Source organism: Gracilinanus agilis, chromosome 3 (assembly GCF_016433145.1).
Source record: "Gracilinanus agilis isolate LMUSP501 chromosome 3, AgileGrace, whole genome shotgun sequence".
Lineage (NCBI taxonomy): Eukaryota > Metazoa > Chordata > Mammalia > Didelphimorphia > Didelphidae > Gracilinanus > Gracilinanus agilis.
Window position 1 is genome coordinate 107,810,573 of NC_058132.1, and position 144,179 is coordinate 107,954,751.

Consider the following 144,179-nt stretch of genomic DNA (forward strand, 5'->3'; position numbering starts at 1 on the left):
GAGATTTGGTCTTATTTTCAACTCTAAATTTATGCTCCTAAGATATGGTCTCTTCATAGGTACAGGGCTTCATATCTTGTAAAAACAAGGACTACAAAAAAAATACAACCAATGGATGGCATTTAGTTGTGGCCTTGTATGAGGTTTTCTTAGCAAAGATACTTGAATGTTTTGCTATTTCTTTATCCAGTGGATAAGGCATAAAAGTGGTTGTGATTTGTCCAGGGTCACATTGCTAAGTGAGTGAGGACATATTTGAACTCTGATCTTTCTGGTTTCAGGCCCAGCACTCTTATCTTCTGGGTCACATAGCTGCCTCAAGGTGTGGCATTATATTAAATAAGTAGCTGTGACCATGGACAAACCACAGCTCGAAATCCTATAATTTCTATCATTCATTGCCACCTTGATTGTGCCCAGATCTCTATAATTTATAAAGGGATTTTACCACTATTACCTCATCAGGTCTCCCCTTTAAGAGGGGGTAGGCAAGGCCGGTGAGGATATTATATTTTAGGTCACATGGACAGAATTGTTAGATTTGGAGCCAGAAAAACCTTGGCTTGAATCCTGACTCAAAACACTACTAACCTGTGTAACCCTGGTTAGGTCGTAACCTCTCTGTTAGTATTGGATCAAAAGAAATAAAACGCGTAAAAAGTTTTGCAAAATTTTGAAGTGCTCTATTAATGCTAGTTATTATTCTAAGATTTTAAGAACAAATGGACTATGGAGAACATCTAGCCCAATCAACACCTTAACTTTTCGGAAAAAGAAACTGAGGTTCAAAAAAGTGTGAGACTTTCCCTAAATCTATGAATTAGGGGCAGGATTGGGATTTCAAGGCAATTTTTCTGACTCCAACTTCCGCAATTAATCTTTCTTCCTCCCTTCCCCCCCTTCCGGTTTCTTCCTCTCCCTACCACCCTTCCTTCCTTCCACTGGGTGGTATTAACCACGTTTTACCAGGGAAGGAGGCCGAACCCTGAGGGGTGCAATGACTTCCCCGAGGTCACACAGCTACAAAGCGGGCCGGACAGGGCGAGGCCGAGCGCCCGCCCCGGCCTGCGTCCTCCCCGCTCTACCACAGCGAGCAGCCCCCCACGCCCCACCCTCGGCCGGGTCGGGCACCTACACGTAAGGCAATCCAGGCCGTCCCAACATCGGTGCTGTTCACACAACCAACGTCTCTGGACGAGACAGGAGCTGTAGATGGCCGCCCCCACCACGATTTTTTGGGCGGCTGAAGTGATAATCCTGAGGCCGGCCGAGGGGCGGCCCATCGGGATGAGCTCCTCCTCAGTAAACCTCCCAAAGGAAAGGACGCTCGGCCCCAGGAGACGAGGGTGGGGCGGGGCGGCGTGGGGTGTAGGGGGAAGGGGGAGGAAGAGTTGTCGGTCTTCCCGGAAGCGGAAGTGACGTATCCATCCCGGACGTTTACCTGTTCCCGTGGCAACTTAGATTTATAGCTAGGGGGATTTGGAGGCAGAAAGCTGGAAACCCTTTGCAAAGTGAGAGACTGCAGTGGCGCCCGGGGCGTCAAGGAGTCGTCGTGGTCTCAGGATTCCTCCTTGCCTGCGGCCTCCGATTCCTCCGCGCCCGTGACCGTCTCGAGTGAGTCTGCCTGGCTGGCCACTCTCGGGGGCACAGGCTCCTGCAGTCTTCCGGGAAGGAAAGAGTTAATGAGTCAAATCTCTCTCTCTCTGTCTCTCTCTTCCTCTCCCTCCCCCCCCTTCCTCTCCCCCCCTCTCCTCTCCCCCCTCTCCTCTCCCCTTTACCCCTTCTCCCTCTCTCCTCTTTTTCTCTGCTGGTGGGCTTATGTGCCCTTAGAGTCTAGAATAGTAATGGCGAACCTATGGCACAGTTGCCAAAGATGGCATGCAGAGTGTTCCCCTCCCCCTTCCCCCCAGTTCATTACTAGAAAGGCAGAGGGACTTGGTCAGAGTTGCTCCCTTCCCCCTCTCCACCATTCCAGAGGACTTTTTTCATATCACCTGCTCCTCTGCCCAGCAGCCCAATGGGGGTAAGGTGAGTGACTCACAGGTGGCAGAGCTGGTGGAGAGTGTAGTGCTTGGGCTGGGCAGGGCCTGGCACTCTGTCTTCAAAAAAGTTTCGCCATCACTGGGCTAGAAGTATCCTTCCTTCCTGCCTCAGAGAAGATGTATGTGAGATTTTTTTTAAATTGGGTTCTGTGAACCTTAGTTATGGCTGCTGTTATTATTATTATAATCCTTCCCTCTTTCACCTAATTTTTTCTGGCCAGCTTCACCTTCTGTCCTCCTTTCAGTTTTTATTGTTGGTCTCTGTACAATCTCATGCATGCTGCCCTAATTCTTGAAATTCAGTGAGCATTATTAACTGCTCTTCATATGTCAGGGACCATTCTAAGAAAGCACTTTCTTAGCACAAAGAAAAGCATAAGTGGCAGCTAAGTGGTTCAGTGGATATCGAAAGCCAGTCTTGGAGATAGGAGGCCCTGGGTTCAAATGTGGCCTCATACTTCCTAGCCATGTGATCCTGGGCAAGCCACTTAACCCCAATTGCCTAGCCCTTATTGTTCTTCTATCCTGGAATCCATTGATTCTAAGACAGAAGGGTTATTAAAACACATACACACACAGAAAGGCAAAAAATACCCCACACTTCACAGGACCTCAGTTTAGTGGAAGAGACAACATGCAGATATCTACAAAGATATATACAGAATAAACTGGAAATAATCAATAGAGAGATCAGGAAAGGCTCCTGGTAAAAGATGGGCTAAAGTTGGAACTTGAAAGAAACAAGGGAAGCCAGGAATTCAGACATGAGGACCAACAGTGGCAATGTCAGGCAGAAGTCAAGGGAGATGGAATGTCTGGTTTGAGGAATAACATGGAGATTAGTATCATACTAAATCAGCCAAATAAGAATTTTCTTGTTTGATATACAAATGGGAAAATCAGAAATTTATAAACTGCATATGCATATGATAAGAAAATCAGCCTTGAAGTCTAGTAGACTTGGATTTAAAATTCTTTAGCTTTGCCACTCACTAGCTGCATGGTCACAGGCAAATCACTTAATGCCTCAGTGCACTAGGTAACTCTAAGACTATAATTTATACCTTATCTAATTTCATTGATGGAGGGAATTTCTACCTCAGAGGTTCTCAAATGGATAAAATTACACTGTGGGGATCCAAAATGAATGTGTGTGTCCTTCCATAGAAGTCTTCCTCTTAAGCCTTTATTTGCCTTTTGTGTCTCTGTCAAGGTGTGGAAGTAACTGTGGGCATTCCAAGGCTAGGCTAGTTGCACACAAAAGCTTTTGTATATCTCACCAGGCTAGAAGGACTTCACATATGGCCTCATGGACTTGTATTGTCTATCATACTTGGGAAATGCTAGTCAGATTTTTAAAAGTTCATTACCAGGTTTGTCACCACCAGGTGATACTTTTTTTTTGGCCATGGTAATTCTTGATTATGAGCTTGAGATCTGTATTGATGAATATAATATCCATATCAGTGAAAGCTCAGATAATAATTTTAATCCAAAGGCCAACAAAAAGTATGGCTTATATTTGATTATATAACTAGAGTAGTAGCATAATACTAATACTAATACTAATATTAATAATAATAAAACTCTAGCCTGGAAATCAGGAAAATTAGATTTTTAATTTGGCTAGAGCAATGATTATCTTGGGCAAACTGCGTCACCTCTCTAGGTTTTGGTCCATGTGTACATTGACAGAGTTCTACCTGATGATCTCTTGAGATTTTTTCCTGGCTCCAAAAGTTCTATAATAATTATGATTTTATTAACTTTCTTTCAGCTGCTAGAATTTAATAACACTTAGTTGTCAATCAACAAGCATTTAATAAATACTTTCTGTGTCAGGCATTGTGCTAAGCACAAGGGATTCAAAGAAAGGCAAAAGATAGTTCCTGCTCTTATGGAATGTATAGTCTAAAAGGGAAACAGTATACAAATCACTATGACCAGATAAGTGATATACAGGATAAATTGGAGATAATTTACAGAGGGAAGACTTACAGAAGACTTCTTATATTCTGGAGATTTTAGATAGAATTTAAAGGAAGTCATAGAGGTGATATGGGAGGGAATTCTAGGTGTGGGAGACCATAGCCAGTGCAAATGCTCAGAATCAGGAGATGGGATGTCTTGTGTAAAGAATAGCAAGGAGGTCACTGGGTCACAGAGTGTGTGAGTGAATGGTTATAAGAATATTGGAAATGTAGGAGGGACCCAGTTATGAAGGGCTTTGAATGCCCAACACAGATTTTTATATTTGATCCTGGCAGTGATAGGGAGCTAAAAGAGTTTATTAAATAGTAGTTGAGGAAGGGAGTAGTATAGTTAGATTCATGCTTTAGGAAGATCATTTTGAAAAGATAGACTGGATTGGGGAGAGACTTGTGTCAGGGAGACCAACCTACCAGGCTATTGTAATAGTTTAGGTGTGGGGTGATGAGACCTTGGACCTGTATTGTGGCAGTGGGAAGAATGGGGCATATTCTCTGAGTAATTTTATAGGTAAAATTGACAAGACTTGGTGACACATTTGATATGTAGGGTAAAAGTGAGGATTTGGATGACATCTAGGTTTCAAGCCTAGGTGACTGGGAGGATGGTGGTGCCCTGGCAAGATGAAGGATAGTAATAGGGGAGTTTGGAAAAGGGGAAAACTTTGTAGGGAAAGATGATGAATTTAGATCAGGACATGCTGAATTGAATGTTTACAAGACATCCAGTTCAAGATGTCTAATGGCATTTGGAGTTAAATGCAGGCAGTTGGAGAGAGAGTTGAGAGATTAGTACTGAATAAGTACATCTGAGAATCAGTAGCATTGGGATAAATGAATCCATGGAAGCTGATGAGATAACCAAGTGAAATAATATAGAGAGACATGAGAAGAGGGCCCAGGAAAGAGCTATGGGGGACACTCATAGTTAGTAAGTGTGATCTGGATGGAGATCCAGTAAAAGGAACAGTCACATAGGAGAAACCAAAGAAGAGTAGTGTGATGGTAACTAGAGAGAAGAGAGTATAAATGAGACAAAGGTGATCAACTATTAAAGGCTGCAGAGAGATCAAGAAGGATGAAGAAAAGGACACTGATCTGGCAGTTAAGAGATGATTAGTAACTTGGAAGATATCTATGAGGTTGGAAACTAGACTGTTGGGAGGTAAGAAGAAAGTGAGAGGAAAGGAAGTGAAAATATTCAGCCTTTCAAGAAATTTAATCACAAAAGACAAGGAGATAGGAGGTGATAGTAGAGACTGATGGATTGAATAAGGGTTTCTTTGGAGACTTGGGTATGTTTGTAGGAGGGAGGCACCCTGTAGAAAGGGAGAAATTGAAGATAAGATAGAGGGTGGGGATGATTAATGGGACAATTTAGTGGAAGAGGCAGTGAAATGAGATCATTTGTGCCTGTAAAGGGGTTTGCCTTGGCTGGGATGAGGGTTATCTTCTCCTATGAGTAGGGATGTTAAATAAAGTGAGGAGAAGAGGGAATTCTTTGCAAATGGCCTCAGTTTTTTTTTTTTTTTCAGTGAATATGAGGTAAGTTTCTCAGCTTAGAGGGGAGCTAAGGGAGAGCCATAAGAGGTTTGAGGAATTCTGAAAAGGTTTGGAAAAATTGCTGGGTTGAGTGGGACAGTGAATTAATTAGGGAGGTACAGAAGGATTACCTTGCCACAATGAGGGCCCAGTTGAGATTATGTAACCTAAATTTGTAGTGGATTTAGCAAGATTTTGTGATTTTTCTCTACCTTCATGCAGCAGCAAGTGAGTAGGAGTCAAGGTAATGAATAGTGGGAGTAATCTAAGTTTGAGATTTGATAGGGCAAGATTGGTGATAGGTTAAGTGGTCAAGAGTCTTGAGAGATGAGGACAATATAGAGCTTAATGGGTTCACTTAGGGATCTGGATGGAGAAGAGATAAGAGTATGTAGCCAGTTTAGGAGTGACAGCCTGGGAAAGACCTGAGGGTTGGAGGGATTGGAGGCTGTGGAGGATGAAAAACAGGATTGGAGTTGTGAGGCAGTGTGAGAGGTGTAATAACAGCAGATTGTTGTCAGACAAGGTAATTTCATAGTTTGTGAACATGGAAGTGGTACATTTGTGGATGTTAGCAAGATCAAGGATATGATTATCTCTGTGTAGAGGGGAAGAAGGATGGAATGTAGAAGTGACATGAGCAAATTGTGGACCTGGGAGGAAAGGATATTTGAGGAAGTACAGTATGTATGTTGAAGTCTCCTAGTATTAGGACAAGTGTTGGTGGAGGGAGAAGATAGTGACCTAAACACTGAACATTCGTTAAAGAAACTAGGGAATCATTCTACCAAAATTTCAATTTGTTAATAGATAGGGATAGAACCTCAGTGCAAGAGAGGTTCCTGAATGATGACAGAGGAAGAACCTGCAAGAAGCAATGGAAACAAGGAGCATTCCACCAGTGACTGGGGGGACTAAAACAATACTGGAGAGGGTGGCCACTGAAGCTGTGTCTTCAGGAAGGGAGCCTGGTGTCATTGAGAGCCAGAAGATAGGAGGAAAGGAAAAGATTGATGATGAAGCATGGTTACATGTTACTACCCTTGGAGTAGGTACATTAATTCAGCAAACTACTGAAATCCAAGTATGTGTGAAATAATTTGCTATTAAAGTAAGGACCTTGTCTTCAAGGAGCTTATTCTATGTAGTATGACCTCTTGCTAACTTATTTAAATTATATTTATCCTTTAAAGCCTCAGGTCCCACCTTTTCCATGAAACTTCATAAACCTAAAAAATTGAGGCCCAGAGGCCAAGTAAGTCACTTGTTCAGTGCCTTCATCAAGTTAGGAGTGGAGCCAGGTCTGTAAGCCCTCATTTCTGTACTTTCCAGTTGAGTGGTCTTCCTTTATATGGGTTATGTCCAATTACCCTTGACAAGGCATCCCTAGAGATGAGATTGGTTTGAGCCACCAAATCTGTGATGTGTTGTTGCTACTCAGCTTCCTCATTGTATCTGTGTCCAGATGGAGCAGCACAACAGCATAATCATAGGCTCAAGCAAATACTCACACTACTTCTACTTGTACCTTTGATCTATGCACATGTTCAGAGCCTGAAGGGTTAGCTGCCTTGGAGCCTCAGACTACTGAAACTGTAAAGCTTCCATGAGTCCCACCTAATCCCTGCTCCTTGCCTTTCATCACTAGATCTCTACAGGTACCTGTTTCTGGCCCAGTGTTTTATTTATTTTTAAAATTTAAATATTTTATTTTTTTAGAAAAATTTTCCATGGTTACATGTTTTTACTTTCCTCTTCCCCCACTTCACCCCCCTCCCCCATAGCCTACACACATTTCCACTAGTTTTAACATGTGTCATCAATCAAGACCTATTTCCATATTATTGATAGTTGCATTGGTGTGGTCGTTTTGAGTCTACATCCCCAATCATGTCCGCGTCAATCCATGTGTTCAAGCAGTTGTTTTTCTTCTGTGTTTCCTCTCCTGTAGTTCTTCCTCTGAATGTGGGTAGCATTCTTTTCCATAAATCCCTCAGAATTGTCCTGGGTCATTACATTGCTGCTAGTACAGAAGTCCATTACATTCAATTTTACCACAGTGTGTCAGTCTCTGTGTACAATGTTCTTCTGGCTCTGTTTTCACTCTGCATCAATTCCTGGAGGTCTTTCCAGTTCACATGGAATTCCTCCAGTTTATTATTCCTTTGAGTACAATAGTATTCCATTACCAGCATATACCACAATTTGTTCAGCCATTCCCCAACTGAAGGGCTATCCTCATTTTCCAGTTTTTTGCCACCACAAAAAGAGCAGCTATAAATATTTTTGTACGAGTCTTTTTATCTATGATCTCTTTGGGGTACAAACCCAATAATTGTATGGCTGGATCAAAGGGCAGGCAGTCCTTTAGAGCTCTTTGGGCATAGTTCCAAATTGCCTTCCAGAATGGGTGGATCAGTTCACAACTCCACCAGCAATGCATTAATGTCCCAATTTTGCCACATCCCCTCCAACATTCCTTACTTTCCCCTGCTGTCATTTTAGCCAATCTGCTAGGTGTGAGGTGGTACCTCAGAGTTGTTTTGATTTACATTTCTCTGATTATTATAGATTTAGAACACTTTCTCATGTGCTTATTGATAGTTTTGATTTCTTTATCTGAAAATTGCCTATTTATAGAGAGCCAGCTCTATATATTTTGGGGGGGTCCTGAGTGGCATTTAGTGGTGTCGGATTGAAAAGACAGAAAACAGAAACTGAGAACAGCCAGACTAGTGGTTAGCCCATGCTGCTCCAACTTCATGGAGTTTTGAGTTTATTTTTATACTGGTTTCAAACAAAGAACACAGAGAAAGAATCACAGCTGTGAAGGGGTCACAAATCATACAAAAAACTCATTAAAGTCTAAAAAGTAGAGAGATAGGTCTAGGGTCAAAGGCCAAATTCCAACCACCAATTAGTAGGGGGTTAATTCTGGGAGCAGAAATATATTTCATAGAGATTTTTACTAATTGCGTTCTGTCCAGGACTACACCTGGGCAGATAAAGTCTTGTCTCTTGTCTGTCTCTGGCCTTATCTAAGTAATATATTTTTTAGAGTTCAGGCTTCTTAATTATCAAGGAGAAAAGTGGTTAACTCAGTAGCTGCTGGTCTGCTAAGGACTCAAAGCTTTCCAATAAGAATATTAAGAAAAGGTGGGGATCTGAAAATGAGTCAAAAGAGGAGTCTCAGATTTTTACCTTAGATGGCCCATTCTTTCTGCGTCCTGACATGCATTGCAGAAAAAATCATACACACAGTTTTACTTGCCAATGATTTTGCAATGGGATCCAGATAAAATATCTATTACAGACTCTATTTCTCTAAATGACTTCCAATAGTCTCCTGGAGGGGTCAAGTTGTTTTTGGATTAACCAACCTGCTGGTACCAGAGCTTTTCAGGGCTCAGGTGACCAGGACCAAACACCAAGACTGCCTCAGCCTGGATTGGTCATGTAGGGAATCCAGATAATAGGCCCTATTTTGACCCTATTTCTCCAATCGGTCTTCTACACCTATTCATATCCCTTGCCCATTTATCAATTGGGGAATGGCTTGATTTTTTATACAATTGATACAAGGAGCTAAATCAATTGTATAAAAAATCTGGCCCAGTGTTTTAAATAAACATTTTGTTCCCTAGAAATACCAGGTTCTCAGAGAACCTAGAATAAAGTGTGGTAGACAAGACATGGACATAAATGAAGTAAACTATGAAGTCAATCTACTCTGTCTAGTAGTAAATTAATGGTATAGCCTTTGTCTTTCCTGAAAGATATTAAGCTTCTTGAGGGCAATGACATATTTCATATTTTCTTGTCACCTGACAGTGTCTTGCATAGTGAAAGATGAATTAGTAGATATGTCATACCCATTATTTTTCTTACCTAGCTTGACCTTTTAAAAAAATTCAAAGATATTTTATTTTCCCAATAATAATTTTCAACATGCATTTTCCAAAATTTTAAGATCAAAACCATCTTCTACTTGGTGATGGTAAGCAATTTGATCTGGGCCATATGTGTATCATCATGCAAAACATACTCCATATTGGTCATTGTTGTACTAACATACTCATACAACCCCCAAATAAAACTGTAAATACACTGATTTGAAAGATAATATGCTTTGATCCACATCCATCTGACTAAAAGTTCTTCCTCTGGAGGTGGATAGCATTCCTCATCATAAATCCTTCAAAATTTTTCCAAATCATTGAACTGCTAAGAGTAGCCAAGTTTTCACAGTTGATCATCTTACAATATTGCTGTTATTGTGTACAATATTCTTGTTCTGCATATTTCGCTCTTTTGCTCTTTCTGAAATCATCCTGTTTATCCTTTCTTCTAGCACAGTAGTATTCCATCACAAACACATACCACAGTTTGTCTAGTCATTCTCCAATTGATGGACATCCCCTTGATTTCCAGTTCTTTGCCTCTACAGAAAGAGCTGCTATAAATATTTTTATACAAGTAGGTCCTTTCCCCTTTTTTATTATCTCTTCGGGACACAGACCCAGTGGGTATCTAGCTTGACCTTCTTAACCAATATTTTTTCTTCAGTGACTTTTCATCGTTTGGTTTCTACTTAGAAACCCTTAGTTTGTCTAGTTCACAAAGCAGTTTAAAATGATTTGCAAAATGATATATCAAATAGCTGGTGTTTAGTATATTGGATGACATAATATAAAAATATGAATGACTAATTTATGGGTATATTCCTGTAGTTTGATGTGATAACTCATACTCTGAAAGCTAGCTTTGAAAGTACTAAAATTGGAGTTAGAGATTCATTCATTCATTCATTTATTCAGTAAAATCTTGGTAAGTGCCTACTATGTGCCATGGACTATGCCAAGTGCTAGAGATACAAAAACAGGCAAAAGACAGTCTCTGCCCTCAAGGAGTTCACAATCTAATGGAGGAGATCACGTACAATCAAATATATACAAAGCAAGGTATATTTGGATAAATGGGAGATAACTGAGGGAAAGTCTGGACTTAAGAGGGATGGGAGAAGGCTTCCTGAAGAAGGTGGGATTTTAGTTTGGATTTAAAGGAAACCAGGGAGATCTATAGTTGGAGTGGAGCAGGGAGAACATTCAAGGCATGGGGAACAGGCAGAGAAAATGTCTAGGACTGAGTGCCTTGTTCATGGAAAAACCAGGAGGCCAGTGTCACTAGATCGAAGAATATATGTTAGAGGGTCAGGGTTCAAATCCATCCTCTGTTACTTAGAAGCTTGGGAGTCTGGACAAATCCTTTAACCTCAATAAATATTTGTTTCCTAATTGGTAAAGTGGGGGAAAATAATTCCTGTAGTTATGAGGGTCATATGAAAGGCAGCTATAGAGCCTATAAACCTTACAAAATCACATAAGCCCAAAGCTGGGAGCATCATCTAATCCAATCCTTACCCAAAATACGAATCCTTTGTGCAACATTCCTGACTTTATGTAGTCAGACTGCTTGTTTATGATAGCTACAGCAGCCTCTCCTTGAAACTCAAATAAAATTTATCCTAGGTATTTGTATCAGATTCTAGCTACTTGCAATTTTGGTCTCATTAGTGAAATAGGAGTTATCATAGCATGGTGAATTCAAGGACATCCTTGGAGTTAGGAAAACCAGCATCAAATCCTTCCAGCTCTGGGACCTCTGGCCCCTCTCTGTGCCCTGAGCAATTCTCTTAAGACAGATTAATTGCCTATTTGCATTAAAAGAGGGAATTTTCACAACACTGAGTTCCCTATGCTGGCGAAATCACACATCCAGACCAAAAAAATGAACCATATTTCAGTAACTTTCATTGTATAATAGATCAATTTTTTGCAGATAGTGATTTAGAAAACTAAAATAATTTTGTGCAATTTTCGTTGATGCATTCGTCAATTTTAATTGAGATAATATAGGTAAAAGGATTTTCTGGAAACCACAATAGCCTATAATCTTTCAAATTTCATGATATTTCAGATCTCAGGAAGAAAGTACACATTGTTAGTATACATGATGCAGTGAAAGCTGGAGATGTAAAACAGCTAGCAGAAATTGTAGAGAGTGGAATCAGCATTAATGAGGTTGATGTCCTCCATAAATTTACCCCTTTACATTGGGCAGCATATTCTGGAAGTTTGGAGGTAAGAAGCTTAAAAAATTCGTAAATTTACTAAAAGTAAATGATTTAATTATGGAATTTAGTAACATCATACATGAGGTTGAAATTTTTTTTTTATTTGCCTGGACCCAAGACATCACTGGAATAAGAAATTTCTTTTACCTGTAGATCTGCATCCTAGTTGAGATTTGTAATTTGGGATAGTTGCCTGTAGCACTGAAATATTAAGTGACTTAAATACTCGCCATTTACAAAGTTCAAAATAAGTATTTGTGTTTGAATTAGGTAAAAATAGTATAATTTGGCATGTTTTTGAATTTGATTCCTTCATCTTTCTGTTTATTTTTTCCTTTGTTACTCCAAAATGAGTGACCTCATTTTTCATATTTAATATTATTTAATATTAATATTTCTCCTATGGCTCTTTTGTACTAGCATATGTTCTAAAAGAGAAGACAGTTAAAAGTATTTAAATTTTGTAAAATATTGGGATCATTTCAATTTTTTTCCATATTTTTCATTTTGTAAGTGAATAATCTTATAAAACCAAAACTCCCAAATATATACCCAAATAAACTAGTGAAAAATCCTATGCTTTCATCTGCATTCCTATTTGTAATGGTTAGAATGGGTGGTCGCCAAAAATTAAAATTAACCCTTAAGTCACAAGACTGTTAATAGCTAGATTTATTAGTAAGAAAAAGAAAATAAGAGAAATATAGAAAGGAGATAAAGAATTTCCTAACCTAAAAATCCAGAGCCTAATAACTTAGTGTCTGTCTCCAAATCTCAGCCTCAGAAAATAATCTCCCCCCACCCCCCAGCTTCCTGCTGGGTCTCATCTTATAAATTCTTACTATACCCACTAGCTCTCTTATATCACTCCCCGGGAACCAATCACAATTTCTCAATTAGCCTGGTACCACCCAGGGGGGTAGTGCCTATGGGATCAATTCCCTGGTTGCTGATTGACTCAAATTAAAAAAAAAATGGAAGGGAAGTCTAAATCCCTGATTGATTAAATCAAAATACAAACCCCCTTCTCACATACTCCAACAGTTCTTTCTCTGGAGGTAGAGAGCATTCTTTGTCATAAGTCCCTCAGAATTGTCCTGGATCATTGTATTGCTGATAGTAGCTAAATCTATCACATTTGTTTATTCCACAATATTGCTGTTACAATGTTTTCCTTATTCTACTTATTTCATTCTGCATCAGTTCATGTAGGTCTTTCCAGCTTTTTCTGAAATCATCCTGTTCATCATTCCTTATAGCACAACAGTATTCCATCACCACCAAATATCACAATTTTTTCAGCCATTCCTCAATTGATGGACATCCCTTTAATTTCCAATTCTTTGCCACTACTGAAGTAGCAGCTATATATATTTTTGTACAAGCAGGTCCTTTCCCATTTTTTTTTTAGCTTTTTGGGATACAGACCCAGTAGTGGTATTTCTGGAACTTTTTTAGCCCTTTGGGCATAATTCCACATTGCCCTCCAGAATGGTTGGATTAATTCACAACTCCGCCAGCAGTGTATTAGTGTCCCAATTTTGCCACATTCCCTCCAACATTTATCATTTTCCTTTTCTGACATGTTGACCAATCTGATAGGAGTGAGGTGATAACTCAGAATTGTTTTAATTTGCATTTCTCTAATCAAGAGGAATAAGATTTTTTTTATCTGGTCATGTGATTTGACTGATTTAAAGGAATTTATGGAAAGGGAACCCTTTTTACCAGTTCAGGTCAGCAACTGCTTAGAAACTTAAAATAAAAAAGAATAGGTTGAGAGCTCTGAAAGCTTTTACTCAGTCATAAAGCCCCTGGGTGTCAGAAATATGAAGATCTTGAAGTCCCTTAGGTCCCTCTGACTCTAAGACTAGCCCTCTATCTGCTATGTTATACTGTCTCTTGCCTGAGGTTTATAAACTCACATAAAGTTATATTTTTTAATATGATGTAAAAAATGTTGACTGACAGTTTTTGATTTTGAGAATACATTTATAGTAATTATTTAAGTAATGATACCTTATATACCACCACTTATTCTTGGAACAGTGACATTGGCCTCCTGACTGTTCTTGGAACAAGACTCTTCTGGGCATTTTCATTGCTTGCCCTTATCCAAGGAATGCTCTCCCTCCTCATCTCCACCTCTTGGCTATCAGGAAACTTCTGTAAAGGCTACTTCAATCCTAGATCATTCAAATCCCCAGTTCAGTTTTGTGGTCTCCTAGGAATAAATAAACCTAACCCATGTTGGTGGTGGGAGGAGGTGAGAATGCTAGTACATATAAGTAGCAATTACAGATACCCATAGCAAGATCCTATGGATTCTGCCATTTAAATTGAACTTTTACTGGCAATCCTGGCACAGGTAGTATTATGAGAAAAGGAAAGAGAAAAAAAAAAGTAAGCTTTCTCCTTGAAGGAGTCACTATAAAGAAAAAGAAGAAAGAAAAAAATGCAAAAAAAAAAATATTAGAAAACGAAAGCCAGAAATCCTTAACTTTTCTTTCTCCATTAAATTTTTTTTAATGAAAAATTATTTTTCCATGTTTCCATGATTCATTTTCTTTCCCTTCCTTCTCCCCTCCCCGCTCCCAGAGCTGACAAGCAATTCCACTGGGTGGTACAAATGTTATTTCCATATTATTCATTTTTTCTATAGAGCAATTTTTTAAAGCCTAAACCCCAAATATTATCACATACCCATATGTATATGATAAGTGATGTCATATATTTTGCTTTTGCATTTCTACTCCCATAGTTCTTTCTCTCAATGTGGATAGCATTCTTTTACAGAAGTTCTTCAAGACTTGTTGCATTGATATTAGTAGCAAAGTCCTTTACATTGGATAGTTCCATAGTGTTTTACTTTCTGTTTACAATGTTCTTCTGGTTCTGCTCATTTTACTCTGCATCAGTTCATTAAGGTTCTCCTAGTTCATATGGAAAGCCTCCTCATCATTCCTTTCAGCACAAATAGTATTCCATCACCAGCATATACCACAATTTGTTCAGCCATTCCCCAATTGAGGTATATCCCCTCATTTTCCAATTTTTTGCCACCACAAAGGTTGCAGCTATGAATATTTTTGCACAAGTATTTTCCCATATTATCTCTTTGGGGTACAAATCTAGTAGTGGTATTTAGCTGGATCAAAGGGTAGGCATTCTTTTCAGGTCATTTGGGCATAGTTCCAGATTGCCTTCCAGAATGGCTGGATTAATTCACAACTTCACCAGCAATGCTTCAGTGTCCCAATTTTGCCTCATCTCCTGCAACATTTATTATTTTCCTTTACTGTCATATTGGCCAATATGCTAGGTGTGAGGTGGTACCTCAGCATCGCTTTGATTTTTGTTTCTCTAAATATGAGAGATTTAAAACACTTTTTCATGTGCTTATTGATAGTTTTGATTTCTTTATATGAAAACTGCATATTCATGGCCCTTGACCATTCGTCAGTTGGGGAATGATTTGATTTCATTTGACTTAGCTCCTTATAAATTTGAGAAATAAGACCTTTGTCAGAGGTTTTAATTATAAGTTTTTTTTCTCAATTTGTTGCTTCCCTTCTAATTTTGGTTGCATTTGTTTTGTTTGAACAGAAACTTTTCAATTTAATATAATAAAAAATATTTATTTTACATTTTCTAGTGTAAGAATTTAAATTTAGGTTTTTATGCTAAATATAAGAATTCTAAAGTAATATTGTAGTCACCGATTTAGAAATATTATAACTAAAGTTAAAATGACTGTAGCACAGTGATGGGCAAACTATGGCCAGAGGGCCAGATGGGGCCCCCTGAAATGTTCTATACAGCAGCAGACAATGAAACTTCGAAAGAGTTGCCTTAAAAACAGACTGACAGATGAGCATTTCCTTTCCTTTGGCCACCTCTTTAAAAAATTTGCCCATCACTGCTGTAGCAGCTTTATTTTACAATGAGATAGGAAACAGTGAAAGTGGGAAATGTAAGAAAGAGACAGAGAGTACTGCCTAGCTACAAATACCCTAAATTTAATCCTAATGTCTCCAGACCACAAATACAATTCAGAAAGCTAATCTTACCAGAATCCAAAGTCCTAATTAGGAAGCCGAAATCTGAAGAGCCAGGAGACACTGAAGATTTCACTGACAACCTTCAGTGCACCTGAGGCTAAGACCACCAAGAATATCACCAGAACTCATGCTGAAGGGAGTGTCCCACTGAAGCTCCAAGAAGTAGAGAGGTTCTCCTCAGTGAAGAACCAAGGAAGGAATCACTCCACTCACCACTGCAGGATCCAAGGAAAGAGTCTCCTCCTCCAATCTGGCTTACTGATGATGCAGAAAGAATGACTGAATCCTCAGGCTGGCCTTTTTAAAGCCATTTTCTCAACATCACTTCCTGTGGCTCCCCCACTTCACAGGAACCAATCACAGTCTTTCAATTTGCCTAGTACTGCCTGGGCAGTGACCTTTGGAGGTGTCAGCTTACTCTAGTAAGTGACTCTGAACTCTTTTACATAGTGTCAAGTAGGGGTACTTTAAGTTCTTGATTTGTTTAGATAAAAATAGAAAAGGGGGAAGTTAATCCTATCTTTACAGTAGTGTTCTCTATTTCCTGCTTAGTCTTAAATTTGTTCCTTTCCCATATATCTGGCAGGTATACTGTTCTATTATACTGTTCTATGTTTACCTAATTTATTTTTGATTTCCCTCTTTATATTTAAGTCATTTACCCACTCTGAGTTAATCTTGGTATAGGGTGTAAGATGTTGATCTAAGCCTAATTTTCCCAATACTGGTTTCCAATTTTTCCAGCAGTTGGTATCTTTAGGTTTATCAAACACTAGCTTGCTGAGGTAATTTACTCCAAGTCTATTCCATTGATCCACTCTTCTGTCTCTAAGCCTGCACCATATAGTTTTTTTGTTTTTTGTTTTTTTTTTTTGTTTTTAAACCCTTACCTTCCGTCTTGGAGTCAATACTGTGTATTGGCTCCAAGGCAGAAGAGTGATAAGGGCTAGGCAATGGGGGTTAAATGACTTGCCCAGGGTCACACAGCTAGGAAGTATCTGAGGTCAGATTTGAACCTAGGACCTTCCATCTCTAGGCCTGGCTCTCAATCCACTGAGCTACTGAGCTGCCCCCTCATATAGTTTTGATGATCACTGCTTTATATAGTATAGTTTGATATCTGGTAATGCTAGGTCTCCATCTTTCACATTTTTTTCATTAATTCCCTTGATATTCTTTATCTTTTGTTCTTCTAGATGAACTTTGCAATAATTTTTTCTAATTATAAAAAATATTTTGGTAGTTTGATAATTATAGCACTGAATAAGTAAATTAATTTATATAGAATAGTCATTTTTATTATGTTAGCTTGTTATATCCATGAGCAATTGATATTTTTCCAATTGTTTAGATCTGGTTTTATTTATGTGAACAGTGTTTTGTAGTTATGTTCATATAATTCCTGAATTTGTCTTGGCAAGTAGATTCCCAGGTATTTTATATTAACTAGAGTGATTTTATTTTATTTTATTTTATTTTGTTTATTTATTTTAAGCCCTTACCTTCCATCTTAGAAGCAATACTATGTATTGGTTCCAAGGTAGAAGAGTGGTAAGGGCTAGGCAATGGTGGGTTAAGTGACTTGCCCAGGGTCACACAGCTAGGAAGTGTCTGAGGCCAGATTTGAACCCAGGACCTTCTATCTCTGGGCCTGATTCTCAATCCACTGAGCCACCTGGCTGCCCCTCTAGAGTGATTTTAAATGGAGTTTCTCTTTCTAACTCTTGCTGCTAGATTTTGTTGTAAACATACAGGAATGCTGATGATTTATGTGGGTTTATTTTATACCCTGCAACTTTGTTAAAGTTATTGATTATTTCTACTAGCTTTTTATTTGCTTTTTTGGATTTTCTAGGTATACCATCGTTTCATTAGCAAAGAGTGATTAGTTTAGTTTCCTCATTGCCTACTTTGATCCCTTCAATTTCTTTTTCTTCTCTAATTGCTATTGCTTGCATTTCTAGTAAAATGTTAAATGGTAGCGGTGATAATGGGCATCCCTCTTTCACTCCTAATCTTATTGGGAAGGCATCTAACTTATCCCCATTGCAGATGACACTTTTGCTGATGGTTTTAAATAAATACTGTTTATTATTTTGAGGAAAGGCTGTTTTCAATAGTAATGGGTGCTGTATTTTGTCAAAGGCTTTTTCTGCATCTTTTGAGATAATCATGTGATTTCTATTAGTTTGGTTTTGATATGGTCAGTTATGCTTATGGTTTTCCTAATACTAAATCATTTTTGCATTCCTGGTATAAATCCCACCTGGTTATAGTAAATAATCCTTGTGCTAACTGCTGTACCTTTAAAGGCTATGTAGTATTTTATTTAATATTTTTGAATCTATGTTCATTAAGGATATTGGTCTATAATTTTCTTCTCTGTTTTTTGTCTTCCTGGCTTGGGAAGCAGTGCCATATTTGTATCATAAAAAGAATTTGGTAAGACTCAGGGATATAAATTGATACTACTTTTGCTGTATCCCCAAAATTTTGATGTGTTGTTTCCTCATTTTCATTCTCTTCAGTAAAATTAGTAAATGTTTCTATTATTTGTTCTTTAACTCACCAGTTTTGGAGAATCAGATTATTTAATTTCCAATTAATTTTTAATTTGCCTCTCCATGTGGCCTTGCTAATTATAATTTTTATCACATTATGATCTAAAAAAGTTGCCCCTTTACTAGTCCAGTTTTGATTTCTGTCCTTTTTAGATGCTCTGTAATAATCGCTTAGAAGGAGATTCAGAAGGCCCATGCTACTATGCTGCCATCTTGGCTCTGCCCCTCTTTCCCCATTTTAGAAGGACTAAATGTCAGATCTCAATAATTCAATACATGTGGTGGGTGATGGCAAAACCTTTCAGTTCCCAATTGGTCTCCTGATTCAGGATGGTAATGATAAGCCAGAGAAGCACCAAGAACATCAGGGCCATGCACAAAATGGGCACAGTCATAGATTCTTCATTATGAACCAAGTTTATCTGTAGTAAAATAAATAACGCATGATAAGTCTTCTGTATGTAACCAGCCCCAGGATCTAAGTTCATACTAAAGCTTTCCCTATACAACCACCCACTCAGTATTCCAACCCTTTGAACCCCATCAGAGGATGATACTGAATCTTTTCCCCTTTAGAGGCCTCTGCTTAAGTGTTTCTCTTTTCTTCTGCAGGGCTTGGATAAAGATTGTCCCTTACCTTCTTACAGACTCAGGACTACTTTTAAGTTGTTTGAGGAATATCCTTTCTCTCTATATTCATAGTCATATTTAGGCAGAGACAGTTTCACTTTCCTCATATTATTAGAAAGTAGGGCACTTTCTAAAAATTCCATCCCATCATGTCCCAGGTCTTCTTTGGGAAAACGTTGTTCAAACCATCTCTGGAAAAAGAGACATGCCAATTGGAGAGGAACTGAACTATTTCCTCAGGGTGTAAGGAAACCCCAAGGGAGCAGGATCACTGAGGTCCAAGTAACTCCATTCAGGAAGTGGAACAAGGAAGAACCTAACAAGGTTAGCTGGAACTACATCTGTATCACATAAATCTTTCTGGGGGCTATAACCAAGGAGTCACCGAACTGGAGAATTCTTCTTTCTTGGGTAGTGTCAATTTGTTGAGGACATGGCTTTTGGGAAGTAGGATAACTAATTATGATAGTCATAGGTCAAATGACAAAGCTGTCCCATTCAAAAGCCCATTCCGTAAAAGAGGTGGAAGGGGGGGGGGGTGCGAATCTTTTTAGGTGTGTAGTGCATGAGGCCCAAAAGGAACAGAGTTTGTGCCTTAGGGGCAGATTTGACCGGTATTAGCATGCTCCAACTTGAATTGGCATCATCTGCAGTAAGGACAAACCTCATGCTTGAGATTGGGAAAGGTATTAATGTAATAAAATGTATTAGCTGGAAGCAGGTCAGGGGTGCTTGTGATCAGGTCACACTGTTCTTTTAGAAGTGGGTATTCTAGCATGAGGAGAAGAGGTGAACCAAGTGGCTGCCTCATCCTTTGTTAGGAGGATCAGATGGTCCCGAACCCACCATGATGTGGCATTATGCTTTCTGGGTCCACCCTGGGTTGGGCCCACTCCCAACTTCTGCTGTTTTGGCAAGAACATCAACCTATTTCTACAGTTTTGCCAAGGGTGTATGATGTATCTGATGCCCCAACAATAACTATGATAGGCATCAGCAAAATTCTTCAGTTAGTCCTGACTTCAAAGGGAGAGAGCTTTTGGATCCCAGTTCTGTTCTTTTCAGTTTCCCAACTATGTGGCCACACCTGTAACTACTCCCCAGGAATTCTCATAGAGTAAAATCTGATCTTCTCCTTCCCTCAAGGGAAGCCAGCCTTCCTGGAGCAGCAGGATCTCTTGAGGGAGAGACAGGCAAGCCAAACCACCACCACATCTCCCCTCAGATCTAATGTCAGCTCAGCCTCTGAGCCCAAGATTCTTGGGAACTGCAGTTCTTCCAGCCCATTGTCTGCAGTCATTATGCAGTGGAGATGCATTGTGGCTACTGCTCCTGGAGATACTACAGCCACAGCTACTGAAGACCCAGACAAGAATGTTCTTGTCAGTGAGACCTTGGAACTTTCAAATGGTTCAAAATCAGAAACTAATATAGTTTTATTTGTGTAAATGTTACTAAAGTAGAGGCATTGCCATCTGCCTTGCTGCTGTACCCTAAGGACCATGGAACTTCTTCATCCGACTTGCTTCTGAAATCTTCCATACATGTTGTCTTCCCCATTAGAATGTGATATCTGTGAGGAAGGACCTTTTCTGTTTGTATCTCCAGGGCAGGGCTTTGCACAGAATAGTACTTAATAAATCATTCATTCAAGGTTCTCTCACATGCCAACTCTACAGCCTGCAGCTCAGTCCCCTCAGAAAAGCCCCTGTTACCAGATCACCGGGTACCAAAGGCCAGTTTTGTGTAACTCTCAGAATGGGTAGAGCTGAGAGCTCACCAGGTAGAATGGGGAAGAAAGGGGAGGGAAAGGGAGAAGAAAAGGGAACGAGCATTTATACAGCACCTATTGTGTACCAGAAACTGTGCTAAACACTTTATAAACTTATCTCATTTGATCCTTAGAACAACTCTAGGAGGTAGGTGCTATTATTATCCTCATTTTATAGTTGAGGAAACTGAGGCAAATCGATATTAAGTGATTTGCCCAGGATCATACGGCCACTAAGTATCAGAATCTGGATATGAACTCAAGTCTTGCTGACATCAGGCTTAGCACCCTGTCTGCTTTACCACCTAGCTGCATTGAAATGTCTTTCCTTAAGATATAGGCCTTCATAGAGAGCAGAGAAGCCAGAGTGCTTGGGGCTTGAACTATAGGCCTTAGCCTGGAAGAATTGTGATATATTTGGGGAGGGCATTAATATTCAAGGAGCCTAGACAGACTTGATCTTAAATGTACTATTTCCACTTGACCTTATTAGAGGGCTCATTTTGCTCACCATGCTCATGATGCACAACACTGGGTGAAGGTGATTATATAACCTTGTGTCATCTACTCAGTAGCATTTAGGGTCCAGGATCAAGAGAGCAAGTGTATTTCAAAAATAATATCATGACTAACTACTTTTGAAAGCTTGAGGTTCCTAGTAGTCATTTGGTCTGCTTGTCAAAGGCTCTATTCTTCCTCATGTTTGTGGAAGAGATCTCCAAAATTTATGCTTCACAGAACTGAATATAAATGATCAATGAAGTAGATTTCTAGGTAGCCTACTTAAATCTTCCAGGGCTTTAACCTGGTCAAGGCCGCATTGTAAAGAGGCAGACTTGTGGGTGACTTTTTAAACGGGGGCCATCAAACTATGTAGGTGGGGACAATGTGCATTGTTTAGAACTAGAAGAGCTTCAGGGCTTTCTTTTCATATTTTGGGGAAGCCATTTTCAGTAACTCATTCTGAGCACTATGTGGAATCATCTCGGTTCTTCCTATCCACTATATTTCTCCAAGACCTAACTGAACAGTTTTGGATTTGGATATTCTGGGATTAATTTCTTCCCCTCTGTCCCTCATATACACTTTCATCTAATCCAGGCCTAAGCTACTGTGGCCTCCTCTGGTCAGTCCAACATTATGTCATCAGGGTAATGGTGTACTTCAGGGACTTCAAGGAGTGAAGCCTCTTTTAGGTCTCTGCCCACAATTGACTGGCAATATGAGGTTCACTTCAGGTAGCTCTGGAGAAGTAAAGAGAAGGTTTACTGAACTCCTTTTGAGGTAAAAGTGAACTGGATCTGGCTAGTCTGTCACAGGAATAGAGAAAATAACCACTTGACAAGGTCCATACCACCCACCCTAGGCCTGGGATACCTACTCTACCATACTGATGGTCATGGATAGCTGGAGCAATGGGAATGATAAATTTGTTCAAGTCCCTGTAATCCACTGCCAGGTACCCTCTGCCTTCCTTGTCACCATATGGTGTTGTCATAAGGGTAGTTGGTATGGCAAAGTACTCTGGCCTTTTTCTTCTCCATCACTAAGAGGAAATATCTTTTCTTCTCTTCCCTCCAGCGACATATATTGTTTGAAACTGACTTCGTGAGCTAGATTAGACAACTTCAAGGGTTTACATTTGACCCTATCCAGAGTGACTGTGTAAAGTTTGCTGAAAGGACTCATACTGGTACTCCCCTTTAAGAACTAGCAGTGTGCTTTTCCACAGTACACTCTCTCTGACTAGCCACCACAGTTGTGACTACACCTGATGTCTCTCACTTTGCTTTCACCTGAGAGATCCAGCAGTATTTTTTTCTAAACCCTTTGGTCTTAGAATTGATATTATTGGTTCCAAGACAGAAGAGCAGTAAAGGCTAGGCAATTGGGGTTAAATGACTTACCTAGGGTTACACAGCTAGGAAAGGTTTGAGGCTAGATTTGAATCTAGGACCTCCCATCTCCAGGCCTTTCCAGCAGTACTTTTAAATGTATAAATTTTAGGTCAACCAATGAATCTAGAGATAGCAAGTATGGTGACTAGGGATGCATTTTATGTCAGCATAAAAAAAAGTGATAGTTATTTAGGCAACACAGCCTGAAGCCAAACAAGATTAAAATGTAATTGAGAAATATGAAAATGATAAAATGTAAGCAATGTTTTTCTGTGGCTTTCTAAGTCAATATGCAGCCTGCAGAGAACTGTAAGCATAGTTTAATGGCCTTTTTCTATTTTGAGTTTGACACCATCGATTTGGAGCAGTGATGGCAAAACTTAGAGAGAGAGAGAGAGAGAGAGAGAGAGAGAGTGAGTGAGTGCTGGGCCCTACCTCCACCTAGACCCCAGATTGAGTTCTGTGCCCCTCCCACACCAAGTGCCATGTCCCATCCCCTCACCCCTTGCCACTCCTTATTCCAGACAGGGGAGGGAGGAAGCACTCCCATTGGCTGTGGGAGAAGTGAGGAATGTCCTCAGGCACATGGAGAGGGGGAGGGGAACAGCTCTGCCCCAGTCCCTCTGGCTTCCAGTAATGAATTCTGGTGGGCAGGCATGCCCACAGAGAGGGCTCTGTGTGCCCTTTTTGGCATGTGTGCCATAGGTTTGCCATCACAGATTTAGAGCAACCAATTAACATCTGTGAAACTAAGTAAAATCCACAAATGACACATTTGATATATTTTAAGATTATTGAGTTGAAGTGCAGTCTCTCATTATGGCATGGAGGGTATTCTGGGTTCTAGAAGGTTATACCAGTGAAATGCATACTCTTGTAGGTTCTATGAGCTGGAAAGCCTTTACATACCAGCCTGGTAAGCTAACTGTATTTGTCACTTGTCAGGGTAACTAAGCTCTGAGACAGTTGGCTACAAAGGTTTTGGCCATGGTATCTCATGAAGATAATTGCAGTTTCTCTCATAGAGGAGTCCCATACAGATGACATTTCACATCTTTTAATGATTTGAAATAACATAAAAATCAAGGATTTATAGGCAGCATGAAAAATTTAGTGAATCCGTTAGTGAAGATATCTATGAAACTGTACCACGTGGTGAATCTTTGATAATTGTTACTAAGTTCTATTTGAATAATTTGTGTGACATAATTGCATTTTAACCTTTCATTCTCCTAATTTAGTGTCTTCATTGGTTGCTGTGGCATGGGGCTGATATAATGAGTGTAAGCCCAGGAGGTTGGACAGCAGCTCATATTGCTGCAATCAAGGGTCAAGATGCTTGTATGCAGGTAAAGAAAAATTCTTGTTAAATGGATTAAAAATATTAATGAACCTATTACTTGAGTGGAATCTAATTGTAATTTTTTTATTATTCTTATTTTATTCTAAAAGTAGTTCTTCTTGGGATTTCATTATTTAGGGTATAAAAATAAAAGGTAAATGAATGACTAAAAATAAATGTAAATGAAATAATTATTAGTTATAAACTGTTAGGTACTCTGCTTGCTGTGCTAACAAAGTATCTTCAGTTTATATCAGTGAAGTGAAGTTCATAAGTGAACTTCTCTTCAGGGCTAGGTGCAAGGATGCTAAGGAGATTCTTGTTATAAAAATAAAATATTTAGGGGCAGCTAGGTAGCTCAGTGGATTGAGAGCCAGGCCTAGAGACGGGAGGTCCTGGGTTCAAATCTGACCTCAGACACTTCCCAGCTGTGTGACCCTGGGCAAGTCACTTGACCCCCATTGCCTACCCTTACCAATCTTCCACCTACCTATAAGTCAATACACAGAAGTTAAGGGTTTAAAAAAAATAAAAATAAAATATTTATTGAAATTATAAGGATAAAAAAAGGATTTCTAACTTTAGGGGATTCTAATTCCACCCAAATAAATCTCCCTGGTTCTGCAAGGAACTGCTTCTCCTGTTTCACAGACTACACCAATCCTTCCTGACCTGACTAACCCAAATTTTTACTATTCTAAATAAACTAACACTATTATCCTTATAATTCTTAACTTCGCCTCCAAGTTATAAAAATAACAAAGGCTAGCTGGTTGAGTCTCAACAAGAACCAATAGGACTCTGAGCCTTAGCAGACTCAGAGTCCAACCCGAAGACCAGGTTTTTTGTTGGTCTTCTCAGAGTTAAAACAATCTATAAAAACAGCAATAGATAGCCATTAGTGTTTCCCAAGTTGGAAAAAGAAAATGCTTAGCTCAGGTCTTTCCCTCTTATCCTTCTACCTCTGACAGTGAGAAATAGAGAGACAAAGATGTTACCTCCTCCAAGCCCTCACAGAGACTTTCTGTGAGTGACTCTGCCAACTGCCAGAGATCAACCGTCACACCCAGAGAGAGTAACTGTCACAGAAAAAAACCCGTTAGACTTGAAACTGACACTGTCTCAGCTCTGTTTGAAACTTCAATTCTTTCTCAAGCCAACTTCTCTACTTCTTATCTCTAAACTAATATAACAAGACCTAATTTCTAATATCCTTATAACTTCCCCTCTTTGAGCATATGGAGAGATAAAAAATGTCTCCCATACGCTTGCTATTCTATGTAATTCTAAAGCTATGCCTAACCTTATTATTATATTTCCTAAAATATAGTTTTAATCTTACGTTTATCTTATCCTATTCTTACTGTTTGCTAACCTGTACTAGGGATATAAATCAAAGAAAAGAAAATTTCAATGAAAACAAATAATCAATAAAAACATACTTGCACAAATACAAGTGCAAAACATATAATTACAAAAATTCAAAATGCAAACTTTTGAAAAACTTTTGACACAATAAAATAGTTACAAAAACCAATTTAACTTAAGTTTTACAAAAAACTAAAGTCTACCTAAAATAATAACTATACAAAACTCATGCAAACTGAATCTTACAAATCCTATTTGAACAATACAAACGAAATTCTTTGCTATGCTAAGACCTTATCCTATCACTAATACAGAAAACCAAAACTAACTATGTTAAAACTCAAAATCAAAAGCACTGGTCACTGCCAGTGGCTAAGATCCAGTTTCATTTAGCCAATTAATATCCATTAACTTTTATAGAAGGATAGTCAGATATCTTTGCTGAGATAGAACAAGAACAGAAGTACAGATATTTCCCTCCAATATGTGGAAGCTCACCATCTCCTCTGACACCTCAGATCCAGGGGAGAGTGGGCTCAGATTTAATGCAGCTTCTATATCCCATTGGTACCCTACCCAGTTTACTTCCAGGTGTTGCACAGCCACTGGATGAGTCTCCTTTCAGCTTCTGCCTGACTTGGTTAGGTTTTTTAGTACTTTGCCCCTTCCATTCCTGGATCTCTGGTAGCTTACTGTGCTTACTTTTTGAAGCTTACAAGGCCATGGCCATTATCATTCTTCCTTCAACCGAAAGCAGGAAGGGACAGCGATATCAGGGGCACAAGTAACAGCAGGGATTTGCCTCCTTGACTTCCTGTTGACTGTGAGGGAGAGAGGGACCAGGCTGCTCCCAAGCCAGAAGGCCTCAGCAGTTCTTCTCCCTTCTTGAATACCAGTAGGACACAAAGAGCTACTACAAGGGATGAGGCTGGTGTGTGTACATTGGGAATACACGTCAGTTCTGGCTTTATTGCAAGTTTTTAGCAGACTGGAACCAGTTACAGAGGGGGCAGGGCACTTCCGTTATAGGTCATCAGGTTTTTCTGAAAGTGGAAAAGTTTTTTTCCTCAGTTTTTTCATTAGAAGATTGAATCAGTTAAGCATGCTCCCCCATTCTATCTCCTCCATCCCCAAAGAAAAAACAGTTAAGTAGCAGGGTGTTCACACAGGCTCAGATTTATTTCTGTTTGAATGGGTCTTAGGGCTGATTTCCTCATTGGTGGGGTAAAGTTCTAGCTAGGTGGCACAGTGGATCAAGAATTGGGCCTGAAGTCAGGAAGATGAGTTCAAATCTAGCCTCTGTGACCCTCAATTCCACATCCCTCAGTTTCCAGGGCTGTTGTTAGTGTGATCAAATGCAGTGATATTTGCAAAAAACTTAGCACAGAGGGGGCAGCTGGGTAGCTCAGTGGATTGAGAGTCAGGCCTAGAGACGGGAGGTCCTAGGTTCAAATCTGGCCTCAGACACTTCCCAGCTGTGTGACCCTGGGCAAGTCACTTGACCCCCATTGCCTACCCTTACCAATCTTCTGCCTTGGAGCCAATACACAATATTGACTCCAAGACGGAAGGTAAGGGTTTAAAAAAAAAAAAAAAAAAAAAAACTTAGCACAGTGCCTGGCACCTAGTAAGTGCTATATAAAAGTCTTTAGCTATTCCCTAAAATGTCTGGGAGAGGAGCGATTACAGAGTGCTCAGTTCTACCTATGTAAATTTAAATAAGTTAACCCCAACTACCTAGCCCTTACCATTTTTCCTTCCTTGGAAACAATATTTAGAACTGATTTTAAAACAAAAGGGAAGAGTTTAAAAAGAGGAAAAAAAGTGCCCAGCTAAATTTGCTCCACAGCAACAACTGCTGGTTAGTCTATTATTTTCGTTAAGGAATTTGTACCTCTTCAGCTAATATTTAGTGCTTATCTCCTATGTGAAAGGCATTGCACAGGCAGGTAGGTGGCTGGCACAGTGGATAGAATGCTAGACCTGGAATTGAGAGGACCCGAGTTCAAATCTGGCCTTAGACACTTCCTAGGAATGTAACTGTGGGCAAATTACTTAACCTGGTTTGCCCAGCCCTTGCCCTTTTGTCTCAGATAGAAGAGGTAAGGGTTGGAAAAGAAAGAAAGAAATGAAGAAAGAGAAAGAAAGAAAGAAAAAGGAAGAAAGACATTGTGCAAGGTTGTGGACAAGGTAATACAGTAATACTTTAGGAAGCTTATCATATTAACTAAGTGTGAAAATGTAGAGTATCCATTTATTCAACACATATCAGTTGATGCATGTATGACAAGTTAAGTAACTATACAAAGCAATACATTATTAAATGCAAATTGAACAAGTGGCATAGATACTCGATGCTGTTCACTTAAGTGATTCAGTTCAATAGGCTGTGTAAATGGAATTAGCTCATCCTCAGTCATCGTTTAAACTCTAGCCATCAGAAATAATGTCACCCCACCCAACTTTGAATTAAGTGGGGAGGGGAAGGTCTGTTACCCACACGTGATAGTAAGTAACAAATCAAAAACAAGGGGCTGCCCCCTGGGCAGTCCAAAACAGTGTTGAGGCTGCCATTTGTCCACTTGAAATTGAAGGTGGATGCAGGAAGTGACGAAAGATGCTGTCTCTTAAATATGATGGTAACTTCCTGTGGAGGAGTTGGTGCTTTGAACTTGGTGTTGAAGGATTCCTGGTGAGACCTCAGACTGCTTCCCTCTGAATTGTCACGGTGGGTAAGCTAGGCTGACTTCCTTTCTCCTCCTGTGGCGTTTCTGGAGGCTCCAGCCTTAGGGAGGCCTCTCTTGCCTCTCTTCTTAGAGGAGGCCTTGTGGCTAGAAGCCTTGTTAATTTAACCTCTGTGCTCCTTTGCTGGGGCCTCTAAATTCTTATCTGGTCCAGGCCAGAGTTTCTCTCTCTCAATTTCCCTACCTTTAACCTTCCTAATTATAAATAAACTTCCATAAAAGTCATCCTGACTTGGGTCTATTTTTAACTTGAAATTGAGTTAAATTTCTGGCAACCATACCTTAAATATCTAGTTTCCCCTTATACAAGGCTTGCCTATAATCCTAGAATTATTTTATTTAAATTTTTTAGGAAATGTTTAATTAATTAACTAATTAATTAAGAATAGTTTTCCATGGTTACAAGATTCATATTTTTTCTGCCCCTCCCCCTACTACCCTCCCATAGCAACACGCAGTTTTGTATTTAAAAACATGGTTTTTACATGTGTCATTGATCAAGATCTATTTCCATATTATTGATATTTGCACTAGGGTGCAAAGAGTCTACATCCCCAATCATATCCCCATCAACCCATGTGACCAAGCAGTTGTTTTTCTTCTGTATTTCTAGTCCCACTGTTCTTCAGAGTTTCAATTTTTTTTCCTATAAATTAGGAAAATGCTACTTGCCTTATCTATTTCTTTGGCTTGTTTGATGGGTCAGTGCTTTTTCAGTCTTACCGTAGTCTTGCAGAACTAAAGAAATGTGAGTTATTATTAATTACAATGAAAAATCACTTAAAATGTGAATGAGCAAGCATACCATAAACATACTATATTTCTATGTATCAGTTTTCTTGAGTTACTTTTCCCGAGTATAGTAATCAGTATTTTTTATATCTCTCTCATTTTATCCTAAAAATGAACATTATAAAATTCTATTTATTATTCTAACTTGTTGATACATTAATCTGTGATCACTGATGTGATATTCCTTCTAGTAGTATAGGTTGCAGCTCATTCTGTGTGACTCTTTTGCATTTCCTCTCATAAATGATTCATGGGGGAAGCAACCAGTATGAGTCAGTCTTTACTCCTTGGTATTAAAAGGATACAAAAATGCCTTTATTGTTACGCTACATGACTTTCCTTCCTTTTTTTAGTTACAAACTTTTTACAATCCTTTATATTGCTTGAGTATTTCTTGGTTGATAATGTGTGGTAACTTATTTGCACCAACCATTGCTCTTTGGGTGACCCAGAACTTAATCCAGAGGATTGTAGTGCTCCAAAACTCATAGTATTCTATGTATTCTAACAAGAATTTTAAATTATCTGATGAACCTCTGTTTTACCTTTCAAATACTCTTTACTATTGGGAATCTTTTAAGGTAATGAGTTCTTTATCATTGGAGGTGTTTGTTCAGGCAGAAGTTGGAGGATCACCCAATAAACGTTTCATAGAGAGTATTTCTCCTCAGATAGGTTAGAATAAATGCCATCTATGGGCCTTTCTAGCTCTAAGATTCTATGACTTTATGAGTTAGAAGTTAGAGTCTTTGTACAAGACAAGAAATGTTTAAGAAAAGTTCTCATTATATCGAGAATCAGAGTATCATAGAATGAGACTTGGAAGGAACTTTGGTGTCCATTTAATCCAACCCATATATGAAAACAATCCTAACTATAATAAATCTGACAAGTAGTTGTCTAGTCTTGAAGATTCCTGAGGAGATGGAACCCACCATGTTTCTAAGTAGTTTGGACATCTCTAATTGTTAGGAAATTCCCCCTGATTTTCTTCCTTTTTTTCCTTTTTCTTTCTTTCTTTCTTTCTTTCTTTCTTTCTTTCTTTCTTTCTTTCTTTCTTTCTTTCTTTTTTTTTTTTTAACCCTTAACTTCTGTGTATTGGCTCCTTGGTAGAAGAGTGGTAAGGGTGGGCAATGGGGGTCAAGTGACTTGCCCAGGGTCACACAGCTGGGAAGTGTCTGAGACCAGATTTGAACCTAGGACCTCCTGTCTCTAGGCCTGGCTCTCAATCCACTGAGCTACCCAGCTGCTCCCTTCCCCAATTTTGAGCTTGAATTTTCTTCTTTTTAACATCTATACGTTTCTCTATCTAGTTTTTCTCTCTGGGATCCAATGAAACAAGTCTAATTCCTTCTCCACTTGGCAGCCTTTCAAACACTTGAATACAGCTAAGATTTCTTCTTCTTGTCAGGCCTCTCCTCCTTTCCCTTGCCTGAACTTTCTTTTCTTGAGGATAATCAAATGTTCTTTATTGAAGTCCCCTATCACTATGATATCATGCCACTATGCCAGAGTTTTGATCTATTTCTGAAACTTCTCATTGATTTCCTCTTTCTGCCCAGATGATCTGTAGAATATTCTTTTTTTTAAAAACATTTATTAATATTTATTTTTTAGAAAAGTTAACATGGTTACATAATTCATGCTCTTACTTTCTTTCCCCTTCACCCCCTCCAACTTCCCCTTCCCCTCCATGGCAGATGTGTATTTCCACTGGTTTTAACATGTGTCATTGATCAAGACCTATTTCCAAATTGTTGATAGTTGCATTGGTGTGGTAGTTTCGAGTCTACATCCCCAATCATGTCCACCTCAACCCATGTATTCAAGCAGTTGTTTTTCTTCTGTTTCCACTCCTGTAGTTCTTCCTTTGAAGAAAGGGTAGTGTTCTTTTCCATAAGTCCCTCAGAATTATCCTGGGTCATTGCATTGCTGCTAGTACAGAAGTCCATTACATTCTATTTTAACACAGTGTATTGGTCTCTGTGTACAACATTCTTCTGGCTCTGCTCCTTTCACTCTGCATCAATTCCTGTGTAGCATATTCTTTTAACAAAATCATTTCTTTTCTGCCTCCTTTGCCTTCACCCATACTTCTTTACTTTTGATCTTCATTCATTCATTTCATAAAAAGAAATATACCTTCTTTTAAAAAAAAATCCTTACCTTCCATCTTAGAATCAATATTGTGTATTAGTTCCAAGGCAAAAGAGCAGGAAAGATTAGGCTGTTGGGGGGTAAAGTGTCTTGTCCGAGGCCACACAGCTGGGAAGTGAGTGAGACCAGATTTGAACTCCTGACTCTAGGCTTGGCTTTCAATCCCCTATATCACCTTGCTGCTTCCAAATATGCCTTTTTACTATGCTGTGCTATCTGTGCTCACAACAAAAGGGCAAATTTGACCTAATATACATCATTCAACCCAAGTCTTAGTGATGTGTATTGGGTCAAATTTGCCCTTTTGTATTAGGATCCCTGATTCCTTCTATTTGTTGCTTAAACTTTGAGAATTTGTATGTACATATATATATAGTTTACTCTTTCCCCTGCCTTTTTTAAGTTTAAATAATTTTGATTAGGTTTACAAGATCCTTAGTAAATATTTTTACCTATTAAGTATATTCCTTCTTTGGTCAGAAATTTGTCAATCTAGTATTGTAAGCTGTTGTCCATAAATTCATATCTCATTTTCAGATATTGTCTTCTTAGCTAGATGTTAATTTCCCAAATTAATTTTTTTTGCTTCTATATACCTTGTTTTCAGTGGACAAAAGTGAAGTAAGCACAACCTGTGTCTTCAGTTTCTTTTCCATATCTCCAAAATCATTGACTGTCTAGACACTGGATTGAATCCTTCTAAAAGAGATCTTTTTGTCTTCTACAAAGACCTATTTAAACAAGTTATTGATGCTAAAAATAAGAAATATATGGAGGAAAATTTATCAATACTGATTGTAAATTTAACTGAGGTAAATAAGTTGCCATAATGAGGAGACAAAAAAAGCCTGGAAACTAGTTGAGTAAACAAATATTTTGGCTTATTTGCTATTGGAAAGCAATGGCAATCAAGGGCAATACCAGTTTAGAATATAAATATATTCAAAAATCATATGTAGTAGGATAGTGGATAAAATGATGAGCAGTATATAAAAGGCTTGAGATGCAGCTAAGAAAATTCACCTGGAAGGCATTTGAGAATGAAACTATTAAGAGAATAAATAAACAAAAGATGGAAAAGATCTGCAAAGGTTTTTTATTTAAAAAAAAAAATCACAACTGAGGGTGGTAGAATCACCATTTTTGAATTCTCTAGCTTTATGTGCTTTTGGGAAGTGAAAGTGGCACTGAAGAAGACAAAGATAGGAAAAAGCAGCTGGATTAGATCAAGAATGCACAGAAGATGTCTGATGGAGATAACACTTTTTTGTCATTGAGGGATCTAAGGAAGTGTTCTGAAAAATATTTTTGTCTTTATTTAGTTGTGTCCAAAAGAATTGGAAATGAGAAGGTGCTAATCTATTGGGGAGTAGATATTAATACATATGCATATGATGGAATACTATTTTAAGAAAGAGTGAGGGGGGTTCAGAATTGGGGAGATTTACATAAACAGATGCAGAGTGCAGCAGTAACTGATGGCTTATTTATTGAAATAATACCTAATAAATTTACCCAAATAATTCCAAAATTTTACATCAAAATAATTTTTGGAAAATAATCTTTGCATACAACAAAAGCCATATTTAATCAAGATATTAGACGTTAAGAGGCATACTTTCACAAGTGATATTCTATATCTCTTCTTTATCATCACATAATTGACTGAAAGATGTAAAGAATTCACAAACTCAAAAAGGTGCCTCCCATCCATATGTAAAAATTATATAATATTCTTTAAAAAGCATACCTACAATGATAACCTTGTGCAATTACATGTTTCTTATTAATATCAAGGGAAACATAAGGCAAGGAAGTATGTGCTTACTAAAGGTGGTTGCTGCTGTCATGAAAGACATCCAATACTGAATCTGGGTCAAAGCATAATTCTACTTAGTGTAAAGATAGGATTAACTCTCCCCTTGCCTATTTTTAGCTAATTAAATCAAGGACTTAAAGTACTCCTACTTAACACTGAGTAAGAGAGTTCATAAGTCACTTACTAGAGTAAGCTCACACCTCCAAAGGTCACTGCCCCCTTCCTCTAACCCACTCTTGGTCAGTGCTAGGCAAATTGAAAGACTGTGATTTGTTCTCCTAAAGTGGGGGAGCTATAGAAAGTGAAGTTAAAAAAAAAAAACAACCAGCTTTAAAAAGGCCAGCTTGAGGATTCAGTCATTCACTCTGCATCAGGTGAGCTGGACTGGAGGAGGAGACTCCCTGGCTCCCTGGATCTTGTGTCAGCTTGCTGGTTGAGCGACTGAGATTCCTGCCTTGGCTCTGGAGGAGGCCATGTTGGTGGAAATCTGGCTGAAGATACCACTGAGGTCTGGTGTGGATTACCAAGCTCTGCCTGGGCTGAGCCAGATATCAGAGCAGCAGTTAGAGTGGTAGGCTAGATAGTCCTCTACCTTCTTCTTACATTTTCCACTTTCATTCTTTCCACCTTTTTGTAAATAAAACTGCTAAAAGTCATTTTGACTTAAGCTGTAGTATTTTAAAATTGGCAATACTTTGGACATAAAACCTAAATTTAAACTCTTACAATAGTGAGGTCTTCCATATGGTTCTTTTTAGGAATGATATCATCCTGGTTTTAGTAAACCCCAAAGTATTACAGAACCTCTTAAATGAGAACTGTAATCACTCAAAAAGTTCATTCTACTCATCCTTAGAGGAAAATCAAATAGATGAAGAATATTTGTTGCTTAAACTATAATATGCAGTTAAATGTACACCCTACTGAGCTCATTCATCAATATGTATATCTTGTGCAGACACTACCAATGGACAATGAATTTGGTCTCAGAATTTGACAGGAGGAAGAGAGTTTAACTCCATTGCTTTTGAGAAATTGCAAAGTTCTTTTAATGAAACCAAGCTTCTCCTAAAAGCAAAAGTATGTCTTTTTAATACCAATATTCTTTTGTTGTATGGATTTGAATCATGAAACACTACAGTCTCCAAAGAACTGAAATTGAGTTATCACTCTGCAATCCAGAGGCAAATGGTAGATTTTGTCAGGGTACAACTCATTACAAGTGAGGATCTACAAAGGAAAAATATTGTGGGATATCATCAAGCAAATGTGTGAGTAAAAAAGAATATGTCTTGGTGACATAACTAGCATGAGGGATAAGTGATGCTCTTTTAAATTCCTCAATGAATCAAGAGAGCTCAAGGAAGGACCACTTAACCCACAGTATATTGGGTAAACTCCTTGTGCAAATTTAGTAGAGAGCATGGACACCAGTTGCATAGGATGGGCAGATGTGGCTTAGTTTTGATTTACTTTCTTGGAGAGAATACCACATTGAAGAGATCACAGATCCATTTGAATTGAATTATTTGATTGCCAACAAAGGCTAAAAGAGAAAGTACTAACCTAAAAATAATCCTAAAGGAACAACTTGTGAAAGGAAGATGAGACTACTAAAAAGAGGGAGAGTGCTTGCTAGAGAATAATAAGACATGTCTGAAAATAGCCTAGGAAGAAGATATAGAGGAAAACGTGAAAAGTGATAGGCTTTCAGAATCTCACAATTGGAAAGGACCTTAGAGGCCATCTAATTTATAGTGGATAAGAGTCTCCTCCACAAATCTGACTATCAAATGGTTAAGTGACATTTGCTTGCAGTCCTCTAACAGAGAGAAAAGCACTACTTTTTGAGGTAGCCTGTGTCACTTTTTAAAAAATGAAAAAATTAATTAATTAGGAATATTTTTCCACGGTTACATGATCCATGTTCCCCTTCCTTCCCCCTTCCTCCCCCCCCCGCCTCGTCTTCCCTCCCCATTCCCAGAGCTGACAAGGAATTCCACTGGGTTATACATGTATTATTGCTCAAAACCTATTTCCATATTATTCATATTTGTAATAGAGTGATCTTTTAAAACCAAACCCCCCATTCATATCCTCACTGAACCATGTGATCAATCATATGTTTTTCTTCTGTGTATCTACTCCCACAATTCTTTCTCTGGATGTGGATAGTGTTCTTTCTCATAAGTCCCTCAGAATTGTTCTGGATCATTGCATTGATATTAGTAGCAGTGTTGATTACGTTTGCTTGTCCCAATTGTTTCAATTACTATGTATAATGTTCTCTTTGTTCTGCTCATTTCACTCTGCATCAATTCCTGGAAGTCTTTCCAGTTCATATAGAAATCCTCCAGTTCATCATTCCTTTGAGCACAATAGTATTCCATCATCATCAGATACCACAATTTGTTCAGCCATTCCCCAATTGATGGCCACCCCATCATTTTCCAGTTTTTTGCCATCACAAAGAGCATAGCTATGAATATTTTTGAACAACTCTTTTTTTATTATCTCTTTGGAGTACAAACTTAGTAGTGGTATTGCTGGATCAAAGGGCATACATTCTTTTAAAGCAACTTGGGCATAATCCCAAATTGCCTTACACAATGGTTGGATCAATTCACAACTCTACCAGCAATGCATTAGTGTCCTAATTTTGCATTGTCATATTGGCCAATATGTTAGGTGTGATGTGGTACCTAAGAGTTGTTTTTATTTGCATTTCTCTAATCAGGAGGGATTTAGAACATTTTTTCATGTGATTATTAATAGTTTTGATTTCATCTGAAAACTGTCTATTCATGTCCGTTGACCATTTGTCAATTGAGGAATGACTTGATTTCTTGTACATTTGACTTAGTTCCTTATAAATTTGAGAAATTAGACCTTTGTTAGAGATTTTTGTTATAACAGAAATTTTCCCAATGTGTTGCTTCCCTTCTAATTTTGGTTGCATTGGTTTTGTTTGTACAAAACCTTTTTAATTTAATATATTCAAAATTATTCATTTTATATTTTGTAATGTTCATTATCTCTTGCTTGGTCTTAAATTACTTCCTTTTTCATAGATCCGACAGGTATACTATTCTATGTTCATCTAACTTATTTATGATTTTACTCTTTATATTTAAGTCATTTACCCACTGAGTTAATCTTGGTATAGGGTGTCAGATATTGAGCTAAACCTCATTTTTCCCATACTATTTTCCAATTTTCCCAGCAACTTTTGTCAAATAGTAGGTTTTTGCCAAAAGCTGGGATCTTTGGGTTTATCAAACACTAGCTTGCTGAGGTCATTTACCCCAAGTCTATTCCACTGATCCACCCTTCTCTCTCTTAGCCAGTACCATATTGTTTTTTTTTTTTAAACCCTTGTACTTCAGTGTATTGTCTCATAGGTGGAAGATTGGTAAGGGTGGGCAATGGGGGTCAAGTGACTTGCCCAGGGTCACACAGCTGGGAAGTGGCTGAGGCTGGCTTTTGAACCTAGGACCTCCTGTCTCTAGGCCTGACTCTCAATCCACTGAGCTACTCAGCCGCCCCTCCTTCACATTTTTTTCATTAGTTCCCTTGATAGTCTTGACTTTTTGTTTTTCCAAATCAATTTTGTTATAATTTTTTCTGATACTATAAAAACCTGTCACTTTTAGATGGCTTAAATTGCTAGACGTTTTTCCCTTTGTATCAAGCTTAAATTTATCTCTCTGAAACTTTGACTTGTTGCTCATACTTCTGCCCTCTCAAATCAAGCAAAACAATCTAATCCCTCTTCCATGTGATAGCTTTGGGCAACTTAGGTGGCATAATGGGTAGAGCCCTGAACTTGGGGACAAGAAGACCTGACCATTCACACTAACTAGTTTTGTGACTGTGTGTAAATCACTTAATTTCTCCATGAATAAAAAAAGTTAGCAGACAATTGTAAAATTCATTGCTTCTAAGGTCCCTTCCAGCTCTAAATCTATGATACTTTTAAATATTAAAAAAATAATCTTCATCCCTATCTTCTTGCACCTCTCCTACCAAGTCTTTTTTTCCTCTAGGCTCAACATGTCCAATTTCTTCAACCACTTATTTTTGTTATTAAATAATGTTTTTTTAATTAAAATATTTTTTCCTTTATTTTATTACAGTAACAAATTTACCCATTAGTTTTCCAAGGTTACACGATTCATGTTGTCTCCCTTCCCTTTTCCCTCCCCTCTCCTGGAGTTGATGATGAATAACATATTTTTGAAGTGACCATTTGGTCCCTAACTTTATTGTTCTTGAGGTATTATAGAGGAGACAGATGTGACAGTAGAACAAAGACAGTAGAACAAAGTAGAACAAAAGGAAAAAGCTGTTAGATTGGGCCAAGTTTATATAAAGGAGACATATACTAGAGATTAAATAATTGTGAAAGCATTGAATAACATATATAATCTACATATATATTCAAATATAAGGGATCTGAAGAAGGGAAAGATATCCAAAAAAGGAAAAAAATCTTGTACTATTATTACTATCAAAACAGGCAACAGCTGAATAAACATCAATAATTACTGATCTATTTTCTTACACTCCCATCTGTATAAAATCTTTATGAAGATTATCTATACATGAATTTAGCATCTCAATGAGAATATTAGTAGGGAACAAGTAGGCTTTCACAAGAGATAGTCAACCATGGACCACATTTTTTGCCATCTTACTGCTGACTAAAAGAGGAAAAGAATGAATGAATAAATGGGAAAATATTTATTAAAAGCTTATTATGTGTAAAAGACTATGCTAAAGACATAAATATAAAATAAAGTAATTCCTCCTCTCAAGTTGTTCCCATTCTAGGAGGAACAACAAATATCATTGGATCAATGACTCATTCAGTCAATATTTATTAAGCACTTACTATGTGCCAGGCACTGTGCTAAGTACTGAGGCTGCAAAATGAGGCAAAAGACAGTCCCTACCCTCAGTGAGCTTACAATATAATGGGAAAGACAGCATACAAACAAATATATACAAAGCAAGTTATATACAGGATAAATAGTATGTAAATAGGGTAAATAGGAAATAACAGACTGGTCTAAAATTAAGTGGGGTTGGGGAAGGCTTCCAGTGCAAGATGGGATTTTAGTTGGGACTTAAAGGAAACCAGGGAAATCAGGAAGCAGAGCTGAAAAGGAAAAGGCCTTGTGGTCCGTAAGTTGCAATGTTAAAGCCTTATATATATATATATATATATATATATATCTGGGACAGATAGTACAGATAAATAGTGATCTGGGTCCAAAGTTTAATGGAAAAAAGAAGCAAGGAAAAACAATCACCTCTCAGAATTATGTATAGGAGAATAGTTCATGACCAAACAAGGGATTGAAAGAATCACATAAGATAAAATGGGCAATTTTAGTTAAGTAAAATTAAAAGGATTTTTCATAACTCAAACTAACTTACTTTAACCTGGAAGGATGGAGCAGCTGGGTGGCTCAGTGGAATGAGAGCCAGGCCTAGAGATGGGAGGTCCTGGGTTCTAATGTGACCTCAGACACTTCCAAGCCATGTGACCCTGGGCAAATTTCTTAATCCCCACTTGCCTGACCCTCACCATTCTTCTGGCTTGGAACTGTAAGGGTTAAAATTAATGGTTTGATAAATATTTATGAGTTAAAAGGAGTTTGGTGTGGTCAGCGTTTATAAAATATTAACTCTTAAATCAGAGTCTATTAGCAGCTCTTAATTTAATTTAATAGAGATATAGTAAAAGAGAGAGATGTGTAGGGAAGAAGTAGAAAAATACTGTCTAGTTAGATACCCTTTAATTGCTGTCTGAAGAAGTCCAACTCACCACCTGGCAAGGGCTTCCTCAAGTCCCCATCTCCATGTGGATAGTCTCTTTAGCCAGAAGTCCCAGTGGTGTCTACAGCAAGGGTTCCACCAACGCAAGCCTCTTCCTTCTGCTCCAGTCACTACCTCAGCAAGCAAGCCTCTCCAGAGCAGAAAGTTTCAGTCCAGGATGAGTCCAGGAAAAGGTAACTGCCTCCAAGAATCTCCCTTCTGCTCAGCTCACCAACACAGAATAAATCCAGGAAAAAGAGAGCTCCAGACTGTGTTCCGTCTTGCCTTTTACCACATCACTTCCTGTCTCTCCACCTCATCACAGGAACCAATCAAAGCCTTTCAATTTGCCTAACACTGGGGACTGGGGGTGGGGACAGTGCTTGTGGCCTTTGGAGGTGTGAGCTTTCTCTAGTAAGTGATTTGGGAACTCTCTTACTTAGTGATTTGCCAAGTGCTAAGTAGGGGCACTTCAAATTTTTGATTTGATTAAATTAAAGGTTACTGATTGATTACATTAAAAATAAACTAAGAGAGTCTAATTCTCTCTTCATAGAACCAATTCTGAGACAGACAGACAGACAGAGACAGAGAGGCAGGTTCCGCAGTCTGAGGTCCTAGAAACAGTGGGCATCGATGCCTAGGTTTACTCAGATTTTATAGGGATTCAACACAATGCTATTTCTACTTTCCCATCCTTTGTGTTCTCCTTCTTCTATCTTCCTTCCTGTCCAAGGATTTACCAGATTGCAACAATTCTTTTTGTATTTGCATTTTTTCTAGTTGAGTCAGGGTTTTAGGTCTATTTAAAGTTTATCAGATTCAGGAAACATTTTTTGAAATATTACTCGGGCCATAGCATTGCAACATTTCTTGAGACATGTAGTCAAGATTATAACTTGTAAGTTTTGAGATTTCTCTCATAGGAATTAGGTCATCCCTAAACTTCTTCCCATAGAAGAAAAGGGGGGGGGGTAGCCTCTTAGCCACATTTGAAAAAGAGTATATTAAAGGCCTATATTAATATATGTGTATAAAGCTGCTTGGGGAGGGGGTTTCTTCTGCTCATCACAAGGAGAGATTGATATCTCTAACTTCACCATTTTTCTATAGGAGGTTGCCAATCTATAATTATTAATACTAATCAATGTATATTGAGGAATAATGTACAAATTTTATCCCATACACTTGCATGCCTCTTTAATGTAAGATGATTTTTCCATTCTTCTTTCTTCTAACTGCTCCCAGTGCATCTGCCTTTCTTATACTTTTGTTTATTTTTTTGAGAGAATCCCATTCTCTCAAAATCAACTTACACCTTTGAGTTTATTAGGAGTTACATGTATCAGATTCCCATTTAAGAATGTTAAATATTTAAACTTTATTAAGTCCCTTATGATTTCTCTTTCATGTTTATTTTTCATTCTTTTTTTAAGTCTTGCATTTGTCAAATAAGAAGGAAGGTGGTTTAGCCATACCAGACCTCAAACTATATTATAAAATGGCAACCATAAAAACAATCTGGTACTGACTAAGAAAGAGAATAGTGTATCAATGGAATAAGTTAGGTAATCAACTTACAGTAGTAAATAGCCATAGTAACCTAGTGTTTGACAAGCCCACAAATCTAAGCTTTTGGAAGAGTTCACCGTTTGACAAAAATGGTGTGACAGAAACTAGGCACTTTACTCCATATACCAAGGTAAAGTCAAAATGGATCTATGATTTAGAAATAAAGGGTGACACCATAAACAAATTAAGGGAACACAGAATAGTTTACCTTTCAGCTCTGTGCATAAAGGAAGATTTTATGTTCACATAAGACAAAGAGAACATTAGGAGATTTAAAATAGGTAATTTTGGCTACATCAAATTCAAAAGTTTTTGCCCAAACAAAATCAATCATCAAGATTAGAAGGGAAACCACAAACTGTAAATAAAATTTTATGGCAAGTATCTCTGACAAAGGCCTCATTTCTCCACTATCTAGAAAATGGAGCCAATTTGTAAGGCTACAAAGCATTCCCTAATTGACAAATGGTAGAGGATATGAACAGGCAATTCTTAGATGAAGAAATTAAACTATCTTTTGTTATATGAAAAAATGAAAAAAAGTCACTACTAATTATAATAAATATATAATATAATATATAATAATTAGAGAAATGCAAATTAAAATGACTCTGAGGTACCACCTCACACCTATCAGACTGGCTAATATGATCAAAAAGGAAAATGATAAATGCTCAAGGGTATGTTGAAAAATTGAGACACTAATAAACTGTTGGTGGAGTTGTAAATTGATATGATTATGTTGAGCAATTTGGTACCATGCCCAGAGAGCCACAAAACTGTGCATATCCTTTGATCCAACAATACCATTACTAAGTTTGTATCTTAAAGAGTTCAAAGATAGGGGTAAAGGACCTATTTGTATAGAAATATTTGTAGCAGCTATTTTTGTGGTGGCAAAGAACCCCCCCATCAGTTGGGGAATGATTGAACAAGTTGTGGTACATGATTGCAATGGGATACTATTGTGCCATAAGAAACAATGAGCAAGACAATCACAAAAAACAAACAAACAAACCCTGGAAAGAGTTATATGAAGTGATGGAAAGTGAAGTGAGAAGAACTAGGAGAATGTTGTACTCAGTAATAGCAATAATGTGTAATGATCAACTGTGAACAATTTAACTATTATCAACAGTGTAAGGATCAGGATAACTCCAAGGGACTCATGATGAAAAAGGCCATCCACTGTGAAGCAAGTAACTAAATCTTGGGACTGGGTTAGATGGGTGTCAATGCCTTAAGTGGGATAACACCAGGGTATCTGCTGGGTTAACACAGTGGGTCATTATTGTTGGTGAGGTACCAGATTTGGGAAAGGAACTTATCAAGGAGAGTCTGATATATTACAAAAGGTTTATTAATAACTGGGTCAGGAAGGGAAGGGAATGGGTAAACTATCTTAAAGTATTTGGGCCCCCTCCCCAAAGTCCAGAAGGGTGAAACTACACTATCAGGCTAAAATCCAAAAGCTGCCTTAAATTTAACCTATCCAGAAACTGGAAGGTGAACAGGTCCAGCTATATAGGGTGGGGGTCTCACATGTGTGTTCAAAAACTATATCTTTAAAGCCGTGTCCACTGAAGTCCAGATGATACTGCTATTATAATCCAAGTTTGGAGGGGGAGTTAGGATTTTGACATCAGAGTCTACCCCTGAATGCCTCACCAAGACTCAACCAACTCCAGCAAGAGGTCTCTTGATAGAGGATGGTATTTCAGTCAAAAGCAGGATCCACACAGAGGAAATGCAGCTCTCTCCATTCAAGGGAATTTCAAGGAACAACTGACTTTCCCCTGCCAGCCACCCACACAGAGTTCTGGAACTTGTTCCTGTCAGTCATCCTATTCTGCTAAGCTAAATCCCTATAACAATTTCCCCCCTTTGCATAAAGCCAAAATAATATTGCACAAAATATTTTGGTATTTGTGCACTAACAAACCAAACTAATACTAAAATTCTAACCCAAAATAATAATCTACACTCAATCTATCTTATCTTATCTAATACTACTTTACTCTGGGGATTTGATCAGGGAAAGATAAAAGGAAAATTATACAATGAACAGTTACAAAGTTCAAAGTACAAATCAAACATATGCAAAACAAAATTAGTAGAATTAACATCAAAATAGAAATACAAGCACAAACTTCATGCAAAACATTAAAATACTACTCTTAAAAACTAATACAGAAAAATTTTACTACTATTGTAATGCATAAAAATTTTGGAAAAGTTACAATTTAGTCTTTACATAAAAGTTTAACCAATCCATTTAACCAATATAAACTTACTTGTGCAAATTACATTTAAAAGTAGATGAAAATTCAAACAATCTTATTCTAGATTACATAAAACTGAACTTTTACATAGAACTGTATATGTCACTTAACCAGCATCAACCATTAACTACATACATGATTCTACATATATACATATAATACACACATACAATATATACATACATGCTATACATATAGACACCCAATATTTACACACATTACATATATACATACACATACATTATAATACAATTTTGCAATCCTAATACACTATTTACACATACTTATATTTCTCTTTATATATTTCTGTGATATGTGATCTGTAATATGCTGTGTTTCATGTAATGCATGTTTGTTATATATGTTGTAATGCAGTTTGTAATATATGTTAGTACCTTATCTTGTCTTATCAACTCTAACTCTAATCTAAATAACAAAAGCCCTATCTCAATAAAATCTTCTAAAACTAACCCTATGTTGTTAGTATTTTAAACTAACTAAAATCTAAACTAAATAAGTAACTATTCCTTGTTAGTAACTATCCATTGTTAGTAATTATCCTATAACTAATTATAACCTTGTTAGTACTTATACATTGTTTCACTCATTGAACTAGTAAATCAACATATCCTAACCATGTTATGTTTTTGTGAATATGCTTTTTGTTATGTTGTTATTTATGCTATGTTCTGTTGTGATATGTTACTGTTGCATGCATGATACCTGCCAACACAGATTTTCCTTCATATGTTGCTTGAAGAAATCTTCTCTTCTCCTTTTCTCCGAAGTTCTTGATGGCAATATATATTGATGGATGTATATGAATATGTGTTAAGTTGCTATATTATATTTCCCAAATTCCTTAGAACATTAGTCTATTAACCACTTGATCCTCTTCCCTGGAATTTTCTTTTAAAAGTCTTTATCTGCTTAATTTTTATAAGTCTTTCTGTCTTTATACAATGTCCATCAATTTCTGAATTCTCCTCTTCATTAGCAGTGTCCCCTTCCATCTGAATGTCCTCTTCCACTGGAACAGTCCACTCCTTACTGATCTTTTTGACTGTAGACTTTATTTGACTGATGAATCTCAACTTTCCACGATCTCTTCTTCTTCTTTTTCTTCTCCTTCTCCTTCTTCTACAATTTTTACATTTTCATTATCAATTCCTTGAGCTAATTTAATATGTGAACAATGATACCATGAATCTCTCCTACCAAAGATGGTGAAACTAATACAATTGTATAAGGATCTACCCAATTCTCTTGTGTTGCCAATGTTTTAGCAGAATTTTTCACATACACCATATCACCTGGTTGAAAATTATGAAGAGAATAATCCAATGGACCAGATTGAATGAATACTCCCATATCATGCAGTTCTCTAAGCCTTTCTTGTAATTCTTAAATATGTAAATATATAAATTCTTGTAATGCTTAAATATGAAGCAATTTGACAGTCTCCTCCTAAGAGAGATGTATAAACAACCTTATAAGTCTTTGCTTGCAATGGAGCATGTCTGAAGAGCATTTCATAAGATGATATGTGCAAATCTGCTCTGTCTTGTATGTAGGTAAAACAAAGTTATGGGAAGAATATCTGGCCATTTTAGATGAGTTTCAGCACAAACTTTCCCTGCCATAGTCTTGAGTTCCCTATTCATACGCTCCATTTGACCTGAACTTGTAGGTGATAAAGAACCTGATACTTAGGTGTTATTCCTAGATGCTCATAGACTCTTTTAGGAATATCTTAAGTGAAATGAGATCCCTTATCAGAATCTATGTTAAGTGGTACACCAAACCTAGGAATAATTTCCTTAAGTAACATTTTCACCACAAAGTTAGCTGTATTAGTATTAGATGGAAAAGCTTCAGGCCATTTAGTAAATATATCAACAATTATAAGACAAAACTTGTATCTTCCAGCTTTTAGCATGCTGATAGTAATCAATTTGCAAACTCTTGAATGGACAGTGTGCCAAAGGTCTACCACCTAAATCAGTGATGGGCAAACTACGGCCTGCAGACCAGATGTGGGCCCCCTGAAATGTTCTATCCAGCCACCGGACATAATCCCTAATCTGACGAATACAATGAGTAGGATACAATACTTTGAAACTTCGAAAGAGTTGCCTTGGAAACAGACTGACAAATGAGCATTTCCTTTCCTTTGGTTCCCTCTTTAAAAAGTTCGCCCATCACTGACCTAAACCTTTCTGAATGCACTTTGATTGAATTTTTGGCAAACAGAATGACTATTACAGATCTTATTTGCAACAGTACTTATTCCTGGTGCAACCCATTGCCTTTTGATGGAATCTACTAAAGCTTGAGTACCAAAATGACCTTTTATGTGAATGCCTTGACACAAATAGGTATAGAAATCTTTTGGTAACTGCAGTTTTCCAGTATCTGCAAACTATATCCCATGTTCTTTCCTTGCTCCAAATTTCTCTTTCCATTTCTGGATTTCTGAGTTTACATAAGCTCTTTCTAAATCATCAGACTCAATTATTGACAAATTCATTACATACACTGGAGCATTTTGGGCAGCATACTTTGCAGTTATATCAGCTTTGTGATTTCCTTTAGAGACTGAATCTCTGCCACAAGTATGACTTCTGCAATGGATTACTGCTAGCTGTTTAGGTTTCTGGATAGCATCCAACAACTCAGTTATTATTCCTGCATGTGCAATTGGTTTTCCTGATGTAGTAATAAAACCTCATTGTTTCCAGATCTTTCCTGTTGCATGGCATACTGTAAATGCATACTGAGAGTCTACATATATATTAGCACTTTTACCATCAGCTAGAAGACAGGCTTGCTTCAATGCCACCAATTCTGCACCTTGAGCACTAAGATTACTAGGTAATGAGCCATACCACAGTATCCATAGAAGGAACTGAAGGATTGCAGATTGAAGAATCCCATTCTTCATTTTATCTCCTCCATGAATTTTTTTCTTGCATAAGTGATATGTGTCTTCTTCCCCCACATGATGAACATTGAAATATGTGTTGTATGGTAACATAAATATAACCTGTATTTTATTACCAGTTGTCTTGGAGTTAGGGGAATAGTGTTATTTTCTTCAGTTTGTTTTTGTGCTTCTATTATCAAACGATTCATTCATTTTTCATAATATTCTTGTGTCACTCTCATTTCTTTTCCCATTTTTTTCTCTAACACTTTTATCTAGTTTAGGTCTTCAAGGAATTCTTGTTTGGTATATGTACAATATACATTTTTCCTTTGAGGCTTTTCATGTAGTTGTTTTCATGTTGTTGTCTTCTTCTGAATTTGTATTTTGGTCTTCCCTGTCACCATAGTAGCTTTTTATGGTCAGACTCTTTTGTTGTTTTGTTTGCTAATTTTCCTAGCTGATTTCATGACTTTGAATTATATGTTTTAAATTTAAAATTGGACTCTGCTTACCTGGCATGTGGAGAGGAACATAACACTATCTTAAATTTCAAGCTTTTTGGCACTGCTTTTTCTGAGCTAGCTTTGGAGGTCTATAAGTTTTTGGTGCTTCCACAATGGTATGGTATGGGGAGAAGTGTGTTCACTACTTGTCAAGTCTGTACTCTAGTCTTTACCCAGGAACAGACTCTGTTCTCTTGTAGCTGCAAATGCTAGTACTCCTCCATACCCTGGAACATATTTTGACTGAGAGTTCTGAAAGTGACTCTTGCTGTTACAAATACATCTAGGCCCACCACTGGTGGGCTGCTACAGTATGTGCTATAGACTGGCTTCTACCTTGGTGTCACAGACCTTTCCTTCCAACCTCCTGAGTTGTCTTGGGGTGGAAAAATGTCTCACTCCAATCTTTTTTTTTGGCTATGCTATACCAGATTTTGATTTGGCACATTATATTAAAGTTGTTTGGAAGGGAATGTCGGAAGAGTTCAGCTGGGTTGCTGCCTTTACTCTGCCATCTTGGCTCTGCCATGTGCTAGTTTTCAAATAATATTTGTAATTATCCTGGTATCCTTTATGAAAATATTCAATATGTTTGAAAAACAAAAAGATAGTATTAACTGATTGTATTTTGTAGTTACAGATTCTGTTTTGTGTATTTTTAGGCTCTCATAATGAATGGAGCAGACCTTACCCTTCCGGATGATCGTGGATGTACTCCATCACACCTTGCTGCAACACATGGACATTCTTACACATTACAAGTTATGCTCAGAAGTGGAGTGGTAAGGGAATCATTAATATTTTGGAACATATAATTTAATAGTAATAATAATGATTGCTCATCCTCTTATACTATAATGGAGTTTACGAAGTGTTTTTCTCAGAACACCCATGGTAGGTGGGTGGGTGGGGTAGTCCTGCAAGTAGCATTATTTTTTCTAATTTACAGATAAGAAAACAGAAGTTCAGAGAGGTTAAGAGAATTGATAGTAGTCACAAAACTAGTAAAAAAACTATATTACTAATCCAGGTTTTCTTACTCTATACGAGTCTATATCAGGCTGCCTCTCATTAGTAGGTAGAATATCAGCCTAGAGTATAATTTGAGAGTTTTATAATCTCTTTCTTACTCTGTGATTGACTTGCTAAGGAACTAGTGGGTATCAATGAAACGGGGAATACAATAGTTCTTTTGTGTTCAGACAAAGGAGATAGTTCTGGTGTTTTTACTATATGTGGACTGTATGTTGAGATAATTCCAGTATGCTTAGAGTACTGGCTGAGGACCACAGACAGTAAACTGGGGCTCAGTTTTTGAGTACTGATAATCCAGATTTATTTTGTAGAATCTTATAGGGAATCGAAGGACAATGCTATCTGTGAACTCTCCAAGTCATATGGATCCAGAAATTTATGCTTGGAGAGTCTCTATTGTCTGAAGACTGAAAGGATAATCTGAGGAAGAGGCTCAATGTGAAAGCTGGTTGATTCTCAGGACGTGAGTGGGACTTGGAATGTGCCCAAGGAGATGGCACACGTGCCATCTCAGTGATTATTTGATGTTTCAGAAATGATCTTTGATTGTTATCTTCTCAAAGATGAACCCCAGGAACCACTGCCAAGAGCTATTAGTTATTATTATCCCAAAGTTCTGTGGTCTATATGCCTATACTGCTGGTAAGTAGTAGAAAACTTGGAAGATTAGGATGTGTGTTAGACTTCAACAAAAGAGAACTAAGGTGAATCAGTACCATGAGTTCAGAATGCTCTGGATTGTTTGTCTGGCAGCCAGTCATTTCAGTGTTGTGTCTGTTCAACTACATACTGTTTGACCCTTTGGCATCAGAGGATAAGGAAAAGACATCCTTTTAGCTGTCCACTGGGATTTTTCTAGTCTGAACATATTTCCCATTTGATTTATGAAAAAAGATGGTCAGTTGCATGAACTGTCTGTGTTAGTTTATCTTGTTCTCATAGTTGAAGAAGATGATGGGAGAACATGAGGAAAGATACTGAAGGTATTAATGAGAAATCATTGCTTTAAAGTTGTCAGTACAAATACAAGTTCTGTAGAACCTCGACACATATGTCAGTCATATAGTACATTATCAAGAAGTGAGTCCTGACCCTGAGAATATAAACTTGCTTCTTTGTCACTCAACCATGTCTTTGGAAGTTATCAGGAAGTGAAAATTTTTTCTAAGATTTGGTGTCTGTGAATCAAAATTTGAGAACTATGCCATTGTATTCCATTGTCAGAAGAACCAAAAGCAGAAACATGAGAAGAGAATAATCTGTTTTGTGCCTTATGATACGTTACCTGCTCTGTACATCCTTTTGTGTTACACATTGACTCTAGCTAAGAGTGTTAGTAGTAGTTTTATTCTAGAAGGAAGATGTCCACCAAAAATCACCTATTGCATTTGTTAGTAAAGTACTCATTGACCATGGACCTTGGCGTTTTACCCATAAATTGGGATTATTAGCTTTGAAGTAGGCTATTACCAATAAGTTTCAAAACCTTAGGTTTGGCACTTAATTTCAAATTAGGACAGTAGACAAAGACATATTCTGACAAGTGTCAAATTGGATGCTGCCTGACAGCCATAGATAGTCATGTTGGCCCACTGTGAATTTATTGTGTATTACTGGATAGGGAAGTCCAGTGGGGTTGTAGATACCCTGTCACTTGACTCTAATGCCTCTGCAACGATGGAGAGGTGAAGGTAATGTGACACAGGAGCAAGAATACTCCACAAAATGGCACCTGCATCCCTGAATAGTGTGGTGTTGTAGCACTGAGTCTTGATTGTTCTTGGACGGTTGGCAGAGAATGCAAGTTCAGGATGAATGTCTATGAGAAGCGATAAAGGCCAAGAAAAATTGGGGTGATGCTGGAAAGTCCAAGCTTGTTTTTATAGGCACTGTGCTGTTGCAATAATAGCAAAGGTTGGTGCCATGCAGTAGGGTGCTCTAACAGAATATTAGTGATCCTCTTTGGAATTAAAAGGCAATTGATTCTACTCAAGTCCTATCATGAAAGTGCTCCATTATGATTTAGATACTTGGGCCAAGAGAAGTCTCTGGAGCTGATATGGAATAGGTTCTATGGGCTCAGGATGGTAGCAGGTATATGTAAGAAGTATGCAGTCTGAAGTTGTTTAAAGGAATGTGCTACCATTTTGGGCAGCTAATCTGGAAAGCATAAGGAGCAACAAGATTTGGGAGTTAGCATGTATGGACATTCTGTCTCTGAAAGGGAATAGGAAGGGCATAAACAATATCCTACCCTGAGAGATCTTGCATCATTAGCAACTGAATAACTTTATTTAGGATATGGGAATTATTTTGATTACTTATATTTTGGGGGGATGACATTATTATTGATTATATTATATTGAATGTATATTGATATATTGAAGACTCTTAGCAAACTTTTTGAGGTCTAATTGCTTTTTTGAATATTCATCTCTTGCCTTGAAACAGTATCCTCCATTTTACTGGGTAGAAAATATTGGTTTATATAAATTTTAATTCAGTTGCCCTTTATCTTTTGTGAGATGACTGCTCTGATCCTATTACTATTCTTAGATAGGTAATTTGGGTCTTCAAATAAGTCCACATATTTCTTTCTTATTGTTATTATTACCCACTTTGGAGCACCTCTTCAGGTTTCACTTCTAGGTTGGCTCCCTGGGAGGGGAGGGAGGGCCTTATTCTACCTTGGTTTTGGGTACTCTCTGTGTTTATGTGACTAAAACTATGACTTACAAGCCTCCAACATTATACTTTCATCAGATTGCATCATCTGAGCTGAGGGATAAATTGGTTGGTAGGGTGTACTAACTCCTTTCTTCTACCTTTGACCCCTTGCTCTTCTCAGCAAATAATCTGTGATGCTTTGGATTCATTTTTCCAATTCTGAATAGTATTCTGGGAACTTGGGCAGGCTCTAGAGTTTATCAGCAGAATCCATGTGACCAAATCATAACAAGTCCCTCAGCAATGGTTAATCATCTAGCTTTAAAATTATCCAGAAATTAGTAGTCTTCCATGAGGGTCCAGGTCTATCATATCTGGTAGTCCTGGAAATTTATATTCATGCCCCAAATGTTGGTTATACAAGGCAATAAATAAAAATAAATTTACAAAATTGCCATAGGTCATTGCTTGTCTTGATGCTTATTAAAAGGTCTATACCAACCCAACCACAATAAAAAAAAAACAAAAAAAATGAGCCTTTCTCCTTCAAAAGGAAGGTCTGGTTTCTACAGTGATACCAATAAACATGGAAGATCTGGGGCTGACTGGAAATTACCCCTTCACCTTTAAGTGAGAAACCAAACTGTCCTGGATGAGAATTATTCTGGGGCCCTGTGACATATTGAACCCCTGAAATTTCTTCAGTGATTCCCCACAATACACATGGTATTCCATGTGGAGGTCTAAACTCACCCTTCACTAGGACAAACAGGTTAGCTTAAAAGGAAATTAAATAAGTCAAAAAAGTCCTAAAGAGGTATGGGACTCCTAAAAAGGGTTTAAATGTTCTTTCTGCTTAGATTCCATATTCACTTTATTTTTTGTATATTATCTTACTGATACATAGTTGTTTGCATATTTTCTACCTCATTATATTTTGTCTTCCTTGAAGTTGGGGACTATTTTTGTCTTTCTTTGTATCTTCAGTGCTTAGCACAGTGCCTGGCCAATAGCAGGTGCATGATAAATATTTATGGACTTTACTAAGCACTAAAGACTGATTACTTAGGGTTTCTAGGCCAATAGTTAAATCTTAATCATATGGACATATAGTCCATAAAAATTTCAGATGTATGGACTTATATAATAATAATAATAGCTGATATTTATATAGCACCTCCTATATACTAGGTATTATGCTAAGAGCTTTAGGAATATGATCTCATTTGATACCTTCCAACAACTTTGAGAAGTATGTGCTATTATTATCCCCAATTTACAGATGGGGAAACTGACTTACCCAAATGACTTGTCCAAGGTCATACAGCTAATATTTGAGACTAGATTGGAACTTTGTCTTCCTGATTCCAGTTCCATTGCTCTATCCACTAAGCTACGTAGCTGCCCCATGTTACAATAAAACAAACAGTCTAAGCCTGCTCAGAAATGTAAAGAAAAAAATGAACATGCTGAATTGTTAAATACTAGTATTCAAGGAATGCAAATATATGCTGCTCATGTCAGCTACTATACTTACTGGTGATGCTTGTTCTTCCTACTTGAAGAGGACCAAAATGACATCATTAGTAATGTCTTTTGACTTGAACATAAATTAGATTTAAGTGAGACAGAGTGGCACAGAGTTGTTGGCCTCACTGCCTTTCAGAGTCATTGAAGTCCAGTGGCAAGACAAAAGTCAAGATGACTGCTGTCAAGATGCAGTGGATGACTTTGGAAATCTTCCATGTCTGCCCAAACTCTAAGCATTCCATAGTATTGTTTTCCATCACTTTCCTGAAAGGCCATTGGAACAAATTGTTCTCATCTGCCCCTTTTGCTAGGGGATGTTTTCATGTGATTGGGGTAGGCACTCCACTAACTCACTGATGGGTTTGTGGCTTGTCTGTTCTCCTTAGCCTGGTTTAGCCCGCTTGCCAAAATAGTATCATAATTGAATAATTGCTTTGTTTTTATATAGGTTCCACTTTTCTTGTCATGTATGGGTTTGCTTTTTGTTTTTAAAAGGCTACAAGCCATTCTAATTTGGACAGTTAGGGTATTGGGGACATAAAATGCTATCTAAATTATGGGCAGAAAAATTTAGTAAATGTGAATGTTGTTTCTAGGATCCCAATGTTTCTGATAAGTGTGACTGGAAACCTGTGCATTATGCTTCTTTTCACGGGCGCCTAGGCTGTCTGCAACTTCTTGTTAAATGGGGAGCTGCTATAGAAGATACAGATCAAAATGGAAACCTTCCAGGTACAATTTTAAAAAAAAGCAAATCTTTTGAGTTTTGGTTCTTTCAGAATGATTTTAATTTCTAACAGTGTTTCTGGAGTTTGAACAGTGATTACTTGATAACCCATGAAAAATTATGGAAATAAATGGTTGACATTAAAATTCACTCATTAACCTTTTCCAAGCATTTATTAAGCAGTCACTAAAGGAGATATATAAGTAAGATAAAGTCTTTATTTCCAAGAAGCATATAAATGTTGGTAATAGAGGGAGTTGGAAAGTATGGGGAAGATAAAACACAGGCACAAGTAAATACAGGATGGACATAGGCATATGATTTATAGACAAGTGCAAAAGAGAGTTTAGTAGAAGGGGACAAAACTTTTTTTACTGGAGTTAATTAGGGAAGGCTTCATTTAGGACAGTGATTCCCAAAGTGGAGCTACCACCCCCTGGTGGGTGCTGCAGCGATCCAGGGAGGGCGGTGATGGCCACAAGTGCATTTATTTTTCCTATTAATTGCTATTAAAATTAAAAAAATTAATTTCCAGGGGGCTAAGTAATATTTTTTTCTGGAAAGGGGGCAGTAGGCCAAAAAAGTTTGGGAACCACTGATTTAGGATGTTGCTTTTGAGTAGGGCCTTAAGCCATAAAGGATTTTAGTGGGCAGAGCCTAGCCAGGGATTGTATGTGGACAGTTGCTTTTCAGACACAGGACATGAGCAAGGATGTAGAGATAGGAATGTATAGAATATTACTTTTAAAAATTATGAATTTAATACTATTTTATTCTTTTAAAATAAATTAAATTTTATTTTTATTTTTTCAATTAACCAAATTTGCCTTTTCTCCTTCCCACCTATTCACCTCACCTCCCATTTGAAAAAAAGAAAAACAAAGCTCTTGTAATAGATATGTACAATCAAGCAAAACACATTTTTTCCATTGGCCAAGTTCCCCTATCACTTCTTTGTCAGGAGCAGTGAGCATAGCATAATACATCATGAGTCCTTAGAAATAATAGTTGGTTATTGTGTTGATTAGAGTTCCTAAGTCTTTAAAAGTTGTTTTTCTTTACAATCTTCTTGTTATTATGTAACTTATTTTCCCGGTCTGCCCATTTCATCCTGTAAGTCTTCTCAGCTTACTTTGAAGTAATTTTCATCATCACTTCTTACAGCACAATATTATTCTGTCACTTCGTGTACTATTGCTTCTTAAGCCATTTCCTAATTGATGGGTATCTCTTCAGTTTCTAATTCTTTGCCATCACAAAAAGAACTGTTATAAGTATTTTGATACATGTAGATCCTTTTCCTTTTCCTTTTCCTTTGATCTCTTTGGGGTATTGTCCTGATAGTGATATTGCTGGGTCAAAGGATATGTACATTATAATAATTTTTTGGACATAGTACCAAATAAAGCATGAGAGGATGGAAACTAGTCCAATATGAATGAAATTTGAAACTAATTGCTTTGGGGCAGCTAGGGAGCATAATAGATAGAGTGCCAGACCTGGAGGTAGGAGGACTCTGGGCAAGTCACTTAACCCCATTTGCCCAGCTTTTGCCCTTCTATGTTAGAGTTGTCACTAAGTCAGTGAAGGGCAAACTATTCCCCATGGGCCAGATCCAGGCCATAGTTTGCCCATCATTGCCGTAAGCAATTCCCTAATCACTACATCTGGATGTGGGGGTGTAGTGATTACTAAGTTGTCACTAAGACAGAAAGTAAGGGTCTTTAAAAAAATAAAATAAAACTAATTGATTAAAAAAACTAAAATTTTTGATGCTTCATAATCATGCTTTTCATTAACAGCTTATATTTCTATAGCTTATTGTAGTTTATGAAGTATTTTCTTCATAACAACCCTTTAAAGGAGGTTGCATAAGAAGTACTGCTACCTTATAGATGAAAAAATGGATTCCATAATATAGGAAGGAAGGAAAGAAGAAAGCCTTTATTAGGTGCCCATTGTGTACCAGGCATTATGCCAAATGCTTTACAAAGAATATCTCATCTGATCCTCCTAGGGGGAGGGGAAGAATAGGTGTTATTATTATTCCTATTTGATGGTTGAGGAAACTGAGGCTGACAGAAGCCAAGTGACTTGCCCTAAGGTCACGTAAGTGATGGAAGCCAGATTTGAACTCAGATTACAGGATGAAATGAGACTTGAAAGGTAGTCTGAAGTCAGATGGTTGAATGTCAGATTAAGGGAAAAAAATTTTTTTTTCAGTAGATAATAGTGGGGTGATGGAGTGATTTGTTGGTAGTTGTCTACTAAATTAATCAACTTCAGTGAGAGGGATGAATCAGAATGGGACAACTTGGAGATGGAATTGTTACTTAGGGTTTTTTTTTATCATTCTCTTAAAATGTCTTAAAATGTTTTTACTACCTTTAAGCTTTCATGTTTTTATATATGATTAACCTTTTTGGGGAACCATCTCATGTTGTTATGAATTACTGAAACTAGGGTGTAGTGATAAGAACATTAGGCTAGGAGTCAGTAAATCCTAGGTTTGAATACCATCTTACATACTTAGTAGCTTTTTAAATGTGGGAATGTCACTTGTATCCCTGAGCCTTGGTTTCCTCATCAGTTAAAAAAGAAGGATGTGATAAGGTCTGTAGTATGTTTCTCATAGTGTTGCCAGAAAGATGATATTTATAAAGCATGTTGCAAACCTTAAAGCGCTTCATAAATGTCTCCTTTTATTATTAGTAGTATAACAATCATTGGGTTTTACTCTTCCTTATTAACTTCTAATTGCTACCATGATTCTTCCTTTATTTTTTTTAAACCCTCAATTTCTGTCTTATAATCAGTATTAAGTATCAGTTCCAAGGCAAAAGTGTGGTAAGGGCTAGACTGTGGGGATTTAGTGACTTGCCCAGAGTCACATAGCTAGGAAGTATTTGAAGCTAGATTTCAACCCAGGACCTCCCTGTCTCTAGACCTAGCTCTCTAGCCTAGTTGGGGGCTATCTAGTTGCCTCCATAATCCTTTCTCAGTGATTTTATTGTGAACAAAGCAATAGGCTTTTGTTCAATCTAGCAAGTGTAGGACAGGTAAGGCCTTGTTTAATTTATCAGTCTTAGGCATAGGTTCATATAAACTTATCAATCTCCAAAAAAACTTTCAAATTCCAAAAAAATAGCTCTTCCTTTCTTTGGTTATCAAAATCATAAGGATGATGCATCTGAGAGTTGCTAATATGCCTAGAGAGTTATAATGAAACATAATAATTCTTAAGTGATCTGAGATTTCATGCATGTACATTGTCCCTTCAGATGTAGAGAGGATCCTCCTTACCTTGGTAGAAATTTTCTATGAATTGTAGTTGAAAAAATTCATCAAATTTTCTGACAATGAGTCTTTCCAAATTAAATAGGTTGGTTCTTGGATAAGAAGCATATAGCCTATCTCCTGGTACATATTTGAAGTCTTTCCAATTTGGTAGGACCTACCCACTGGGGACTGTGCTTTGTACTTGTAAATTTAGAGAACATGGGGCCACTTCTGCACTACAGCATGGTGCTGAAGTATAGGGTGTTGGTGAAGGATATCAAGTCATATTTTCGATTTTTGAAATGTTTGTGCTAATAACCACTTTCCCACTGCATACTTTCAAGTTTCAACCTGATTTCTTTCAGGTATAAAGAATCATAAAAGTACTGTGGCTGTTGTAGCCTCATAAAAAGTTTCTGCTCTCAGAACCAAAGCAAAAGGGAGCTTTCTGCCATGAGCTGAGTTTTTGCCATTTAAACTAACCTGGGTGTGGAAAGAAGGTACAAAGAATTTGGTTCAAATTTACCTACATGCTTCTTTTCTCCATCCATAGTGTCACTTGGAGGGATTAAATTGGGAATTCCAGGAGGAATAAAATATGTTGCCTAAAGAGATGCATAAGTATTTAATTTTAATTATTATATATAAACATATATTTATTTTTTCATACTAGTAAAATACTTTTATTATTTTATATAATGATAAAACAGGAAAGTGAAGATTCTCTTTCTGGTGTGTGCTAGAGTTAAGTGAAGTAGGAGAATCGGGGGATTAATAGGATCTTTATACAAAAACAGGGCATAAAAGGTTAGCATCAATTTTGACTATTCTCCATTTACAGGCATAAAACTTCCCATACTCTTCACCTCCCTCCAACACATATATAAAGAATTATACAGTTTTAAAATCTATAAATAGTAGAAAATATAGTCAAAAGATCCAACTCTTATTCCATCTTCAATATAAAGTTGTAAACATTTATTTACATAAAGGAAATGTGTATAACAAAAGTCTAAGCACTGTTTTATTTGAGTCTTGGTTTCTAGCTGGTAAGGATGTTACTTCTCTTTACCTGTTCCTGACGAGAGTTCATAAATAAACCACAGGCAGTTCCCTGCGGGGGGGCCTCAGGAGTTGCCTGTTATTGCTATGGTGCGGCAGCAAACAAGAAGCTTGACTGCATATCTAAGCGGCCATATGTCTAAGAACTGAGGCAATGGATGAACCAAACAGACAGCAGCGCTATCTACCCGCCCGCCCCCCCCACCCCCCCAACAGAAGCCCTTTGGCCAAAGGAGAGAGGGCATGAGCTCCAGCCAATGCCTGAGACAGCCACAGACAGGGGCTGCTCTATTTTTGGTAGCAAAGGGAACAAAGCAGCTAACTTAGCCTTTCAGTTTTTATGAAAATAACAAACCGGGGGCGAGGGAGTGGGGAGAGCCGCTTGGCTGCTCTGTCTTATTTGGCATTCAAGAGCCAAATTTAATTTCTGAAGAATTCAGGGCACTGAAAAGCAAAGAGGGAGAGTTGGGATCTTCCAGCTCCTTTCCCATTTAGGCATTTCAAAGGGAAAATGAGGAATTTCACCCTTAAACATACATTTATGAGATTGGAATTATTCTAATCAGCTCTCTGTGAATGTTGAAAGACATTAGGGAGATATATAGCCTTGCATACTCATTGTGGCCATTACAATATGGTCTGAGTCCCCAGATTAATACGAGTTGGTATTTACAGAATACCAAATGTGATGTTAAAGATTTATTAGCCTCCCATGCTTGCTTCAGGAGCACATATACTAAAAAGTTATCCATCCACAGTATAAATGTCAATTTAGTAGATTTTTCTTCATCTCAGCTATTAATTTAAGGGACATAAAATATAAATATATTACTTCTGTCTTACTGCTAGTTAGTCAACAATCATTATGAAGCATTTACTATGTGCAAGCTATAGGATAATGCAAAGAAAGGCAAAAAACAGGGTCCCTGCCCTCAAGGGGCTCACATTCTTATGGGGAAGACTATGTACAACAACTATGTAAAACAAGATATACACAGAGTAGAGAGAAGACAATCTCAGAAGCACTAGTTGGGCTGGAGGGAGAAGCAGAAAAGCCTTCTGCAAAAAAGTGGGATTTGAGCTAAGTCTTGAAGAAAACCAGGGAAGCTAAGAGGGAAAAATCAAGAGGAAAAGTATTCCAGGCCTGGGGACCAGTTGGAGAAAAAGGCATAGTTGAGAGATGGTGTGTCGGATGCAAGGAGTAGCAAGAGGGTCAGTGGAGCAGGATTATAGAAAGGAATGAAGACGATTGGAAAAGCAGGCAAGGCCCAACTTATTCTGAGCCAGAGGATTTTTGTATTTGGCCTGGAGTGTACAGAACAAACAATGTGACAGGTCAGGCCTGGGCTTTATCAAAGACTACTTTGGTAGCTGAGCAGAGGATGGATTGGAGTGGGGAGAGATAGGAGGCAGGAGAGCCAACCCTGAGGCAGGCTGTTGCAGTAGTTCAGGCACAAGGAGGTATTTAGTCAGCCTTTTTATTGCCTATCAATAGGAAAAAGGAGGAATTGCAAGTGGGAAAGAAGGAAGTTCTATGTCTTCTCTTACTCAAGATGGCAACGAGAAGACTCAACTCTCCTATTTGTGCAATCCTTTGAAAGTGAAAACTGCTGTGTTGTGATTACTTGTTGGAGCAAAAACTTCAGTTTTGATACTAACTTTGCCACCTTTATTTGACAGTTCATCTTGCAGCCATGGAAGGTCACCTTTACTGTTTTAAGTTCCTACTCAGTAGAATGAGCAGTGTAAGGCAGGCCTTAAAAGTCTTCAATGATAATGGAGAAAATGCAATGGACCTAGCACAGAGATTCTTCAAAGATAACATTGTACAGTTTGTACAGGGGACTGATTTTGAAGAAGATAATCGAAATGATCAGGAAAGTAAGTACTTACTACATTTAGAATTTTCTAGTTTATTATAGTAGGTTCAGTTGACTTTGATGGATCTTTGGATCTTTGATTCATCTGTGTAGGGTGCTTCTCTTACTGGCATAGGTTCTAACTGCTACATACATTGTCTTTATGTACATTGTTTGTCTGTATGCTTCCCTACATTTTCCAAAGAAGATCCATCCAGTATGTTGGAGACCTCTCTCTGACTGCCCTCAAGTATCTCCCAGTCTAATGGGAGAGACAACACAAAAACTTCTATGTGTAAACAATCTAGAGACAGTACTGATAGGAGATACCCAGCAGAGGGGCGTCTCTAGAATTAAGAAGGTTGAGCAAGGCAGAGTTTTAGCTGGGACTTAGAGAAAGCCAGGAAGGCCAGAGGCAGAGATAAGGAGGGAGAGCACGACAAGCATGGGGAATAGCCAGAGAAAATGGACCAAAGCCAAAGCATCTCATGGGAGGAACAGGGAGGAGGAGAGTGATGGAGAGAAGAGTGACTTAAGTGGAGGTCAGGGGTGGTGTAGGAAGTCTGGAAAGGTGGGGAGGCTAGCTTCTTAAGAACATTGAATGTCAAATAGAAGATTGTCTCTTTAATCCTGGAGGTGATAGGGATATAATAGAGTTTATCGAGTGAGATAGGAATGGTGAGGTTGGATCTGTGTTTTAGGAAATCCCTTTGGTAGCTAAAGAGAGGATGGATCAGAGTGGGGGGAGACTCAAGGCAGGAAGGCTACCAACAAATGCTGTGTGTATGAGGGGATCAGGGCCGGCCCTAGAGGGAGGGCAGCATCAGAGGAGAGAAGGAAGACATTTGAGAGATGTGGCAAAGTGGGGGGGGTTCAGCTGGCTTTGGCAGCAGATTGGATGTGGAGGGCAGGGAAGGGGGGAGCCAATGGCGAGTTGAGATGACACTTAGGTTTTAGGCCTGGGGGCCTGGGACAATGATAGTGCTCTTGTCAGTAACAGGGAAGTTTGCAAGGGGAGAGGGCTTGGGGAAAGGGGAGGTCAGTTTAGGACAGATTGAGCTTAAGTTATCTATGGGACATCTAGTTAAGGTAACTAATTAATAGACAGTTGGAGATGCCAGACTGGAGGTCAGCAGAGAGATTATAAATAGAATTTATGAGTTCATGAATAGTTAATAAGTATAGTTTGTAAGCATAGAGATAAGCTTGGAGATATTACATGTTTAGTTCTAGACCATTGCAATAAATTGAATCACAATTTTTTGATTTCCCAGTGCATATAAAAGTTATGTTTATACTATATTATGTGTAATATATAATGATATGTCTAGTGCATATAAATAATATTACACAATCATATAAATATAATATGTAGTAAATATATTGCATAATATGTCTATTCTATATAATAGTATTATGCCTAAAAATGTGCTTACTTTAATTTGAAATGCTTTATTGCTAAAAAATGCTGACCATTGGGGCAAGTGGGTGGCTCAGTGGATTGAGAGCCAGGCCTAGAGACAGGAGGTCCTGAGTTTAAATCTGGCCTCAGACACTTCCTAACTGTGTGACCCTGGGCAAGACACTTAATCCCCATTTCCTAGCCTGTGCCACTCTTCTGCCTTGGAACCAATACATAGTATTGATTCTAAGATTGAAAGTAAGGGTTTAAAAAAAATGCTGACCATCATCTGAGCCTTCAGTGAGTCATAATCTTTTTGCTGAGAGAAGGTCTTGCCTCCACTTTTTTTTTTTTTAGGTATAAGAGATTATTTATTCTAGGTCATACAAACAAGTAATGTCAACCATGAGAATCTTGGTGTGTTTGACAGAATGATTTCAACAGGATTTAGTCATTTAAATTATTACAACAAGTACAACTGCTTGGGAGACTAGTATTCAAGTTATAGTGTGTTGTAAAGTGCTTTTTTTTTTTTTTTTTTAACAAGACTGCTAAATATTGCCTCCATGTTGAAGGCTGCTAACTGGTCAGGGTGTTGGTTGCTGGAATGTTGAGGTGACTGTGGCAATTTCTTAAAATAAGGCAATGATGAAGTTTGCCTCATTGATTAACTCTTCCTTTTACTTCAGCATTTAGAGACCATCATAGGGTTATTATTTGACCTATTTTCAATATTGTTATGTCTCAGGGAATAGGAAATCCCAAGGAGAGGGTTCGCAGGTTGGTAGAGCAGGCAGTCAGAACACAAAACATTTACTTTATTTTTTATTTTTTAGAAAAATTTTCCAAGGTTCCATGATTCATGTTTTTACTTTCTCCTTCACCCCCTCTTCACCCCCCCCCCCATAGCCGATGCGCATTTCCACTGGTTTTAACACAGAAAACATTTACTGATTAGGTTTGTTGTCTTATATGGGTATGGTTTGTGGTACCCCAAAGCAGTTGGAATAGTAACGTCAAAGATCACTGATTAAAGATAACCATAACAGATATAAGAATGAAGAAGTTGAAATATTACCAGAAGTAGCAAAATGTGGCATCAAGAATAGGATATTGGAAAAATGGCACCAATATACTTGTCTGATGCAGGGTTGCCATAAACGTGTAAAAAATGTAATATATGTGAAATGCAGTTAAGTGAAGCACAATAAAATGAGGTATGTCTGTAGACTTAAGAATCATCAGTATTGAGATATCTATTGAATCTAATGATTCAATAGCAGCTAATGAAATAACCAAGTGAAAAGAGGGCCCGGAATGGAATCTTATGGGAAATCCATGGTTAATAGGGCTTTTAATATCTCATGTGTGCCAATGTACCACTTAGCGTTATATATTTTTCCTTTCATTCTTATGTGAGTGAAAGGCCTCCTTTCCCCAAAAGACTTGATCTTGATGATGTCTTTTTTTCCAATTCTTGTGTGTAAATAATCATTGGTAATGTGGTATAGCCTATTTAAAATACATTCTGTCTATCTCCATTGCCTTTTAAAGACCACTCATAATTTTATTTTTTCCAGATTCTGGTGTTCTATGATTCAGTTCCTTATAGAATCAAAAAGTATTTGTGTTCATCATTGGGCATTTGTAGCAGGGGTACAGCTTGGTGTCCAAATGAGATTTCTTCTTTAAATGCTTTTATAATGTTCTGTCTTAAAATTGAGTCTTATTGAGATTGAAATTGAGATTTATTTTTTAAAGTGTTTTTTTCTAAACTAGACAAATATCAACAAATATGAATATTTCCATATTTAAAGAATAACAGAAAAAGAGGATTGAACGTGGAACAATCTCAATATATATCTTCCCTTAAAAAGGCTTTACTTTAGCACTTTAATTTAGCACATTATTTTCCTAGCTATCTCACCTCACAACAGATGTCAAGTGAATCCTTCTCCTCTTTTCTGTGCCTTTTCTTTGTCACATTTGACAATTTTTGACATTGCTCTCACTAGGTATATGTATTTAGACAGTGTTGCAAGGAGAAGATAATCTTTTCCCCATTTCTCTAATTTCAAATGCTCAATGCCCATATTATCTTGAATACATATAAAAGAAAGCAGTGCTAATACATGAATTATCCGAACATGACATTTTCTTGGTTTTGAAGACTTGGATGGATAACAATTTTTGTGTGATAAATAGTATTTTTACTTTAGGATTCTTCTTTTATTGTTTTTGAGAGGCTGTATAGTCTAGTTGGAAAATACTGAAATTTGGAGTCAGAAGACTTGTATTTGGTCTCAATTTTTTCACTAACTAGCTGTGACTTTGGATAAGTTACAACCACTCTGAAACTCAGTTTCTTTATTTGTAAAATGGGATTAATAATGCTTATCATTGCTACTTCACAGAATTATTGCGAAGATTAAAAAAGATGATAAATATAAAGCATTTTATAAATGCTACATAAATGTTAGCTTTTTTGGTTTGACATTGCATTTGCTAAATTAATTTCAAATGTGAATGGCATATTTGAGATAATATTAAGAGCTAAAATTTGAAACTATTCACAGAAAAGCAAATAAGTTTATATATGTATACATATATGTAATCCATATATACATATTTATGTATTGAAATGTTGAACATTTTCTTGACATATTATAAATTTTTTCTACAGCTTTAGCATTTCCAGGTCATGCAGCTGCTTATAAAGGAGATTTGGAGATGCTTAAGAAATTAGTGGACAATGGAATAATCAATATTAATGAGCGTGATGATAATGAATCTACTCTTTTGCACAAAGGTCAGTAAGTATGTTTCTCATTTCATTTGCAGTTGTTAAAATTGTTGCTGACATATTTTAAAATGATTGCCTATTACAAAAATTAATTGAAACTGACTGCTGACTTTTCTGAGACTTCTAGAAGACAACAATACATTTAATAGATTACAAAAATGTATGCATTTCAACCAAAATAAAATTCAGTTCAGCGTGTAGCATAAAGAATACCACACTTGGAGTTAGAATACCTTGTTTCAAATTTTATGTCTATTTTTATATGTTTAAATCATACTAACTGTATTACTTTGGGCAAGTCTACAACCTAAACTGAGATGAAAGGATAATAATACTTTCACTATCTTCCTTGAAGTGGATTATGTAAAGATTAAGTAAAAGAATTTTCTGAATTATGGAGCTATAGTTGTGTGTGTGTATGTGTGTGTGTTTAAGTGTGTAACCACACAGGCAATATCCAAACCTGAGGGGATAGAGCAGAGCGTCTAGCTGGGGCCAGCTCTGACCACCCATGTGTCACTTGGGGCAGAGAGCTAGGCTAATGAATGGTGAATTATTCAGCATGAGAGGAGGCTAAGACACTTTTGAGACGCAGCCTCTAAAGGAAGACAGTATTTTGCCAGAGAACCAGACCTAGAGTCCAAAGGATTTGGGCTTAAATATGGCCTCAAACACTTCCTGGCTGTGTGACTAGGTAAGTCACCTAACCCCAATTGCCTAGCCTTTGCCACTATCCTCTCTTAGAATTGATACCAAGGGGGCAGCTGGGTAGCTCAGTGGATTGAGAGCCAGAGATTACTTATTAAATGTCCATATGCAATTGCTTTCCCATTTGACGTTATAAAACTGCGATTTCTCCAGATTTCTCCTGAACAATGAACTACTCCAAACGAATACTTCAAGTCTGTGAATATGTTAACTTGTTTATTTTCTGCAATTTAAAGTGCTCTTGTAAGTCCTAGGAGTTCTGCACCTTGTGCATTGATATTCGGTGGTAATGCAGAAAACCATAAGGTTTTATCTTGTGTTACCACTATAGCCTGGTGTAGCATCTCCCATTTACCATATAGCAGGGGTTGGCAACCTTTTTGGCCGTGAGAGCCATAAACGCCACATTTTTTAAAATGTAATTTTGTGAGAGCTGTACAGTGCTCACAGTGCTGTTCCTGTAACAGCGCCTGAAAAAAAATTGACTTTATGGCTCCTGCAGAAAGAGCCATACGTTGCCGACCCCTGCTCTAAAGGTATTAGCTCTCCTAGGATTCCCATGTTTCTGAGGGTGTGAACTCTTAAAAAAATTCAGAAGTTTTTGACTGTTTGAGTTAGAAAAAAGGGTAGAACTCTCCAAGTATCTTACTGACTTCTCACCTAGCAATAAGTAGGGTATGAATTCACTAAATGGTTTGCAAACTCCTCCACCTAGTTCAAGCTTTTTTTTTTAATTTTTATTTTGAATATTTTCTCCTAGTTACATATTTCATGTTCTTTCCCTCTCCCCCAACCCCCGTAAGCCTCCCTTAGCCAACGCACAATTCCACTGCTAACCCCTAGGATTCTTGATGAAGCCAAATCTGATGTAAGTTTATGAAGATTTATTCCTAACAGGTTTGGGGAAGGGAAGGCAGGATAATGGCTAGGAAGAAGGAAACATCATTAACCTAGATCAAGGTTACCCTGCTGATTAAGGTGTTGATGTTTCTTCTTGATAGTAAATTCAGGGGTTGATGAAGTAGTTTGAAATAGGTTGCTGGTTGCTGGTTGAATAAACTCACCTAAGGCCTACCCAAAAGCACCCTTTCCAACTCAATCTCAAGTCTGAGATCCCTGTCAGTTCAAAATCCTGGCTTTTACACTTAAGCCTTAAACTGCCCTTGGCACCTGCCAAACTCCTGCCAGGCTCAGTTCATTTTACATTCCAAGCAGATAACTGTCCATCATCTTGACTTCAACATGGCTGTTCAATATATCATTACACCTAGCCCTTACCACTCTTCTGCCTTGGAACCAATACACAGTATTGATTCTAAGATGGAAAGTAGGGGTTTAAAAAAAATGATACCAAGACAGGAGTAAGAGTTAAAAAAATTCAATGGAAAGATCCTATTCTTGGATTCATAAAGCCTCAGCTCAAGTTCATGTGACCATGGGCAAATGAGTTAATTCCTCTGAGCCTCAGCTATAAAATGGATATTATAATACTTTCTCTGCCTTCCTTGTAAATGGTTGTTCTGAAGAAAGTATTTATTTGTTTTAAAAAATGTTAATTTTAATTTTGCCCCAATTACATGTGAAAATGATGTTATAATCCATGAAAAAGTTTTTTTTGAGTTCCAAATTCTCTCTTCTCCTCCCTTCTACCCCTCCTCTTTCCTTGAGATGATAAGTAATCTGATATAGATTTTACATGTGCAATTGTGTAAAACATTTTTCCATATTAGTCATTTTGTGGAAGAGATCTCAAACAAAACAAAAAAGAAGAAAGTGAAATATAATTTGTTTTGGTCAGCATTCAGACAATTTTTCTGGAGGTGAATGGCATTTCGCATCAAGATTCTTTAAGATTGGGGGCTGCTAGGTGGCTCAGTGGATAAAAAGCTAGGCCCAGGGATGGAAGATCCTGGGTTCAAATCTAGCCGCAGACACTTCCTAGCTGTGTGACCTTGGACAAGTCACTTAACTCCCATTGCTTAGCCCTTACCACTCCTCTGCCTTGGAACCATTACATGGTACTGATTCTTTAATGAACAGGTCTAGCTCCTTTTTCTAATATTCTTTGACTCATTCAAATTTGACTTCAGATAATTCCTAGCAGTGTGACTCTGGGCAAGTCATTTAACCCCAGTTGCTTAACCCATACTGCTCTTCTACCTTGGAACTGATGCTTAGTATCAATTCTAAGACAGAAGGTAAGGGTTTAAATTTTTAAAAAAATTTAAATAAGAAAATATAAATATTCTTTGATTCATTATATCTATCACTGGAGGGAAGAATTACTTCTAGTTTGGGTTTTGGCTTACATCTAAGGTCTTCCCAAAAAGAGGAGAGCAGAAGAATTCTAAATGTACAATGTGAATTGGATATTTTTGTACTATTCACAAAAAAAGTCAATAGACACAAAAGATACATTGTCCATGTTGACAAGACTTAAGCAATCAATAACATAAACTTTCCATTACTGTTAAAATCTGTCTGGATGCTGTCATAAACATTGGAGCATGAAACTAGCAGTTTGTGAGATTACCAAATAGGGGTTTCCCATGTCATCTCAGTTCTGGACATACCCTTTTTTGCAGATGTCTTATGACAAGCTGCCCCAGGTACTGGGCTTATCTTCCTGCTGGTGGTCACCTGTCCTCATACGCTTTGGAGTATCTTTGGTGATACCTCCTTCCAGCAGAGGACATAGGACCATTGAACCTCTTGAACTCTGCAGGTGGCCTCCCATCCTGGACATGTCCATCTTGGGGTCAGTCCCCATTCCCCTGCGATCAGGAAAGAGCAAACATTAAAGAGGCTCAGCGAGGCAAGACATTGGTTTTATCTGTCACAGAAGAGGGAAAAAGGGTGATTTGTCCTCATTCTCTGTGGAAAGGCCTAGAGCTTTATGATGCCACCTGGACACTTAGAGGAAGAGAGTGCCAGTGTCACTCCTTTTTTAAAAAAACCTGAGTCATCAGCTACTCTTCCTGCTCAAAAACTAATAAGATCATTTCTTCATTTCAAAGTGCCAATCCTTGTCCCAGCACTGAGTCATGTAGTATGTGTGATCAGCTACAAGCAGAAAGGGAAGCTCTACCTATGTTTTATTCAACCTCTATTTAGACCTGTTGTTTACAGTTTGGTGCAAACAACAACAACAACAAAAGCCAAAAGTCACTTTCTTAATATTGTCACATTTTTACGTTAGAAAAAATAATTTCCACATATGTATATATTTTCCCCCTCCTTGAAATACTCCCTTTGAACAAAAATAAAAAATTTATAACTAAAAGTAACTTCCTTGGTTTTGTGTTATGCATTCATTAACCATAGCCATTGACCTTTTGGTTCAAAATAGGTAATCCCATTTACCTGGAGTTCATTTGAATTTTTGTATTGTTTTTATTTACATTATTGTGGTAATTGCTTATATTTTCCTCCTAATTCTGCTTATTTTGCTATCATTTCATAAAGTTCTCGTATTTATCTGTGTTCTTTATACTCTGTTGTTTCTTATGGCATAATATTACACTATTACTTTCCTAATAGTGCCATTTATTTAACCTTTCCCAACTGATGGACACTACTTTGTTTCTGATTTTTTTGCTATAGCAAAAAAAAAAAAAGGTGCTAGATAGCTAAAGCTTATAGATAGATTGGCTATTTTGGGAGTTCAAGCTATGAGCCAACAATGGAGAAATAACCCTGAGTCTGAACTTCTCTGCAGCTCTGTACTTAATTTTTGAAATAATTCTCTCTTAGGTCCCTAGATGGTTCTCTTTTCTCCTGCCATAGGTCCTGCTTCTTGAATTGGCTTAGTCCCTGCCTTTTTATGTCTGTGTAGGGAGAGTGTGTTTTTCCATTACTTTCTGGATGTGGTATTGCCTTCTGATTTATATTAACATGGTTAGGGGCAGCTAGGTGGTTCAGTGAATAGAGAACCAGGCCTAGGGATGGGATGTCCTGGGTTCAAATTTGGCCTCAGACATTTCCTAGCAGTATGACCCTGGGCAAGTCACTTCACCCCCATTGCCTAGCCCTTATCACTTTTTTGCCTTGCAACCAATTCACAGTAGTGATTGTAAGATGGAAGGTAAAAAAAATGAGGTTAGGATTTTAAAAACAAATTAATAGATAAATTGACATGTCTGTGGAGATGGTTGGAGGAAAACAACTCCCTTCATTCTCTTTGTTGCACTCTAGTAGATGTGCAGGACCTTCTTCTCCACAGCGACCTAAAGTGATGAACTCTTCACCTGCTGGAGAGATAGATGGTCTCCTGGGCCAGTCACCCCACGGTGATATTCCATGGCTGATGAGACAAGAAGGGGATTGAAATCTTCTCCTAGAGCCATAGAGTCTTTCTCAGGGTTCAGATTCTTTACACTATTTGACTCCTAACCTGCATTTCCTGGATTTTTACTCCCTCCCAAACTCTCTCTAGGAGTTAACATACCGCAGGCTTGTGGTGAACCTTTTCTCTGTCCAGGGGCCTTGCTCCTTTCCAATTCAGGCAGAGGCATACTTGCTTGGCCAAGGGTATTAATACATTAACATCCTGTCATCTGTGATGATATCCACTGGGTAGAGGGGAATCACTTGATCAAAAACCGGTTTCACAGACAAGAAAGTAAATCATTTCAGTTAGCAAAAAAGGCACAAATGAAGTTGCTGAGATGAAATTGAACTTATATGAAAGAGTGAGGAAATCCGGCTGGCTGGTATGGAGGGGTTATTGTGAAGATATAGGTTAGATAGGTAACATGGACCATGTTTCCGAATTTTGAATGTCATGTTCAGTATTTTTTTTAAACCATTTTATAGATGTGAAAGTTACCTTCATTGTTGAAGACTGTAAACCTTCCTTGCCTTAGTACACATTTCAACATATTATTATGTGTCCAAAACCAACACTATATGTCATCTTCTGGTGGCCAGCTTTGTGGTGATCAGCCTTTCCCCCCTTTTCACACTGTGCTGTTCTTTGGAGGGCAGATTCACCATCGGTAACCAGGCTTATACCTGAAGCCTTTTCAGTTTAGCCAGACCTGTCAGGGGTTGTGTAGCTGACAAAGCCTTTGAGAACTCAGGGTCATCCTCATAGCATAAGGAAGCTTTAGTGAAAGTTCTCACATTTTAGGAGAAAAGAGCATCACTGATTCTTTGTATAGGTGTATGAGTGGAGGAGTGACCAAGATTCACTCTGATTCAGTTATCAGTAACCACCTCTCTGTTTTCTGTTTTACTTTAGCTGCTGGACAAGGTCATGTAGAATGTTTGCAGTGGCTAATTGAAAAGGGAGCTGATGTTAACATTACCAACAAAGCTGGGGAGAGTGCAATTGACACAGCTAAGAGGTAGTCAAGACCACCTATTTTATACATTTTTTTCCCTTCTAAATTTTCTATGTATTCTCCTCTGAACTATTCAAAGCTAACAGATAACTTGTATTAAGAATGAAAGAGTGAATATCAAGTGAGATAATATATTTAATGCTCTTTGCTAAACTTACAGCTCTACATCATCACCTTCTCCTTTTCCTTCTTCTTTTTCTTTCTTCTTCCTCCTCCTCCTCCTCTTTCTCTTGTTCTCCATCTTCTTATAATTTCATCCAGAATCATTATTTGTCCTCATGTCAACTCAATCATAATGTGAAGGGTGTTGGCATTGATGATGAAAGTCAAATACATTTGTGTTTGAACTGTTTGGATTTCTATGTAAGTACATTTGATGTTTAGGGAATTAATGACATTTAATGAAGTCATATTTTGAATTGTTATAAAGCAGGGAGTTCTGAAAAACTACCAAGATTTCTTCCCTTGCTTTCCTGATTCTTTTTACCACTTGATGTTGGAATTGGATAACATTATCTCTCTGGAAAAAAGTATGCCAGAAAACTATATTCCCCCACCAAACTTTTTTTGTTTTCCCCTTTCTATCTAACATATTCCCTTGAGGAAGGGGAAATAACTAAATGCTTTGTTGTGGAAGGCCTTTCTTTCCATTTTTTGTGGAGTTGAAGGAATGGTGATAAAAAAGAATTTGGAATGCAAGTAACATGACGGGAGGTAAGGTTTGCCCTGAATAAGTTGCAGTTGTACATAATAAGCCTTTAAGAGATAGATTAATGGTGACTGCTCTAAGAGTTGGCCACTTGTCCTTTTTAAACGAGTTTTAGATCAACAGGGCTTAGAGGGTTTGTACTAGAGTAGATTCTTACTCCTTTGTGTCTGTATATACATTTTTCTCCTTTGTTTCTAAAATGTTTTTAAAAAGTAAATTGGAAACTTACATCTCTCATCTTTGATCATGGAGCATTAAATTAAGCCAGTAAATTGTAGATAAAATATCCAAATACTTAACCTTGGAAGCACCTCTCTTACCTTTTGATTTCTTTTCTTAAGTCAACCATACCACATTCCCTTTTTAAGATTAAGTCCAGGACATAATAGTCATTTTAGTCAAACTCATAGTAAAAATTCAGACAGAGAGTAGATTGTGGAAACTCCTAACCACAAGTAACTCTCAACTGTTAAATTTTTCATTTCTTTTATAATACAAATGGTTAGATTCAGTACTTTTGACTTAGGAGCAAATTCTCAAAATGCAATTAAGTGAAAAATGAACATAATCAGATGGGGGCAGCCAGGTGGCTCAGTGGTTTAAAAGCCTAGAGACAGGAGGTTCTGAGTTCACATGTGGCCTCAGGGAGTTCCTGGCTGTGCAGCCCTGGGCAAATCACTTCACCCCCATTGCCTGGCTCTTTACTGCTCCTCTGCCTTGGAATCAATACACTGTACTGATTCTAAGACAGACGGTAAGGTGTTTTTTTTTTTTTAATGAACATAACCATACAGCCTAGAAAAGTATTATAAACTTAAATCCCAAAAACTTATAACAGAAAATTTAAAAAATTGTATTCAATATTAAAAGGAAGTTGAAAAGCATATCCAAACTGACTGGCCACTGTGGGAAATGGCTGTGTGGAAGGGTGCTTGGTGAGCTAGGACACATACCTGGGGCTAGAGTCAGCTTACTTGGTGAGTTATTAGTTTCATTGCTCTGGAGAGGTTGCTTTGCTACCTCTTTCCCCCTACAACCTTTCCCTGGTGAGAACTCAACTTCATACAAGTGACATTGCTCTCCATGGTCGCCATCACAGAAGCTACTGGTTGATCTCATCAGTGGCTTATTAAATTAAGTCTGACAAAAACATGTCCCTTTAATGAAACTACACTTATGTAACTTTTTTCATTTAATTAAACAACTGAAACCAAGTTCCATTGTAATGACTGACTTTTATTTATTAGTTTATACACACATGAGAACTATCCCTCCCTGCTTGTCACTTCCCATTCTAGAGATATTACTAATAAAGAGCCCATCCTAAATGATCTTTTTCCTACATTCATTCATCCTTCCATTTGTAATGATTAAAATTGATAAAGGCTGATATTATGAGGAAAACTAATATTTTATTTAGGTACATGTTGATAGAATAAAATCGGACCACACGCCTGGCTATTTTAAAAATCCCGCCAGTCTATACCTTCTATCCACTTTGGCTGCTTCCTACGAAAGAGAGCAGTCAAAGCCTCATCTCCCCATTTAAATCACGCTCTACGTTGATTGACGTCATCACACCCAAAACCGGAAACCCATTGGATCATGGAAAATGTAGTCTCAAAGTCCCTCACCTGTCTACAGGAAGTTTGTCATATATCTACATATCTTGAGGCTCAAATGAGCCCCAATACCTCTAAATGGAACCCCAGAATTTCTAAATAACACACATTCATTCAACAAACTACATATGTAACCAACTACTATATGGGTAAGGAACCATACTCTCAAGTCTTTTCTAGCCTAAATGTGTTTAGATTCAACTAATCTTCAAATGACATGTTGTCAAGTCTATTTATCTTTCTGGTCTCCCACCTCCAGTAGCACTTCAGTTTGTCTCAGTCTGTCATTAAACATGGTGCCCAGAACTAAATAGAATACTCCAGGATAAAACCGTGGCAAGATTGAATGGGCCTGGGCAGGTGGGGATGGGGTATAGGCTAAGAAGAGGGACAGGGAATAACAGAATGGAGGAAGACTGAGCTCCTTTCCACAGAACTGACCTTGGGTAAATCACTCCAGCAAGTTGGGTCTTAATGACATGTAAAATGACAAAGTTGAACTAGATGTCCTCATTCGTTATCTTACAACCTGGAAGGTCCCCTCTAACTCTAAAGTACTATAATCCTATCATACTAATTACATGGACATCTATTATTCCACTTCGTTTAAATTTTAAAATAATACAAAGCGCTTTGGGTGGAATTGGTAAAGAAAATTTGAGGGATTGAAGTCCAAGTCAGTTATAAAAGTGGGCCTAGAGCTACTTGAAGTATTTGGGTTTGGAACAAATCCAAATTTCAGAGGTGGGTCTGATATCTGGGATGGTAAAAAGTAGGAAGGAGAGAGGGGGGGGAGGGGGAGGGGGAGGGAGAAAGGGAGAGGGAGAAGGAGAGGGAGAGGGAGAGGGGAGAGAGAGAAAATGAGTCACTGTCATTTTGGTTTTCTGCTGTGTCATTCAATTGCATTTTTTTGGTTCTTTGTTCTACATGCCAAGTGAAAGTATTGTTATTGCCTCATATTTCTTGGGGGGGCAAACCAGTATTAACATATATATTTGTGGTTAGTGCATTAGAATAGACTCTCCCAGTGGACAGTGTCTATAAAACTGTGGAAATTGTTTGGCCTTAAGTATCCTTTAACTGTTCATGCTTTCCATCATCAGATCTACCTTAAATTGTCATTGATTGTTACACTTTTTATTTGATTTTCTCTTCTTGTTGGTAGTCATGTGGAGAGCCTTAAATTTTGTTCATTTAATTATATAGTGTAATTACTAGGACAAAATAGCAATTCTTCCTGTAATGAGGAGTATCTTGAATCATACCAGCTTGTGATTTTTTTCCCCCTCCAGGTTCGCCCATTTGTCAGCAGTGTCACTTTTAGTGGGGCTACAGAAATATGAAGTTGAAGAAAATGATGACATTGATAACAAAGATGTGAAGTTTTTTGAAAGACATGGTGTTGAGGGAAGCACTGATGCAAGGGATGAATTATCTCAGAGTGAAGCTGAAAAAACAGATGCACGAAGTAAGCCTGCTTTCTTTATCTCAGTGTACTCTTTATTATCATCAGTATTATTAGCCTTGAAGAAATACTATAACCAAGATCTTTTTTCCCTTTTTAAGTAACTGCTCTCTGCTTGGATATAACTCTAAGGAAAAATATAGTTCAATCAAATAAAAAGTGTTTTGCACTAGTTGGGTGCAAGGTACTGTGTTTGGTGCTCTGGGAGGGATACAAAGATGAGTAAGGCAGAGGACCATCATCTAAGAAGCTTAGAGTTTTTGAGAGGAAATATATAAACTTTCATTTATTCTTGCAGTCATTCAACAAATTATATATGTACCCAACAACTATATATGAAAAGGATTATGCTAAGGCTTTTCTTCTAAAAGACTTTAGAAAAACTGAATGAATTAATTCAAGATTTAAATAACAATGGGAGAGTTGTTGCACAGTAGCATATGATTGTCACATGAATTATTATAGAAGTTTAGAGGAGAGAGAAATCATCTGAAGCTCCATGACTCAAATCAGGCTTTACTGGACCCAGAAGAATTGCATAATTTGGATAGATGAGGAGAAAGGGTCCATTTCACAGGATGTTACTCATTTATTTCCCCAAATATTTGAGAACCTGTTATGCCACATACACTTAGGATCATGTCATACACATTTAGAGCTGAAAGGAACTTTAGAGAACATTTGGTCCAACCTCCTATTTTATGGATGAAGAAACTAAGGCCTAGAAATGGGAAGTGATTTATGCAAAGCCATACAGGTTATAGATGACAAAGCCAGGATTCAATTCCATATTCTCCATTCCAAATCCAGAGCTCATTTTGAGAGTACTGTGGGGGCATATTAGGAATAAAGCTAAATTTTAAGTATTAATTTCCGCATATTTCATCTTGTTTATATGCTGTCTTAGTTATTTTGTAAAGTTTGCTTTAAATACTACTTTAAAGGTTGCTGTGGTCAAAATGCTCTATAAACCTTAGGGTAGCATATATATGTGGGTCGTCAGTATTATTATTATACAATATAACAAGGCTAACGAGGGATAATGGCTAACAAATCACCACCACAAAGTAGTATTTGTAAAATAGTATTTGAACTCATAAAATTATACTTTATCCATTCATAATCTATAAACTTTTTTACATTATTAAAAGAATTTTTGTCTTATGCTATTTGATTCACATAATAACAAATTCAATGATCCTTGTTAGGTCTGGATAATAATATTTTTCAAAATTATTCTGTGTTTTTTCATGACCTTTTGTTGTTTTTTTTTAAAGCACATCAGAGCTTGTTTTGTTTCATTTGTTTAATAAACTAAAAAAGATGAATTTTAAGTTTGAAAATATAAATATTAAAAATTAGTGTTTATAACTCTAATAATATTTGTATTCAAAATTAGCAGGCTAGCTAGAGAAACTTGTTACATTGGGTGACATTTCTGCAAATCTGTTGCCCTAAATCATCAGAACTAACTTTCTCAGTCCTCTCATCAGATCAGTTTTTACAATCTCTGTGAAATATTTTCTTCTTGTTCAACTGGCAAATTTTAATTCTCAAGAAAAGCACTTGTCAAAACATCTGCTGCCCCCCAAGTGATTGTGCAAAACAAATATTATTATCTCCATCTTCCAGGTAAGGAAACTTAAGTTTTAGAGAGTTTAGGTGACTTGTCCTTTGACACTGAGCTAGTGAAGGATCAGAGCTGGGAGATGAGCTTCTGCCTTTATATGGCCACTCTGGGTAGAAATATAGTCGTTTACTATTCATTAAGTAAGCAAGTGATAAGTACCTATTGTGAGCCTGGCACCACATTAACTGTTGGAGATACAGAGCAACAAAACACTCTGCTCTCAAGTAGCTTACATTTTCTTGGAAGAAAACAATAGAACACAGGAAAGTAATAATAATTATAGCTCGCATTTATATAATGCAAAACATTTTATATGTATTATCTCATTTGATCCTTCACACCATCCTTGTGAGGTGGGTATTGTCATGATTTCCATTTTACAGATTAGGAGACTGAAGTTGAAAGAAGGTAAAAGACTTTGCCAGGATCATGAAACCAGTAAATAAACATCTGAGGAAGGTTTTGAACTAATTCTTTTTGACTTCAGAGTCTAGTACTCTATTCACTCTACTGGGAGTGGTCATATAAGGCCCTCCACCTGCCTTTGCAAGGCTTATGAACTATGGATGGTACAAAATCTGGACCCATTTGGTTCTTGGGCTGTCGTTAGTTGACCCCTGTACCATATTGCCTCTCAAGGAAATAGAAAACGGATACAGATAGGGTATAAAGTAAATGTGTGTGTGTGTGTGTGTGTGTGTGTGTGTGTGTGTGTGTGTGTGTGTGTGTGTGTATGTGTGTGTGTGTGTATGTATGTAAGGAGTGAGTACCGACATCTGGAAGGATCAACATAATCCTCTTGTAGAACTGAGTTTTAAAGAAAATCAGGGATTTTTAGAGGCACCAACCTTGGATTTATAATAGTAATGAATTTAGAAAAAATTCAGATAATGATCTACTTTAGTAAGGAGGCGTTCCAGGATAGAGCACTAGAATACATCTGTATAGAAGGGTAAGACATGGATAATGATCCCACAAAGGAAACTGAGAAAGATAAATCAGACAGATAGGGAGAGAACCACAAGAGGGCTATAGCACAAAAAATTTCAGAAAAGAGAGAATATCCAGAAGGATTGTGGTAGTCAGCAGTTTCGAATTACTGCAGGGAGGTCAACAATAATAACATACCATTATATAATAAAGAATAAACAGGGGGCAGCTGGGTAGCTCAGTGGATTGAGAGCCAGACCTAGAGACAGGAGGTCCTAGGTTCAAAGCCGGCCTCAGACACTTACCAGCTGTGTGACCCTGGGCAAGTCACTTGACTCCCATTGCCTACCCTTGCCACTCTTCTGCCTTGGAGCCAATACACAGTATTGGCTCCAAGACAGAAGGTAAGGGTTTTAGAAGGAAAAAAGAATTAACAATAAATATAACATGTAACATATAAAATATGATGACATAATATAATAATAATAAAGAATAATATATTTTATAGAACAAATTTTTTCCCCTCAGTGTAACATGGGCATTTTTTCCGTAAACATTTATTGTATGCCTGTTGTTTGCAGAGTACTGTGTAATTATGTACAGTACCTTCATGTCTTTATCATTTCTGCTAATTTGGAGTTAATTTTGACTTTGCTCTAATTAGTTGATAGTTGATTTCTTTCAAGATGATTTTTCAGCATCCCTTCCTGGACCAACTTTTGCACCAAAGCTATTACTTATCAAACAGATATGTCTGTATGTAGACTTGTTTTGGACAATTTTTTCCACAGATATTGCATGAGCAGGATAATCAAATAGCCCATAAAACAAGGCATTTTGGTGTCTTTAAATTTTTTACCTCTTTAAGGTGACAAATAAGCCATCCTTCCACTTAGCTGCAAGGTTCCTGTATTTCCGGTTTGACTTATAGTGAGCATTTCAGTATAGTAATATGTGAGAACGTTTCTCCACTAATATGGCATCAGTTTGTTGCTGGACAAAGCTCACATCTTACACATCTCTAGCGCCTTTTACACATCTCTCTGCCACTGCCATCATGGAAATGGAAGGGTGGTCACATAGGACCGAAGGTTATTTTGTATCCATTTCATGGGTCACCTTTATGAAAAAAATTGTCGCTTGGTGTCAGACTTCACTGCTATGAACTTAGTGTGTTAGAGCCTCTTCAAACTGATGCCGTGTTGGCCACACAGGGCTACGTTCAGACATCAGAATGGAACCTCTAGATGCTATATGTTAAGTATATCAGCTATGTGAAAAGCAGAGTGCTATGTGAGAGAGCAGCTCTTTACCTACTAGGGAGTGGGGAGTTCATGGAAGGTGGTGTAATGAGCAGGGATTTTTGTCATCACCTCAGGTACCCCTTCCTGTTTTCTCTTTCACTACACTGAAAACACTAACAATTCATAGTAACTGTTAATGATAGTAACACAGTCACTGAATCACCCAACATCTCAGAATTCTTGATCTAGAAAACGCAGTTCCAGTTGGCCTTAAGCTTTGGGCTGAATTTAGTCCTTTGGGCACATTTGGGCACAGATCTCTATTTATTATAAAGGAGAACTGCATACTAGGGGAAATAGCATTCTAAGGAAGAGCTTGTAGACCTTACCTAATTAAGATTACAATGCCACATTTGTTTTGCAGTAAGAGCTTATGAGAAGGTTGTAGAATTGAGACATCTTCTAAATATTGCTGAAAATAACTTTAAACAGCTGGGAGGGATAACAGAAGAAGACATAAAAAAGAAGAAAGAAGACCAAGTGTCTGAAAGGTAATGTAAGTTTTTGGATACCTTTCCCAAATACTAGCTGAGGACTCGTTGAGCAGCATTTTTTTCCTTTACCTACTAAAATATTAGATTTTGTCTTTTCTGTTTTTCTCACACTTCTAAAGATTTTTTTAACAATTAACATGTAATAACAAATTTCCCTCACACTTATGATAAAAGATAAGAATCTGATATTTTTCAAGAAATCATCTAGCTTTACGCTTGAATATAGAGTGGTCTTACTACAGTTTAGGGGATAAAGATGTGAATAACCCTGCATAGTGATGATGGGGTGCCTACTCCATAACCAGAGACCTACCCCAATCTCTCTTGGCTCTCTCCATCTCCATCCTGCACTTCCTACTTGCAGAAGGGTACATCTTGACTCTAAGACATGATACTATCATTGAGTTATCCTTCCCCTTTCCACTTCCCTACTCCCATGCTCCTCATTTCTCATTGTTCTGCCCTGATCTGGTTCTTTGTCCTGTGTTGCATTGCTTACCCTTCCACCCCCATTAATTTCTGGTGTAAGAGAGTTTCATTCATTGTTCAGGTAGGTGAATGTTTTATGTCTTGGCAGTTCTAACTCCATAATTCTGATTGTTGCTACTAGAGTATGAGAGGAATGGTCTTAGCAAGGGTAGTGAGTCTTTCCTCATTCTTGACTCCCTTCTCTTCTAGTCAGAGTAGAGACAGAAGGAAGGGGTTTACGAGGTTCACTGCTTAGCAGCTTTCAGTTTCCTGAAGGAGAATATGGCCTGTTTTAATACATATCTTGGTAAACCAAGATGGGTTGTGTTTTTCCTCCTATCTCACTTTGTGCTTTATAAATCTTTTCACACTTTAGATGTTACTTATCTCTTCCTTGGACTCCTAATATCCTCCCAGTTCTTTCTGTTGTTAGAGAGGCCTTCAAAAAAGGGAGCTGACAAATTTACTCATGAAACTTAAATTACTGATAAGGATGAACAGTGTTCCTTCTTCAAAGAGTATTCTGGCATTTTAAAAACAAGACTGTTTCTGAAGATAAAGGTCTGAACTACTTCACTAATTGTGAAGACTCTGATCGAGGAAGTTGGTAGAAGGAATATTTGGGGGGTGGGAGGTGGGGCTGTAGGGCCTTTCAGATTACAAACATCCTGTCTAATTTGTGACTTTTCCAACTGTGGTTTTGATAAATTGAGGGTTGGCATAAGAAATTAAACAAGAATTTTGGGGGAGTTTTGCAGAAGCTGCAGATGACATAGAAAAAGTTTTAGGAACTCAGAAAAGCATAAATGTCAACAAATTTTATCTTAAAAAACACCTTATCTTCTGCATTAGAATTGTGTATTGATTCTATAAAAATGGAAAATGGGAATTATTAAGGTTGGACTAGATATTTAAGGTTTGGTCCTAAGAAATCAATTAACTCAATTTCGAAATGAAAGAGACCCAAGTCAGGATGACTTTTATGGTGGTTTATTTATACTCAGGAAGGTTGAAGGTAGGGAAAATGAGAGAGAGAAACTCTGGCCGGGACTAGAGGCCGGAACCAGGTAGGGATTTAGAGGCCCCAGCAGAGGGGCACAGAGGTTAATTAAACAAGGCTTCTAGCCACAAGGCCTCCTCTGAGAGGCCTCCCTAAGGCTGGAGCCTCCAGAAAGGCCAAGGGAAGAGAGAGAGAGTCAGCCTAACTTACCACGTGACAATTCAAAGGGAAGCAGTCAGAGGTCTCAACAGAGATCCTTCCACACCAAGTTCAAAGGGCCAAAAGCTCCCCACAGGAAGTTATTATCATATTTAAAAGATAGCAGCTTTCGTCACTTCCTATGTCCACTTCCAGTTTCACATGGACAAATGGCAGCCTCAACACTGTTTTGGACTCCCCAGGGGGCAGGCCCTTGTTTTTTATTTGTCACTTACTATCACGTGTGGGTCATAGACCTCCTCCTCCCCACTTAATTCTAAATTGGGTGGGGTGACATTATTCCTGGTGGCTAAAGTCTAAAGAATGAATGAGGTTAAGCTAATTCCATTTACGCAATTCCAAGGCAGAACTGTAAGAGCTAGGCCATGGGGGTTAAGTGACAGCGAGGAAGTGTCTGAGGTCATATTTGAACCCTGGATCTCTGGTCTCTGGGCCATGTTCTCTATCCACTGAGCTACCTAGTGTAGCTCTAGTGCCTGGCACAGAGAGAGTATTAAACAGATGCTCATTGATTGATTCAAGATGAAATTCAGTCGAGATCCACATAATTTTTTTTTTTTCCCTAAAAAGGTCAAGATGGGGCAGATAGGATCAAGCACAAAAGTGACCGGGGGATCTTCATGTGTTCTCTTCATGCTCTCCTTGTTAGCCCTTGTGATTCCAAAGCTGGTTCAGTACTGGGGAGGCAGGCCTCTTGGGGGTCCCTGTGCTCTGTTCTTCACACCTTCTCTGGGGTTTTGGGCACAGTCTTGGTTTCCAGAGTTTAGGGAGGACATGGATAAGCCCGGGAGTAGCCAGAGGGCAGCAGATGGGAGGGGCCTTGAGTCCGTTGGGTCACAGAAAGGGGGTTGAAGGAGTTAGAGTTGCTTAGGCTGGAGAAGCGGGGTAGGACTTCAGCTGAAGTCATTTCATGTGGAAGAGGGAGTAGATTTGTTCTGTTTGACTACACAAGGCGGATCCAGGAGCACGGCATAGAAGATTGTAGCATCATGCTTGTAAGGTGATGAATCTGGGTCTAGGGGGCAGCTCGGTAGCTCAGCAGACTGAGAGCCAAGCTTGGAGATGGGAGGTCTTGGGTTCAGATTTGCCCTCAGATACTTTCTAGCATCGAGGATGGTTTAACTTCAATTGTCTAGCCTTTTTCACTCTTTTAAAACCTTAGAACTGATACTTAGTATCAGTTCCCTAGATGGAAGGTAAGGGTTAAAAAAAAAGTATAGATCTAGAATCTACCCTAGAGGCCAGGTATTCCAACCCTTTCATTTTACAGCTGAGGAGGAGGTCCAGGGACACCACCTAACTTGATTTGTCACACAGGTAGTAACCAGGATTTGAACTCAGATCCTCTGACTTCCTTGATGTCAGAAAGAACTTTCTAACAATTAGAACTATCCAAAAGTGAAATGGGCTTCTAGGGAGATAGTAAATTACCTCTCACTGGAGGTTTTCCAAAACCAGACTGATGATTTATTGGGTATTGTGTTATAGTGGGGATTTTTCTTGGGGTATGAAGTGTAATAAATTGTTGAAATTCCTCCCAACTCTAAAATGTTGTGACTCCTTCCTAGCTGAATAATGACAGATGAATTCCTTTCCTTCCTCTTTGGACTGTGATCAGCATCTAAGTTACACCAGTTACTCTGATGTTTTGGTGAGAAACCCCAGGGCGGGGTTTTTAATCTATAGGTTTGTTTGCTATTTGTAATTTGTAATTGTATAGGTTTGTAAACTTGTTTTAGAACATATTTTGATAACTATTTCAATATAATTAGTTTTTTAATGACCCTATATATTTTATTTCAACCATTTAAAAACAGTCTCAGGAAGAATACATAGGCTTTGCTATGCCAAGTGGGTACAAGATACAAAAAAGACAAAGAAACACACCTCAAGGAAATCACCAGCAGCTTTGGGAGAGGGGAGCAGTAGGCAATCTGTGACCTTCCTCCCTGCTGCATGCATGAATCCCTGTCTTTCTCACACAAGTATAGTTCTGTGTTGGCTGTAGAAGTAAGCTTTTTTTGTTTATGTTTTGGACAGGGTGATCAAAGAACTTCAGGGCCAGTTGGAAGGTGAGCGATTACGTAGAGAGAAACTGGAATGTCAACTGGATGAATTCAGAGCGGAGGTCAGTCATCATCGAACCCCGTTGGATCAGATTCGCCTCAGCACTGTTTCTTTGGTGAGCTCATGTTGAACTCATTTATATTTCCCATACCACATTAGGCAAAAATCAGTCATAACATTGTAATAGACTTTGTGTTTTTTTTTCTCTCTTTTTTTAAATGAAAATTTTAATTTCTAAATTTTTTCCAATTATATGTAAAAATAATTTTTAATGCTTATTTTTAAAAAATTTGAGTTCCAAATTTTCTCTCTTCCTTTCCTCCTTGAGAAGGCAATTTAATAAAAATTATATATGTACAGTCATACCAAATGCATTTCCATATTAGCTGTATTGTGAAAGAAAATACAGACCAACCCCCCCCCAAAAAAAAACAACCCAAAAAACCAAGAAGAATAAAGTAAAAATAATATGTTTTGATCGTCATTCAGACCCTATCAGTTCTTTCTCTGGCAGTGGATAGCATTTTTCTTCATAAGTCCTATGTGTTTGATCACTGTGTTATTAAGAAAATAGCCAAGTCATTCTTGGTTGGTCATAGGATACTATTTTTGTTACTGTGTACAATGCTCTCCTGGTTCTGTTCACTTCCCTGTGCATCAATTCATGCAAGTCTTTCTAGGTTTTTCTGAAAGTGTCCTACTCATCATTTCCTATAGCACAATAGTATCCTATCACAGGGCAGCTAGGTGGCAGATTGAGTGCTAGGCCTGGAATTAGGAAGACTCATAAGCTAAGTGGGCACACCATAGCTGAAGTATTATATTCAATTCTGGCTGCCCCATTTTAGGAAGGACCTTGATGAAATAAACCGCATTCAGAGGAGGGTGATCAATATGGAGGAGGACTTTGAGATCATATCATGGAGAAGAGAAGATTTTAGAGACATTATGAGAGCTGCCAAGTGGAAGGGACTTGTTCTGCTTGGCACCAGAAGGCAGGAATAGAAGGAAAGGGTGGGACTTTTAGAGACAGATATTTAGGCATAATGGTAGAAAAATTCCCAAACAATTAGTTATTCTAAAGCAAAATGGGATGCCCTAGAAGGTAGTGGTTCCTTTTCACTAGAGGTTCTCAAGCAGAGGCTAGGGGAGCACTTTTCAGGGTATATTTTAGAGAGTATTCCTGTGGATTGAGTTATTGATTGGTTAAATATCTTCTGAAGTCCTCTTTAATGGGGACATTCTATATGTCTCTTTTGCTATGATCCTGCAATTCTTCCTCTTGATTAAACAGGTATTTAAGAGAAAGCTAGTGGTCTCTGCTTATCTTGGCAGGCTTACTTATAGCTCTTTAAAGGTTATGTAATGCTAAAAAGTATTACAGTTGAAGAATAGTTGTAGCCTACTTAGATGGTACCAGGTTAACTGGTGCTGCTCAATCAATTCTCATATCAGGATTATAAGATAAACTTTCATCTTTCACTCAGTCCCAAAATTTAAAAAAGAAAAAAAACTAACCACCAGACAGTTCTATGGGACTTGACTTGTCTCAGTTTACTTCTTTGGTTTTAGGATTTTACAGTCCAGTACCAATGTTATGGGGTATGTGCCATTGTGCTGAGCAAGACAGGAGTAATAACTTTTATATTTCTGGTCCTCACTTTTATTTGAGTTGAGTTACTACTTCCCTCTTTCCTCCTAGGATCATAGATTTAGAACTGGGATGGATCTTAGGGCTTATCAAGTCCAGCCTTCTTATTTTATAGGTAAGGAAACTGGGGCCCAGAGAAGTTATGATTTACCTAATTTCACACAGCTACTAAGTACTTAGATGAGATTTTAATCCAGGTCTTTCTGACTCCAAGTCCAATACTCTATCCAATACTCAACATTGTCTTTTTAGGTGAGTTTCTCTCTAGTCACTCACTCTGCTTACTCACACTAGAAGGAATGGTTTTCCTTTAAAATTTGCTAGGGTCAGGAGGAATTGCTGAGACTTTAGGACCTCTCAGGTACAGCCTTCTCCAACCAACTAAAACCATTAACCATTTTGCCTAGAAGATCTGAGTTTAGGGATTTCTTCTTGTTCTGAGAATGTATAAACTATAAGAATCAATAATTTCCCCCTACTTAGTATTGTATCCTATACTAGGGAATTCTCTCCCTCCTTCTCACCATCCAGAATTAGAAAATATTCCTTTCTACCTTCCCCCTTTTTTCTTCCATCTGCCTGCCTGCTGGGGCTCCTGGCCAGTTTGCCCTGTCTGATAGACTATGCCCAGGATTGTGCTCTTGACCTCACTCTTTTCTCAAAGCTTTTGCCCTGCAGCCTCTCACAGGAATAGGTGAAGGCTGGCTTATTAGTCAGAGTCCCAGGCTGAGCAGTGTTCCAGGTACTTGGTGGGGTGGGAGGAGGGACTCCAGAAATTTCAGTTTGACAGTATACATATCTATACATTGTCCTTATACATAAGTTTAGATCCAAGTAGGTGGGATTCTTTTTTTTGTAAAGATAATTTATTTGACCAATTACATGTAATAATAATTTTCCACGTAAGTTTTCTGAAGTTATATGATCCAAATTTTCTCCTTCCCTTCCTTCCCTCCCATTTCCCAGAGATAAGGAATTCTATTTGGGTTATACCTGTATTATCATGGAAAATATATTTCCATATTGTTCATTTTTATAAGAGAATAAAAATATAAAACCACCCCCCCAAATAAAAACAGAAATAAACTAAAGGGAAAAATCATATGCTTTGATCCACATTCCAACTCCGAAAGTTCTTCCTCTGGAGGTGGGTAGCATTCTTTGTTATCATAAGTCCATCAGAATTATCCTGAATCGTATTGCTGAGAGTAGCTAAGTCTATCACAGTTGATCATTGAACAATATTATTGTATGCAGTGTTCTCCTAGTTCTGCTTATTTCACTGTATCAGTTCATGTAGGTCTTTCCAGCTCTTTCTGAAATCAGCTTGTTCATCATTCCTTATAGTACAATAGTATTTCATCACCATCATATACTGCAATTTGTTCAGCCATTTCCCAATGGAAATCACTTTAATTTCCAATTTCTTTGCCACCACAAAAAGGGTTGCAATATACATTTTTGTATAAGTAGGTCCTTTCCCTTTTTTAAAAATCTTTTTGTAATATAGATCTAGTAGTGGTGTTACTGGATCAAAGGGTATGTACAGTTTTTAGCCCTTTGGCCAGAGCTCCAGATTGCCCTCCAGAATGATTGGACCAATTCACAACTCCCCCAGCAGTGTGTTAGTGTCCCAATTTTGCCACATTCCCTCCAACATTTATCACGTTCCTTTGCTGGCATAATTGGCCAATCTGCTAAGTGTGAGGTGGTATCTGAGAGTTTTGATTTGCATTTCTCTAATCAGGGCAGATTTAGAACACTTTTTCATGTGCTTATTGATAGTTTTGAGTTCATCAAATAAAAACTGTCTGACCCTTGGCCATTTGTTGATTGGGGAATGGCTTGATTTTTTTTGTAATTTTAGTGTTTTCAATAGGAATGAGTGTTGTATTTTGTTGAAAGCTTTTTCTGCATCTATTGAGATAATTATGTGATTTCTGTTAGTTTTGCTATTGATGTGGTCAATTATGCTGATAGTTTTCCAAATATTAAACCAGTCCTACGTTCCTGATGTAAATCCCATCTGGTCACAATGAATGATCCTTGTGATAACTTGCTGTAATCTCTTTGCTAGTATTTTATTTAAGATTTTTGCATCAATCTTCATTAAGGAAATTGGTCTATAATTTTCTTTCTCTGTTTTTGCTCTTCTTGCCTTAGGTACCAGCGCCATTTTTGTGCCATAAAAAGAATTTGGTGGGATTCCTTCTTTGCTTATTTTGCCAGTTTATATAGCATTGGGATTCATTGTTCTTTCAATGTAGTGGGTGGATTTCTGCCATTAATACCATTGCCACATGAGATGGAAATGGAGTATGATGAAGTTTCTTACATCTGACCACCAGATCTCAGGATTTCTTGAGAAGCATCATCTTATGTATAATGGAAAGAATGCTGGACTTGGCCTTAGGACATCTGCATTCTAATCCTGCTTCCAGTTGTATGTCTTTAGCTCAATTCACCTAAATTTTCCATGTACCCTGAGTTGCCTTTATACTTTTAGACAAGCTATGTTGAATACACATCTCCCATGGATACATTACTCCTCATATCTAGCCCAAATCTACCCCTCACTCTACGATTTCCAAGCCACCTTTGTGCTGTGCTGATACCCTTTCCCCTCTTCTCTCCCTCCATGATCCTGCCATGCTTGGAAAGGATGTACTTCATTATTTACCTTGACTCCCATCAACACTCCTGCCCAAAGCATTTGTCCCTTGCTGCCTCTGTCCTACTTGTATTGCCTTTCTCTGTTAGATTGTGAACTCCTTGATTGCAGGAACCGTCTTCATTGCTTGTATTTGTATCTCTACAAATCTGTAGCACAGTGCTTGAGACACAGTAAGGGCCTGAGGCAATGCACTTTCTTTCACTCATATTTATGCCTCCAGTTTGTGAGGGCAGGAACTGCCTCACTTATGTATTTCTACCCCAAGAACCTAGTATAACATTTAGATGCCTAAAGTGCTTAAGTGCTTGCTGGTTTGATTGATTTGAGAGGTCCTGGATTTGTGTCTCATGTTAGTACTCTATGACTTTTTAATTTTTATTTATTTATTTTTAAAATTTATTTTAAAAGTATTTTTCCATGGTTATATGATTGTGGTTGTCTCCCACCCCTCTTCCCTCCCACCTCCCAGAGCTGACAAGCAATTCCATTGGCTTATACGTATCTTATTTCTCAAAATCTATTTTCATATTATTCATTTTTGTAATAGAGTAATCTCTTAAAACCAAAACCCCAAATTCTATACCCATATAACCAAGTGATCAATCATATGTTTTTCTTCTGTGTTTCTTCTCCCACAGTTCTTTCTCCAGTTGCATTTTTTCTCATAAGTCCCTCACAATAGTCCTGGATCATTGCATTGCTACCAGTAGCAGAGTCTATTACATTTGATTGTCCCATGTTTTGGTTTCTATGTACAATCTTCTCCTGGTTCTGTTCATTTCACTCCACATCAGTTCATGGAGATCTTTCTAGTTCTTATAGATATCCTCCAGTTCATCATTCCTTAGAGCACAATAGAATTCCATCACAATAATTTATCAAAATTTGTCCAGACATTCCCCAATTGAGGTACATTCCCTCATTTTCCAATTTTTTGCCACCATATAAAGCACAGCTATAAATATTTTTAGTACTCGGTGACTTTGAACAAGTAAGTCACTTTTCCTTATGGGCTTCAGTTTCCTAATTTTTCCTAATTTATAAGTTAAGGTATTAGAATAAGTTAGAATTAGATGCTTTCTGATGTCTCCTTCACTTCTGAGTTTCTGTGACTGCTGTTCTCCTTTCTACTCTGTTCATTACAGTGTGGGGCAGTTGGGGGGATGGGGCTTATAAGCTACTGAGGTTATTGATTGAGATATATAATAAGCATGATCTCATTTTTCAGGTTAGCCTTGGGTTGGTCAAAGCATTATTTTATCTTTTTTTTTTCTCAGCATTGAGGCATGTCTCTTCTTTTTATGATGTAGACCCTGACCTGTAAAGTTATCTTTATTTTATTTTTTTCCACTTTTTTAATTTAATTTTTCCATGGTCACATGATTCACTTTCTTTCCCTCCCCTCCTCCCTCTCCTCCTAGAGCCCACAAGCAGTTCCACTGGGTTTAATTATCTTTAAAAAAAAAAATTCTATCCACTCTTTTGTCCAAGGCCAAGACATAGAGGTTTTTAGAGCCTCCCTTTTGTTATTTGGAGAAGTAAGATTCCTTTCTGTTTGCTTCTACTCCTTTTGGCTTCTGGCTGTAACTCATCATCAGTCTCTTCCCTCCCTAATTTCTCTCCTGCTTTGCTTTGCCCTTGGGACAGGCTCTGTTAGCCAGCTGTGCCCCAAGTTGCAGCATCTCAGACCAGTTCATCCTCATGTTCTATATTTCTCTTCCCTCTGAGCACAGTTATCTTTAGAAGTCAAGAGAATAATGATAATTCACATTTTTAGAATAGTTTAAGATTTACAAATCACTTTCTTCAACAACAGCACTATGAGCCAGGTAATATATGAATGTTAGATCCGAACCCTGAGGCTCCAAGAGACAGAGATCTGGGACCCTTGATTCCAAGCTCATTGCTATTATCATTATACTTTTAAAGTACCCTCATTTAGGAATGAAAAGTCTGCTTTTGGTGCATGGGAGTGGTGATGAGAGGTTGCTCCCTTGTCTTTCAGGACAGCATTCAAAATAAGTACCTTTTATTGACATCTTACACAGGAAATTTCTTTGGTTCCTCCCTCCCCCACCACCTTGTTTTTCAATATGGATCTAGGCTGGAAGTGCAGTAGCTATTCAGGCCTGATCACACTGGCACAGGAGCTTGTCATTTATGTCATTTATGATCTGGGCTGGTTTGCCCCTCCCTGGGCAGCCTGATGGCCCCCTTCTTCCAGGGTGTCACCATGTAGGTGCTGCAATTAGTTTGGACACTTGATTAATTTAATCTTCTGCAGGTCAGATTCAGGTGATCCATTAGCTTCAATCTCTTGGCATCAGGGATTACTGGTGTTTGCCACCTCCCTTCACCTTTCCCCCAGAAATTCCCTTCTCAGTAAGAATGAGTATATAGGAAATGTAACTTCTCTCAGAACACAGGGAGGACAGGAATGGAATTCTTAATGTCAAGGTTTTATTTTGGCATCCAAGTAAGTTGTCCCAAATTAATGTAAATATACCAAATATATACACTTACTCTGGTTTTCCTGACCCCATGTCTGTAAAGTGTCACTCCAGAACATATTCTCTCTTATTCTCTCTCTCTCTAACCCCTCAACTTTCCCTGTTTCAACCTCTCCTTCCCCCTCAAATCAGTCTCTCACTCTCCAGCTCTCTCCCTGCCTCTCTCTCCATCTCTGTCTCTTTCTCCCTCCCTCTCTCCATCTCTATCTGTCTGTCTGTCCTCTTCTCCCCCACCCTATCCCTGGTAGTCCCGTGTGTAGAGCATTGAGCTTGGAAAGAGACATTTATATGGCACATGAGGCTCAATAAATTCTTGCTTCCTTCCTACCTTCTCTCCATAGCAATCATTTTCCACACAGAGCTCACTATTTTGTTTAGCACTTCATTAATGTAATATTATCATTCTCTATATTAGGAGCTTACATTTCTTTTTTGAATTAGGACCTTCATGAGGGCTTGGAACTAGACTTTGTATTTTCCCCCATTGCCCAGTGCTCTGCTCTGTTCACTCTAAGTCCCTGACTAAATCTTTGTGGAATGAATGTTATGTGAGGATTTAAGGCTGGGAAGTTGTAAATCCTTCAGGGCTTTAACCAAATCCCTCTTTTACTGTCCCCTTTCTGGCCAGGACCAAAGACCAAGCAGATACTAAAGGCCTCAAGATACACCCTTCCTCCCTTAAAAAATAGGGACCATTATTAATATAAAATTCAAAAGGACAGAAGTAAAGAACTTTTGTAAATACAGAAAGACTCACACTGGCATATATAACATATATATATCTAGTGAGAACATTTTAACAAACTCCCCCTGGTTTCTACCTTCCCTACATCATAGACAACTAGATGGCAGAATGTATAGAGCTATAGGTCTGGCATTTTGCATTAGGAAGACCTGGATTTGAATGTGGGCTCAGACACTAAATATGACCCTGGGCAAATGACCTAATCTTGTCTGCCTCAGTGCTCATCTGTAAATGGGGATAGCAGTAGAACATACCCTCTAGGGTTGTTGTGGGGATCAGATGAGATAATAATTGGATAGAATTTTGCATAGAGCTTGGCACTCCTTTTCTTTCTCCCTTTCACTGATTTTTAACACCCCAGGGGATTAAAACTTCTTCTTCTTCTTTTTTAATTTCTAAATTAAAAAAATGTTTTAAACCCTTACTTTTTATCTTGGAATCAATACTGTGTATTGACTCCAAGGCAGAAGAGTGGTAAAGGTAAGTAATAGGGGTCAAGTGACTTGCCCAGGGTCACACAGCTGGGAGGTGTCTGAGGCCAGATTTGAACCCAGGACCTCCCGTCTCTAGGCCTGGCTCTCAATCCAGTGAGCTACCCAGCTGCTCCCTCAAACTTATTTTCTGTTCCCCACTTCCTGAGCTTTTTTCCCCTTATTCTACCTCCCACCACTCTAAAGCCACCTAGCTCTTCCACTATGCTCTCTGCAGTGCCTGTTCCATAGGCAACAAACCCATTTTCATCTTAAATTATTTCCTTTCCCAAATTTTCTATCCCTTGCTTCTCTCTGAGCCTTGGCTCTATGGTGCAGCCTCTGGGTCCATGCTTCCCAGCACTGGCTGCCCTTTGCTCATTTCCTGCCATGTCACTGAGTGAGGCTGGAGAGGTGGGCCGCACTTTGCTCCCCTTTACCTCTCTCAAGTTCTTTCTCTGCTACCATCACTCTCCTCTTCTGAGCTCCACTTTAGTCCTATCCACAGCTAGCCCAAATTCCCGCTGCTACTGTCCGCCAACCTCTGGGATTTGCTCCTTCCTCACTGAGATCAGGGTTTGGCCTACTCATTAGGGCAGTAATGGCAAACCTTTTAGAGATGGAGTGCCAGCCCCCCTCCCCCTTTACCCCAGACAGGGAAGGGAGGAAGTGCTCCCATTGGGCTGCTAGGCTGCTGGGTGGGTGAAGTGAGGAATGTCCTCAGGGAGTGTAGAGAGGTGGAGGGAAGTGGCCCAAGGACGCTCTGCCACCTGTGAGCCACCCACCTTCCTGCCCTGTACACACTCCCATTGGCTGCTGGGCAGAGAGGTTGGGAGGCACAGTGGAGAGGGGGAGGGAGGGGAGCAGTGCTGAGTCTCTCTACCTTTCTAGTACTAAACTCTGGGGGGTGGGGAAGGCATGCCCAGAGTGCTCTGCATGCTATCTTTGGCACCTGTGCCATAGGTTCACCATCACTGTCCTGGGGGCTGGAGTCAGATGCCCTTTCCTGTTAGGTGCCCTGTTTTCCTTTCTTGAGGACTGCTCCTCCCTTGCAGGCTCAGCCACTATAGAGATGGCCTGCCCCTGCCATCATCTTTTCTCCTCTCCCTCTGCTCATTCCTCTACTCCATTTGTACTGTGGCCTCCAGGCCCCTGAGCCCTTGGGTCTCTCTTAGGCTGTCCCATGCTAACTTCACTCACCTCCTTCAGCATCTTGACCCTCTAGTCCTGTTGGGGCCCTCGCCCCCAATTGTGTGGCCAATCTCACCTTGCCATGGCCCCATCTGAGACTTCTTCCACCATTTGCCTTTCCTCCTACACACATGCGGCTGAATGAAGAAGAAAAATCTGGAGGCCCTGCTGCCTGGGTCTGCTCCACATCTCCATCCAATTAACTCAGGTGGGCCTTTACTGCTCTGCTGAGCTCCCTGTTGTTGTAAGGCATATTGATTGGTATTGGTATTGTCACTGATGTGGACAGGCTCTTGAGTTTGACCATTGAGAAAAAATGGCTGCCCAAGTAGTTGAAGAAAACTCCTGGTCAGGCCAGTTCTATAAAACCTATTTATTATAACTATTAACATTTGTATAAAGGGAAAGTAAAAGGAAAATAAGTATTGATAAGAAATATTCCCTATACCTAATACATTCTAATCCATACCCCCAAACCTTTCTTGCGAGAGACCTTCTTGATCACCAAATGGCAATCTTCCTTAATCTATACTGTCTAACTAAAATATAAATTCTAACTTACTAAACCTATTTCCAAAAATGATTAACTTAATGTTTATAGAAATCTGACAACTTCCTTTCCCTTCAGCCAGAGATCAAACTCCGCCGGTCAGAGTAACAAGCCGTTCTCCCAGCAGTTGCCCTCTGGCACCACCAGAGGAGTTCTGAAGAACTGCTCAGTAACTCCCCTGCTCTCTGATCAGACATCTTTCCAACTCCTTCAAATTCAAGATGTTTCAAATCTTCCACAACTTCTTCAAGGCTGATGAGAGGAAAGCCAGGAACAACCAGCCTCCAAGTCTCTGTCCCAGAAGTGGTGTCGGCTTTTCAGCAGAAGCTCCCAAAGCACCCTGCAAAATTCTCTTCCTCTGATCTTGTCAGAGTTCCATGGCAAATCTTAAAGCAACCCTAGGAAGTCTCAAATCACTTTTATGAACCCTACACCTGACTACAATCTATTCTTAATTAATCTAATTACACATATATACAATTATCATTACACTGTCCCATCTGCCTCAACAGTTCTTTTAAACTTCTCAATCCTCTTCCAACCTCCACAGCTCCTCTTTCACTCCCCTCTTGGGAGGCCCAGAGCTTTGTTTCATATCATATGGAAGAAAAAAAGGCCATTTGCCAAAAGCTCCCTTTCTGCCCTCCTCACATCCCCTTCTTCTCACCAAGACAGAGTGCTCTACATCGGGCTGATCCCACTCCAGCCATCCTCCTGGCTCTCCATGGCCCACCTGCCTCCCTGCTGCTTCTGGACACATCTGCGTCTACTCCATCCTCAAAGAACCTTCCCTTGCCTCACCCTCTCCTCTCCCGGAGCTGGCGCCTCTCACAGTGCCTCCTCTACAGCCTCTCCTCATCTGGCTTCTCAGCTCCTTCCCTGACCTGAATCATCCCTTAATGACCAAATTGAGGACCTTTTCACAGTCCTTGTCCCTCGTGGCCTCTGCTGCCTTCTGACACTGCTGATGCTTCTCTTCTCCTTGATACGTGTCTTCTCTCTAGGTTTTTATGCCAGTATTCTCACTCTTGGTTCTTCTGCTCATCTGACTGATCTTTCTCAACTGTCCTTGCTAGGTTTTTTTCCTCTCTTAATAAAACAACCCTTACCTTCTGTCTTAGAATCCAAACGAAGTGTCAGTTCCAAGGCAGAAGAGTGGTGAGGGCCAGGCAGTTGGGGTTCTGAGGCCACATCTGGACCCGGGACATGTGGAGTTTAGGGGGACTATGGAGGATCCAGTTTCAAAACATCCAGCAGGAAGTCAGAAGCAGTCAGTAGAAGTTAGGGCTGAATAAACACAGCTGAGATCCATCAACATCACATAATTAAATCTATGGGAATGGATAAAATCATGTGAAACAGTATAGAGCAGTGATTCCCAAAGTGGGCGTCACCGCCCCCTGGTGGGTGCTGCAGTGATCCAGGAAGGCAGTGATGGTCACAGGTGCGTTTATCTTTTCTATTAATTGCTATTAAAATGTAAAAAAAGATAATTTCCAGGGGGCTAAGTAATATTTTTTTCTGGAAAGGGGGAGGTAGGCCAAAAAAGTTTGGGAACCACTGCTCTGGAGGAAGAAGAGGGCCCAAGACAGAGGCCCGTGGGGCACTCTTGATGGGCATGACTTGATGAAAATCTATCAAAGAGGTGGCAGCAGGGTGACTCAGTGGAGAGCCAGGCCTGGAGACAGGAGGTCATGGGTTCAAGTCCGGCCTGAGATACTTCCTAGCTCTGTGACCCTGGAAAAGTCACTTAACTCCATTTGCTTAGCCTTGACCACTCTTCTGCCTTGGAGCCAATGTTTAATATTGACTCTGAGACAGAAGGTAAAGGAAGAAGAGGAGGAAGAGGATGTTGGGTATAGGTTGGATTCAGTGTCCAATTGAAGTTATTTCTAATTCTCAAATTCTCTGAAGTTTCTCATGTCTTGAGAGCAAAGATCATGTCTGTTATCTTTATATCTTTCACAATGTAGTAGGACCTTATTAAATGTTTTGTTGCATAAATATCATATGCTAAAAGAATATATAGTTTAAGCAGTATATAATGTGTTAAAACTTACAACTGGTAATTTATTTTGAATTGCACAATTTAAACATTTATTTAGAGGCAAGTAAATGGCACAGTAGGTAGAATGTCAGGCTTGGAATCAGGAAGATCCACATTCAAATCCCACTTTAGATACTGTGTGACCCTAGGCAAGTCACTTAACCTTTTCTTTATTTTTCTCATCTGTAAAACTGGAATAACAATAGCATCTACTTCCCAGAGTTGTTGTGAGGATCAAATGAGATAATTGTAAAGCCCTTGGCATAGTCCCTGACACACAGTAAGTGCTGTATAAATGTTAATTATTATTATTAGTAGTAGTATCATCATTTATTTAATTTATTTATTTATATGTCTATATATATATATTTATTTATTCGTTCATTCATTCATTCATTTATTCATTCATTCATTCATTTATTTATTTATTTTTAAACCCTTACCTTCTGTCTTGGAGTCAATACTGTGTATTGGCTCCAAGGCAGAAGAGTGGTAAGGGCTAGGCAATGAAGGTCAAGTGACTGGCCCAGGGTCACACAGCTGGGAAGTATTTGAGGGCAGATTTGAACCTAGGACCTACCATCTCTAGGCCTAGCTCTCAATCCACTGAGCTACCCAGCTGCCCCTATTAGTATCATTATTAAAGATACCATAAATATTAATTTTTTCCTTTTTGTCACAAAAGGAATATTTCCTTGGTGGAAAAGGTGGAGAGGGATCTATGCTAAAGCAGTTACTTTATTTGAAAAATCTTTTCCATTGTTCATAGGATGATGAATCTTCTGATTCAAACAAAGAAAAAAGAAAAGTGAAGAAAAAGACCACGTCCTCTGGAGGGATACTTATGAGAAGGTCGTAATCAGTGAGTGACAAAACTTTCAATAAAAAGCCTATTTGGTTTTTCCCTCTTATGTTTATATTGATATATCTCCCACCATTCAGAATTCCTGGATCGGGCAAGGATCTGTGTTGTGACCTGATTGCCGAAAGCAGAAATTTAAATGAACTACTGTAGAGAATGTAAAATCTCAGATTTCATGGAATTCCCCACCCCCTATACTTTTCTAATATCTTTTAGGCAACGTCAAAGACTCACTAACAGTTTTATATAGGTTAATAAAATTGATTTTACAAGAATGTAAAAGAAGTTATGCGGTTGTTTTCAAACAGAAAATTATTATAAACTCTCAACAGATGAGTCAAGGCTTTTCCTTATGTAAATAATTTTATTAACAATGTTATTTGCCATAGTAACTCAGGTTTACTTATACAAGTACTTTAAAAGCTTGCAAAGCTCTTTTCTCCGAGCAACTTTTTTGATGTTAGGAATCTTTAGCGCTGGGAATGATCAGCTATTGCTTTAAGGCCAGGTCTCTGGGCTCCAAATCAAGGCCTTTTTCTACTTTGCCAACTTGCTTCTCATATGCTGTCGATGTCAGTGGCTCACCATTTTAGAGGACATCATCTACCTTATACAATTTAAAAAATACCTTTTATTTATTTTTATAAAAGAAGAATCTATTAGAATTGGGACCAAGCTACCAAATCATGGAGAACATTACTACTTTGGAGAAGAGTGCAATTTCACATGAACACAAATATCACACATTTCACAAAATCGTTAACTTTCCAGGCAGTTCAACATGCAATCATATCTTCTAAAACAAAAGAGAGAATTAAAATCATCTACTTTAGAGATGTTTGCTTTTGCATTTCCTTGCAAATTTATTCCAGGTGCAGACTGTATTTTCTTCAAAGTTTCAAAATTAGTTGCCACTTCATGGACCAAGAACCCTTGAAATTTCCATGAGGAAATTATTTTTAATGTAAAGAAATTTTGCTAACTCACCTGTAACCGTTTACTTCATTTATGCACTGGCAGGAGCACTGCCTGGGAATCACTGGGATCTGTGATGACATTAGCTCTGCAGCTTACTACCTAACTTTAGCAGGCAAGTCCCCCAGCCTTGGCGGAGCTTCATTGTCTTACCTGCAAAACAGGGTCACTGGAAGGAAGCACTTCAAGGGTTGTTGCGGAAGAAAGCACTTACCAAGTGTTTGTTCAATTGAATCAAACGTTACAGGAGTCAGTAACTGCTTTTATTAATCAAACCCCTTACTTTCTGTCTCAGAATCAATGCAAAGTATTGGATCCAAGCGGAAGAGTAGTAAGAGCTAGGCAATGGAGGTCAAGTGACTTGCCCAGGGTCACACAGCTGGGAAGTGTCTGAGGCCAGATTTGAACTCAATACTTCTTGTCTCCACCTGGCTCTCTATCCACCATATAGATTTTGATACTTTATCATTTCCATTTAGCTTTGTTCATTGTCATTTATAGCAGGAAGGAACCACAGGTGAAGTCAGCCTTCTGTGAAGCTTCCCAGCCAGCCCCATCATTCCCCATGTTGACTGCTGGTGTCTGATGACAGTAGTCTGATGGCTGTCCTTGGTTTCCAGGGACCTGCACTCTACTGAGTTTTCCTCGAGTTCTTGCTTTGTTGCTAGCAGTCTTGTGGGTCAGTCAGTTCCCTTTGATCTACCCCATCTTCTTCACAATTTCAGCAAATCTTTATCTGATTATCTCCCTGAGAGTTTGGTCACTATTATCTGGAGGTGTCTAATCTCAGGCTTTCCCTGATAGCGCATCTTTTCCTGTCATTGGCTTTCTCAGAGTGGGGCTCCTTTTCCATGTGAGGTCTGTGACATCAGTGCCAACTACTGTTGGGGTTTTGCTGCACATCTCACTTTCCCATAGGAAGGTTATATAGTAATATTTTGGGTGCTCATGGTTGTTCCTGGGTGACCTCATTTCCATAACTAGAATATGCTGGGATTATAACTTTAGAGCTAGAAGGGATCCTAGAAGGCAAGTCCAAACCCATCATTTTGTACATGAAGAATGAAGAGAGAGAGGTAATGAGTTGTCTAGCCAGTCTTTAAATGTTTGAGTCAAGATTTGAACCCAGGTCTTTCAAACTCTGGATAAGCACCAGGACAAAATTCCTGGGCTTGGAGCCATTCCAGGAAGACTTGAGTACAAACCCAGCCTCAGATACTTCCTAGCTGTGTGACCCTGGGCAAGTCACTTAGCCCTATTTGCCTTGGTTCCTCATTTATAAAATGACCTGGAGAAAGAAATGACAAACCACTCTATTAAATCTTTGCCAAGAAAACTGTAGATGGAGAGCTGAAGACTTGGACATGACTGAATAATAACTTCCTGACCCAAAATCCTGAACTCTTTTCACTAAGCTATATTTCTTAAAATTTTTAAAAATTATTTTTATTTCTATTTGACTTCATTTCCCAATATATCCTCTCATTTCCCTTTGAGAGCCATCCCTTATAACAGAGAATCAGACCAAATTCTTTTAAAATTTTAATTTAAATTAAAAATTTTTCCTTTTAAAAGTTCTGCAGTATTCATCAGTCTATTAACTAAATCTGACAGTATTTAGCACTCATAGCCTCCCATCTCTGCAAATAAAGGTAGGAGGTACATTTTTTTACCTTTCTTTGTGGTTAATCAGTTTTGATTTTTTTTTTGCCTGGATTTTCCATTTCCATTTCCCTTTGCCTCAGTTCATATCTTACCATCCTTCTCTGAATTCCCTGTATGTTTCTTATGGTAAGAGTCCATTTACTTATCATAATTGATTTGACTTTGTTTAGCAACTCTACTATAAATGTCTTGGTAAATATGAAAATGTTCTACTTTTGAACTCCTTGGAGTATATGCCTAATGGTAGCATCACTACATCACAGAGAGACAAGAATAATTCTTTCTCCAGCTTCTTGTAGGAATTCTATGGATTCTATTTTCCTGCTTAAAAGGTAGGAAGAAGAAATGTGCTCTTGTGGTAACCTTTAAGTTTCCAAAAAAAGCTTCCCATGTTTATTTCTCTACAAAACAAACTATCATCTGGCAGTCTACCACCAGAATTTTATTATTCTTAGTCCTGACTGTCCTCAGGAGGGAGAGCTTGTGGAAGATCATGGTGAAACTTGGTTGCCTGAAGTTCATCAGTATTGAATGCCACTTCCACGACAGCATCCTTGCATGGGTTCTGGATGAAGCAGGGCTGTGTGCTTGCTCAGTGCAGTAGCACTAATGGTAAATTAACTTGAAAAGACCATAAAGTCAAGATCAAAGTGGAGGAGAGTTGGTGCAAATACCTTCCAATTTGTACACCTTTTGACTTCATCCTAAATCTTCAAAACCCACCAAATCTCAAGCCAGCACTTAAATAAAACCAATCAGGAAGTACAAGTACAGAGGTGGTGATGGAAAAGTATGGCATTTCCCTTCTTTTTTTATTGTTTCAAGGCATTTTCCATCTGCTGAGTCATTAGAGCCTGAGCATTAATGCAGGCTAATTTCTACACACTGGGAATGTGATTTTGAATGATAAATTTAGCAAAATTCCATGACAATAAAGCAACTTAGTGATTGTTACAAATGGTTCATATGCACATACTAAACAGAGAAATAGATTTTATAGGAGAAAACAGTTAAAAAAACACATGTAGCCTGAAAAAGCACAACTTTCTGTTATGGCTCTATTAGCTGGGCAAGTTGCTTGATCTTTCTCTGCTTAGTTTCCTTAGTTGTATGTAATAACTTATACCAAGTGACCACTTAGTTTATACTGGGAAAAATAATTAATAAAAATCACATAGAATCTACTCCCCCTAATTATAGCTTGTTAATTAATGACATGAATGTTGGTATGGAGGTTAACACTGGACTCTTGAGATAGATACTGGCAGGGGCAGTTAGATAGCCCAGTGGCTAGTGTCACGCCTTGAGATGGGAGGTCTTAGGTTCAAATCTGCCCTTAGACACTTTACAACTGTGTAACCCTGGGTAAGTCACTTAACCTCCATTGCCTAGTCCTTTTAGCATTGATATTAAGACAGAAGGTAAAGGCTTAAAAATAAAACAAAGACAAATACTGAAAGGTGCTACCAAGGTAGAAAGTTTTCACATTTAGACCCGAGGGACCAATCAGCTAACTTTAAGAGGTTTATCTCCAGAATGCTATGTGCTAGCTGCTGATTAATTTCATTAAAGACAATTGATGAAGACAAATTTCAATACACTGTCAGGTGTGCCCACGCCAATGAAATAAGAAAACAGTTAAAATGCTATTTTTTAGCTTATTTAGGTCTTAAATCTAAAATTTATGGGTTGATCTGAAAATAAGTATTTGCAATCTGCTTAAAAATAACATATAGTATATTAAAGGATTAAAAAGTAGTAATAGCAGAATCACTAAAGATGAATTTTCCTGACAGAGATATATCTTTGCAGACCATTTAAACTCACAATTGTATCTTGCTTTTTTAAAAGTCATAGATAGAAAGCCGCATTCAAAAAAGTTGGGGCAAACTTGTTTTTGTAATCTACACACATCTTTATATTCCTGCAGCTCAGGCTAAATGGTTAAGGAAAATCTGAACTTTTTAATGTAAAGTGGTGCAAACACATAACAAATTAGAATGTATGTGAAAAGTCATTAGTTTTGGCCATAAGAGTAAATTTCAGATTCAGGTGTTAAGACAATATTCAATAGGTGATGATATAATCTTTTATTTTTCTTAAATATGTAAACATGAAAATAATTTTCATTAGTTATAACAAATAAAAATTCGTCTGGAGGCTCAGCACCAGAGTTATAAGCATTTATTAGTAAAGAGAGAGAGTTTGATAGAGGTTGAGAGAGGTCTCAGCCTTTCTAACCTAAGGTAAGATCAGGTCCCAGATTTTAGCCCACTGTGGTCCCCTCCATGCTGAGGTGCTGCTTGCTAAGCACCAGCCCAGGGAGTCAGTCCATTCAAGAGCAGAAGTAAAAAAAGCCTCTCTCCTTTCCTCGATCACCTTTTAAATCCCATTAGCTCTTCTCTCCGTGGTGACGTTCACGCTGATGCCAGGGGATGCCAGGGCTAGCCTCTGTACTCAGGATCAATGTCCCCTAAATAATTTACTTCACACGTGGTAAAAAAAATCCAAAACCAAACTCCCACAAATAGGCTCTAGTCATGATGAAAAATGAGTATTGAATATATACTAAGAACTTCAGTTTGGGGAGTAAGTTTACTCATATGTAGCTAAAACTGAGTAGTGCACCCTGTAAACTAGTACAAGTATAAACTGCAAAATACCTTTCTACCACACTTTAATTAAGTTCTGAATAACAACTTTTGGGCCTCAGAGAATAAAGACAACTAGATTTATTCAGGAACCAAGACAAGCCAAACTGAATCCTGAATCAGTTCCCACAGTGTTATATAAAAGCAAAGATCATCAAATGTTATGAAAATGTAGTCTTGTTCCTGCTGGTGGTGATACTGAAGAGCTGCTGTTATTTCCAGAGGCTGTAAAATCCCAGTGACATTGCCAGGCAAGAAAAAACAGTTGCTGAAAAAAAACCAAATCATTACTATAATATGTATAGCAGTCATGGCTACTTTTCTAGGGGTGCAGCAAAAGAAGTTCTATCCTAAATCTAAACAAGAAGCAATAACCAAGAAGTCAAAAAACTGGCCTTCTAGCTCACATTCCATATACTCCTTTGTGCAATGTTAAGGACCACGTGGGTGAAGTGCAGGCCTGACTATGGTCCTCATCTATAGACTTTTTATCTTTAGTTATTTAGATTATAGATAGGAATAATCTGTAATATAGGGAAACAGGACAGTTATGTTGCCTGACTATGGTCCTCATCTATAGACTTTTTATCTTTAGTTATTTAGATTATAGATAGGAATAATCTGTAATATAGGGAAACAGGGGACAGTGAATTGAGAGCCAGGCCTAAGATCAGGGTCCTGGTTCAAATGTGGCCTCAAACACTTCTAGCTATGTGACCCTGAGCAAGTAAGCACCTTAATCTCCATTGTGTAGCCCTTACTGTAGCTCTCTTCTGCCTGGGAACCAATACACTATTGATTCTGAGACACAAAGTAAAGGTTTAAAAAAATTTTCTTGTAAGGAAGCAACATTTTAAATAACATCATTATACAATTAAATACTTTGGCAGATTAAAAGAAAACCAGAAGCCAGTGTGAATTGAGAGGAGAAAATTTGATATGCCTTGACAATGTCATTTACAGATGAAATTTATTCCATTTTAATGGACAGGAAACAATTACTGATGTGGGAGTCTTTGCTGAATAAATGACAACTACATATAGTCAGACAACTGACTTGTCAGGAAAAAAAGACTGAAATTAATACAAAGCTAAAAGAAAGAATAAAAAATGAAGAAAAAGATGTAGCATACAATTAAAACAATTCAAACCTGACCTATTTAGGCATGTTATTGTTGCTGAAACATCAAAAATGGATGGAAGGAAGGCCACCAGTACAATTCAAATAATTTCTAACTGATTTAAATCAATTGCTATAAACAGGAGACCAAAAAAGTCTAGAATCATCTTAGTCAACAAACACTTGGCTTTCTTGTCAAATGGAAAAAACTGGCAAAGCAAGGGCAACTCTGCTTTTGAAAAGGGTTCAAACAAAAAAGGAGACCTAACCACATAAAGTCATTGCAAGATCACTTAAGGATGAGCTTGAGAAAACAACACAGGGGTAAGAGATCTTTAAAGAATTTAGTACCTACCTGCAAGATAACGAATTGTATCAAGTTTATTGGACTCCATCAGTGTTTTTAGTGAAGCAATTTCAATGTCAATTTTATTACTGGTCCCTGCAATAATGCCTTTAATGTGAGTATCCTGAAATACAAAAGTTTTTATTAATTCAGTCTCTTTATGTTATTTTAAAATAAATTATACCATAAACCAAAATTCTTTTTAGCTGCTTGACACAGAAAAAAAATCTTTATTGACTCTAAGAAGATTAAGGGTTAAAAAAAAAGCACATCTTAGGAAAAGCTAACTATTGGGAAAAGTCACAAGAAGAAACATGTCTACAAACCGTATACTGTGCTAAGTGTTGGGGGAAAAAAGATTAGGTAATACAGTCCCTCCTCTGCTTGAAGGCACTCTGACTCCAGCAGATAAAATGATGTCCCTTCATTGGGAATCATGAAACTTGAGCCTTGCTCTGCCATTAAGCAGCTGCGTGTCTTCTAATGCCAACACACTGAATATGTATAGAGTAATGTGCAAGGAGGGATAAAGGATTAAATAAGACTCAGTACTTAACTTCATGGAACATAAAATTGAGTTATGAACAAATCACTTCATGGAATCATGGAGTTTGAAAATCCAACTCATAAAAATGGAGAGGGAGAAGAAAAGGATAAATGGGGGAAAAAATAGGATGGCAGGAGACCCAATAATCACAACTGTCAATGTGAATGGGATGAAGTCACCTACAAAAAGGAAGAGGATAGCTGAGTGGATTAGAAGCCAGAATCCCACAATATTGCTGTCTATAAGAAACATTTTTTTAAAACCATAACCTTCTGCCTTGGAATCAATACTTAAGTATTGATTCCAAGGCAGAAGGTGGTAAGGGCAAGGCAATGGGGTTTTAGTGACTTGCCCAAGGTCACACAGCTAGGAAGTGTCTGAGGTCTGTCTGAGGTCAGACTTGAACCTGTCTCTAGGCTTGGCTCTCAATTCAGCTGCCCCAAAGAAATATATTTAAAGCAGGGAGACACACACAGAGTAAAGGTAAAGAGCTGGTACAGAATCTACTAGCTTCAGCCAAAGTTAAAAAAGCAGGTGTGGCAATCATGATCTCAAAGAAAAAGTGAAAATTGATTTAATTAAAAGAGATAAGAAAGAACATATGAAAAAACTGGTAAGATTTATATGAAGTGATGCAAAATAAAGTGAACAGAACCAGGAAAACATCATATACAGTAACAGTTATAAAGTATAATGATCAACTGTGAATGACTTAACTATTATCAGAAATGCAGAGGCAATGAGGTGGCAGAGTGGATAGAGAGCCAGGCCTGGAAATAGGAGACCCTGGGTTCAGATCTGGCCTCAGACATTTCCTAGTTGTGTGACCAGGCAAGTCACTTAACCCCATTTGCCTACCCTTTACTGCTCAATTTTAAGACAGAAAGAAAGGGTTTAAAAAAAAGAAAAAAGGAAATGCAAGGATCCTGGCCAACTCCAAGGGACTCATAAAAAGGCTATCCACTGCTTAGAAGGAACTAATTGAAATCTGAATGTACACTGAAGGATGCCACTCTTCACTTTTCTTCCTCCATAAACTTTTCTCTAGTGTAAGTTTTATGTGTCTTCCTCCAGTGAAGGAAAATTCACTACTTCCGGAAGCAGACCATTTTAGTTTGGGACAATGCTTAATTATGAAGAACTTCCTGCTTTAAACAGATGAACTCTGGGAAAAAAGTCTGAAGTGATCAACTGAGTTGAAAGTCAAGGAAAATGAGGAATGACAAAAGGACAAAGTAGTAGCAATTTCCTTGGTGATGAAGCCTAAGTCACCAGCAAGATTATAGACTTTAGAGCTTAATAAAAGAGGAAAAAGTTTTTTGTAGACAAACGAATCTTTTTCATTAAATGCATCAAGAAGCTGGGTGACAAAAGAGAAATAAACAAATGAGAGCTTTCTCCTGATTAATCACAAGGAAGAGGCAGTCAGTTTTTTTTTTTTGCTAGAGTGAAAATGCAAAGGTAAAACAAAGAAAAAAATTGTAGGAATACTCTAAAAATAGCTTAGAAGTGTAAAAATAGCAAATATTAGAGTCATCAATACTGACAAAGGCTTTTGTTTCTTAAGGTTAGAGTGAGTTCAAATGCATTCACAAAGAGATCCATCCCTACAAAAATAATCACAGCAGTTCTTTTTATAGTGGCAAAGAATTGGGGAATGGAATCCACCAACTAACCAACCAACCAACCAACCAACCAACCAACCAACCAACCAATCAACATTTATTAAGCAATGGCTATGTGCCAATTGCTAGCAAAATGAGGCAACAGAGAGATCCTGCCCTCAACAAGCTTACAATCTAATGGGAGAGACAACATGCAAATACATACATATATGTAAAGCAAACTATATATGGGATAAGGATAATAAAGGAAGGCACAGGAAATGAGGGTGGGATTTTAGTTGGGACTTAAAAGGAAGCAAGGAGGTAAACAGGAGTGAGGGAAGGAATGCTCAGATATGATAGATAGCCAGAGAAAATATCTGGAGCTAAGAGACAGAGGGTCTTGTTTCTGGAACAGTCAAGAGGCCAGAGTCACTGGCCTAAAGGAGGTGGCCTAAGTTATGAAGGGCTTTAAACAGAGCATTTTGTATTTGTTCCTGGAGGCAACAGGAAGTCATTGGAATTTATGAAGTGTGATAAGATAGGACCTGCACTTAAAGAAAAGTGAGTTAGTGGCTGAATGGAGGATGGATTAGAGTGGGGAAGAGTCCTGAGGCAGGCAGATCCACCAGCAGGCTATGGCAATAGTCCAGGCATAAGGTGATGAAAGCACCAAGGTGGTGGCAATGTCTAAGGAGAGAACGGGGTGTATTTGAGAGAGATCCCATAGGCCTTGGTGCCAGCTTGGATATGGGAGGTGAGAAAAGGTGAGGAACCAGGAGGATGGTGTAGGCTTCTACAGCAATAAGGAAGGCAGGAGGGGGAAGTTTTAAGGGAAAAGAGAATGACCACTGTTTGGACATAATGAATTTAAGGTGTTTACGGGACACCCAGACTGAGAGGTCTGAAAGGCAACTGGAGATGGGAGACTAGAGGTTAGCAGAGATGGGGCAGGATGGGTAGAGTTGAGAATCATCAGCACAGATATGGGTACTGATGAGATGAACAAATGAAGCAGTGAAGAGGGAGAAGAGAGCCCAGGCAATGATCTGGAGAAGGACCCAGCAAAGGAGACAAAAAGGAGGGGCCAGAGAGGTAGGCAGTGTCCAAAGACCTATAGGAAAAGAGGGTATCAAAAGAGGAAGGGTTCATCAGTGATGTCCAAGGCTGCAGAAAGGTCAAGGAGAATGAAGACTGAGAAAAGGCCACTGCATTTGGAAACTAAGAGCCCATCAGTAATTCCCCCACCTTTTAAACTTTCCATAATGCCATAATTGGTTCCAATGCAGAAAAGAGGTAAGGATTAGGTAACAAGGATTAGGTGACTTGTCCTGGATCACAAACCTAGGAAGTGTCTAAGGCCACATTTGAACCCAGGATCTCCTCTATCCACCAAGCCACCATGCTGCCCCTATGATTAATTTTGGAAAGTGAGTTGGTAAGGGAGATATAATAGGTTTGCCTAGTAGCACTAAGGGCCTAGTTGAGGCTATGCAACATTAATTTGTAGGGGACTGAATCAAGTTGCATAATTTTCTCCACTTTCATTCGGCAGTACATGTGTAGGAGGCAAAGGTAAGAAATGCTAGGAGTGATCTGAGGCTGAGGTGCGGCTAGGCTTTTAATTGTCAACATAAGTGGACTAGGGAATTAAGAGGACAGTGTAGAGTTAAATTGGTTCACCAAGGAGTCTAGGGAGAAGAAGGGGCAGTGGCTAGTGTAGGGTAGCTAGTGGACCGGAGATCAGGGTAAAAATGAAGAGTAGGGTTATGTAAGGGAAGGTAGAGGGAGATGTAAAAAGCCAATTGATTACAGATGGATAAGGGGATTTCAGAACTCTTGAACATGGAGTGGGTGATGGTAAGATCTAGGATATGACCATTTTTGTGAATCTGGGAGGTGAGTAAATTGAGGAACTGAATGATTAGGGTATTTTAGGGAGAGTCAATATGTATGTTGAAATCACTTAGTATGAGGGCAGGAATTGGGAGGGAAGTGGTCTGGGAGCCTGTAGGCAAGTTACCAGGATTTTGGCCGAGTGGTGGATATCAATAACAAGAATATCAAAGGAAGAGAGGTTAAATGAGTGACGGAGAAAGGGGGAGAAAACTGGCAGTACCAATGGAAAACAAGCAGTATTCCAACTTTTCCATCTTACAAGTGAACTGAGGAGAATGAGTGGATGGTGCAGCCAGTACTGGAAAACATGGTCAGGAAAAGTCAGGTTTCAATAAGAGGTGGTAGATGGAAAGAGTGAACAATAAATGTTATATGAATGGGTGGATATACTTGATAATGGTTATAGAAAATGATGAAGGGAATAGTTTCAGAGATGCCTGGAAGGACTTATATGCACTGATGAAAAATGAAGTGAGCAGAACCTGGAGAACAATTTACACAATAACAGTAATAGTGCAAAGAAAACCAACTTTGAAGGACGTGGGAACTCTGTTCAACACTATAACCAATCTCAGTTTTGAAGTGCTCATGATGAAACATACTATCCACTCAAGATAAAGAACGGATAAACTCAAGAGTAGATTGAAGCTTATTTTCTTCTATTTCTTTTTCTTGCTTCCTCCTTCCCAACTCCTGAATATGGCTAATGTGGAAATTTGTTTTGTGTAGCTATGCAGATTTATAATAAGTTTTATTTTTTTAGCCTTCTCATTGTAGGTGAAAGCATTAGAGGAATAGGAATTTAAATTGAAAATAAAGTTAAAAAAAAAAACAAAACAACCCACAATAAATGTTGTACTCAAGCTTTGAAGGAAAACTTAAGTAGAAATATGCTGGCAGGTAGGAAGAAAGAAAAAAGTTTCTAAAATATTAAGCCTATAAAAACTCTAACCCCAGAAAGTAACAACAAATAATTAACAGATCCAGAAAACTGTACTCATAATAAGGAAACAAATCCCAACTTACCTTTTTGTTAAATTCAGTGGTTGCTTCCAAAACTTTCTTTTCTATTTCACTGAACTGAAAAATTTAGGAAGAAAGTGTTTAAAATCTAAAAGAAATGAAACAAGTAATGAAAAAGAAATCTTAAATGGATATTACCAGATCTGTTACTCTGCTCCTCTCCAGGTTAATATCCAACTTATTGTTTGCTCTGATTCGACTACTTTCATGCTGTAAAGAAAAGGAAAACATTTTAAAATGACATCTTGTTGTTTTTGAAATATTCTCATATGGCAAAAAGAAAATGCTTTACTTACCAGTAGTAGTTGTTTAACTTGTTCTAATTCAACTTTCATTTTCTAGGTATAAAAGGGACCATTGAACATTAGTGTTAATCAAAAGACCATCTTCCAAATGACCTAGAAATTCTGAAACATAAGATAACTAAAATTTGTGGAATCTGTGATTTTCTACAACAAATCCACCCTAAGATTAAAATAGAAACAATAGAACTTCTATGAAGACAAGCTTATTCTTAGATCCCCAGTTAGATTTACATCTAAACACTGTAATCTATTTAAATTATAGTGATTTTCTTTTAAAAAAGAATTTGGACCATCTCTTATTTGAAATGAAATTTTCAATCTGGTAAGCAAAATCATTTATTTTTTTCTGTTTGGGGGGACAGAGAAAATTAATGGAAAATGAAAATGTCCCATTAGCCATAAAATTCAAATGAATTTGAAGTAGGATCTTGCCGATTTTTTTTTTTTCATTACTGGTTAAGTAAAAAAAAGTACACAGGGCAGGAGAAACTGCAAATATAGATCCATCCATCCATCCATCCATCCATCCATCCATCCATCCATCCATCCATCCATCCATATCTACTGATGACTATGATTTAAACATAAAGGTCTAGGTATTGTTATAAAATATTCTTGTAAAATTTTCAATAGTTGTAAAGCAAATGTAGTTGTCATCTTTTGTTAAAATATTTTAAAACAGCAAATTCTGTGGTATGTATTCAGTATGATGTATTCCTAATTTTAAAAGTTTATATTACCTCATTCTCTGCTCTTAGATTTGCAAATTCACTTTTCTCTAGGATGACCATATCTTTCCGGATTGAGTCCAAATGTGACATTAATTGCTGGACAGTAATTTCCTAAGAAATAAAACATTTATAAAGAGTGAATCAAACTCTTTTGTCTATTAATCAGTGACTTTTAAGTTAATCAATCAAAAACTTAAGTACCCCTACTTAGTCCAGTCACTAAGTATGAGAGTTCACAAGTCACTTGCTAGAGTGGATGACAACTCCAGAGGCCACTGTCACTGTGTCCCCTCTTCCCCCCCAGGCAAATTGAAAGACTACTATTGGTTCCTGTAAAGTGGATAAAGGACAGGAAGTGACTTGGAAAAAGGACTATAAAAAGTCATGAACTTCCTGTCCAAGGAATTTCTCCTTGGGGCTTTTGGACTTTGACTTCAACTTGGAGCTTTGGGACTTTGACTTTCAGCTTTGGAGCTTCTTAGAGTCCGGGGACTTTCTTGATGTTTCACTGCTGCCTTGGTGAGCTTAGCTCATGAGGGTTTTTCTGCATTGGGATCTTGCCTGGATCCTGCTTGGCTTGCTGGTGAGTGACTAGGATTCTCACATGGAGATTGGAATTGTGTCAGGGAGTGAGCTTCATTTCACCTGATCAGCATTTAGGATAGGATAAGCAGTCTCTTTACCTCTTTCCCTTCCACATTTTCCTCTTTTTACTAATATTCCAATTAAACAAAATTGTTAAAAGATGCTAATAGTTTTCCTGACAAGAGATAATAACTGGCAACTACTTTTTATAACTCTTTTATTTAGTCAAAATCCCAATTTAACCATTATACATTATTTATAGACTGAATTAAGAACTAGGCCTTATGGTATTCATGAAAATTAAGACAATGAATTAACACATATTAAAATCATAATGTTGCTTTGCTAGTCTGAAGAACAGTAACAAACATGAAAATTGTTGTATATTTGGGAAATGATAATGGATAAGAATATTTCCTAGGAATCAGGAAAATGGCTAGGTTTTACTAGAGTACAAAAGAAAAAAATAGAAATTCACTTCTTTAGCTGTAAATACAATCCTATCATAAGAGAGTAAAGCAATAAAAGTCTAATGTAAAGAGTCTTAGACTTGGTTTCAGAAGCCCTGAAGTTGAATCCTGACTCAAGATACCTACTGGCTGACCACAGACAAGTCACAAAGTCTCTGAGACTAAGTTTCTTTATCTATTAAAAAAGGAAAATAATACTTGTACTTCCTACTTTTCATAGGGTTGTGAGGTTAAACACTTTATCAAGCTTAAAGTGTTATAGATAAGAGTTATTATTTAATAGGAAATTCCAAGGTACCACATTGGAGTCAGAAGCTTAACAAAACTGGCGGGAGACTATTTTGCCTAACCACCTTGAGCATGATTTCAGAAGGATAATTTATGGGTCATTTATTAGGCAACCTTATACTAAGCTTTGTATCGGAGAGGACATATTTTAAAAGGTGGTTTCAAATCCACTTTCAAGGAAGTCACATGGTATTTCTAAGGTTTTACCCAGTGAGAGATACCAGTTATAAAGAGTAGCTGAAAAGATAATAGTTTAAAATATAAAAGTGGTTTAAGGAAGCTTTGTTAATAAAGTACTACTACTTTCCCATTACTCAACTTTCTTAAAATTCAGCAGTCTGATAGCCTCCTACAAAAATATTCTCATTTTTCTTAATGAAAGGAAAAACATTTTCTTAATGAAAGTGGTGATCTAGCTCTTAAAAAAGGCAGCTACAGGATTCTGTTAGCATATATTTTTACATATCCTTGGTATAAAGGAATTGTTTGTCATTTCATTCAATAAATACAAAGGAAAGCAATTATCAGCAACCCTAATTCTTTTTGAAAAATACTATGATCACTGTTTATGGCCAGGACAATAATATTTTGAGGTTGCTTTATTAGGCTATTCCTTTTCTCAGGGGAACCAAGCAACCCTAATGGAGCTACTTCATATCTGCCATGACTCAAAGCAAGGCATAAGTAACACTTTTAGAGAGTGACCATAAAGCACATCTGATGATTTTGGATTTGGACTGCTCATTTTTATCCCAAGAGGTATTTCTTCCTCATGGGATTGTGAGAAGGGGAAAAGGAGATGACAACTAAACCACTTAAAGATTCAAATTGTGCCTACACTGCAATACAACTGTTGAACCTCAGAAATAGCATTCTCTTAGTGTAGTCTCTTGCATATTGTAGATTAAGGGAATTTTCATTCATTTAACAAATATTTGAGTGTCAGCCTATGTGTGAGTTCTTTACAAAGCTGTTTAGGTCACTAGGGTGTTTGCCTGAAGAAAAATCTGTAGTGAGAGAGGGCCTACTCCCCACAGAGACAGCCCATTCTACTTCTGGGTTGTTCTTAGGAAATTCTCATTATATATAAAACTTAAATCTATCTTTTTTGCAACTTCTACCTATTATTCCTTCTAGTTCTGGCCTCTGAAGCAAAGCAGAGCAACACTAAATCTTTCCCATATACTAGCCCTTCAAATACTTGAAGGTGATACATGACTCAGTGAAGCCTGCCTTTTTTTCGCCGAGGAAAATTACCTTAGTTCCTTATTGATCCTCATGACTTTTCTGTGAGGTGGGTACAGTTTTATCTTCATTTTACAGATGAATAAAGTTTAGAGGTAGATATGTGCTTAATCACACAGGTGATATGAAGGAGGATTTAAACCTTTATGTCTTTCCTTAATGCAAGATCAGTGCTATTTCCATTATATCATAATTCCTCATGCAGTAGAAAGTTGTGAAAAAAAAATTACTAAACTAAAATATGTCTATAAATTCAAAAGCAACTTAAATTTAGGGCTTGAAAATGCTTTCAATTCTTAAAAGTCTGTTTACCCTGAAAAGTAAAATAAAAATCTCCAAAGGGAGGGCACTCCATTCACAAAAGTGCTAAAATGTCACTTAATTTGAAACTACATTCTATAGCAGTGATAGTGAACCTTTTAGAGATGGAGTGCCAGGCCCTGCCCCCTAGACTGAGTGCCTATGCCGCCCCCCATCCCCCTAATCAAGCGCTATGCCACATCCTAAACAGGGGAGGGAGGAAGCGCTCCCATTAGGCTGCTGGGCAGAGGGGTGGGTAAAGTAAGGAATATCCTCAGCAAGTGTAGAAAGGTGGAGGGGAGTGGCCCAAGTGCCCTGCTCTTTTCCAGCTCTGCAGCCTGTGAGCCACCCACTTTACTCTCTGTGTGTTCCTATTGGGCTACTGGGCAGAGGGGTGGGGTGGAGAGGGGGAGGGAAGCAGCTCTGCCCAAGTCCCTCTGCCTTTCTAGTAATGAACTCTTGGGGTAGGGAGGGCAGCACGTGCCCAGAGAGAGCACTCTGCATGCCCTTTTTGCACCTGTGCTATACGTTTGCCATCGCTGTTCTATAGCACGAGAATAAAATTTTCCTATTTCTGAAATGTATTACTGCTCTGGGGAGGGAAGGATCCATTTAAAAAGAATCTTTGGTGTACAACTACAAATGAAGACAGATTCTATACTTAAGAAACTATTATATAGCATAAGTCAGAGCAAATTAACTCATTGGCAAACAATACAAATCATTATTCCATAATCAGTTGTTCAGTGATTAGTTTAACTAATCAATCTATATAAAATTTACTGCTACTAGGCCAAATGCCTATTTTAATTTGGATCTATTAATGGGCATTTGTTATGATGAATACTTATTGACCAAGCTAAAGTAAAGAAGCCAGATATGTATGCTATTTACCTTAATTTTGTCTCTAGAAATTTGAACTAGATCTCAGCTTCTTTTCAAGTCTAAAATTCTATGAAAAGCAGGTAGAGAAATGATGAACAGGTTAATTTTAAACAATATTGGAAAAACCTACTTGAAATTATGAAGAGCAAAATGAATAGAACCAAGAAAACATATACAATTACAGAATTAACATTATAATAACTTGTGAATGTTTACCTTCAGAGAAAGAACTGATAAATAGAAACAGGAAAGACATGATTTACATATACATATTTTTTGGTCAGGTGATACATTTTATGGTGTGGGAAGGGGAAAGAAGGGGTGAGATACTGGGGAATTTTAATGTAACTAACAAACAAATTAATAAAAAATAATTCATTAAAAGTAGGCAGAAAAATTTAGCTAATAGGAAAACATCTCTTCTGGAGGAACCAGAAAGTCACTGAATTTTATTAGGAAGCATAGATTGAGACATGGTCAGAACCTGCTAGTAAGGAAGATAAATATGACACAGATGAATAAAAGACTGACTAGAGTAGGGAGACTTAAGAAAGTGGGACCCCATCAGGAGGCTACCACCAACAGTAGAGGTGATCAGAGATAGAAACAGGGTGGTGACAATGTATAGAAAATAAGTTACATGGGGGAGCTAGGTAACACAGTGAATTGAGTGCCAGGCTTGGAGTCAGGAGGATCTCAGTTCAAATCTGGCTTCTTTCTAGCTATGTGACTCTGGACAAGTCACTTCCCTGCAGTTGCCTACTGTGGCTCTTCTATCTCAGAACTGATACTGAGATAGAAAGTAAAGGTTTAAAAAAAATTTACAAAGAAAGAATCAATAGGATTTACTTGGCAGCTAATTGGATATGGAGAGATGACAATTAAGATAAGAGAATACTTTTGATCCAACAAAACCACTACCAGGCCTTTATCCCAAAGAGATTTAAAAAAAAAAAGGGAAAAGGACCTATTTGTATAAAAATATTTAGGGCAGCTCTTTTTGTGGTAGCAAAGAATTGGAAATTAAAGAGATACCCATTAACTGAGGAATGGCCAACAAGTTGTAGTTTATGACTGTAATGGAATACTATTATGCTATAAGAAATGATAAGCAGGGTGAATTCAGAAAAACCTGGAAAGACTTTCCTGAACAGATACAAAGCGGAATATCAGACCTGGGAGAACACTGTACACAGTAACAGCAATATAGTGATCCAAGACAATCCAAAGAACTCATGATGAAAAATGCCATCTACCTCCAGAGAAAGAACTGATGGAGTCTGATTGCTGACCAAAACATACTGAATTTCATTTTCTTCATTTTTTTTGTTTGAGTTCTCTTTTACAAAATGACTAAAATGGAAAAATGTTTTACATGACTACATGTAAAATCTATATCAGGTTGCTTACCCTCTTAGGGAGGGAGAAGGGTGAGAAAATTTGGAACTAAAAAAAAGTTAAAAATTGTTTTTACATGTAATTGGGGGAGAAAAACAAACTAAAGCATCACAGAAAAAAAAAGGATGAGACCTAAGTTGTAAGCCTGGGTAAACTGGGAGGATGGTGGTACTCTTAATAGTAATAGGGATACCAGGAAGAATAGGAGGGTTTTGAAAGAAAACAAATTTTCATTCTTCTTAGCTCTGTGAACCTAGGCAAGTAAAAATTGAATTATTTCAATTTTGGACATGTTGAGGTTTAAAACATGTCAAGTTTGTAGTCCTCAAAAATTCCTAGTGTGGCAGGAACTAAATTGAAATGTTGGAAATGTTGAATAAAATAAATAAAAATACAACATAATATAAATTTGTGATTTTCTAAGTTAATATTCAGCCTTCAGGAATCCACTTCTATCTTAGTTTATTTAACACTACTAGTTTAAGATGTCTACATAGCATTTAGTTAAGAGATATCTAACATGTAGTTAGAGATGCAAGACTGGAGAATGGGGTAGGTTTTAGGCAGGACAAGTAGATCTGACAGTTATCTGCATACGGATGATAATTGAATCCATGGCAGCAGAGGTCACCAAATGAAATAATAAAGAGGGAGAAGAGAAGGCCCTGGGCAGAGCCTAGGGGGTCACAGGTATGACCTATATGAAGATCCAACAAAAGAGAGGAGCCATCAGCTAGGTTAAGAGGAGAATCAAGAGAGAAATGCCATAAAACGCTAGAGAAAATATCAAGAAGAGGGTGACCAACAGTCAAAGGCTGCAGAGCAGTTAAGAAAGACAACAATGGAGAAATGTTTGTAGATCTGGCAAGAGACTATCAATGACTTTGGAGAAAGAAGATTCAATTGAATGCTTGTCTTTGAATGCCAGGCTTCAAAGAGAGAAAGGATCTGACTGTAGGCACTTTTTTCAGAGTTTAGCCATGAAGGAAATGAGAGATACAGGATGATAGCAGCAGAGATGGATGGATCAAGTGATCCATCTTCACTACTAATGAAGGTGATAGTGACCGAAGGCATAAGTGACATGAGACGAGGAAGGCAGTGAATCACCTCAAATTTTTTTCAGTGAAATATGAGGCAAGGTTCTTAGCTGAGAGGGTAGGGGGAGGAACAACCATAGGAGCTTTGAGAAGGGAGGGAGAGGTTTTGAAGAGTTGCTGTGGGAAGTGGGATAGTGAATTGATCAGTGAGGTGTAAAAGGAATGACCTGCCATTATAAGATATAATAAATTTGTAGTGGACTAAGCATAGTTTTATGATTTTCTCCATCTTCATCATGCAGCACATGAGTATGAGTAAAAGTAGTAGATGGTGGTGGGGTAGACCAATGCTGGGACTAGAAAGGGCAAGACTGGTAACATAAGGGGTCCAGGATCTCAAGAAAATGAGGACAATGTAGAGATGAACTGGTTCATTAAGGATTCAAAATGGGAGAGGAGAGAGAATGTAGCCAGTGCAGGAGTGACAGCCTGGGTAAGAATTGAATTATGGTGGAGTTGGAAACCATGGAATGAAGAAAAGGGTTGGGAGTTGCAAGCCAAAAAAGGTAGAACTTGTATTGATATCTTTAATTTTTACATCACTTTTATTTCCAAATATCTCCCTTAATTCAGCAAGCTATCCCTTTTAACAAAGAATCAAAGAGAAAAAAAATAGTTGAACAAAATCAACTATTATATTAACCAAACTGGACCCACAATCACAAAAACAGAAAAGAATAGATTTTTTTCACTTATTTTTGGAGACTAGGCTTGGTCATTATAAAGAGGATGAGTGGGCTATTATATGATTTCTAATATTTCAATTCAAAATACAGTTTCATCCACAGGGAAATTTCTATGTCATCTGAACCACTTCTGAAATTTAAGAACCACTGTTCTCATCATGTTAGATCTTTGGCACTAAAAATGGAATATCCATAAATCTGTTTTATTGCCTTAACTATTTACACATGGTTAATATGGGATTTCTAGCAAGAGGAACTTTTGTACCTTAAGCCTTCTTGGAAACAGACTCAAAAACAAGCTAAGGTGCAGAAGATGTAATACTTTTGCTTTCTGCACACTTGGAAAAAATAATATATAACTAATTACCTGTTGAGTTCGAGTGACCATCTCTTTATAGATTGTGTCAAGGCTGACATTTGACAGAACTGTTAATGCTGACACAATTGTTTCTGCTTTTGCTTTTTCAAATCCTGTGGGCAGGGAACAGGCATTAGTATTTTTAAAGTTGTAAATCCTTATCAGAATAGAACTTTTTGCCACACAATAACATTTTTCTTTTTAATTATTTAATGCAATACCGCTCCCCCTCCCTGCACCATAGAAGGTATCATTTGACAAAAAGATAGTCTATATAGTGTCTTTTGTGCTTCTATTTTTCAGTTCATTCTCTGGAGATGGACATTCACATATTATTCTTCAAATACTAATACTATAGCTGAATATACTGTCCTCTTGGTTCTACTCATTTTATTCTTTATTACTTCATGTAGACCTTTCTAAGTTTCAAAAAATTCACCTGTTCATTGTTTCTTATGGCATAGTAATATTCCATCATAATTTTATACCATATTTTATCCAGCCATTCCTCAATTGATGGACATTCCCTTGATTTCCAGTTCTTTGCCACCGCATAGAGAGCTGCTAGAAATATTTTGGAAAATATATTCTTTTCCTTTTTCCCTGATCTCTTTGGGAAAGTCCCTGCAATAGGTCTCACACTATAACTTTCTGCAAATTATACATGGCAGTCTAAATCATAATCAATGTGATGAGATAATGGATTACCATATAATTATAATGCTATTTCATCTTTGGAATATGTACTCAATAATTGGTTTCTCACCTTGTTTTTCCAAGTCTTGAACCAATGCATGGCTATCAAAAGTTAACTTCCTTTGCTCCAACGGAGTTATGTCTATACTCCTCATGTCATAACCTTTCTTGGAACTAGTCGTCTGGAAACCTGAAAAGTAAGGGTCAGGTTGTTTTTATGAAATTGACTAATTGTCAAGAAACTTCAATTAAAGGCAATAAAAGGAGGGGGAAGGTGGTTAGATGGCACAGAAGACTGGAGCCAGGAACTCATCTCTTGAGTTGAAATCTGATCTCAGACACTTCGTAGCTCTGTGGCCCTGGGCAAATCACTTAACCTTATTTGCCTCAGTTTTCTCAAAAGTAAAATGAGCTGGAGAAGGAAATGGCAAATTTCTCCAGTATCTTAGCCAAGAAAACCCCAAATGTGCTCATGAAGAGTCAGACATAACTTAACTAAATAACAAAAAGTGGGAAGTGTTAAGAGATGTTTGTATACTAATTCATTTTAACAAATATTTCACCATCATTTTACACAACATTTAAGTATTGGAGTGCACTGCTTTCCTATTTTTTTAAAACCCTTGTCTTCCATCTTAGAATCAATACTGTGTATTGGTTCCAAGGTAGAAGAATGGTGAGGGCTAGGCTATGGGTGTTAAGTGACTTGCCCGGGGTCACAGAGCTAGGAAGTGTCTGAGGCCAGATTTGAACCTAGGACCTCCTGTCTCTAGGCCTGACTCTCAATCCACTGAGTCACCTAGCGGGCCCCATAGGCAATGTTTTCTTATGCTTCCTTTGCAAAACCATTACCCATGGAGTCAATCTAAGATGAGAAAACATGATAGCTAATGCCTGGATAGGAACACTTCATTTATTAAAAAATGGGGGGTGGGGGGAAGAAAAGAAACCTTAAAAGACTTTTAAAAGACAAGCATTTTCTATTTTGAAACCATGCCCTGATCATAATAGGCCCTAAATTATGTGCCATGAATGAATCTTAAAACAGTATTATATCTTTCACTTTCTACCTCAACAATTTTTTGTTCAATGTGAGAGGTTTGTTATTATTGTCTATCTTGCTACCTTATATCCAATCAACAGTGAAAAACAGTACAAGCGCACAGTGTATAGTGCGTAAGACTTGGCCTTAGAATCAGGCCAACCTAGATTCAAATTCAGTCTCTGACACATACCATGTTTGAGCTTGGGCATCAGTACTCTAGGGTAGCTCTCTAAGGCTATAAGCTCAAGAGGAGGGACTGATCCTGTTTTGGAAGAGAAAATTCCCTCATCTGGGAGTATTCTGTATCAAAAAAATTAGGAGTTCAGCCTTTTATTATTCCTTTTCAACTAAATCAAATCTATTTCGACCTATTTAAACAAATTATTGATGTAAAAAATGAGATATGGCTAGAAATGAAGATATCAACTATAATAAATTTTATCCATAAGTTTAATGTAAATCATTTGCTACAAGGAAGAAAAGAACCTAAATAGTGGCTTACTCAGCAAAAACTTGACTTACTAATAGGAGAGCTTTGGAAGCTAAAGATAATACCTCTTTAGATTATAAAGCAGAGAAAAGGTACTGGAAGGCAAAATATTGGAGAGAGATAAACTAAGCAATGTCAAAGTGAGGGCCCTTAAGAATGAAAATGGGAGGATGATAAACAAGAAAAATGGAGAAAAACTACAAAGATTTTTAACAACTCTTCACCACTGAGGAAAGCATGGCTTACCACTTAGATTTAAACTTTACTTTCCTCAATATGCTTGGAGTGGAAAAAGAAACTGAAGAAAACATAGATGGGATATCAGCTAGTTTAGGACACGTCTTTACTACTGCACAACTGATTAAAGAATATAAAATCCCACTGTGCTTATTATTTATTGATTATTTTTAAAAATTTGAATTTAGAAAGGAAAAAGACATCTTGCCTTAAAATTACTCAAGGCTTTTTGAAAGATATAACTTTGTTGAACAAACTTGATTATAATTAGGCAGGGCATAAATCAGAAAGATGTAGGCTTGCCAAAAGACATTTGCTAGTGTCTTAGAAGAGAAAAAGCACAGAATTGCAAATAGGAGAAGAAATGTCCTAAGACAGTGAGGTCTTTCAGATGGTCCTGTTTGTGAATGACATTGTGCTGGTTGCATCAAATACTAAGATGAGGTATAATCTCCCCAAAACATCTTACAACTCTCAAGTTTGTCCTAACTACCTAAAGAAAAATAATTAAGCGGATGAAGAAAGCCTGTTATTCAGATTATGATATGCAGACAACATAAAAAGTTCATTTAGACAAACACTATATTCATGGACATAGAGTTGGGCACACAATTAAACAGGAGTAGACTATACTGTCTTTGGGAAATCATGAAGCTCCTTTAACAACTTCTAAATTCTCTTAAAATGTTTTTAATATTAATATTATTTTGATTGTGTTACAGTTTTCAGTGCTGAAACATTAGTCTCAGATAAATTAAAAATGTATTATACAGAGTAATGGTAGGAACTGTGAAGAACTAAAGAAATGTTATCTGTGAAAAAGAAGATGGTGCATAAGGAGATAGTAAGAGATAATTACTGATGGACAATATGTGTCACACTGGTATCCTTGTGGTATCATGATAAAGTAAGTAATGACACAAAATAGGTAGGCCTGTATTGATTGTTATCTGTATCACTGTAGGGAATAGTCTCACTGATGAAATAACAGATTCATTAGATTATTTAGGTATGGTTCAGAGCATGTATTCATTAATAGTACCGAGAAAGAAGTGATTGTAAAAGACATGGGTCCTGAACTAGGCACAAAGGACCAACAGGATTTGGATAGGTAGAAAGCAGGCTTTCCAAGAATGCTGGAAATAGATTACATGTTTTCTATCATGTGGTCAAATGTGCACGACACAAAAAGAAACCAGTAACACACTGGATAGCAGAATTTAAAGATATCAAAAAAATACAACAATATATACATTTATGCACACTAAAATCAACTTCACTATTATATGGAATTAACTAATTGTTGCTTTGTTGTTGTCTTCCAGTTCATTTTACAGATAAGGAGCTGAGGCCAACAGGGTTAAGTGACTTGCCCAGGGTTTCATAGTAATTGTCTGAGGTCACATTTGAACTCATGAAGATAAGTCTTCTTGATTCCACGCCTAGTGCTCTATCCATGGGGCCACATAGCTGTCACCAATAAACTCAAGTGACTTACTATTACCTGCAGGATCAAATATAAAATTCTGCTGGGCTTTCAAAGTCTTTTATAACCTGCTTCTTTCCTAGCTTCTCAATTTTCTTATACTTTACTTTCTCTGAGTACATTCTGTGTTAACAGTGACACTAGCCTTCTTGCTGTTTCTTGAACATTTCATCTCCCAATACAAATGTTTTCACTAGCTCTCCCTCTGCCCCACCAATTAATGTAATGCTCTCCTTCTTCCTCATCTCCACCTTCTAGCTTCCCTGGCTTTGTTCAAGTCTTAGCTCAAGTCCACCTTATGCAAAAAGCCTTCCCCTCTGACATTACCCACATATCTGCCCCGTGCAAATCTTGTTTGTACATAGCTGTTCACATATTTTCCCCATTAGACACTGAGTTCCTTGAGAGAAGGGACTGGTTTTTGCCTTTCTTTGTATCCACAGGGTTTGGCACAGTGCCTAGCATAAAGCTTAATAAATAAAAGTAGATTTTGGCTCACAATACAGAAAAGCTTCCTAATCATTACAGCCATACAAAAGTGTAAATAGCTTCTTCCCCCCTCCCCAGAAGGTTTCTCCATCAGTGGGCATCATTAATAAATATTTGCTGAGTGAAATTTTGATCAGTATGTCAACAGCCTGGTATAGAAGTCAAAACATTTAATGCAATTTTGACTGTTATTAGATACAATGTGAAGGCTGAATTGACTTTTTTTTTAAGCCCTTACTGTCCATCTTACTTTTTTTAAAAAATTTTTTAGAAAAATTTTTTCCATGGTCACATGATTCATGTTCTTGCTCTCTCTCTCCCCACGCCCCCCACCTCCAGTAGCCAACGCACATTTCCACTGGTTTCTTCCTGTGTCATCGATCAAGATCTATTTCAATATTATTGATAATTGTTCTAGGGTCTTACCTTTCATCTTAGAATCAAAAGTGTATATGATTCAAAGGCAGAAGAGTGTAAGAGCTAGGCAATAGGGATTAAGTGACCTGCCCAAGGTCAAATAGCTAGGAAGTATCTGAGGCCAGATTTGAACCTAGGATCTCCTGTCTCTAGGCCTGGCTCTCAATCCACTGACCCACCCTACTGCCCCCTGGGGTGACTGTCTTGGGGGTACCATGTTCTTTTTAGACTTCATACAGGGTATCAAGCTTATTTTTATGTACCATGTCTTTAGCTGTTCACAAAATTGGAATACATCAAAAGGAGGGGGGATCAGGATTATGAGAGGTTCAAAAATCAGGCTATATAAACATTTGGGAAGAATTAGACCATAGAAGTTTTAGGGTCAACCTAAATAAGCCTGTAGGTAATTGAAGGGCTGTGATTCCTACGAGATTATACTTGTTTACCTTGGCCCCAGAGGGAAGAAGGAAGTTAAGAGGTAGAAAAAAGTAGATTTTGGCTCACAATACAGAAAAGCTTCCTAATCATTACAGCCATACAAAAGTGTAAATAGCTTCCCCCCTCCCCAGAAGGTTTCTCCATCAGTGGGCATCTTTAAATAAACTTTAAAGACTTTAAATAAATGGATAACTCTTTGTTGATTATTTTGCAGAGGAGACTACTGGTTAGGTATACATTGGAATACAGCCTCAGAGGTCAAGATAGAGCTCATACTGCAATAGAAATGCCAACCAGGCATTCATACTAACACTATCTTTTATAACTGTTGTGCAGCATTGTTATCTGATTACTAATGCTTTTCATATCCATGTCTTCATTTATCCTTCTTTGAGTTCTATCCCTAACTCACAACTCCCATAAAATACTCTGGGACAGGGGCTAACACTTTTATTCCATGGATCCCTTTGGAAGTCTGGTGAAGCCATGGATTCCTCAGAATAACAATTTAAAATACATGAAGTACAAAGGTTTTTAATTATCAAAATGCTTAAGAAAAAGAGGTTTATGCACCCCAAGTTAAGGACTCCTGCTCTAGGAATATTCTCTTTTCTTTTTTTTTAAATCCTTGCCTTCTGTCTTAGAATTGATATTTGGTAAAGACTAGACAATTGGTGCTAAGTGACTTGCCCAGATTCATTCAACTAAGAAGTGTCTGAGGCCAGATTTCAACCTAGGTCCTCCTGAGCTCAGGCCTGGTTCTCTATCTACCATGCTACCTAACTGCCTCAATATTCTGTCTTTTCAATTTTAGACAGTATCCTCACCAGCAGAACTCAAAGGCAAAGTACTTTTTTGTCTTTATCTCCCCACCTATGTGTAAATAGAATTAGCTCTAGCCCATTCATAGTCAAAACCCTACTCAACCTAGGCATAGAAATTATGTCACCCTCACCTTCCTTAGTGGGGAGGGGAGATGAGTTTCCCACACGTGACAATAAGTAACAAATCAAGAACAAGAGACTGCCCTTTGGGCAGTCCAAATCAATGTAGACACTGCCATTTGTCCACTTGAATTAGAGGTGGACCCACAGGAAGTGACGAAAGACACTATCTCTTTAAGTAAGTTGGTTACTTCCCCGTGGAGGCAGTTCCCCCTCTGAACTTGGTGCTGAAGGATCTCCTGAGACCACAGACAGCTTACATCTGTATTGTCACGTGGGTAAATTAGGCTGACTTCCTTGGCCTACCTAGGCCGCTTCTAAACTCTGCCTTAAGTAGGCATTAGCCTATCTGGTTGTTAGGCCTTGTGGCTTGTAGCCTGATTTATTTAGCCTTTTAACCTTCTCTCTCGTCCAGGCCTAACCAGGCCTGGACTAGCCTCTCCCTTTCTCTTTAATCCTATACCTTCGCCTTCCTAGTTGTAAATAAACTTGCCTTAACCTGATGCTGACTTGGGTCTGATTTAATTACGGAATCAATCCGAATTGTTGATTCCTGGCGGCCACGTTTTAAATATTTATCTATAAAATACCTAAATTTCCACTCTTACACCTATCAAGACTGTAATAAATGTTGAAGGAAATATTTCTCTCCGTTTGGAATTAACAATGAGGTTTAGTTGTTTCATTGAGTCCTTAAACTATTTTAAATGCATTTTAACTAAAAACTATACATTTAAAACTCCATGGTTTGCCTACTACAGTAAAATTCAAACTTATAAACTGCATTGAAGACATTCCACAATCTGGCCCAAATCTTGTTCTAGTCAAATTTACCTACTTTTGTGTTTCTCCACCGCTTCTACACCTTAGTTCATGGAATTTCTCCTTGCTAGGATGGCCACCACTTGTTATTACCTATCCAAATCTTACTTCTGCATTAAGATCCAGCTAAAAAGTTTCAGCCTTCATAAAGTCTTTCCCTCATAACTCAATGGGATAACAATTTTTTATTGTTGTCATATCTGCATAGCTCTTTAAAGTTTGCAAGTAGTTTTACATGCCATATCACTACAACCTTGAGAAGAAAGTACTGTTCTCCCTAGTTTAGCGAGGAAACAGAAGCTGTTGCCTTGCTTTCTCAGGATCACAAAGCACTGTCTTAGGTAGGATTTGAACTTAGGTCTTCTTGACTTCAAATCTAGCACTCTATCCACTATGTCATGTTGCCTTAATTTTACTGATTTCCCAATAGATCCTCAGCCAGTCAAATTACTTATTCATCTGGGCCAGATGAACAGATCCATCTAGCAACTGTTAGGCTATTTCTGCCTCTAACATGTATCTGTGTTGTTAGTTGTTATTCTGTTGAGCCCCACTCTTCATGTTCCCATGGACCATGGCCATCCACAAGGTTTTCCTAGAAAGGATACTGATGTGTTTTGCCTTTTCCTTCTCCAGTGGATTTTTTTGTCAGGCAATCACAAGTGAAGTGACTTGCCCAGGGTCTCACAGCTATCAAGTATCTAAAACTGAATTAGATATAATGTGAAGACTGAGTGAGGTGACTGTCTTGGTGTATGTACTCTGCTCTTTTCAGTCTTCTTATCATGTTTACTTTTATGTGCCATGTCTTAGATGTTGACAAAATGGAACATATCAAAAGGAGGGTGATTAGAATTATGAAAGGATCAAAGATCATGTTTTGATTTCTTGACTATAGGCCCTGTGCTCTTAACCATTTGAGTCACAGTTGCCTCTGGTCTAATTTATAACTTAACAGAAATCAGCAGGTCAGGTCAGTACACTTTTAGTAGATGCTTACTATGTACCAAGCATATGTGCACTGGAAAGGCAACAAGTAAAACGAACTAGGAAACACGATTTAAACAAACAAACAAACAAACAAAAAAACCCAACCTAGCTCTCAAGGAGCTCACAGTTTAGCGGATCCGGTCAGAGTCCAGACTTAGCTTTCGTAATGAGAAAGGAACTCATTCTTTAAGGCAATCCATTCTAGGTCAGGAGCGCACCATTTGTTACGACAGTTTTCCTTATAATGAGCACAATTTCAATTCTGGTAACCTACGGGACCTTTTACAATAAAAATAATTCTTATTTACAAAGCCTTGAACTCTCTCCATTCCATATCTCATTCGATCCCTAGAACAACCCAGGCGTTATCATCTCTAGTCGGCACTGGGGAAACAAGCCCAGAAGTCAAGTGACTTGGTCCGGATTCACCCTTCTAGTAAACGCTCTACCTCCAAGGCTCCAGGTTCAGCCTTCTATCCTGCACCAGTCACTTAACATAATCTACAAAACATGCAGGTAGATCACCATTCCTAGTTTGTTCCCTGTCAAAACCCTCTTCAATCCCAGAGCTCAGCGGAGATGATGCGGGGAAACAGAGATCCCGAAGAAGTTCTAAAAGGGAAAGGCGGGGGCAGCGCCCAAGGGAGGACGGCCGCCGAAAAGGCCCAAGAAGGTGGGCGCTCTAGGGGAGCTGGGTGGGACGAGGGGGCGCGCAATGGTTCTCTCACCCTAAAAGGGCTCAATAACACTGTGCGAGTATAACCAGAGGAGGACAGCTAGAAGGGAGCAGGGAGGCTCTTCTCACCTCTCCATTGGGTTAATGAGCTGCCCGCTCCGCCAATGGGCCTCCCGTGAAGGGTAAAGGTTCCAGAGCGGATCCCCTTACCGCGGAGGCGAAAAAGCTGACAAGCACAAGGGCCTCGCATATCTTCTACGACTAGCTTCCGGTGGAGAGAGGGCCGCAAAGGCTAGGCTGGTCACGCAAGGGTTTCTGGGAAGCTTAGTTGCGTTGCCCGCATAGCCTCCTGGGAAATGTAGTCTTCAATCTGCTATAAGCCACCAAAGGAAATTACGTTGGGCCGTTGCCGCAGGGTCCTAGGAATACGTGACCAGAATCCCAGTGAAATTTGCCTATTTCATTGACTGGTATGCTTCCTCTTCTTTTCCCTGCCCCTGCCCTGCCCATTCCCGCTTTCCTGACCTGTGCGTGCTGATAGCCGCCCCTAAGGTAGCAGTGATCTCTTCAGAGAAAAGACTTGTCCTTCCAGACAGTTACTAGACTTTGTCTTTCGCCCTAGTTCTTCCCCTTCATGACCCATATACGGGCTTCTGGGAAACGTAGTCTGAGCTTGGCCGTGATGCATCTCGGGAGGTGGAGACTCGGAAATGCAGTCCAGTTCATCCATAGATTATTTCTGCTAGCGGCGTTGTGTATCTGCCGCCCCCTGGTGTTGTGGAGGCCATTCCTTAAGGTGTAGCAGGAACAATGGTAGTTCAGTGGAGGGAGCAGTAGGCTTGGAGTAAGAAAGATCTGACTTCACATTTAGCCTTAAGACACTTACTAGCTGTGTGATCATTAGCAAGTCACTTATCTGCTGACCTCAGTTTCCTCATATGTAAAGTGGTATAATAGCAGCCCCTACCTTTCAACACTGTTGTGGGCATCAAATGAAATAATGCTTATAAAGTATCCAACACAAATTTGTCAATTTACAAAGTACCTGAGCTAAATGATAATTTCATCTAGACTTTTGAGACATCCTAGATTTCACAGAATCAGAGCGGCTTTTCCAATCTGTAAGAGAACAAAAATCTAACCAATAAGTATCCAACCAGTGGCTATCTGGGTTTTTGGTGAAGCTCTCCAGAATGGGGTCCCTGCTGCTTTCCACACAGCCTCTTCCCTCCAGGTCAGCTCCCAGGAGGAAGTATTTCCTTTCCCAGTTTGCTTTCCTGTCCCCATTCCCACTTGCGCCCCTCTTGGCGCCTTCATGGGTTATGGGGAACAAGGCCCCTCTCTTCTAAGTGTGTGGCCCTTCAAAGATTCCAAAACAAGTCCTAGTCCCCTTCTTGTCTTCAGGCTTAGCATCCTTGGCTGCTTGGGCTGGCCTTCATGTGGCACCATCTTGCTGTGATCCATCCTGGTGGTCTTCCCCTGGATCCCCTCCATTTCTCTTATCAGTGTGGTTCCTAAAATGTGGTACCCAGCACTAAATAGTATCTTTAATAGAGACATTAATGCTCTACCAGGTGGGCAGTTGTCATCATTGCTAGCATTTATATGGTTCTTCAAGGTTTGCAAAGTGCTCTATGTATGTGGCATTTTATCCTGATAACCCTGGGAAACTAGGTACTAATATGATCCCTCTTTATAGATGAGGAAATTGAGGCAAAGGTCACATAGCTGAAGGTAAATTTGAACTCAAGTCTTCCCTAGGCTGCTCAGTGGATAGAGTGAAGACCCGCATTCAAATTCAGCCTCAGTTGTAAATAAACTCTTCAACCCGATGCTGACTTGGGTCTGATTTAATTACGGAATCAACCTAAATTGTTGATTCCTGGCGGCCACATATTTTTAATATATATCTATAAATACCTAAATTTTCCTTCTTACACTTATTAGCTGTGTGATCCTGGGCAAGTCACTTAATCCTGTTTGCCTCATTTCAAATCTGTAAAACGAGCTGGAGAAAGAAAAAAATGGCAAACCACCTCAGTATCTTTGCTAAGAAAACCTCAAATGGGATCATGAAGAGTTAAACATGACAAACAGAGCAGTAACTTCCCAACTCCAGGTTCTGTACTCTGCCTTCTAGCTGCCTTTTTATTTTTAATTTATTTTTATTCTTTAAATTAAAAAAAAAATCCTTACCTTCCATCTTAGAGTCAATACTGTGTATTGGCTCCAAGGCAGAAGAGTGGTAAGGGCTAGGCAGTGGGGGTTAAGTGACTTGCCCAGGGTCACACAACTAGGAAGAGGCCAGATTTGAACCTCCTGTCTCTAGGCCTGGCTCTCAATCCACTGAGCCACCCAGCTGCCACCTCTAGCTGCCTTTTGACCTGAGAATCCAAACAATTAGGCTTTACACAGGAGTTGGTATCTGAAAGAAAATGTAGTATAGCATGTTTATCCATATACTCTTGCAGTTTTTTAAAAATAAAAATAAAGTGCTTTATTAAAATAGCTATATTACCAACAAAGTTCAGCTACAAGCAATAGAAAGAGAAATTCCACTTAAAATAAGTGCAGACAATATGAAATACCTGGGAATCTCCTTGCCAAAACAAACACAGGAATTATATGAACACAATTACGAAACTTTTTTTTTTAAATTTTTTTTATTGATTAATTAAGAAAAATTTTCCATGGTTACATGATTCATGTTCTTTCCCTCCCCTTCTCCCACCCCCTCCCATAGCCCATGTGCAATTTCACTGGGTTTTACATGTATCATACAAAAAATTTTTCATATAGATCTAAAGTCAGATCTAAACAATTGGAAAAATATTAATTGCTCATGGGTAGGCCAAGCTAATAGAATAAAAATGACAATTCTATCTAAATAAATGTACTTATTCAGTGCCATACCAATCAAATTACCAAATGGTCATTGTATAGAACTAGAAAAAATAATTACAAAATTCATCTGGAAGAACAAAAGGTCAAGAATATCAAAGGATATTGTGAAGGAAGGGAGTACGTAAGAGTACCAGATCTCAAATTGTACTATAGAGCAGTAATCATCAAAACAGTTTGGTACTGGCTAAGTAATAGAATGGTAGAATGATGGAATAGATTAGGTACATAATATACAGGGGTAAATGACCTCAGTGTTTGATAAACCCCAAACCCCCAGCTTTTGGAACAAAAACTCACTATCAAAAACTGCTGGGAAAACTGGAAAACAATATGGCAGAAACTAGGTATAGACCAGCGTTGGTGAAGTATTGGCATGCGTGCCCAGCTGGTACTCAAGGAGCTGCTCTGTTCCCCCTCTTCCTAGTGCCTAAGGACATTTTTTGCATGCCTGCTCCTCTGTCTAGACACCCAAAGTGAGTACTTCCTCCCTCTGCTCTCATGGGTAATGCAGAGGGTTCACAAACCACTTGAATTTGCCCTCTTGACAAAAACGTTAGCCAACACTGGTGTAGACAAATATTTTACACTCTACACCAAGATAAGGTCAAAATGAGTATATGATTTAGAGGTAGTGAGACCATAAGTAAATTAGGGGACACAGAATAGTTTATCTATCAGAGGTATTGGGAAGGGAAGAATTTATGATCAAACAAGAATAGAGAGTATTATAAGATATAAAATGAATATTTTTGATTATATTAAATTAAAAAGCTTTTGTATAAACAAAACCAATATAATCAAGATTAGAAGGGAAACAACAAACTGGGGGAAAATTTTTTTTAAACCCTTACCTTCCATCTTAGAATCAATACTGTCAATCACTACTTCACTCCATTCCATAGCATCTCCTTGTGAGCACACTCCTTCTTCCAGAATACCATTTCTACACAAGGCAGAAGAGTGGTAAGGCTGAGGCAATGGGGGTTAAGTGACTTGCCCAAGGTCACACAGCTAGGATGTGTCTGAGGTAAGATTTGAACCTAGGACCTCCTGTCTCTGGGCCAACTCTTGGGTAAAATCTCACACCTATCAGACTGGCCAGTTATAGATGGACTGTGAAGTGTTAGTGTTTTCCAAACAAATACCATTTATGCCACAATTATCCTAAAACTTGCCTATGCAGTTATAGATGGGCTGTGATGTATTAGTGTCTCCTAAACGTACTGTTTATGACACAGATTCTTAACCTGTTTTGTATCATGGACTCCTGTATAAATGGAATTAGCTCTACCCCATTCATAGTTAAACTCTAGCCACCAGAGATAATGTCATCCCCACCTCCCTTAGTGGGGAGGGGAGATGAGTTACCCACACGTGACAATAAGTAACAAATCAAGAACAAGGGACTGCCCTTTGGGCAGTCCAAAACAGTGTTGAGGCTGCCATTTGTCCACTTGAATTAGAGGTGGACCTCCAGAAAGTGGTGAAAGCTGCTGTCTTTCAAATATGATGGTAACTTCCTGTTGGGGCAGTTCGTGCTTTGAACTTGGTGCTGAAGGATCTCTGCTGAGACCTCAGGTGGCTTCCCTTCTGAATTGTCATGTGGGTAAGTTAGGTTGACTTCCTTTTGCCTACCTTGGGGTTTCTAGAGTCTCTACCTCAAGGAGGCTTCTTTGCCTCTCTAATTGCTAAGGCCTTGTGTCTAGTGGCGTAGTTTAATTAATCTCTTAACTCTCACCTGGTCCGGACCTCTGCTGGTCCCGACCAGAGCTTTTCTCTCTCTCTTTCCCTACCTTCAACCTTCCTAATTGTAAATAAAGTTCCATAAAAGCCATCCTGACTTGCATCTATTTTAATTTTGGAATCAATCTAGATTTGATTGATTCCTGGCAACCACACCATATATATATATATAATTTGCCCTCTTATATTCCTTTGGTAGGAAGTTTGGCAAAGACTATGGGTTCCTCAAAATCATTTTTAACTGTATGAAACAAAATACATAGGATTACAAAAGAAACCAATTATACTGAGTTATTATCACATTAAAAAAGAATACCTTCATAGACCTCAAAAACCTTAGATTTGAGCAGATGGAAGAGCTATAAGCAGAAACCTGGATTTTGTGAGTCCTTTGTTGTTATTTAGTTGTTCTCAGGGCATAACAGGGTGTTCAGGGAAGGCTGACAACTTGAGTGAAGACTTACCAAGCCCTTTTCAGGGCTGCTTTCTGCCTTTGGTGTTCACCTGCCACCCAGCTCTTACCTGTGGCTCCAAGAAGCTGTAGCCTGAGCAGTGGTCCGACTCTGGTAAAACCATCTTGGCAGATGCTGAGCCAGGTTGAGAGTACCCGACAAGCCTCCATCCTGTGGGTTAGTTATGGGGATGCCTTTCTCAAGCACGTGAGGACTTCCCCTGGGGGATGAGAACAATCTGTTTCAATGGCCAAGAAGGCAATAGAAGTAGGTGCTGTGAAGTGCTTAGAGTTTGATTAGGTGACAAAGGCACCCAAGTCATCCACTTCATGCTGAACCATCAAAATTATCTTGACTTTATCTTGTCACTGAACTTTGATGACTCTGGAAAAGAAAGTGAGGCCAAAGACTGGGCAACTCTGCCTCACTTAAATCTAATTTATGCACGAATTAAAAGACATCATCCATGATATTGTATGATGAACAACCATGAATGACTTAGCTCTTCTCAGCAAAACAATGAATCAAGACAATCCCAAAGGACTCATGATAAAAAATGCCATAGGGCTGCAGAGAAAGAGCTGATGGAGTCTGAATCCAGACCAAAGCAAACTATATTTCACTTTCTTTCTTCTTTTTTTTGTTCAAGTTTTCTTTCACAAAAGGACTAATATGGAAAATTTTTTTACAAGATGGCACCTGTAAAATCTACATCAGGTTGCTTACTATCTCAGTGAGAGGGGAGGGAAGGGAAGGAGGGAGAGAATTAGGGACTCAAAATTAAGGGGGGAGAAAAAGACTTGGCTCTAGGATCTATCCAGAGCACAAAGGCTCTCTTTCCCAAACCATTTGCACAAGAAAGTTGTTGCCTAGTGGGTTGTGATTTCCATACTTGTTCCTGGACAATGAGAATGTGGGAAGGCAAAATGTCCTGGATGTGGTGGCCCTGCTTATTGAAATTAAGAATAGTGGAATAAAATGAATTGGTTTCTTGATCAGGAGAAAACAGTGGGTGCTTTACTCACCTGTAGAGGGCAGCTGGGTAACTTTGTATTGGAGAAATAGTATATTTCATTATCTTTCTGAGCAGATGCTAATGCCATAGAGCCTATTACAATCTGTATTTTCCCTCTAAAGTTTGGTCAACTGGGGCCATTTATTAGTTTCTCACTGATCGAAGGCTTCTAGTTGGTGCAATGGATAGAACACTGGGCCTGAAGTTAGGAAGAGCTAAGTTTAAATCTAATCTCAGACACTTATTAGCTATGTGACTTTGGGCAAGTCACTTAATGTATGTTTGTCTCAGTTTCCTCAACTGTAAAATGGGGAAAAGAATAGCATGTACCTTTCTGAGTTGTTATAAGGTTCAAAGAGATAATATTTGTAAAGCACTTAGCACAGTGCCTGGCACATAGTAGGTCCTGTATAAAATGCTAGCTGTTATGGTTATTATTATTATTATGTCACTTCTCTTCTTGGCCCAGATTTCTCACGATCCAACTTTGCCTCTGGGAATGGATACAGTAGAAACTTTTTTCTTTCTTTTCCTACTTGCTAGAAAAAAAGGCCTATATTCCTTTAATTTTTTAGGGGTTTTTAGGTTTCTTTCTGCTTAATGAGTCCACTGATAAGATAGAGGGGGAACACACAGGGGATCAGAATAAAGAAACAGGAAAGTTTACAAGTTTTAAAGGATCTCATCCATTCATATTAGTCCTACACACAAATGTTTAGGAAAATAGATTTTAATGTTTTAATGTTCACCTTTTTATGCTTCTCTGAAGAATCTCTGGTTTCAGATCTTGTCTTTGGGGGGACTCATCCCCATTCTCTTTGGGCTAAAAGCTGGATTAGGCCCTTTGTAGCAGAGATTCTACTGAGCAAGTGTCACAGCCTCTTTGAACCTATATTCCTGCCTCAGTTGTAGTTGTGGGGACTTGGGGCTAGACTTGGGGCAATTTTCCTTCTTCTGGGGCCACCTCAGCGAGCTGTCCCCTGGGATTCAGGTTTGTGCTTGGTCTCTCTGGCTGCGGAACTCATGGGGTCCTGTCTTTATTCTTTGGCTTGCTGGAGGAGAAAGGTTCTGGCTTCCACAAATTGTGGTCCCAGTGCTTAAGAGTTCTGCCCAGGCCCCCAAATCCTCCCCTCACTGGAGTTCTGGATGGCTCCTGGCTATAGAAGTTATGTCTCAGCTTTTCCTGGCCCCAGTCAATTTACCCCAAACAAATTCTCTAGCCAGATCTTATGGTTCCTGGTGCCCTTTGTGGTGTGATTGACTTTTTTTTTTTTTTTTTAATTTTTTTTTTTTTTATTTTAAACCCTTAACTTCTGCGTATTGACTTATAGGTGGAAGAGTGGTAAGGGTAGGCAATGGGGGTCAAGTGACTTGCCCAGGGTCACACAGCTGGGAAGTGTCTGAGGCCAGATTTGAACCTAGGACCTCCCGTCTCTAGGCCTGGCTCTCAATCCACTGAGCTACCCAGCTGCCCCCGTGATTGACTTTTAATGCTCTTGATTGGGGTCCCAGTCTACTTCTCTCTGGAAGGTGTGGAGGCAAGGAGAGGGAAAGGCCATGCGACTCTCTACAGCTTTTCTTGATATAAATGATTGTATCTGAAACTATTCTTCATTGAATCCAATATGAAAAGACGTGAATATTTTGACATACATATAAAGTAAAGAGACATTCTTCTTTTTCTTTGCACTTTAAAAATATTTTCCCTCCTCATCTTTTTAAGTACAACAGTATGTATATATAATATATGTGATATAAATAGTATAACAGTCTTTGTTTTAATCTATATGATGGTAACATTTTGCAATAAGACCAAAATGCAGAATAAGCTCATTTGAAAGGCCAATGCAAGAAAAGACTAGCTATTGTTCCTCAGATGTATAAATTCTTCAAGCCCTGTTAAAGTGGAATTGCTTTCTTAAAGAAATCACCTTGAAGGGGCAGCTATATAGCACAGTGGATGGAGCACCAGACCTGGAGAATCTGGGTTCAAATTTGGTCTCAGATACTTTCTGGCTGTGTGGTAAGTCACTTAACCCCAATCATAGCAACTCTTGCTGCTCTTCTGTCTTAGAACTGCTACTAAGATACACTGTGGCCATGTGTTTGTATTTTCTTTTATAAAAATAAAGAAGACTTCAGTAACCTGTCTTTGAGAATGTGAGCTGTGAGTTTTTTTAAACCCTTACCTTCCATTTTAGAATCAATACTGTGTTCTGATTCCAAGGCAGAAGTGTGGTAAGGGATAGGCAATGGGGGTTCATTGACTTGCCCAGGGTCACACAACTGGAAAGTGTCTGAGGCCAGATTTGAACCCAGGACCTCCCAATCCACTGGCTCTCAATCCATTGAACTACCCAGCTGCCTCTGAGCTGTAACTTTTTTTAACCACAAGAAAGTCATATGGCTCTGGAACACATGCCCTTTGCTGCCATGAGCCCTTCTCCTGAGCTTGCCACCCTCCCAAATGCAATTAAAGACCCTTGTATATTGACTCCCCCTTTTGTGTTCAAGAGGGCAGCCTATGAAGTTCCTTCTGAGATTGCTCAGTTAATTGGCAGAACTGGGGTAAGGGAGAAACATCCTAGTGCCCATGAAACATTGGCAATTTTGCTTTGCCCAGTTTTTCATACCCCCCAATTCCCCATATTCATGTCTAGTGAGTCTTTCCTTATCCCTCTTAGCAAAGACCTTACTCCAAGGCTTATAGTGTGACCATTTGAACTTGAATCAGCTTTAGTTCCCTTACATGAAAAATGGGGATAATATAGTACCAACCTTACAGGGTGGATAGAAGAATCATTCAAGATAACATGTAATTTGTTGTTCTGTGATCTCATTTGGGATTTTGTTGACAAAAATGCCAGAGTGGTTTGCCATTTCCTTCTCCAGCCCATTTTACAGATGAGGAAACTGAGACACACTGGGTGAAGTGACTTACACACGGTAAGTGTCCAAGGTCAGATTTGGACTCGGGTCCTCCTGCCTCTAGGCCTGGTGCTCCATCTCCTTCTCCTTCTAGCTGTGCATTGACCATCTGTAAACGTGCTTTGCAACTCAAACAAGCTAGAAAGTTCCATAAAAGTTCTACCTAAAAGGGACCAATGCTGGGCATTATCATTGCCACTGTTATGGCTTGTTCTGACTCAGAGTCTAAAAAGGAACGTGGGGAAGCAGAGGAGGTCAGCAAGCCTGGCCTGTGGTGAGGATGTGTTAGAGGCACAACTTGAGGATGGCTCTTTTCATCTCCAAGGCCAGGACTTCATCACACATCCCCGCCACCTCTCCACATCCGCCATATGCATTCTGAATGTTTGAAAGACTCCACACGAGCTGAACCAAGTGAATGCCTTCCTCAGACTGTGTGAAGATCTCAGCACCAGAGGGAGCCTGATGGAAGGCCTACAGCAAACTTCTTCACTCCTTTATAGGAAGCCGGGGAAGGAGGAGGTGGGGAGCCTTCAAGGAATGGGGGACCAGCAAAGACCAGGGAAGGGTTCATCTGACACGAAGTAACACCTGCCATGTCTCAGGCAGGGAGGCATCTGTCTAACCTCCCGGACCTTGGCTTTCTTAGACTCCCTGTGGGATTGTCTAGGTGTTACCTAACCCAAACACAGCTTTCTACTTGATTAGATAATGCAAGATTTTCAGTTTAAATCTGGACCCTCCAGCCGACCCCTTTCAAGCAGAGGGAGGCAGAGTGAGGCCTGGACAAGGGATGTGACTTGACTAAGAACCCAAAGCTAGAGAAAGGCAGAACTAATACTTAATAATAATAATAATAATATGAACTATTATACTTTTATATATATACTATATATGTATAGCATATATACATAATACATGTAAATTTAAAATACTTTAAAAATTCTTACCTTCTGCCTTATAATTGATATGAGTATCAGTTCCAAGGCAAAAGAATGGTAGGCAATGGGGGGGGTTAAGTGACTTGTCCAGGGTCATACAGCTAAGAAATATCTGAGACCAGATTTGAATCCAGGACTTTCCCTCTCTAGGCCTGTTTCTTAAACCACTGAGCTACCTCACTGATTCCATTTTTTAAAAAAAATCCTTGTCTTCTGTCTTAGAATCCATACAGTGCATTTGTTCTAAGGCAGAAGAGAGATAAGGGCTAGGCAGTGGTGGTCAAGTGACTTGCCCAGGGTCACACAGCTAGGAAGTATCTGAGGCCAGATTTTGTAAGATTAAAATTAATATCCAATAACTCCAAGTATTATATTTTATAAGATTTAGTAATAATCACTTGAAGTAGAGGAAATAGAACAAAATTAGAAAGCCTGAGTAAAGAGAAGTTTTTCCCAACTGCCTTTAGCGGGAGGAGAGAGCAAGTAGGCAGGGTATGTAAATTGAATTAGCTCGAGCCCATTCATAGTCAAAAATCTGCCCATCCTAGGCGTGCTAATGATGTAATCCTCACCTTCCTTAGTAGGGAGGGGAGACGAGTTTCCCACACGTGACAATGAGTAGCAAATCTAGAACAAGGGACTGCCCTTTGGACAGTCCAAATCAGTGCAGAGGCTGCCATTTGTCCATTTGAATTAGAGGTGGGCCCACGGGAAGTGACAAAGGACACTATCTCTTCAAGTATGTTACTCACTTCCTGTGGAGGCAGTTCCCCCTTCGAACTCGGTGCTGAAGGATCTCCTGAGACCACAGACAGCTTACATCTGTATTGTCACGTGGGTAAGTTAGGCTGACTTCCTTGGCCTAGCTGGGCCGCTTCCAAACTCTGCCTATCTGGCTGTTGGGCCTTGTGGCTTACAGCTTCATTTATTTAGCCTTTTAACCCTCTCTCTCCGTCCAGGCCTTTGGCCTGGACTAGCCTCTCCCTTTCTCTTTAGTCCTACTTTTTCCTACCAGATTATAAATAAACTCTTCCACCCGATGCTGACTTGGGTCTGATTTAATTACGGAATCAATCTGAATTGTTGAGTCCTGGCGGCCACACTTTAAATATATGTCTATAAAATACCCTAAAATTTCCCTCTTACAATTGTTACAGAACCTTTATCTCCAAAACGTAAGGACGTAACATAAGGATGAAAGTAGGATTCTGGGAAACGGAGTCCTGGGGTACAAAATTCTAATTATACAATTTGAACCCAGGACCTCCTGACTCCAGGCTTGGCTCTCTATCCAATGAGCCACCTAGCTGCCCCCAAGTCCATCATTCTTTCCAGTGCACTGTATTACTTACACAATTTAGTCAGTCAACAAGCATTTAATTTAATGAAGCACTTTCAAGGTTCTAGGCACTACACCAAATGCTGAAGATACCAAAAAGTTCAACCACACAGGGGAACCCATTCTAATGAGGGAGACCAGGAATAAATAGCTATATAAATACAGGATATATACAGTGCAAATGGAAGATAAATTTACTATTTTATTATTAAAACTAAGGCAGTGAGAGGTTAAGAGATTTTCTCATGGTTACCTGGCTAATATATTTCAAAGGCAAGATTTGAAGCCAGCACTCTATTTCATGCTCCATCCTGGATGACTGATTTCCAGTCATTGCATCACAATGCCATTATACCCCTGAAGGCAATCCTTCTGACATGGAGGAGTACATTTTGCTGCAGACTCTGTTAAGGCTACTATCATTTGGTCTAATGGTCGTTATGGTTTCATGGGAACACAACTGGTGTCCTGATTTCTGGAGGAAATGTAACTGGAATTTAACAAAAGAGTAATGGTCCTATTTCCACAGTACTATAGAGTCCACAAAGAGCATCCCTCCATGGCAACCCAGAGGGAATGAGAAGTACAACTACTATTATTTTCATTTTACAGTTGGGGCAACAAATCCAGAGAGGTGCAATTTACTCAATGGCGCTCAGTGACCAAATGGTCCCTTCAGATGACTTATATTCCTAAGAATAGAGCATGGCCTCGGGTACGAGGAATTAGGAACTGCTCTTTTGGTAGGCTGGCTGAAGAAGCCCATGTACACACACACACACAATCTGTGTGGACTTCCTCGTTCTTTAGACTCTATGTTGCCTCAATGCGAAGCCACCTACCTCCAGGCTAACTCGGAGGTTCTTTTAAATTAGTTTCATCTGGATAACATTTTGGGCTCATTACCCACACAGTGTGATTTTAACTCAGGTCTGTCCTGTCCACTGAAACAAATTATTCTTGGAAAGAACACTTTCCGAGGTAATTCAGGGCTGCATCCCCACCAGGAGTCAGAACAAGTAAAATTGGAGATATTTATCTTGGAGAAGAGGAGATTTTGGGGGAAAATTCACAAAGCTGTCTTCAGATATTAGAAGAATGATGACATGAAATAAAGATTAGACTCATTTTGTTTGACTCCAGAGACAGGGCTAGGAGCAAAGAGCATGAAATGAAGAGGAGCAGATTTTGGCACAATTGAAGGAAGAAATGGCTCACAATTAGAGCTGTCCAACAACAGAATGAGCTACCACAGGAGGCAGAGAATTCTCTAAACAACAGGGGCTTTAAAACAGAGCCCAGATGATCATTTTACTTAGTGGACATCTTGTAGAAGACAATTACAATTTCACTTAGGGTTTGGGCTAGATTATTTCTGAAATCCTTTCTGATTCTAGTTGGAGTGCTGGATAAAACAGTTGGCTTAGAATCAGGAAGGTCTGGGTTTAAATCTAACCTCAGACGCTAGCTGAGGGACCCTGGGCAAAGTTACATACTGTTTGGCTTAGTTTCCTCTACTGTAAAATGGAAGTAATTCCCAGGGTTGCTGTGAGGATTAAAGAGATAATAGTTGGAAAGCACTTAGCACAGTCCCTGGCACACAGTAGGCACTCAACAAATGTTTGTTTCCTTCTTTTTATGATTTTCAGGGCTGAGATGGGTACAGGAACATGCTGGTTCGGAATTTCATTCTGTCATTTCCTGGGCTTTCAAGTCTATCAGATCACCTATTTGAAAATGATTATTTTTGACTCTGAGGCAATTTTCATAACCACTGCCTTCCCCTAGAGGAATATAAACCAAGATAGCTATGATGCTTTTTCTTGGAGTGATTTACACAATAGCCAGTGGGGCAAGACCCAGTATTATCTTAATAATCTGAAGTAGTGAGATAGGATGTTGAGTTATAGTAATGAGAAGGCTGAGTTTGGAGATGGATAACCTGGGTTTGAATCCTGGGTACTTTTCCTTGTGTTTTTTTTATTATTATTTAGGAATATTTGGTATTATTTGTATTGCCTAAATATTTGGCAATATTTAGGAAATATTGAGAGCAACTCCCTTATTGTCCCTCTTTGCCTCAGTTTTCTTATTTGCAAAAATAAGGGGGTTGCACTCAATATTTCTTAAATCTATAATCCTGGTGGATCTTAATCTAGTTCTGAATCTATTGATTGGTGGCCCCTGGGTTGCTCTTGGGGATCAATTATGGAAAGCTGGCTACTTTCATGGTGGCCTTTCCCTTTGGGAGCACAGTATTATGAAAATCACTGATTTGGTGTCAGAAGGAGTCTTAGAGATGAATGAATCCAACTTCCCTTCATTTTGCAGATGAAGAAAATGAAATTCAGAGAAGAGAAGGCACTTTTCCAGGGGCATAAAGTGAGATCTACTGATTCTATCTAATTTTGTGCTTTTTTCCTAGTGACTTGGGAGATATGAAAACTGCATGATACTGCAACAAAGCAGATTGGGGATTAACTGAATGATATGACACAAAGCAATTTCATTAATGGATGGATACAAACACGGAAGGAAGTTGTTAGGGTAGTGAGTCAGAGGTCTGTCTTGCCCTTCATTTTGGGGCATTTTTATTGATCCATGGCCTAAGGCATAGATGACCACAGATCATATCTTCAGGGGACAAAAGCTAAGAGGAATAGCTATCAGCTTGGATGATAAAGTTCTAACAAGCCATAATGATGGAAATCTATTAGAGAGAAAGGTAAAGTCTACCCTTGGGTTAAAAAAAATCTCTTGTAGGATGAGACCTCAAAGGTCTCTTATAACTGTCAGATGCCTTGATGGTGTGGTGAGATAAGTGTCAATGAGAACACAAAGTTTTTGACTTGAGAGATAGATAAGTGGTTATATAAATGATAGAAGAAAAAAAAGAAATCAAAGGAAGATGTTTTGAGGAAAGGATAATAAACTTGAATTTGGTCATGTGGAATTTAGACATTCAGAAATATTTTCTAGAGATAAATCTTTTAAAATGTTTTCCATGTAAAAACAAGACATTAAACCCAGATTACATCCATGGCATTTTCCTCCTATTCACATGCTCTTACTGCCTCAGCTGCTCTTGGGTCTGTCTTGTCTTTCCATCATCTTCCCTGCCCTTTCCAGTGTCCTCAGGCCAGGCTGTTAAGACTCCAGGGAGGCCATTATGTTATCTAGTCGTTTTCATCATCAAGATGTCCTATTTGGGAAATCTTAACTGGGCCAAAAGGGACTGTGTTAACTTTGCTGTTTAACAGAGACCAGCTGGCTCTGGGAACAAACTCAGGGAATTAAAGGCATTAAAAGTGAATAAGTAACAATAACGCCTATTAAAGGACCACATGGCTCCAAAGATTGAAAGGGATGGAGACTGATTCAGGGGTTGTGACTTTTCATTTGAACTCATCTCCCAGCTAACTCTAGCAGTTGCTTCAGCTGCTCCAGCCATGTCTACAGCAAGGCTTCTTAACCTCTGGCGTGTCATGGACCTCCCTCTGGTGAAGTCTAGCTTTCTCAGACTCCTGTTTTTAAATGCAGATAATAAAATCTATAGAATCACAATAGAAACCAATTATATTGAAAGTTATCAAAATATTAAAAAAAACAAAGCACGTTCACAGAGCTTAGGTTAAGCATTTCTATTCTAGAACATATCTGGAGTACTAGATTCAATTCTGGGCACTGATTTTTATTAATTGGCTAATTTTGAAAAAACTCTTACCTTCCTTCTTAGAATGAATACTAAGGATAAGGCAGAAAAGCAGTTAAGGGTAGGCTATTGGTGTTAAGTGACTTGCCCAGGGATACACAGCTAGGAAGTGTCTGAGGCCAGATTTAATTCCAGAATTTCCCATCTCCAGGGCTGGCTCTCAATCCTTTGAGCCACCTCACTGCCCAGGGGGCACTGATTTTAAGTGGGATATTGATCAACCTGAGACTGCCTGATTGTGAAGTGAATCTTCTAGAGGGGCTTAGCCCAGAGGAGGAGTGTGTGTCCTTTCTCTCCCTTCCACCTTAGAATCAATACTAAGTATTGGTTCCAAGGCAGAAGAGTGGTAAGGGCTAGGCAATGGGCTCTTAATCCACTGAGCTACCCAGCTGCCCCCTCTTTCTTTTTTTTTTTTTTTCAATAACAAATTTCCATGTAAGTTTTCCAAAGTCATATGATCCATATTGTCTCCTTCCCCTTTTCCCTCTACCCTCTAGGAGTTGACAAGCAATTCAATCTGGATTATACATGTATTGTTCTTGTTTTTATTTTAAATAGGCAGCATCCCCTTTTAGAAATAAAACCTGAGAACGTTTGCTATATATAGGCATCTCATAACTAAAGGTTATACCTCTAAAACAAATTTTGAAAGGGAAGAAATTACCTATCCATATGCATATTTAGATATACACTTTAAAATTACACTTTAGGGGGAAGCTGGGTAGCTCAGTGGATTGAGAACTAGGCTTAGAGATGGGAGGTCATAGGTTCAAATCTGGCCTCAGACACTTCCTAGCTGTGTGACCCTGGGCAAGTCACTTAACCCCCATTGCCTAGCCTTACCACTCTTCTGCCTTGGAGCCAATGACACAGTATTGACTCCAAGTCAGAAGATAAGGGTTTTAAAAATAAATAAATAAAATTATACTTTATACAGAATTTGCTATGATCTTTCAAATAACTCTTTTACTTAGAATAAAAATGTCCTATTCCTATTCCATTCATTGATTCTTTTCTTTTTCTTATTTTTGTTGTCATCTCTTTTTCCTTTTTTCCTTCCCAGGTATGTAACCTTTGAGGAGACTACAAGGGAAGACTAACACAAATGAAAAGAATTAGAGAATAATACAAGAACAGTAAGAGGCATACTGACTTAATCATTATTGGTTTTGTCTGTAAGCCAGATTTTGGGAAAAAGTACAATTTAAATTCAGACTAATATGGTAATACTAAGGTTTTCGTTGCTTTTATGTGAACGGTTTACCCTTTAGGTTTAATTTTGACCTAGACCTAAGAATGATTATGTATATCAAATAGCCAGATTATCTTTGTTGTAAGTTTTTTTTTTTTATTTCAACACTATATTCTCCTTGTGTATATTAAAACCTCATAGTTTATTGCCCATGTGGGCTGTTTACAATTAAAAAAAAAAAGAATTAGAGGAATATTGGTTTCAAGGCTACCAGTCCAGACAGGAAGTTAAACCCAAAGGAAAAGTTCAGAATAATGTCTGGGAAGTCTCTGAGACAACATCAGGGACTGGAATCAATGAACTAATTCTTCAGACTCTTCCTGAGGCTGAGCTTTTTAGTAGCTAGCCAGTATATAGAAAGATATAACTCTTAGTTCTTTAATCAGCTTGGGGACATCATCTTGCCTTTTCAGCTAGAATTTTTCAGGTCTACCTCCTCAGCCTTATTCTTCCTGGCCAGTCTCCCTGGATTTAAGTAGCTTCCCTTAAATTCCCCAAGGAAATTCCTCATTGTTAGACTCCTCTGGCAGAAACACTTTATTATTTTCCCAAGTCCTGGACACCCAAGTGACTTCCTGATGCCTAGTCATTGTCCTTATTCTCTGAGCATTGAGTAGGGGCATGCAGGAAATTTTCACAGTACTTTGGCTTCTAGTCCAATATGGCACAGTCGATGGAGCACTGAACTCGTAGTCAGGAAATCCTGAGTTTGGATTCTGTCTCCAAAACTGGCTAGCTGTGTGAGCTAGCCTAGGCATGTCTGCTTCTATCTGGCTCAGTTTCCTCATTTATAAAATGGGAATTATATTAATACCTCTCTCCCTGGGTGGTTGTGAGGTTAAAAGAAGGTATTTTAAAAGTACTTTACAAGCCTTTAATTAAAAAGTGCTATGGAAATGCTAGTTATTATTATTCTATCCCCTCTCAAGTATCTTTATGGTGCTATTTACTATTTTATTTATGATGTATTTTTCAATTTAATAAATAATTAATTTAATAATTACATTTTATATATTTACTATACTAATTACTGTTACTCCCCAGTTCCAATTATTTCAGAATTTCCAGACTATGTAACAAACTGTAGGAACTTTTTTCATCAGTGAAGATAATAATGCTCTCTCCTTTCATCATGACACTTTTTTTTTTAAATTAGCTACTGTGGCTGGAAAAAAAAATCATACTTGGCAGTCAAATTTCTGGTGATGAGCTAGTCTACACTTAACTAGGCTGGTCTATGGACCAGTCCATTATGGAGCCCATACAAAAAGACTTGAGTTTGGTAGGACTGGCTAGAGTTTATGTTCTGCTGGCAGAGCCTTCTTCAAGGACCTAGGACCATTTCCACATCCTGATGAAACAAAACAAAATCTATAACAGGGTGGTCTTAACCTTTTTGTCTCATGGACCCTTTTGAGAGTCCATTGAAGCCTACATAGTTTTTCTCAGCATATTGCTTTTAAATATATAAAATAGAACAGAATAAAGAAAATTCATTATGTTAAAATGTAGTTTCAAAATATAAAACAAAGAAATGAATTCATGGACCCGAGTTTAGAACTTTTCTTGAAAGGAGCTCAAAGAATCTAGTCCAATCCCTTCCTCTTAGTTTTCCAGTGGAAACCTGATTCTGAACTCTCACAAAGTAACTGCATATTAATTCTTTGTATGTGCAGGACACAAGAAAGGAACTGATTTCTTCCTGCCTTCTCTTCTCTTGAGCACTCTCTCCTCCATAATCTTTTCTCAATCAAGCATACTCCTTTGAGACTCTTGTGTTACTCCTTGCTTCCCCTCACTGAAATATGAAATCTGGCTGAGAAAGACCAGCCTCTTGTTCTCTGACCTTCCCCAGGACAAATAAATGAAATCAGATGCTGTAATGGTGAGGATGTAGTCAAGAACCATTGCTTCTTTTATGAATTGGGCCATTGGATTGTGAAATGTGGCTTACTTATCCTTAATTAGATGAACAATATTTCTCTAAAATGATGTTCAATTGTAAGGACAATTGACAGAAAATCTTTATTTTGGGGGACAGATGCTAGTCTTTTTCATTTCTTTTCTCTCTTCCTTAGTTCTTTACCTCTAGATACATGGAAAAATAGGATTTAGGGTTAGGAGGGATATTGGTCTTTATCTTAAGTGCAGTTCTGACCATATGAATGAATCCCTTCCTTCACCAATTCTGGTGGCTTCCTAATATGTGTAGGATAAAATAAAAACACCTCTGTTTAGTGTTTAAAGTTCTATGGAACCTGCCCCTAACATAATTTCTGGTCACATTGGGCATTATTACTCTCTTTCTGGTATTCTGCAATCCATCCAAACTGGTCTTCTTTCTGATCCAAGCTCAGAAGCTTCAGCTCCCATTTTAGTTTCATTGCACTGCCTATCGCCAATGCCTGGAATTCACTTGCTCCTCTCCTCTGTCTCTTAAAATCCTTGTTTTCTTTTAAATGTAGCTTAGGAGTCATCTTCTGTCTTGGCTTTCCTGATTCTTCCAGATTGTTAGTACCTTTCCTGCCAAACGAATTTGCATTTAACTACTTTATGTATAGGCACACATTTGTGCCTTTTGATTTTATATTTGTATTGCATGTGTTTTTATATGTACTTCTTGCCTGTCCTATTAGAATGTAGGCTCCTTGTAAGTAGGAACTCTTTCATTCTTTGGATTTGTATCCCTAGTGCTTAGCACAGTGCCTGGTAAATAGTAGGTACTTAATAAAAAATTATTGATTGGATTGATTGAGATGTAAGTTCTTTGAAGGTAGGGAGTATTTCATTCTTTATATTTGTATCCTCAAAACCTGACATAGTGCTGGGTCAATAGTAGGTGCTTAATAAGTGCATTTTTACTAGAAGATCATCACTCTAGTCTGAAGAGGAAGTGACCTCTCTAAGGTCATACAGATGGCTCAAAACAGAGTTTAGATAAGGAGCTGGACTAGAGCTCATCTGCTCGCCTCATTTTATATAACTCATTTCAGATTTGCAAAGCACTTGTCATGTATTATCTCCTCTGATACTCAAAACACCCCTGTGAGCTAGGTGCATTATTATCTCCATTTTGCAGATGAGGAAACTGAGGATGAGAGAGGTAAAGTAACTTGCCCCCCCACCCCAAATAGTCCATGTTTGTGGAAGAATTCAAAATTATGTGTTTCTGAGGAGTGTCTGACAAAAGTCTGCTAGCCCACAATGTTCTTTTCAAATCAGAGGATCTAGACACTGCTGATACTGTTTCCTTGAGTGATTGTCTCTGGATTTCAGATTTCTCATCTGTAAAATGAGGAGGTTGGACTGGAAGACCTTTGGAGTCCCTTCTAGCGCTAGATTCATGATCATAGAGAGGGTTGGGTGCTGTCAGAGATGCAACATCTTGTATCCTTGCTTTGAATGCACAGACTCAGTACAATGGACCAGACAGCCCCAGGACCCAATGTTAAATCTATTATAGAAAGAGTATCTTGTAAATGTCCATGATTTCCTTTATCCTTGGACTCTGGCTAGAGTATCTAGTCTTCAGTTTCTTTTAACAAAGAAACCAATAGAGCCACGCAAATTACTTTTTGTTGTTTAGTTGTTTTAGTGTGTCCAACTCTTTGTGACCCCATTTTGGGATTTTCTTGGTGAAGATACTGGAGTAGTTTGCTATTTTCTTTTCCATCTCATTTTACAGATGAGGAAACTGAGGCAAGCTGGGCTAAGTAACTTGTCCAGGGCCACACAACTAGAAAGGGCATGAGGCTGGATTTGAACTTATGATGATGAGTCTTCCTGATTCCAGGCCTGCCACTGCACCACTGGATTCACTTTGCAAGTTATTAGGAGGGTCCTAATGGTTTCCAGTGTCCTCCAGACATTTTAGATATATTATTCCTGTCTATAGTATGCCAAGACCAGTTCATATTAGAAAGCAGGAGTTCTTAACTTTTTTAATATTATGGACCCATTTGGGATTATGGCAATGTTTATGGATTCTTCAGAATTATGTTTAAATGAATAAAAAATACATGTTACAAAGGAAACCAAATACACTGAAATATAGTTATTAAAATAATTTTTTAGAAGTTCACGGTCCTATGTTCAGAAGTCCTCCTCTACCAGAAGGTCATCGTTCTTTATTCTGCTATAGCCTCTTATGGAATGCCTTTTCCACTGGCATCATTGCATCTCTGAGGTAGGCAGTGGTATGTAATGGTAAGAGCAGCTACTTAGAGTGACACCAAAAGCCTTAGGTCCAAGTTCCAATTCCAACTCAATTACTGTTTGATCCAAATCACTCACCTCTGAATCTGAGCCAGCTGGTTATGTCATAGTGCACAGTGTCTAGCCTGGAGTCTGGAAGACCTGACTTCAAATGTGACCTTGGGCAAGTCACTTCATCTCTTTCTGTCTTGGGTTCCTCAAATGGGAATTATAACAGCACTAACATTGAAGTATTGTTGTGAGGATCAAACAAGTCTCTATGTTAGGCACTTAATAATAAAAGTGCTTATTTTCTTGCTTCCTTTGTTTTCTTACCTGCAAAACAGTAAGTCTCTCCTTGGCCCTTAACGGTAAGAAAATACTTGGAAAGCCATAAGGCACTATAGAAACAGGCACAATTATCATTGATGTAAAACTTGGGTTGCATCATACAATGAGAAATCTGGGGTGTGAACCATTGTGGTATAGATTTTCCCCAAACATTATGCAAATGTTCTCCTCCAAAGAGGAAAAAAAGACTTTAGATCTTCCTATAATTCACTGAAATCCATTAATTGTTTTTTTCTTTCCCTTTTTTCCAAAAAATGAAGATAAAAAAAAAGCTTCCTCCCCAGTTTCTGCAAGACAGTGCCCAGACAGACCAGCTGGTTAGTTTGGAAAGCTCTATCCTTGGGGCCAAGCCTATCCATATGTGGCATCTGGCAATCCCATAGAAGGAAAGGTGGAAAAAGATCTAGTTCCAGGAACTAATTAGGGTTCAGGGTTGACTTGCTATCATGGCCTGAGAAGATAACCTTAAAGGGAGGAGAGAAGCAGGTGCAGCTGAGGTGATGGCAGCCCATCCTCACCTACATAGACCTTCCTGGCACGGACAAGGCAGAGGAGGTGGGGCAATGAGCAGCTGGAGCAGAGAGAAATTGCTAACTAAGCTTCCCTTGCTCCTGAAGGCAAAGGAAAAAAAATTAGATTAGAACAGCTTGCCAGGCCTTTTCTTCCAATGGGGACAGAATCCCAGATTGTTGGAATTTGAAGTGAGCTTAAAAGTCCTCTGGTCAATTCAGCTTGGGGAAAAGAGCTTGAGGACTTGGATTCAAATCTCACTTCACCCCCCCCCCCCCCCCAGCCATCTAATCTTGGGCAGATCAGTTCATTTCTTGTGGTTCAGAGGATATTGTTAAGAATGACGCTGTCCTGGACAGTGGTTCGGAGTCATCATCCCCCCGGTGTTGGTGTGATTTGTGTCTAAGGAACAAGACAACAGCATAGGGGAATACAGAAGCCTCCAGGAACAAGAAAAACCACAATCCTACCCCACCTCAAAGAGGCCTCATCTCCCTCTCCTTCTAACCCTCCCTCAAGAGCAACTGATTGTGTAATCACAGTAGGGTGACCCAGTCTGACAGTATCAGAGAAATCACAATCCTCTGCCACCAAGAAGTTTTGCCTTATTTTCTCTCTTCTTTGAAGACACTGACTTTTGCAGGTCCAGCATATCAAAGTGCTTAGGGGGCCCTGGCCCCAAGGCCTACTTTCATCTGCCAATTGGGTACCACCTGAGAGTGAGAGAGGCTGGTGCCCTCCTCAGGGTTATTGGCAGCAGCTGGTGCCTTTCTGCCCACACATCTCCACTATCTTGCCTCCCTAGATGAGGCAACAGCTGATCAGACTTATCTTGTGGGAACCAGCCGGGCTAATTTTATTTCCATTTGAGGACTAATGAAACACTGTATTATTATATTTAAAATCCTTTCTCCCAGTGGAGGGATTCTTTGCAAAACTAAA

The 144,179-nt window shown here is 38.5% G+C and overlaps 2 protein-coding genes across 3 annotated transcripts; one reads left to right on the forward strand and one right to left on the reverse strand.

The window, feature by feature from the left end:
* Positions 1-11,544: 11,544 nt before the first annotated feature.
* Positions 11,545-93,257, forward strand: ANKRD42 (ankyrin repeat domain 42; the record flags this gene model as incomplete). Its single annotated transcript, XM_044668932.1, has 12 exons — positions 11,545-11,712; positions 23,868-23,975; positions 46,620-46,739; positions 51,786-51,921; positions 57,938-58,138; positions 62,202-62,327; positions 68,272-68,377; positions 71,998-72,173; positions 76,399-76,525; positions 80,256-80,397; positions 92,890-92,972; positions 93,063-93,257. Coding segments are annotated over 12 exons (1,566 nt in total), but the record flags the coding sequence as incomplete, so codon positions are not given.
* Positions 93,258-97,791: 4,534 nt separating this feature from the next.
* CCDC90B (coiled-coil domain containing 90B) lies at positions 97,792-122,146 on the reverse strand. Of its 2 annotated transcripts, XM_044666011.1 has the most exons (9): positions 122,026-122,146; positions 113,930-114,049; positions 113,173-113,276; positions 105,858-105,959; positions 105,109-105,150; positions 104,951-105,022; positions 104,816-104,869; positions 99,749-99,863; positions 97,792-98,541 (listed from the first exon to the last, which is right to left on the reverse strand). In XM_044666011.1, the coding sequence occupies exons 1-9, from the start codon at positions 122,144-122,146 to the stop codon at positions 98,486-98,488; spliced, it is 786 nt and encodes a 261-aa protein (XP_044521946.1). In that variant the 3' UTR covers positions 97,792-98,485. The 2 variants fall into 2 exon arrangements, with proteins under 2 accessions (XP_044521946.1, XP_044521947.1); XM_044666012.1 differs by lacking the exons at positions 113,173-113,276; positions 122,026-122,146 and having other exon boundaries at positions 113,930-114,037.
* Positions 122,147-144,179: the final 22,033 nt, after the last annotated feature.

Bases quoted from the DNA above. Each gene is read 5' to 3' on its own strand.
- CCDC90B (XM_044666011.1), bottom strand. From the start codon at position 122,146: ATGCGAGGCCCTTGTGCTTGTCAGCTTTTTCGCCTCCGCGGTAAGGGG. The intron at 113,277-113,929 runs GTGAGAAACCAA...CCCTGCCCACAG, and splicing joins TCAAGACTTGGAAAAACAAG to GATTTGAAAAAGCAAAAGCA. The intron at 98,542-99,748 runs GTAGGTACTAAA...GTTTTTTTTCAG, and splicing joins TACAATTCGTTATCTTGCAG to CAACTGTTTTTTCTTGCCTG.